The 113,206-nt window shown below is 42.2% G+C and overlaps 1 protein-coding gene and 1 long non-coding RNA gene across 5 annotated transcripts; one reads left to right on the plus strand and one right to left on the minus strand.

The window, feature by feature from the left end:
- Positions 1 to 4,491: 4,491 nt before the first annotated feature.
- Positions 4,492 to 98,435, minus strand: LOC133213100 (PALM2-AKAP2 fusion protein-like). Of its 4 annotated transcripts, none has more exons than XM_061355092.1 (5): positions 98,351 to 98,435; positions 21,607 to 23,974; positions 13,535 to 13,713; positions 10,330 to 10,368; positions 4,492 to 4,646 (listed from the first exon to the last, which is right to left on the minus strand). In XM_061355092.1, the coding sequence occupies exons 2-5, from the start codon at positions 23,864 to 23,866 to the stop codon at positions 4,554 to 4,556; spliced, it is 2,571 nt and encodes an 856-aa protein (XP_061211076.1). In that variant the 5' UTR covers positions 23,867 to 23,974; positions 98,351 to 98,435; the 3' UTR covers positions 4,492 to 4,553. The 4 variants fall into 4 exon arrangements, with proteins under 4 accessions (XP_061211076.1, XP_061211075.1, XP_061211073.1 ...); XM_061355091.1 differs by lacking the exon at positions 98,351 to 98,435 and adding an exon at positions 98,028 to 98,132; XM_061355089.1 differs by lacking the exon at positions 98,351 to 98,435 and adding an exon at positions 58,412 to 58,552.
- Positions 98,436 to 98,777: 342 nt separating this feature from the next.
- On the plus strand, positions 98,778 to 102,183 carry LOC133213102 (uncharacterized). The gene is made up of 3 exons (XR_009725691.1): positions 98,778 to 99,475; positions 101,649 to 101,973; positions 102,067 to 102,183. It is a non-coding gene; the product is annotated as an uncharacterized LOC133213102 (long non-coding RNA).
- Positions 102,184 to 113,206: the final 11,023 nt, after the last annotated feature.

The following is a 113,206-nucleotide window of genomic DNA, read 5'->3' on the forward strand; positions in this document are numbered from 1 at the left end:
CTGTTCCATTTGCTTTCCTGTTTTGCTGAGGCCTTTTAAAGCCACCTACAACTATTACAGGCACAACATCCCCACCTCCTATGAGACTACACCAGAAATGATGGATAGAATGGCTTTTGCAGTCGTTAACTACTCTGCAGAAACGCTCCAGAGCTTTGTGCATGGATTTTGGGTACACAATGGGAAAACTGGGACTTCAGATGTCTAAAAAGACATCTTTTTTAGATGTCTGCCAGTAGGAATATAGTATAGGAATATGCTATCCCTCTTAGCACAGGGCAAGGAAAAGCAAAGACAGCCTATTCTGCCTTGAAAAGACAATAACCTCTTTTCCTTCATAGAGACCATAACTGGTGGATAAATTTTCCAGCTTGCTTTCTAACTATTTCCTGACTTTCAGCTGTTTTTACTAACAGGAAAGGAAATCAATACCTGCCTTTTCTCCTTAGCAATTTCGAATGTGTGCACAAGGGAGGGCGGGTCCATGTTATAGTTAGGTGGCCCTAGCCAACTCCCATCGAAAACATCATACCTTGCCTTCTCCTGTGGGCTCTGGAGCAGGGTTATAACTTAAGCCTTGCTATTCTTGGCACAAGGAAGGGCAGAGGCTGACATAAGGCTGCTCAGTTCCCAACAGCTCCTTGCAGCCAGTGCACAGCTGCCATGTACTCCTTGCACTGGCATCTTCCAGCTCTTACAGGCAAATGTGATGGCAGCTTCCTAATAGAGGTGAGGGACGGGGTCTCTCCTGGTCTACCTGATCATCAAAGGGGGGTGAAGGGCTGTGGCAATGGGGAAGCAGAACTACCTTCTCTGCAGCCCTCCATAAGCATGTTAACGGGAAGGGAATACTCAGGGATGCCCTTGTATCTGAAGCTGGTACCGAGTGGAGTAAAAGAGATCTCTCCTGCCTCTAGGCAAAAAGAAAGAAGCAGTCAAGAATGGGGGAGAGACTAAGGACTGCCTTGGGAGGTGGGACGCAAGCCACTCTCTTGCAGCCATGTGCTGCTTGTGGGAGTACACGTGAATAAACAGGCACCTTTATAGAAACACAACACAGGTTTCTGTTTTAATGAGAAAATAATTATGTACTTGCATTGTAGGCCTCACAGTCACTATAAAACAGAAGCAGGATAACATTTAAGTGGTTAACATACAGAAAGCCAGGTACTGTTGAAACTGGTTGATAAGTCATGACAAGGAAGCTGCCTTTTGATTGCCAAACATGTCAATGCTACTGTATTTTCCTTCAGATAATGTCAGTACAGAGCAAAATGAAGCTCAAACTGGCAGCTTTAAAAAAAATAATTATTCAGGAAACCTGCACTGTAACTCCAAACTGATTATAATCACAAAATGCTAATGCTTAACTATTTCTCAATACACAGTTTCATTAAAACCAGTCTTTGCCACGGGAAAGGATCTGAGCGCTTTTGTGGAGACAAAGTTAACTCTGTAATAGTGCTCTTGTTGCATTTGATAGTTATATAGATATGTATTACTGGCGTATACTTATAAACACCTAAGCTTGGTAGCATGCAAATGAAATAACAGAGGCAAGTAAACTGCATCGCACTCGTGTTACCACAGCGCTGAATGTGTGCTGCTGACTATGCATGTCCATAATTTCTGGAAGAGAACAAAACTCTGCTGGGTGAAAGTTTGGCTTTCCTGGACCGTTACATGCAAATACTTTTGTCACAGGGGCCAAAAGCGGATGTTTCTGGTGCAGAGGACTCCTGCCTGGACTCTCCCCATCACCACATCCCCTTTCTAGGGGAACCATTTAATTTTCACTTCAAAGACTCACGGCTGATTGTGGTGGGAGGGAAGGATGTGGCAAAGCCTGAAGAGACGTCTCGTGATGGGTGATCAATGCCACTGGCTTCTGGTGAAACAGGGGAAACAGGCCTCCAGGTTAAACAAAGATGCAGGTTCCTGGGAAGGCCGCGCAGGACTGCCCTGCTTTCAGGGCAATACTGGGGGAACTCTGAACACCATTGTTTGGCGCAAGATCACCTCACTGCAAGTGCAGGGGCCATTTCTTCTGCTCGGGAAACCCCCTTTTTCCCAGTCTCACTTAAGGTCTCTCCGAGGGTGGAGGGAGCCAGGACTGCTCTTGGTACAGATGCACGGAGCTCCTGGAGGCTCCATGATGTACAGTCTCACTACAGTGCTGCACCGGTGGTGGTGCTTTTCCTATAGTCAGGCATGAATCACAGCTGTCGGTTACCATGTCTGAACAACGGGTACACTTCATTAGTAATATAATTCCTTCATAGGATGCTTTGCCATGCACCTGGGTTTAGAGAGCATCCTTGAGATAAGCTCGCTGCCCTTATCACAGTGAATGCTCTTCTGTATTCTATTCAATAGCACTTAGGGAGACAATTGACAGAACTGAGTTAACAGGTACATGTAATTGTATTTGCTACAATTCCCTGAAAATAAGCCTCAAAATGTTGTGTCCATGGACATAAATCACATGCTGGAGGAACTGAAGTGGGGAGGTGGTGGTGTGGGGAATAATTTGGTTGCAAGCTCCGTGTTTAAGAAAAGCACCAGAAGTATGTTCACAGTATCAGTACTTATTTTAAATGAGCTCAGTGTTTCAGGATAAAACAGCACAGCAGGTCATGAAAACAAGGAAAGGCTTAAGGGAGAACCTGGCTAATGGTTTCTTAAAAACATGTCAAAATAATAATTGTTTATAAAAAAGACTGAATATTTTATATAGAAAAAACACTCGGTGTCTTTTTTCTGTCACCTCCAAAACTTGTTGGTTTCTAGTCCAGAAATTATGGTTCCTAGTTGTAAAATATGCCTATAATATTACTTGGTGAAAAGAAAAAGTAAACCCGCAGCCTCTACACTACATACAAATACAAAGCACAAGAATAAATACCACATTTCTTTTCCTAATTGTCAGCTTACAAAACTGGTCAATACTTTTCAATCGTGATTCATGCAAATATGATGTTGGGTCAAATTTTAATATCACAAATACTGCATTAACTCAGTGCCTTGTTTTTATATCCCCGTTCAGGAAAAAAAAAAAAAAGAAAAGAAAAAAAAAAAGAAATTAGCACTCACACCTACAGCTGGTAAACAGCTTTGGAGAAAATAATGAGTACACGCGCTACCAAATGGTTCCCGGTATGCCAACCTCATGCACGCACCTGCACACACACATGCACACACGCACACATGCCTGCACGCACACACAGATCCACACTAATTCTTCACTGATGATCCCAAGTCTAAGCAATAACTAAAGGCTCTATGGTTTGTCTGTAGCACTGAAAACACTGGCTGAACGGCAAAACTAATGTCTTCTTTGCATGCCTGTTCTTCCTTGCACACTCCTTCCAACCCATTATGCCCTTTAGCTTTTTTTTTTGTTGCCTGGAAAAGTGAAGACTTCCACAAAGCATTGTATTTCGAAGGCTTCATATGTTGTATAAATATAGTTGAAGATCTAACTATCTTTCTTCTTTATTTCATACCTCTCTCTAGGCCAGAGACTGGCTTATTTCAATTATTGCCTCATTTAAAAATTAAATGTCCTTTATCTGTATTGCTTTCCCACTACCTTTCTACTTCAAATTACCCATCTTCATAGATTTTACACATATGCCACTTTTCCCTTCCCACCATCAAAAAATAGTTGTTATCCGCTAAATACAGATTTTCTATTTAGAAACTTTGTTGCGTAAATATGCTCTGAGAACCTGTAGCTCAGGTGATATTGCAAGCATATAGGATCCTAAAGCTAAGGTAATCCATTTGGCTTAGCTCTCATCCCCATCTATTCCACTCCTAAATTGTGATGGCTTGTGTTTGCAACACAAGGACTGTTTTACCGTGTCTACTGGATTGTACATTTGCAATTAACTACCTCCCTGTTGGTTTGTTCTTCCTTTCAAAGAGATTAATTACTAGAAGGGGGAGCAGAACCCACCCAACCTCCAAAACCACCCCAATCCCAAACCCAACCCTTCCGTCTTCTCAAAGGAATAGCAACACAGGGCAATATTGTTATGTTTTGTGGCTGGATAAGAGTACGCCGAAGTAACGCCGACAGTCTGGGTGCCGCGCTGTGGATTGTGAAGGAACTGCAGAAGTGTCTGACGAGCTGTTTTGGGGATGGTGATCCCACGGGCAAGGCAGGGCTGTCAACTGGGCCAGCGGGAAGGAGGGCATGAACCCTGGCCACAGGTTCCTCTACACCGACCTCCAGCCATGCATTCCCACCCCGTGCACTCTTCCCATTGCATTATTTCAGAGTGGGGATGGAGGGAAGGAAGAGGGCGTATTTTCTAGGTGGGTGTTTTCCTGTTGTTAGACGATTGCCAGGAGTTGGATCATTTCTGTGTCTATGTGCATCGAGTTTGTTGTGTATTTAATTAATAAATATTGGATTAAAATGCTGCTGCTTTCACGGTGTTCTTTTGTGTTTGGGTTTTGTTTGTTGTGGTTTTTTTTCCTTCCTTTCTCTTTTTTTGTTTTTTGGTTTCCTTGTGCCTGGTCACTGTCTTCACACTTCAGTGTGGTTATTCATCTTCCTCCCGGTTGGCATAAATGCCGGCTTCCCAACGCAGTGCCAGAGTGCTCTTTCTGCGGTTCACTCTGGTCGCCTCAAGGACCTGGTCAGGAGAGAAAGGGAAAACACAGCACATCATTCAGCTGCACATGGCCCCTGTGCCAGGGTACCCTGCACTGTGCACCCAGGGAGGCAGGGACCAGCCAGGCCAGCCCTTCCTGCAGGGCTCCCAGTGCCGCACCTTGTGCAAACTGGGAGGGCTCATGCGATGAAGCACTTGCTGTTGTAAAGGTGGGGATGGCACACAAGAGCAAAGCCACACCATGAAAGGACAGAAGTGGTAGAAGTTGTCTGGCAGCACCAAGGTCACTTCAGGTGAGCCCCAGCTGCTCCTTTCCAGTCCAGATACGCATTACCCTAGCCCTGCCTGGGGAAAGCAGGGGATGGGGTCTTGGTTCTCTGTCCAAAAGCAGCTGTACACCTTTGGTACCAGCAGCCAGTTAGCACCCAGCAGCTTTGCCCAGAGGCTGCTTTGGAGCTGCACATACAACCTGGAAAGCAGTCTGCTGCTTATTTCAGCATGTTAACCCTGCAGGCAGAACTAGTCAGCCTCCCCTCATCTTCCTGTGGTCTTTGGCTTGCAGCTACACCAAGAGTGAAGTCTATGCACCGTGATCAAGTGCTCTTGGAATGAAAAATCAGTCCATGCATATGGGAACACAGATTTACACAAGGAGGACTTCCACGGCCTGCAGAATGTGGAACAAGGTGAGCCCTGATACATACACACACAGAGTAATACACACACACACACATATGCACACATGTAAAAACATACACACCGTGTATGTATTATACATATGCACACACATAAGCAATTAACTAAAAAAAGTAAGAAACAGCTTTAATATGTGTTTTAACAAGGTTAAAAAATAATCAGACGAAACCAAAAGGTGTTACTGTGACATGCAACTCATGTGCTCCTTGGCAAATAAAGCATGGCAATGGGTGTTCTTCTCCCAGCAGAGTGAGACATAAATGGGTTGGAAGCCTTCTTACCGAAGCACATGAGAATGATATTTTGTGACCAACACCAAGTTACACCTCCATGGTCAAACTACAAAGCTGTCAACATTCACTGCCTTCAGTCTGTTCTGAACCACAGAAGTTAAGTTTTGAAATGTTTAAACAGTCAGTTAAAAAAATAACTGTAAAAAAACCCAACCCAATAAATACGTGACTGTTCACTGAAATTATGTGTGCCATCCCTGGTCCATAACACTTCCTGCAAGCTGCTCCACACGCTCTTTGACTGCAGAAGAGTAGCTGGCCTTCTGAAGGGATGATGCTATTTTATTCTTCCGTGTAGGAAGTCAGAGGCAGTGAGGAATTAAGTCTTGACTCGAGTAAAAATAAATAACATAAAACTAAAGAAACTTGTCTTTCCCCTTGTGACAAGATGTGGTTTGGAAAGCATACAGGTACTATAGGTTCCTGTATAGGCAATATTGGGAAACAGCTCTGGACTGTCAGATGAAATTACAGGCTATAACTTTGTTTACGGGAATGAGAACACACTTCTGCATTTACACTAAGATCCAGACCTCCATTCAGGAGCTGAAGGTAGGGTGGAGTGTTGCAAGCTTTATGATTTCCTTGCCTGCTAGTTTGTTTTGACTGTGACTATGAACAAGCCAAACAACTGAAGGCAAAATCCAGCCAACAGAGCCAGAAGCTCCACCTGCCTCCTGGCACTGACCAGGGCTACAAAAGCTGGTCCAGGTCCACTAGAGGGATTTTTTTTGTTTGTTTTTCCCTGAAATTTTTTCCCAAATCATGGCTCCTGTTTTTGCTGAGCAGTATCTGGGAAGGGGGAGCAGGGCTGAGCAGTTTCTATTTTACCCAGTAGAGGGCAGATCTGCTCACAAACCTAATAATTCATTAAACAAAGTAAGTACTAGAATCAGTAAAACAACAACTTCTGAGACACCACCCTGTAAGCAGTGTACTGGAGCTGCTTCCGCTGCAGGGTTGTGGACTAGCGGTTTAAACTACTGGCATTCTGAGTGCCTGAACCAGGGAAAGAAAACCCAAACTGAACAATGAGTAACCAAGACCGGAACCAGCCACCAGTGCATCGTTGTATCTTCTCAGAATAAGAAAAGTGGCTACTCCAGGGTTAGAAATGAAAGGGGAGGTGGGGGAAACGAGTAACTTCTTTTTTTGGATGGCAACAGACAAATACTGCTAGAGTATCTAGTAGTCAGGAGACTATCAAGAAGAGTATGGGATAATGATTAAATAAACCACAGAAAATTACTGTTCTCCCCACTAGATTGAATGTCACATGAAAAAAACAGCAAATTCAGCACAAATTTCCAACCAAAACTGCCACTGTCACAGAGTGGTGGTATATCTAAATGAGATCTGCTGAATTTGGCCTGCAGATTTATGCCAGAGGAAAAGATTTTACATGATTTACAACAGCTTCCAGTCAGCGTCTTCCTTGCTGAAAATCACAATGTTGTGATGGTCTCTGGTGATGACTTGCAACAGTCAGGATCCATAAATATTGAACATCTATGCTTCGGATCAATCATTGTCTCTTTGTTTTAAAAGATGGCAACAGTTTATTCCATTTATCCCCTGTCTGCAAATGTGCCCAGAAGCTTCTGCAAATATTGCTGGTCACTCCAAGGAAATCTCTTTCCAGAATTACAGCAGAGATACTGTGAGGGCATTGAATGTGGACTTAGCCTTTGCACGAAAACAAATATTTATGTCTGGCTTAGTATTACTAAACAAGTCCCTTAAATGAGAAACAGATACTAATAAACTTAAGGTCCATTTGAATAGCTAGTGAAGAACTATTTTTCTAACTGACTGAAAAGAGTGTTTGACCTAAAATAATCCTCATTTTTACTAGGCTCTGTCAGTTTAACATCCACTGGAGGAAACAATGGGGTACTTATATTATGCAACTGAAATGACTGCGTGAAGAATTGGGACTCCTCAATGGAGCATTGAATTTGCAACCCAGGAAGCTGCTTGCCTAAGATAGCAAATGATCTCCATTTTAGAGTATTTTTGGCAAATATCAGGGCTGTCCATAGACCCATTATGACTCCATCACCAAGAAGCCCTCCACAGCAGGTCAAAGAAAGTCTTTTGCTTTAGTTGTCATGGCTGGTTTTGGGGATCTGTAGCAAACCGCATTTTGGCCATGTTTCAAAATGCTACCTCAGTAGTATCTCACAAAGTGGTGTGGGTTGGAAGGGACATTAAGATCCTTTAGTTCCAATCCCCCTTTCCATGGGCAGCGACACCTCCCACTAGATCAGGTTGTTCAAAGCCCCATCCAACCTGGCCTTAAACACTGCCAGGGATGGGTCAGCCACAGCTTCTCTGGGCAACATGTTCCAGTGCCTCACCACTCCCATAGTGAAGAATTTCTTCCTAATATCTAATCTAAATCTCTCCTCTGTCAGCTTAAAGCCATTCCCCCTTGTCCTGTCACTACATCCCCTTGTAGAAAACCCCACTCCAGATTTCTTACAGGCCCCCTTTAGGTACTGGAAGGCTGCTGTAAGGTCTCCCTCGAGCTTTCTCTTCCCTAGGCTGAACAAGCCCAACTATCTCAGCCTGTTTTCCTAGGACAGGTGCTTTGGCCTTCTGATCACCTTCATGGTCCTCTCTGTACTCACTCCATCAGGCCCATGTCTTTCTTATGTTGGGGGACCTATAGCTGGACACAGTACTCCAGGCATGAATCTCATACAGCATGATTGATATTAAGCAAACTCAGGATCATCTCCCCTAATTTTGAAGATCTATATAGTCGTAAGGCCAAAGCAGATTTCGAGGATAAAACCAAAGTACCTAAGTGCAGGCACTTGCATAGTTGGTATCTGTGGTCTCTTTAAAAGGATATCCTTGTAACAGGCTGCAACAATTTGGAGGTGATAAAACCACATCAACCTAATAGAGCAGGATGTGGTCTGTTACATGTAGGTTAACTTCAGCAGTTACTATACCTTGCTGGGGTTTTGCTGCTTAACTGTAGTGGAGCTGCCAGGCTGATTGCATGGAAGCCCCTGCTCCCAGATGACACAAGCACAGCTGGGTCAGCTCCAGTCCTGCCAACAGCCATTAAAATTAAACCACCTGTCTGCACTAGAGAAGGATAAGGAGGGCTTTGGTCAATAAGAGACACAGATCAGCTGTCAGGTCAGTAGAGAGCAGAGGGATATCATGCCTTGAGCCTTGGCTGCTCTTCCGAAACAATTGCCCAGCTTCAGCTAAAGATTTCCAGTGAGAACCAAATGGTTTCTTCAGTCTGAGCCTTAACACTGGGGATTAGCTAGGTGGCATACTTCCACCTGCATAGACAACTTTTGTGTCCTACAGTCTTTTTCATCTCTATGCCCTTTCCCATCCATGCACATTCATTTCCAGCTCATTACTCCTGGTGTCATTATCATTTTACAAGGTGGACACGCAACTATTCCCATCAGAAGGCCAAAGGCAGGGCATGTAAAATCTACACCTGAGCTTCTGTCTCGCACACAGTATCAAATGCTCTGATCACTCCTTACCATTCATAATCGTAACTCAGAATATTGTGCAGATATTATGGGGGAGAAGAGGCCAAACTTCTGCTTAAAACCAGGTCTCTGAAAGCACTGATTATTATACTCATTATACTGATCATTTCTCTATAAATACTCTACATAAAGATCAATCACTGGCTGGTATCAGTGAGATAAAACCCACACTGAATTATTTAATAAATAGGAAATGGCATAGTGTCTTTGCTTTACTCTCCAGGACAGAAAATGTTCATATACTTGTCTTGAGGTAGCTTGTCAAATATGTTATGGAATAGGGAAGTAGTAGAAGGGTTGATACTGGACAAATAAATGTCAATCACTACCACAATCTGCTTGTGTCTCTTACAGAAGTCCAGATTTGCACATACTTCTACACAGAAAATTACAGGCAATTGAAATGTCCACGTTTTAATGCACCTCATTCCTAATAAACATTGCAAAGTGTAATTGTATCAACATCTTGGCTCTTAAAATTGTTGTGTCTGGCAGAGTACTGCTTTGTCGGGATAAGGATGGACTGTGCAATTTACTGCCTTACTAAAATATCAAATGTCACTGTAATACCCTTTATTTAGGAAGTCTGAGTTTCTTCTACTCTGAGACCAATTCTGATGTTAAGTTGTGGGACTGTGATCAGTCATCACATCATAACAGACAGGGATATGGACAGGTTCACAAAATTCACCAGACAGGCTGTGTGATTTCATCTGACGACTCTTCTACAGATGAAAGGCTGGTGTGCAGACTCTTTACAGAACACTAAAGATTTTGGTAGTGCTGAATACATAGTAATCAGAGCAAAGGAAAGCCACAGCACTCAGTATCTGAGGATGCTTGGACCCCAGTTTAGCTTTGCCAACAAAACAGTAAGAGGGATTAAGGAGAAGTTCTCATTTCATGCCTCAGGAATGCTCCAGTACTGGGCACAGCTCCCATCCCTTTAATGACAACCCTTCCCATGCCAGAAATTGCAACTAGAATCTAAGGGCTAGAAAACCAGCCACAGAAATACTTGATGAGACAGACATGGGGGAATATCCCTCCCCCCACCATTTACATCCTGGTTTTGATATGAAACAGCACTGGCACACAAGTATGAAAATGCAAACTGCAGTGACATGCAATTGAAATCACCATGCAAGAGAAAGCAAAAATAAATATGCAGTTGAAAAGTACCTCAGAAGTAACCTTGCTAGACAGTAATTTACAGGCGTACTGGTGGAAAGGGAAAAGACCAGCATTAGTACACTGAACAAGCATGTTATATAACTAGGAAACAAGAACAAAATAAAGAAATCGCAGGAACTGGCACATCCCAGAGTGTAAGATTTCAAGCAACTTGGTGTCATAAAAAAAATAAGTATTGGTCAGTTTGGTGTTTTTTTTAATGACGTTGCTTGGCCAGTCTTGGTCTTGTTTACCATCAGTGCTTGACCTGCTATCTTGCTGCTGTTTTTTCTCTTTTTCTCACCTGTTGAAACCTCTACTGTAACACATCCTCTTTGGAAGAAACTGCCCCCTTTGCCTGAAGTTCTTCCAAGAGAAGATGTGCTTGACTTGCCCTCTGTTTCTGAAAGGCAAAACCTGCAAGCCCTGGCCAGAGCGGCTGTGTTTTAGCCACTGAAGCCAGACATAAAACAAGGTGGTGACATTTAAAGGAGAGACAGGGTAGATGTCCTACTGAAACCACTGTCCTGCCTTCTGGTGTTTCTTATGTAGGAAGAAAATGAAGCTTTATATGTCAGAACTCCTGCTGTGCACAGCGAATGAGGGGGAGTTTCCATGGCCATCAAACCTCTCCACAATACCATTCAGGAGACTGTGGCCCTCTGCACCTTCTGCCACAGCACCCTGACTGCTCCCAACACTCAAGGAAGTCTCTGGTTCCCCTTACAAATACCAATGCTGAGCCACATTTAGCTCACAGGACTTAACGCTCCAAGTGGCAGCTCCCTGTCTGGTTGTCAGTTAGGCTTCTTCTGTATTTTGTATGCTTTTAAAAGCAGGTCAGTGATGAGCTCTTTTGTTTCATTAGTTACAGAAATCTACTTCCTGAGCACATGGTTAAACATCCTTTGCTAACAAATCAAAACTATTTGTTGTTTAAATAACCACTGCTTAGCCTGGCATGTAAAATCCTAGCTCAAACTAACACTGATACAAGTACAGCACTTCTTATTTGAATTATCTTTCCCCTGTCAATAACAGGAATTGTTTACAAAAGGAGAGCGGAAAAAGGCAAGGAAGAGAAAACACTCCTGCTGGTCCAAGGAAGCTCTCCCCCGCCTCTCAGGACACTGCCTTCTAACAGGATTTTGGGTAGGCAGCAGCAAGAATGCAAATCTTGTTTGGCTGTATGCAGTGGGCTTGCAGAAGGGGAGAACGACAACAAACCGCAACACTGTGGGGCTTCTTTGTGCACTGGGGCTCTGTAAATTCACTGCAGCTTTGACAAGTCATCCTAGAAAAGGATCCATCCCGCAAGTTGTCTGGCCAGCGCCAGTGGGCAGCTGAACTGGCACCCAGAGCACAACTCCTCAGTCAGATGCTGCTCAGACCAGTGCTCTGGTCAGGACATCAGGGCTCAGTTCAAACTGCAGAAGTGACAATGCAATTGTGGCCTGCTTTCTAGGGGACACATGCAGCTCCACAAGTACCTGAGGAGTTGCACTCAGGTAACTGAACAGGAGTTAGGTCTAATGACATCTCACATGTCCTTTGTGTGCTACAACATGCACAACAGAGAGCACATAACCATCACAGCCGTGGGAGAATATTTCAGCCACATGCCACTGCTTCACAGCTGGACAAGTCACTTCTGCTGTTCATGGGGGAGGAAGAAAAGTGCAGGGTTGAGTACCAGCTGATGCTGCCTCTTTAGCAGAGCAGCTTCTCTGCTGTTCAAGCCAGCAGACTGACAGATGCTCACTGTGGGCTCCTGAGGACCAGTTCTGGTTTGCAAGACGGGAGTTTTATATCCCTCATTTTTTAAAGTTCCTCCTGGCTTCTGCAAAGGGCGTGAGGGTCTGACATGTCTCCTGCAAGCCTCTGAATGCCATTCAGGGGAAGAGATTGCCCGGGGTGATGCCAGAAAATAGCACCCACCAGAGCAGATTAAGCCACCCCATTTCATAGGATCTTTGGGGAAAACAGGGAAACCAGCTCCTTCCCAAGATGCCACTGACAAAACAAGGCACACGTCTGTGCACAAGCTGGCTTCCTATGTGGCAGCAGGATGAACAATGAGATCTTGTTTGTAAGTCTTGCAGTAGGAGAAGGGACCAGAAAGCTTCTGGTGTGTAGTGGAAATGAATCTGTCTACATTTTGAGTCAGGCCTTCTACTATGTTTTCATTAATCAGCAGAAATACAACAGGACTGCTTCACACTGTGTTCCTTCTGATTTTAATATTCATATATAACAGCTGCCAGATCAGAGCATCATTCATGTTACAAACCTTCACTTACTTCCACATGCCTAATGAGGCTCTACCTTTAATGAACGTTACTAGAAAGCAGTTTCTCTGGAGAATGAGCTCCTTGGCACTAGGTTCATTGCTCTGATGTCTCTGGGAAATGCTCAAGGACTGTGGCTGCTTCAGCAAAGAGCAAAAAGTTTTACGTTGCTCTTGTATCTCACTACCTTCTGCACTCACTGACCACAGTAATGATGAGTCTGAATAAAAAGCCACTTCACGCTCTGTTGGGAAACAAGTTGTATAATGGTTAAACCTGTATTTTGATAGTTCCAGCTATGGAATTCATAGCTCTTCTTACTGGTGCTTCCAAAAAAGAACACCTTAATGGGTTAGACTGTACTACAGTAATGACTAAAATTAAGGCACCCATTTCACAAAACAGACCTCTGGTTCATCTTCTATTTGTGTTAAAAAGACAACAAACTCTGAGGGAAACAGCATGCAAACCCTGAGACATCTGCAATCCTGTTATGCAAGACATGGTTTCTGGGGAAGTTATCCAATTACTCAGCACATTGGGATGGGACTTTGGGGGTTCTACGAACACAGGTGCGAGTACATATTTGATCCACACAGTTCAAAAAGCTACTAAAATAACCCACTGAAGAGTCTTGGTCATGTGTGAATTGACAAGAGTTCACCAATGGAAGGGCAGCTACCCACTGCCACTGTCAATAATTAATTAATTACAATGAAGTTTAATACAAGTTGCTTTTGATAACTGCAGTTACACTCTCTCTTCCTCTCCATTGTCCTGCACCCTTCCATTTCAAAAACACTGGCCCTTACGATGTGCGAAAATCCTTGCACACTTGCAAGATGATCTGAATGGTCTGAATGTTGGCTCTCATGAATCATGGTCTTTACTGCAAAGCAAAAAGTGAAAATGAAAAGTGCACTTACACTGCTGTCATCCATCCTTTCCCGTCTCTTGGTTTTATGTGTTTCGTAATCCTCCATGAGAGTCTGCATTAAGTTCTTGGGTCGCTGGGCTCCTGCAGGCTCCTCGGATGGTGGGTCAGACTGTGAGACAGGGCCTTCTGTGGTAGGTGATGGAGGAGGCTTGATCTTCTCTATCTTTCCTGCAATGGCATGAAAAAGAGTGACCCTTTCTAATCTGAAGGATTCACAACTTTTTTCCAGAAGTTGACATTTTCAGTGGTGCTTGAATGAAGAAAGAGTTTGGAATGAAGTCTATGAAACAATCTCATATATCAGCATGGTCACAGGATTTTGAACCACTCTCCTGTTTCTGAAATACACTATACCAAAACACTGCAAAACCTTTTTTACAAAACATAGAAGGGTTATCTAATGATACAATGCAAATTTAACCCATCACTGTTGCTTACAGTAGTAGCTGTCCTGTTCCCTCCTACAGGACATGTTTCAGCGATCTGAAAATGTCTGTTAGATTTTGAAAAACTGCAAGATGTTTTTATCTGGCTCAGACAACACATCACACAGGATGCCACCACTGCACGCGAAGGACCACGTGCAAAAAGTGTAAAGAAGGCATCTTTTTAAGTGTTGCTGGCTTTTTCTCTCCTTCCAGTGTTTTTTATCTGTTTTGTAGTGTGAAAGGCTTTGGGTTGGTCCCTGGTGTTACTCTTCCCTGCACTTTTTTCCTGCAAGTTGCAGAAGACAGTCCTGGAGGGAGAACTGCAGCAGAGCAGGATGGAGTCTCCATTCAACACAGCCCTCATTCAGACATGACCCTTCAGTCTCCTGCTGGGATGAAAAGTCAGAGAGAAGTCAGGTTTATCTCTGACTGAGCCCATTTCACACAGAGAAACCTGTGTCAGGCAGAGTGATAACAGCTGAAGAGGTGGGTAAAAAGCAGGCCAGAGCAGTGAGCTTAGGGGGCAAACAACCCATGCTCCTCCACGAATTGCAGCTTCCATTTCTCATCATCAGGCACTGAGCCACCAAGCCACCAAGTTTGTCCCAGTGGGAAGAATGAGGGTGACAATGGAGGTCAGGGGTGTGGGAGTAAGGTGTGGAGGTCTTCAGCAGGAGAAAGCAATGCTGAACCAAAATACCTTTTCCATGGCATGTCAGCTTTTTGAAATAAGATAGTTCAAGGGAAAAAAAAAACCAACATGCCAAAACCCTTACAAACAAGTGAAGTAATCAGGACTGTGCAGATTGTCATGGAACTTCCTGTTGCTGAGACCAATGAAAACCCTCGCTGCTCCTCCAAAAAAAGCATTATGACAGTGGTAGCCACTAGAGAGCAACTTTGAAATCTCCTGTAAGAAACAGCAACGTTTATTTTTGAAGGAAGAAGTGAAACCTGAGTTGACACTACAGAGGACTTTAACAAGAAATCCCCTCACTTGGTTTGTTTCATTTCTGACCAGTATGGAAAACCCCAGCATCACCGGTTTCTCGTTACAGGCTTAGCTTAAACTGGCCAGCGCAGGGTTGAGGCTGGGAATCTGTTCCCTTTAATTCATACCATGAATGACTGGAGGGGCAGTTTCTATGGGTCCAGGCTCCTCTCTGGGTTACACCATCAGCAGCACCAGAGCCAGCCAGGAGATACAATGCCAAAACAGAGGCCAGCAGTAGGTCCAGAGCTGCCCATCTGCACCCGTACGTGACAGTCTAGACTACTCAGCAGAAAAGAGTAAGAAGAACTGTCACTTTGCCCATTAAGTCCAGTGGGTAAAAAAGTCTGCTGAAAATAAAAGGCCTGACTAGGGGTCAGAAATCTTGCTGTATTACTTCATCCTTACACTAAGTAACTGTCTTGGACATATGCAAGTAATACAGGAAGAATCAGGCTTCTCTGCCCAGTTGTCTGCCCCGTTTTTGCTTTCCCCCAGGGATGCAGATACATCACAGGATGCTCAGACCTCAGCCTCGTACCTGAAAAGAGCTCCTTCCACTCCACTTCCCCTGGAAAATACAAATCGTAGGCTTTGTGGATCTGTGTTTTAGAAAGTGGGTATCTCCAAGCAGATCCATCTTCCCTGGATGGAAGGCACATCAATTTCTGTATTGTGGCAGCAACTACTCTGCAGCAACACACAAATGTTCTGTGTATGCTGGGCAGTGTCACCATGAACAGTGTCATAGTTCCTTTTCACAGAGAAGCCAAGGTAGTAAGGAGATTTGCCCACAGCAAAACAGTTGTTTGTTGGTTTGTATCTACAAGAAATGATGGTTATCCAGCCACTTTAGCTGTGTGTCTCAATTCCTCTAAAACCTCAGGAATTTACAGCATCATTTCAACTCCTTATCACAGATGACCATCTCTTTCAAATTTCCAACAATTTTGTATGAACAGGTAGAAGAGAGAGATCCTACCAGTGCCAACAGCATCAGAAAGGCAAGCACAACCATCACTGAAGTTGGGGTTAGATGACTGTGTCTGAGGCTTCAGGTCTTTCAGAACAACCACAGGAAAACCCTGTGAACCTGATGCAGAATTCCACTGTAGCGCAGACCTATTCTGCCGGCTTGGACTTTGTTAGAAATGTTGCCGTGTTAATTTCCTTATGGCAGATTTTCATCCAGATAAGGTACTGTTCTCAGGCAGAAAAGTCATTCAGCGTAACAGCATCATGAGATAGGATGATCACAGGCGTTCTGTACTACCACAGTCTCACGCCCACCACACCTGATGCCCATAGACGTTGCTAGTGGTCCTTGCCCAAATCCAAGCTCAGTAATAAAGGAACTGTGCTTTGATTCGAATGGAATCAGCAGTGTCTTCCCCTCCAGGGGAAGGTCATCCCATAAGATCACCTTTAGAGCTGTTGCAAGATACCAAGTACAGGTGATAGCATCCCAAAGCTTTACCTACACATTTATGTTTTCATTCTCTCTCAAAGGGACTCCAAAGTACATTCTTTGGCTTCAGTTCTGGTGATTGCTCTCTCCACTCTCTGGCTTCAGAGACCTAGTATCAAGCTCCTGGAACTTGGTATCTCTTAATTTCCTGCCTCTTGTTCTATCTGGGGCAGGGAGGAGCTGCTCCTACAGAAAATACTCTTCCTCAGCCCTGGGGAGGGGAAGGGAAAGCTCAGGGAAAAGGCAGCTGCTGCTGTGTCCCAGTCTGGTAGCTTCAAGACATTGCCTGAAACGTCTCTACAAAATCAAAGACATGTAAGAGCCAGGGACAAATTTCTCCTAACCAAACCTTCTGGTTATGATCGTAACTTTATCCAAGCTGTGGAGCCTAATGGGTGTCCAAATTGAAGTGCTCAGCTGATTTGCTGCAGTAGCAAGAAAGAGTGACTGAGGGGAGGCTCTGGGATAAGAGCCTGAGCCACCACTGAGCAAAGAGCAGGTACCAAGGGCTGATGGCCTTGGGTGTGTTAATGAAGGTGCAAAGAAGATGGGGAGAACGCGGCATCACGTAAATAAGAGCAAGTATTTTACAGATGCTGTTGGCATTTTTTAAGACATCTGCACAGCAGAGAAACCTTTTAAAAATGAGGTATTTCAGCACAGATTGTTTTAGGACACTAAACAAGAGTCAGAGGATAGTTGAAGTATGTAAAAAAAAAAGTTCCTTTGGTAAAATACGGAGCCTTATTACCACCCCAGGTGAAAGGTGGATTTCTTGTGTCTTCCTGAACATCATGTGAACAACACAAATATGCAAACACACGAAGAAGCAAACATTAAAGAAAGAACCTCTCGAACATCCTCTCACTTTATCCATATTCTCCACTATGGAGGGAATAAAAGAGCAAATGACAAATGAGCTGGGTTAGTACTCTGATAAGGCACTCCTGGAGGTGTTTGGGGAATGAGTGATGAGCACTCCAGAGAAATCCTTGAAGAGAGTTATGAACTTGGCTTCCCTTATACTGGTGCTTATGAATGGGTAAGGAAGCTATCTTCCATCAACTCAAAGGCTTCATTTCTGCTCTAGCTTTTCTCAAAATTCTCATTTTAAAAAGGGGTTCATGCATAGGTATTACACCTGATCCCTGTACATGTATATAGAGCATTGCAAATTTTCCCATGGCCACAAATACTAAAAATATCTTTCCCCAAAGTTTCTGCTTCTCCTCACACCGTGCAATAAGTATCTTCAGGCTGTGGCTGAACCTGGGAAGTTTCCTTAGTGCAGGGATTTACTAGTGAGAATGGTTTTCAGGCTGAAGTGGCTCCTCTGACAGAGGATTACGCTCCACAGTTATCACTTAGAAGAAAGCAAGGAGAACAAAGAAGACAGCACACACATATCCCTCACTATTTGGAGGTACCTGAACACTCACATCTCTAAGCCTCATTCTGCTCATTCTCTCGTGGGCTTTTGCCATTCACTGAAATTCTCTCATCTACTTCAACAGCTGAGGATAACAGAAGATGATTGCTTGGTGAGCAGCCCTCCCAGATGTGTGTGCAGACGGGTCTGAGTGCTGGTGGATGAGTGCAGGGAAGGCAACATGCCTTCTGCCGAACCTTGCAATGCTTTGGTGACAAACACCAGTAAGTCAGATGCGGCAGCTTCAGAAAAGCTTCTCCCAGGCATAGATTCTTATGTTAAGAGATTTCCCATGCCTTGTCATGAGACAGCAAATATTGACAAAGGGTTTCTCTCCAACAGAAAAGCCTTCACAGAACCAAGACCTCTCATGAAGTAATTTTCACACCTCTGATGAACAGGATTACTTGAGCCAAGCACTACAGGAAGTCAGACAAAAGTTCTTCATGGTCGAAATGCTCCTAATAAAAGGAACGTGGGAATTTCACTCCCAAATGTATTCTTGATCCCTTTGTGTCACACACACATCATGCTGTTCAAATTGACTATCGAACAGCCTCAGCTGCTCTGCCCAAGAGGGATGGTGCACTGCCCGCACATTGTAGAAGAAAACCACTGGCTTGCTATGCAGCTGCTCAACACCTCGCCAAGGGCAGCAAGTGCTGCAGCAAAACTGCACAGGAAATGTTCACATTTAAATCCACAGATATTTCAGGATCTACAATGACTCTCTAATTTGCAAACTCAAGGGTTTTTTTGGTCTTTCTTGGGTTTCTTCATGCAGTAAACCCGACTTTTTGCTAAAGGAGTTCATGTAAGTCCTTCTATTCACCTTTCCAGGAGCACCTTGGAGAAGGTCTTATCCGGTGTTGCACACAACTCAGTCCACTGCAATTACTCTACGTCTTGCTCCAATGACCTGAGATGGGTTAAAAGGCTGCTTTGAAGCATCCCAGGCAGCTTCAAAGGATACTTATTAGGAATACAGAAGCTTATTACTAGGAAACACGCTGGCTTGTATTGGAGGGTTTGCAGGCACCAAGTTCAGTGTTACTATCAGCATTAAGTTGTATGTCAGGGTGGTAAAAACAGCCTGTTTATGATCTTAAGTACTTAGCAGTTACTTCACACATACACCCATATGAATTGTGTTAATCTTCCGCACTTCAGTCAAATTAGCAGTTTAGTTCCCTGCAGTCCTTTTTGTGGTTTGTGTTTCTGTTATCCACATAACACTGGTTCAAAGTAGTGAAGTGGGGCAGGAGTAGTAAATAACCAGGGAGCCCTGGTAAAGCTACTCTGCCCACTCCACTTCTGAAAAAGAACCTGCTAGGTAGGCCATTGCTAATTAAGTTAATTACAGCACCTCCTCGAATTGTTCTGGCGAGTTAAAATTCCCCACTTAAAGACTAACAACAGATTTTCAAATTCAGACTGGACCCCCTAATACCTTTCTGCTGAGGTATCCTGATATTAAGAGCTCTAATTCTTTCTCTGGGTAAGCCAATCTGGTGACAGAAGTACCTCTGTTCATTCTTATTCTTATCCTTTTTGAAAAAATATTCAGATTACAATATCACACATGTTCTACAGAATATTCCTCCCTGGGCCTACCCCAAGCAGGTTTTCTTCTCTGCTCTGTAAATCACCTCTGTAGCTGGCCACAGTGAAGCTGTACAGACAGATTTTGTGGTCTCTGCTAAATCACTTTTTGCTTCAGGCTTTTTAATTACTGAAAAGATGCTGTAAATATTAAAATAAAAGAAAATTTCCTGCAACCTTCCAAGGGTTGCACGACATCCCTTCTCCCTATTTTTGCCTGCCATCTTTAACTGTAACACAGCTGGCCAAAGGTACAGCAAGGATGAGATGAGCTGAGCGTATGCACCCTGCAATGCTAAAGGTGCCAAGCTACCTTCTGCCAGCTGAGAGCTCTGCTGAGCACATCTGCTGTTTAGAAATCACCAAAAGCAGATCATGTAAGAATGACTTTGGTGTTTTTTTTAATGAACGACATCCTTACACATTGCCACATATTCATCTTTTCTTAGGAATTAGTTCTTTGCCTCATCACCAGCTGCAAACTGCAGTAGCTTGAGTCATCAGCTAACAGGTCCCTTTTTTTTTCTTGAACATATGGCAGTTGCACATTTAAAGGATACTGTCTGGAACGAGTCATTATAAATGTAAGTTTATCATTCTCACTAGAATGTAATTTCCAATGAACATTTTCACATCAGACACAAAGTAAATGCCTTGTTGTATAGAGAAACAAGAATGAGCAGAAATACAGTTTTCCCAGATGCTCCATTGAAACAAGCATTAGTGTCAGCAGCCCTTCCCACATCACTTGTAGATAACAAGCAACCATTATCAGCTGCACCTGCAGCTACAGACAATGCTGATTTTGAAAGTGGTAATGAGAGTACCTTTACACAAGCAGTCTAGCTGAGAGATCTACAGTACCCTGTTGCTCAAAACACCTTATGGAGGTTCCCTATCAAAAATCCAATTCTATAGGAGTAATAGCAATAGCACTTCAAAGAAATCATTGACATCTGCTACATTTTTTTTTGCAAGAAACACAGTTAAAATCATCCTCTTTGCAGAAGAAACAAAGCCAAATATTAGCTATTTATGTTCTGCGTAACACTCCAAGTTCACAATTGGATTGGGTAATGGACTAAATCCAAACCTTACTCAAGTTTGCCATGACTTTCAAAAGAACACAATCACCCTGCACAATTTTTGGAAGCATCACTGGCTCAGATTTACACTAGTGGAAATAAGGGTGGAACTTAAGCCCTCTAGGTAAAATTACTACTTCTTCACAATGGTCACTGTCAATAAAAACTTCTAAGTACTTGCAAAGCATATGCAGGTCTACACTTATAGAAGTTACTAAAAAGAAATAAGCTTGGCTTGTGTTTCTATTTTTGTTATATCTCCCTTTTTTTTAATATTAAGAGGTCGTTAAGTGCTTGATTTTCTATTTTGAAAAGGGAAGGAGGAGAAAGATAAGCTGTAACTGCTGTGAATGTTACCACAAGGACCCAAAAGCTGATCAGTCAGAGGAGGACTTCTACTGAATGTATTAAACATTTTGTTTGTGACACCTGCTTAATTCAGTAGTAAATGACACCAGCTGAAACACATGGCTGCTCACAGCTCTGGAGAACTTTTTACCAGACAAAGATCATTAATAACATCAAGAAATACCTGAAACAGAAAGCAAAACACACACAAAAAGAAATCTGAGGCAAAATGTTAAGATCTCTAAATCTCCACTACCTTTGCACTCCTTTAATGATGTGAAAGAGAACAGAAAGCCTGTTTAAAAAAGCTTTGTATGTTTGTCTTTTAAATATCCACACAGCTGCCAAAACTACCGCTGTCCTTTCTTGTGATTATGGTAAATTTCAGTGGGTGGTCTGAGCAGTGATAAACATGTCATGAGGACAAATAGAGCGCAGGGTTTCTTAATGACAGCAGGTTATATAAATTTCTTCTGTGTTACATTTGGGAAAAAAAAAAAAAAAAACACTGGAGATTTCCAAAGGAGAGCTAACAGACAAAGTTGGGTATTCCCATGCTCTCCTCCTGCTTGCAGTTTCCAGGCAGATGAAGTCATGACAACCCTTCAGTCCCTGAAAAATGATGTATTCATTCAAAAATGACATAAACCCAAATCTGACCTGACCCTTCAGTCTCATTTCACTTCCCCTCTGACACTTTGAGCTCTTACCTGGTGCAGTTTTGTAAGACACAGTTCTGGTGGTGGGCATGGGTGGTGCGGTCTTTATAACAGGGCTTGGTGCCATCTGCAGACCTTGCCGCTGCCTCTTCAGCTCCTCTTCTCGTTGCTGGGCAGCTCTGATCTCTTCTTCTATCATCGATAAAGTCCGCTGCTTCCTTGATCGTAACTTGAAAGGGCCCACGGTCACTTCAGATTCCTGCGTGGCCAGGATGGAAGCTGTGCTCCTCAGCTCAGCTGCCTCTGAATACTTGCTGAAATAGCTGACTTCATGCCTGTTCTCCTCCACAAGGAATGGCTGGCTGGCTGAGTACACAGGAGACTGCTGCAAACTCTTCCCTTCCCTGAGTCCTGAGTCTTCCTCTTTTGAAATCTTTGGTATGGTGTCCCTTTTTTCCTGGACAGGTGAGGACACCTGGGGTGGCTCAAACATTGGGTTCTGCTGCCCCTTGGAGGCTGGAGCTGGCCCAGTGGTGGCTGGCTGCTCTTTGACCGAGACCCCCTTCTCCACTGGGGTTTCTTCTTTCCTGTAGCTTGCTTTATCCGCCTGCTCGGCTATGGCTTGTTGGATAGCGTTTTGAACCAGCAGGCCAGCATGGTATTCCAGCTGGTCATCAATCAGCATGGAGTCCGCCAAGGCAGAGGAGGGTGAGTCGCAGCCCGGGTCGCTGAATGACTTAGAGATGCCTTCACCCCTGCACTCTGCTGGAGTGTCAGCCTGGGGGGTCTGCGGCAGGGAGAAATCAGCCAGCGAGCTTTCCTGCAGGGCGCTCATGGTCTCGTTGGAAGCACCACTGTCACTGATGTTATCCATGCTGAAGTCGTTGGAAAGGGTCTCCAAGACGGTGGTATCCTGAGACCTGACAGACAAGTCATCCAAGCCGGAGTCGAGCTCCTCTGGAGGAGAAGAGGAGCTGCCTGACTTTGGGAACTGGTCTAGCATGCCCTGTCCATCATCCTTCACCACCGTGAAGACTGCTCTTGCACTCATGAATTCTCCATCCTCTGCCCACAGCTTCGAGGCCTGTCCAGCTCTGGAGCTATCACTGCATGGTAACTCTCTTACTGGGTCAGCAGCTGTAGTCTGAGTACTTGTATCATCTTCTGAGGTACAGGAGACCTTCTGTGTTTTGACAACAGCGGCACTGTTCTCCTCCAGCTGTCCTGCTGGCCCACACACTGAAATGGGTCTTGTAACGGAGGACACTGGCCTATCAACATGAGGAGAATTGAGGCTTTTGTAGAAGGGTTTGATGGAGAACATTTTGGGTGTTCCTGACCGCTTCGGTGGGGCCTGGCCCTGAGACAGCCCTGAATGCTCCATCTGCTGGAACTGCTTTCTGGCGGCTGAGAAGTCTATCTGCTCTGTGACAATATCCTCTTTCTTGATAGTGACTGGCTCTGGTGGTACAAAGGATGTTGCACCTTGCTGCTGCTGTCTCTCCTTGCGCTCCTTGTACTTCTTGTGGGACTCCAGATGCTCTTCATCCAGTTGATCCTCCAGGGTCTTCTCTTGGGGAGGGTTCCACCATTTGGCAGCGATGTTGGGGTTTTTCTTGACAGCCTGACTTTTAATAAGTTCCCTTCTTTCCTTTTCAAGTTCCATCATTTCCTCTGACGGTCTCACTTTGCGGACCCTGTATTTTTCCTTCTCTTCCTCATCTTCAAAGAGCTTTGAGGGCTTTTTGTCTTCATGGAAGGCTCGTAGTTCAAACTTTGCCTCTTTCTTAAGGGTTGTAAGAGTTGTTTCTCCATCCTTAGAGGATCTTCTAGAACTGTTTGAAGAAGTAGGACTTCCTGGCACCTTCAGACTATCCCTAGTGTCATCTTTCAGTCCACTGAAGGAATGGCCATTAGATTTCAGGTTCTCATGTGTTATGCTAGCTTCACTTGGTTCAACTACCAAAGGTGTCTGCTTGTCAGCTACATTTTCTTCCCTTTCACTGGGAGTGGAACTATTATTGACATTAACAGATGCTCCTGAGCCATCCATAATGGAGACTGCACTTGGTTCAGGGGAGGATGTCCCATTAAAGGGATTATCTGCACTAGAATCGCAGCAATTTGCCTCCAGCACTTCATCTAGGTATCTGATCTCCTTAGCAACTTCACTGTCCAGAGATTCGTGCCTTTCCTTAAGACCATTGTGGCTTGCAGCAGAGGAAAAGAAATGTGTTGGATTGTCTACAGGATGTGGTGAAGCCACTGTGGTGATGTTTTTATGTTCAGAAACTGGAACTTCAATTTCCATTTTCTCTTCTTTTGTAGCAAGCACAGTAGCTGGCTCCAAGAAATTGGCACAGTTTTGGTCTCTGTTTTTTCTCAACCTGATGTCATCTTCAGGGATTCTGGAAGATTTCTAAAATAAAAAAGAACAAAACTTTGATGAAGTCCTAAAAAGCAACATTTTAATTTTTGCTGAGTAAACGCCATCCGGAAAGCGAATCCTAGCACCTCTCAAACTTGAGATTTAAGCAGCCCCTCAGACTGTGGGAAAGCAAAGCAAATAATTAACATAAAAAACCAGAAAGCTACCTTACGACAAGCTGGACAAGGCACTAAACCAACAAACTTTCCTTTAAGTATCTCCCATGGGCTTACCATACTCACTTTGTCATTATTTCATGCCTGTGTCCTTGTTTGCTACTAAAAAATGAGCTTTGGATTTACAAGTTCTTAATGACTCGGTAGTTTAGGTTCTTCAAGGGTTTGCATAAACAGCACAAAATACCTGTCATCTTGGTAATTTAAAAATGTTTTCTGCACCAGAAGGAAAGCTATCAGGAGAACTGGCTACCCTGGATTTCGAGAAGGCTGAGGTTCTGAATGACTTCTTTGCCTCGGTCTTCACTGGCAAAGGCTCTGACCACACCACTCACGTCTTGGAAGGCAGACGCAGGGACTGTGAGAATGAAAACATTGGGCCCACTGTAGAAGCGAATCTGGTTCAAGTCCATCTTAAGAACCTGAACATGCACAAACCTGATGAAATCCCTCCACGGGTCCTGAAGGAGCTGGCAAATGAAGTTGCTAAGCCACTGGCCATCATATTTGAAAAATCATGGCAGTCAGGTGAAGTTCCCGATGACTGGAAAAAGGGAAATATAACATCCATTTTCAAGAAGGGGAAAATGGATGACCCAGGGAATTACAGACCAGTCAGTCTCACCTCTGTGCCTGGCAAAGGCTTGGAGCAGGTTCGCCTGGAAGGCATGCTAATCACATGAAAAACAACAAGGTGCTTGGTGACAGCCAGCATGGCTTCACTAAGGGGAAATCCTGCCTGACCAATCTGGTGGCCTTCTATGATGGGGCTGATGGACAGGGCTAGAACAGTTGATGTCATCTACTTAACTTGTGCAAAGTGTTCGACACTGTCCCACACAACATCCTTCTCTCTAAATTGGAGAGACATCAGTTAGATGGATGGACCACTTGGTGGATAAAGAACTGGCTGGATGGCCGCACGCAAAGAGTTGTGGTCAATGGCTCAATGTCCGGCTGGAGACCAGTAACGAGTGGTGTCCCTCAGGGATCAGTGTTGGGACTGGTCTTGTTCAACATCTTTGTTGGTGACATGGACAGTGGGATTGAGTGTGCCCTCAGCAAGTTTGCCGATGACACCAAGCTGTGTGGTTAGGTTGATATGCTGGAGGGAAGGAACGCCATCCAGAGGGACCTTGACACACTTGTGAGGTGGGCTGATGCCAACCTCATGACGTTTAACCATGACAAGTGCAAGGTCCTACACCTGGGTCGAAGCAATCCCAGGCACAGCTACAGGTTGGGCAGAGAAGATTCAGAGGAGCCCTGTGGAGAAGGACTTGGGGGTGCTGGTCGATGAGAAAATGAACATGAGCCAGCTTCAGTGTGTGCTTGCAGCCCAGAAAGCCAATCATATCCTGGGCTGCATCAAAAGGAATATGACCAGCAGGTCGAAGGAGGTGATCCTGCCCCTCTACTCTGCTCATGTGAGACCTCAGCGTGCAGTTCTGGTGTCCTCAACATACAAAGGACATGGAACTGTTGGAACAAGTCCAGAGGAGGGTCACGAGGATGATCAGGGGACTGGAGCACCTCCTGTATGAAGACAGGCTGAGAAAGTTGGGGCTGTTCAGCCTGGAGAAGAGAAGGCTGCGTGGAGACCTCATAGCAGCCTTCCAGTATCTGAAGGAGGCCTATAGGGATGCTGGGGATGGACTCTTCATTAGGGACTGTAGTGATAGGACAAGGGGTAATGGGTTAAAACTTAAACAGGGGAAGTTTAGATTGGATATAAGGAAGAAATTCTTCACTGTAAGAGTGGTGGAGGCACTGGAATGGGCTGCCCAGGGAAGTTGTGAATGCTCCATCCCTGGTGGTGTTCAAGGCCACGCTGGACAGAGCCTTGGGTGAGATGGTTTAGTGTGAGGTGTCCCTGCCCATGGCAGGGGGCTTGGAACTTGATGATCTTAAGGTCCTTTCCAACCCTAACTATTCTCTGATTCTATGATTCTAAATCTCATAATGCTTCTACAGATGGAAAGTATGACTGCCCCTGTTTTACAGACACAGATGCTAACATGCAGGAAGAGTGGGTGAGTCATCCCAAGTTAGGAAAAAAGGACATGATAACAGCAGCCAATGTTCATTTCTCAGCGGGTCACTCCTGGTCATCAAAGACAGGGTAGAATTCATCATTCTGGGAAGACTCAAGGTCTTTCTCCATCCCACATGGAAACCCACACACACCTGGACCTGGGAGACAGGAAGTGTTTGCAACTCCTGTGGCATGAAGACCACCACAAGGAGCATGACAGGGATTGGAGTCATGATCTGCCTCCCACTGGTTTTATCTGTAGTGCAGATACACTGGATTAATATTTCTCCCTGATGTGTTGCCTCTGATCTCAAGGAGGGTATTGAAAGAAACCCTACTTATGCTCAGGTATGGACAGATTTTACCAGTCACTGAACTTCCTGTGACTAACTATGAAGGAACCTCTGATTTGGCTAGGAATATGTCAATGTCTCAGTAACTATTCCCTGCTGAAAGGAAAAAAAAAAAAAAAAAAGAGAAACACTGAAAGAAGAGTATGTTTTCAACATCATTTTTGAAAAAGAATTTGATAGCTGTTCCTAACTCTCCCGAACACCTGAAAACCTTTTGTGACATAGCTATTCACTTTGAGTAACATTTAAAAACAGAAACATAGTATCTGATGTCTCTGGTTCCCTTTACACATGTGGTTCTGTGTCTGAGGCACAGGCTTGTGAAGCAAATGGCACTTACCGAGCTCTGTGAAATCAGCAGCCAACAAGGGCACTGTTGCCTGCTGGTCACCCCTGCCCTTGCTGTCCATTATCCTGTGTGCTATTAATACGCACTGCAGAAGAAGATGATCAGCTAGGAGCACAATGACACCTACCCGTCACCTGAACAATCACATTGCCTCTGGGTTTACAGAGGCAGTAAAATGCATTTAATGCACCTTAAGGAATTACAGCCAGACAGCCAGAAAAGCTCTCTTTCTAAAAGCACTTGGAAAGTTTTCTGTTTATGTAGTTGTACACAGCCAAAGACATGCTGGCTCCAGCCATTAAGTATTTTCTTGTTAATTATGCTTAAATATTGGGGATAACCTTTAAAAACAAAGAAAGAACCAACCTGCCTTTGTCTATGTATTACACTTGATATACCTCACTGGTTCTACTTTTCATTTTACTTTCTGTTGAACCTAGAAATCTTCCAGCTGAAGTTTCTAGCACTGCTTCTCTTAAAGCATATTATATTTTTCACCACTTAAACACCTAAACATGGCCTATTTTCTTTTGTTTCTTTAGTCCTATTAAGGATGTATTCAAGAAAGCAGATATTCTGCTAAAAAACATAGAAAAGCCAGTATAAGAAGTCCTTACTTTTTTGAGTGGGTACAGCAGGAATGAAAGAATAAAGTTTCTTTTAACCTGAAAGGGCAAGAACTGCTCTTGATTTGCCTGCAGAGCTCCAGGTATCGTGATACAATGGGTACTCAGGTGACAGGATTAAGACTGCAATACATTTCTTATAGTTGTGTTCCAATCTCCCTCCCTGACTTGCAGGTGCAAAACGGGGGATGTTACTTCCTGGAGCAGCCTGTGCAAAGGGACTTAAGTGCCAGTGCAGGACTGCTGGCTGTCTGCTTTCACACAAATCATGAGAAGATCATCATGCTCGTGCTAACGTTTGCTTCTAATCTGTCAGATCAAAGCTACTAGGCGACATTGGTGGCTAACCTGTAGCTGTCAGAACACATCTTCTGTGGATGCACAAAATCAGGTAATGAAGCTGTGCACCACAGCCACCGAAACATTTCTCCCTGCTGAACCCATGCAGAGCTGAAGGGCCCCCTGGCCCTGTGCTTCTAGTATCTCCACACCATGGAGCTGGGAATATGCCCTTGATTGTTCCAGAGACCCTATTTACTACAGCATGTCTACTTCCATCACTGCTTTGATGTATCAACTGTTTCAAATCATACCACATTTGGGCATTCAAGTTAGGGAACAGAACCACAGATGCAGTACTGTACCACTTTCTTATGATTGCCGGCCCATCCTCTCATAGCTGCAATCCACAGCGCACAATTAAGGCACATATCTGTAACTGATCAGGGTACGCATTTATGACATTACAGAAAGTGCATGTGTTCATGAAATTAGTGTGACACATGTAATTGTGTACTAAGCCAGACAACTTTGCCATAAAAGCTACAAGGAAACATTGCTACTTATGGGAGGGAGCCTTTTTTTTAAGGGGATTAGTAACTGAGCAAGGAGAAGGGTTCCCAGCATGGCAGAGAAGCCAGGGAGAAACACCAGAGGAGGAAAAAAACTAGTATTGAAAAAAACACCCAGTTTTTCCCTCAACACGTTCTGGCAGAGTCTGGGGACAATTTTGTGAGGTCAGGCAATCCAGTGAGGAGCAGAAGTCAATCTACTAATGAGTTACCTGAAGATAACTGAGATCATAAGGATGGAAGCAGCTGACAAAACTAAGCTTTTCTTAACAGGGCTGGTTCAGGTTAACTTATGCAAGGGGTTGGTGGAGGCTTGGAGTAGGAGGGCAGTGGAACACATACAGACCCCCTGCCTCAGCTGTCTGGCAGAAGGAGGCAAGCTCGCCAGGGGGCTACTTTTGCTCCTCAGTGATAAGTATGTACCAGCAGCTTTGTATTTGCTGCCTACAGGGAGGCGGCTTTTCAAAGCCTGCACCATTACAAAGGCCTGTAAATGGGGAAAGGACTGCATTCAACACCAACTGTAGTCAGCCACACAGCATTCAGCAATTCCCATATACTGCTCATCTAGACCCAGATTTTCCAGAAGTTACTGCTACATTTACACAGTCTCTGAATGTGCATTCTTTTCTGTTTAAGTCAAGAAGCAACTGGGTAATTAGTGTCACTTGTACAATGCTGCTGCACTTCAGTAAACTGCAGTTATTAGCAGCTTAGAGAATTATTAGCATATTTCCTCCTTGGCTGAATTCTTCATCTACAAAAGTGTAAGTGTTTGGGCAATCAACTCTTCTAGGAGGAAAAAAATGTGGGTGTGCAAGACCCAGCAAATGTACTGCCAGTGCCGTTCTTTGTTTGATGCAGCTCAAAATGCAAAATGACTGCAAGTGGGAGGCAATCCTTCTGAGCCACACTGACATTCTTCTGAAGCAACAGTGGTCAGGGGGCAGAGGAAAAGATTAGACAGCTAAAAACATTTAATGGCTTAAAAAACCTGTAACACAATTTCTATTTCCTCAGGCTTCCATCTTCCTTTGAAGATGTCCTGTACTGCACCTGCTTCTACTCCCACTGCCTCATCACTGGGGCAGTGGTTTGCTCAATTCTTTCCCTTCTCCCTCTGCTCTTGGATCTAACTCTTGGGCCCGCTATTCCTCAAGCAGGTTTAGTACAATAGCGTAGCTAAAATCACATTTGCGTATGGTTGACTGGCTAATCCACACCTCCCTGCTCATGTCAATCATCTTCTCCCTTTTCACCCACTGTCTTGGCCTGCCTCTTCAAAGTCTCTTTGCAATGGAGGAGGAGCCAAATGATGGATTTACTAGGGGGCTGAGTCTGGCAAACCTTCAAGAGAGCATCTGCTTTCATTCAGCTCACCCTTCTGAAGAACGCAGTCACCATCTGTGTCACAGATGGAGCCACCACAAGCACTGCAAAGACACAGAAGTTATCTGCACCTCTGCACTTCCAGATGGCCACCATGTACAGCAACAAACCCCCTACCCAACACAGATACAGATTCACTCTTGCTAGCAACAGCAAGTATTTAACTAAGTTGTTTTCTGTAGAAGAATGGTATGAGATGGAAACATTGTAGCTCTTAACGAGCAAGAAAGCAAAAGCAGAATTGTAGAAGGCGATAAGATGCATCCCTCACAGCTCATACTCACTACCACTCAACTGGTGCCCGGAAAGGTGCCACCATCCCATCTTATCCCAGATGGGAATAACAGCCTAAACCACTGTGACGGCTCCTGTTTCATGCTGGCTCCCTCCCACAGCAGACTCTCAAGGGGCAGCTGCCAACTCGCACACCTCCAAAAATGAGGTGATACCCCCTGTTTCTGGAGGGACAAGAATGCTCTCTCTAGGTGGGAACCTCTGCAGAAAGCAGTATGAAGAAACAGGCCAAACACTTTGTGATTGGAAATTTCCTGTTCAGGTGAGCTGAGAGACAGCAGAAGCAGAGAAAAACTCTTCAAAAAGATCTCGGAACCGAGGAAGAAAAGGATGCACTGCTGATGTGGGCCTCAAGGAAAGGAAGGGGATTTCTACTAACATTACCTACAGGAACTATGCTTTTTCATAAAATACTAAAGAAAACCCACCAAAAAACTCAAATCCAAAGTGTTGTCTTCTTGCTCCTGTGTGAAAAGGCCCCGTTTTTCCTGATAATATTTTCATTCTGACTCTGAAGGTTTTAAAAGGTTTATTTAAATTTAATAATTTTCACTTAATAAACTGGATAAAGTTCAAGTTTCAGAAAAAAAAAGAGAAAGATCTCCAAATCCTGTTGCCAAATTTCACTGAATTTACGACATGTCAGGCACATGCTGGCTCCACCTTGAATAGTTCCATTCGTAATTGTACTTGCACACAAAAAGCAAAACCTGGACTGTTCCTCTCACAGTGCACTACATGTTGTCTTCAAAACACAGATGGAAACTATTTCCAAAGACTAAAATGTATTAGCATTGAGTGTCACAGTGACATTCTCTGTAAGTAGCTCTCTGTGCTCTTAGTGACTTGTCTGAGATAGCCAGATAGTACAATAGGCAAATTTTCTTGAAGAAAACCTGGTTTATCCCCTTTTAAGCACTTCAGAAATCACATGAGTGCAGCCTAAAAATCACTGCAACTTCATAATACCTCTCCCTAAGAAGCAGTAGGGGGCTCTTTTGGAATACAATAATAAGGGATGTGGGGACAGAGTGCCCTAACAAATGGCTACTTGGAGAGCTTGCTGTGTGGCATTTTCTGAGTGGTTTTCTCTGTGTTCCTTTTTGTCTCTTTTAGAGAGGGGGCTGTGACTGAATTTGCTCAGAAAGCATGGGAAATGCTTTGCAATATTATTTGTCATTCCAGCTGAGCCACAGGCTTCAGCTTCCCCATGTGATATGCTATAAAACTTCATCAAAGTCCAATCTTCTTTTGCTGCTGTAACATGTTAAGGATGGGGAAAAATCACCCCAAAATTATAAATACTTTAATGATAAACATATTCTTCACGGTAGGATATTTTAATGACTAGCACTTAATGAACAATACTGAATTTTTCCAAACATCTGTCTGGTATTTTCTGTGCCATCAGTAACAAACAGCCTGAAGTTTTTCCTGGGTAAGCCAGGATCCAACTTTGGAATAACCCTTGCCACTTCCCAGTAAGTTCAAGATGTATGAATTGGAAGCAGTTTTTCTAAGCTAGGAAGCCAACTGTTCCTTTACACCAGTTATTTTCTCTTAACTCCTTAAAAATACAGATCTAGTCTCTCTGTGAAGAATTTGCAAACCTAGTGACTGGATTTCAAATACTGTTAAGAGGAGAAAAGAAAACAAAACAACCGCCCCCTCTAAAAAAAAACAAACCCAAAACCAAACCCCCCAAAACAGCAACCAAAAAGGCTGGCTACTTTCTATGAAATATTTTAATTCCTGGAAAAAAACTGCATAATTGCATGAAGCACCTGTATGGACAAAGAGATTTATATGAAAATGTATATCTAGGGACAAAAGGCTGCTAACTTCTAAATGAAAAGAAATACAACTTCTGATGAAGAAAAAACATCACAGAGGTTATTATAGTGCATTATGATGGTTACATAGCTGGCAATAGGGAAAGCAGTATATATTTGCGTGGAGTAGACTCAGATACTAGTGCGTGGGGCTGGTTAGCTTTGCTGTGAAAGCTCCATTTAGCTCTACAGTAATCAAGATCCTGAAATTCTGAAATTACAGGAAGCTCTGATTAAACTTTCATTCAGAAGCTGCAGCACGGTTTGGTAGTCACACCCTAACCCCGCTCCCCAGTTTTCTATCAGCACTCACATAAGCGGATGCCCTGAGGAGTTCCAGAATGCTCTCTGTACTCAAGAGATAAGTGAATTGGTACTAATATTATTTCAGGTACAAGAGCCTCCATTCAAAAGATGATTCTCTTGTGCTCTGTGATGTTCGTAAGGAAGGTCAGTCTGAAAGTGCAACTGAATTAGAGCAGTGAATGCATGCATAAGAAAGCATTTCATCCAGCAAAATGTGTTTCTCTCATCATTCTCATCAGTTGAAATCCCACTCCTGATGTTACAAATTGGTCGCTTACAAACTGATTTCTATCTCAAAAGAAAAACATGTAGTTAAGTATTATTTCTTCTATCACTTCAGTCAGTTCCCTAGCACGGAATGACCATGATAATAGGCCCTGTGTGACAGCATGGGAGATAAACCAGTGCTGCAGAGACACAGCACTAGATTCCAAGTCAATACAAATGTGTCAGAGTATTAATCAACTGCGACACCACAGATGGTTAGTACTTTTTACCTTTGTTAAGTGTTTTGCCTAAGGCTTACTTTCCTGTGGCTTGTCTCTAAAATCTGTCTTTGCTGAAACAAGACTGAATGCTTCCAAGGGCTGGAATATTGGATTTACAGAGAGTGTGATGTTAAGTCACTTAAAATGGTAAATACAATCTCTTGAAGCAGTCTCCAATGCTACCTAAGAAAGTGCAACAGTTTGCTGGAGGAAATGAAGAACACCACATCGAGCTAACACATAAGGAGCATTATACAATCAGAAAATCATCCACTACCTGGCAGGGAATACAAGGAACAATACAATCCTTTAGCAACAGAAGAAGAATTTCTTCTTCACAGCTAAAGTTACAGATAAGGCTCTATACCATGAACCCCTACATTTGGAGAATCCACTCGGACAGTTTTTCCTCAGTCACTGCTGGTGGGTTGGAGCTCAGATCTCACAGCTCTAATGCTAGTAGCACTCTCTCATGTTCAGCTTACGGTTTGATGTTAAGTAAAGCAGAGAAATTCCAAGTCTAGTCTCTCTGTCTGAATAAGGACAGAAAAATGTTCAGTTTAACAGAGTGCCCTATATAGATACTGAGCCCAGCAAAACTTGGCTTTTGAATGTACCCACAAAAACCAACCAACCAACCAACCAATAAAGTAAAAAAAATCACAGTTTCACAAAACACTGCACTGAAATCTGTGCTTCACACTTTGAGGATGGAACAATTGCTCTGATAAAGCATGATCTAATCCCAGTGGGGAGGGGAAAGGATGCTAAACTAAGCCTTGCTTTTAATACTCTCTAACCCATCTAGATAATGTCAGCAGAAGGAAAGGGTGACCTTTATGGTCACTTGCATGGAAAAAACAAAGAGACGAGGATTTCCAAAATTCCTTCCTTTTTTCACTGGGGACAGGGGTTCTTGTTCCATCTAAAGAATGGAGGAGCTACAACCCTCCTCTTCAAATGCGAGACCCAGAGAAAAACACTGGCATATTAATCATCTTGAGAAAGGGACCTTCTGAGGAAGGAATCTGGGTTAGGCAGGGCAGGAGGAAAGCAGTAAATGGAGACAGAAGGACACACAGTTCACTCCTTCTCCAAGCAGATCTTACGGCTGCTAGGAAAACTATTCTAATACATCGGAGGAACAAAGATAAACCTGTTCTAAGTGCGCAAGTAGGCTTTCTGAAATGTATTAGTATTGAAGTCTTCTGAGGATGTAGATTCTGTCACTGGCAGATACAGTTCTGTAAATCTTTTGTAAATACATTTTCTGAACAAAGATACATTATTTCTATGCTGGAGCTTTCTCACCATTTACTTTCAAGGGCAACACAGTACAAACCGAACGCTTTAACTGAAGGAAACACCTAAAAACCTTTGCAAAGAATAACTGAGATCATTTTTCACCTTCTTTCATGTATCTGCTTCACAAATGCCAACTGCTGCAGATCTTACCACTTTTAAATATTTCCTAAAGCCTAATTAATACTTGCTGCACTTCTAAAGGGCACTGGTGTTCAAGATCTACTGGAGTTTGACAGTTAGGAGTAATGCTGCAGGGAGGGCTAGAGGAACAAATTATACTCAGAAATATGAAAAGAAGTCTAAACACCCACCTCTCTTTGAGATCTGAAGAAGGTTAAGAATTATTATTGATGCTTTGCCTCTATCAGTAGGCCTTGCTATAGCTGTTCTAACCCATTAGGTTAAGACCTGTCACAGCAAAATCTCCTTTAGCAAAGGTATGCCTAGGTAACTGCATGGTACAGCATGTCTCACCTGAGAGTAGCCTGCTCTTCCTGGTGCACAAAGAGCAGGACAATGCTCATTTAAATAGAATACAACAGTTAGGGTTGGAAAGGCCCTTAAGATCATCAAGTTCCAAGCCCCTTGCCATGGGCAGAGACACCTCACACTAAACCACGCAGCCCAAGGCTCTGCCCAACCTGGCCTTGAACACCACCAGGGATAAAGCATTCACAACTTCCTTGGGCAGCCCATTCCAGTGCCTCACCACCCTTACAGTGAAGAATTTCTTCCTTATATCCAATCTAAACTTCCCCTGTTTAAGTTTTAACCTGTTACCCCTTGTCCTGTCACTACAGTCCCTAATGAAGAGTCCATCCCCAGCATTGTTATAGGCCCCCTTCAGACACTGGAAGGGTGCTAAGAGGTCTCCATGCAGCCTTCTCTTCTCCAGGCTGAACAGCCCCAACTTTCTCAGCCTATCTTCATACGGGAGGTGCTCCAGTCCCCTGATCATCCTCGTGGCCCTCCTCTGGACTTGTTCCAACAGTTCCATATTCTTTTTATGTTGAGGACACCAGAAATGCACACAATACTCCAGCTGAGGTCTCACATGAGCAGAGGGGCAGGATCACCTACTTTGACCTCCATTTCACTGCAGAGAGTGAGGCTTGGGAGGGTTAGAGCTCCACAGCTGAAAACAAACAGCTGGCTAAGCACTCTATGGATTGCCTTCTTTCCAGTTTTTCAAGGAAATTGGGGTTATTTTAAAGCTAGAGATCCCTAGAACTTCCTATAAAAAGAGTCTACGCAGTGGCTTAAAAAGGGCCCAATTTATATTTAGCTTTAGCCAAAATATATTTTAGGCTGTTACCTCCAGACTCAGGCGAAAACAGACCCCTGGAACCTTCACAAAGGAAAACTGAGAGGACATTAAGAAAGAGGAAACCTACCCTAGTCCTACCTCAAAAATCATCTGAATTACATAAGCGAGGAGGGGGAAAATATGATGGTGATCAAAGAATGTAACTGGAATCTCTGCCAATAGCTGTGTTATGCGCACAAGTGGGGAGAGAAACCACTTCCAACAAGAGCTTGGCACGCCACCTGCCCTGAATCACACTCCAATGTGTCACCATGCTCAGAGCCCATCAGGAAACCACCACACAAAAATGCTTTCACTCCAGTCCCCTTTCCCAGAAACACACCACAATGAAAACAGCATTTGGTTTACAAGATAGGGATTTTACACAAGAGCCAAAACCTTGTAACTGTATTGAACAGCAATTCACGGCGCTTTTCCTCTAAGGGCATGCATGGATTTTAACTTTCTGGACGGTGTATGTAGAAAAGTACCCAATGAAAGACACATACCCCCAAAATGAAAACCACTACCATTAAACTTTCCTATACTTTTTCAACAAATGGGCAACAAATAAGTAATATTTAACAGAAAAAGAAGTCAAGACTACAAGGTCTACAGAACATTTTTGCTAGTAAGAGGCCAAATGTGTACAGCCTCTAAAAAGAAGGATGTTGCTAAATTCTCCTCATGTCATTGCTATCCCCAGGCTATAAATATGGCCTACCATGTGACTTAGGCGTTGTGAGCAACTAGCTACTTCATCTAAGGTTTGCTCATAACACAAACTAAGCACTACAGTCATTTCACTATCTCCTGCAAAAAAAAAAATACTTCATTGAAAGTGAGACATGGATAGGATTTTTTCCTAATTCCTTATTTGGGAAAAAGGCAGCTGAGAAATCCTGGGGAATTAGAAATTTCCTTTCAGCACCTACTACTTTCCATCCTTCTGCCCCTGTTCCCCTCCCCTCTTCCAACCAAAGACTCATTATTCCTTCTTTTCCTGCTGAAAAGCCACTGATTAAATGACCTACAGCACATCTGGACTACATTAGAATATTATTTGATTAAGGCATTCATCACTTGCTCTTTCAGCAAGTGGAGAATTAAGATAATGGTGAGGGGAAATAGTGCTTACTGGGTATTCCAGCTCAAACATTTCTGCTTGAAAAGTCTGACTGCTCCAGTCCCTCAGTTGTGGGTTTGTTGTTTTGGGTTGTTTTTTTTTCCTATTTACAGAAACTGAAATAAATATTGGTTAATTCATTTAATGTTAGTGAGATCATTAACACCAAGTCAGCTGTTACATTAAGGGACACTGTCATCTGTGTTTCTCACACAATTTGTTATCTGATATGAAATGCTCACTTGGAGGTATTTTAAACAGCCCGTAAAAAGGCTCCCCATTAAACTGGAGGCAGCACCTCACATTTCTGTACAAACAGAAGTTTGACACATTCTGGTTGAGTCGCTTTAGGTGGGAGGGAGACCAGACAGAAATGGCTTAACCAGATCCGCTCAGAAGGGTATTGTTTACTAACCCATCACACAAGCAGTAACTCATTTTTCAGTATTTGAAACTACTGCATGAGACTTCATGCATGTGGAGTCTATGTACATAAAAACCAAAGCACAGGCTAGAATGAAAGATCATGTTGTCATGGCTTCCAGATACGTTACCCTAAAATATCCTTCCTCACTTGGGAGCTCAAGAATGTGCTATCCTGGTGACTGCACAGAGGCTATAAACTAATTATCACAACAGCGTGCATCAAATGCTACAGAAACCAGGAATGCTGTTGCTGCTAAATGTGTCCGTTCTCAGTACCACGCTTAATTTCCTTCAGTGCTAAACAACTAAGAGATGAGCAGACAAACTTAAAGCCCCTTTATCAACTGAAATTTGCTTTACAGTGTCAAGAAGGGTAACATGCTCAAGTAGTGGGAAGCATAAGCCTCTAGAACAAGCAAAGCATTCAGCCAAAACACTTCGTTAAGTGCTGCCTAAAGAATATAGCAAATGAACAGGTCATTTTCCTAGTTATCACATGCACAGGATATATAAAACAACCTTTTCTCCCTAGAACCAGTATTCTCCTGTATTACACCTACGTAGAAAGTTGTAATTTCAGAAAGCTCTGACGACTTTTACAATGAACAGACCAGCCACAGAGCCTTGAATTCCACAGCCATTACAGAGAAAATTGGTATTGCAAGTACTATTCCCGCTTTTGAATGATAAAGGCTCAACGAAGATACAAGTCACAGGTCAGAAATAACAGCTTACCCATTCTCTCTCTCTGTTCCTGTAAACTCTGAAGCAAAGCCAAAAAAAAAGTCGTTTTCCAGAATAGCCTTCACTTTTTTTGGCTCGTTAAGTCAAATTCCTTCCCCAGCGCGTTACAAGACTGTGACGTCACACGCTGAGGGAGGGCTGGTTTAAAAAGAAGGAAGCCTACAGGATCAGCCCATTCACACAAAGAGGCTGTTTTAAAAGCAAAATGCCAGTGCACACTACTCAAAAAGCGCATGACACCACTTAACCTGCAACTGAGCCACTTCTTTAGAGATCACTTCAAAATCACCATGTTGGAAACAGCCCCAAAGACCTGTTTTCAGATAGCATAAGCAGGGTTTACAGATGTAGGGTTTTTTTGGGGGGGGGAGGTGGTGGTGGCGCCACAATGAGCAGGCAAAACCCAACAACACAGCATGTGGTTGTGTTTGCAGGAAAAAGGAGCAATTACACAAAAGGCCACTGTGAAAGACACAAGCTCCAAGCAGTAATTAGCAGTAATTTTTACCTACTCAGAAACAAGAAGAGAATTGACTATATGCTTTCCTCAGGAGAGGCTTACAAGTTAACTGATGTGCTTAGGGCACCTTTGGCTTCACAAGACTCAGGTCAGGGGAGTGACGTCCAGCCTGTAGGAAATGTGTCAGCCACATGGAAAAGAACTGAAGACAGGGAATGTATACAAATATAAAATAAAATTAGAAGGGAGGGTGACCGTGAAAAAAAGCACAATGTTTTCTACAACACAGTCCTTGTTCATTACTGCTGCCTGTGGGCTACTGACATTTGAGTACCCCTGGATTAGGTTTCCTGGTGACTCAATAGTTAAAGCTAAAAACATGAGCTATGATGTGCTGGCATCCCAGGCAAAGACAGTCTGGACTTTGGGTTAAAATAGCTTGAATTCACCTTACACATGTTGCTATGGATGACATAACTTAAGAGTTGGAATAGTGCATTTTACTTCCCTGAAAAACTACATAAAATATTCATCTGCCTTCTCACTACTGCGGCACAGCAAAGGGAAGGCACAGCCATCCTCTACTAGCAGTGATGAAAAGAACAGCAATGATGAAAAAGAACATGCGTTTTTGACATGACAGCCATTGAAGGCACTGGTACTTGACCGCCTGTCTGAGCCATGTTAAATAAGGCTAGTCAAGCCTCTGTAGTTTTAAAATGGGTAGGTAAGAATCGCCTTGTCACCTGTAGAATGATTCTACGAAAACAGAATGGAAATAAGGTTCTCACAGGAAAAAAAGAAAAGACGCTAACATCCTTGTCCTAAAATAAAACTAAGAGTGGCTTTGGTGAGCCTGAAGTGACAGGAAATACTGTGTGCTTTAATACACCACCTCTCATACTGACCAGATATTATAATACACAGTTAGAACTTTACCCATGTTAGCCTTTTTTTTTACACTTGCATCATCCAAGAATTCTACACTATGAGGGATAAATATCTCATATATAAATAAAATTCTGTATTAAAGTGCATGGATTTAAAATGCAATTTCTGTAGCTCCTTATTGACTAAATATGAAATTCAAGTAACTCTGCTTCACCTGTGGTGTCTGAAGGAGCAGAAAGTCACAACTTATTTATCTTACATACTCTCCCTGCCACCTTCTAAAGACCCACATGCCCTGGAGGTCATCGAGGGCTTAATCTACATGGGTTTTGAACACTCCCCCAGTGTGATTATGAAAGCCATAGTGATACTGATCTTACAATCTGAGAAAAAAGGACCGTTTCAAAGTGATTTACAGGTTTCAGGCCTTTAATCTTCCCAATGTGCAATACAAATGCACATTAAAGCCAAAGATTCTGGATTTTTCCGCTAGATCTTTGTATGTGAAAAGCTGGTGTGAGACAAGCAATCTGATCCTCAGATCTGCAGCCAATTTTGTCTCTCAAAATAGCAGGTCATATGCAGTTTTTTATGCTGAATGGACACAAGACTGCTCTGTCCCTGCCAGGAGGCCACCTGTAGAGGCAGATGAGATGTGTAAGCAAGAGCTCAAGAAGTCAAACAAAAGATGTAGGTGACACCATGCTCTCTGTAAGAGCCTCATGACTTTGGGAGGCTTCTTTAACTCAAAACAGCCCTCCTGTGAACCTTCAAGATAGACGATGAGGCACTGGATGTGGGACACAGTCTATGATATGAACATTTCTGGGAGAAGCCATCTCAGATTTTAGCTGCTGGTTTCGACTTGCAGTTATGGTTGAACAAAGCAGGGGCCACAAATTCTTTAAGAATGTGGCAGAAACAGAGACTTTACAGAGTATTATACCTCCTGATTAAGCAGTCACGATACCATAGCGGTCTTGTAAACTCAAGCCCTTTCAGCTACTGCAGGACACGGATGCTTCCCCATCAGCCCAAAGACATTCCCATGCTGGAGATAACTGCACCACTTGAGCTACAGGGTTATCATTACAACCTGTTGCAAAAAAATGATTCTATTCTTGAAACAGGTGCTTGAAGGAAAAAGAGGTGCTCCCCTTTATGGAAAGCGTATGCAAGCTCAAGGTAAACCAAACAAATCCTCTTATGCATCCCCTTCCTGTTCAGGGAATAAACACCCTGCCTGTCTGACCAGATACACAGACAGAGAGAGAAGATAGATAAAGAGAGACAGGTATATTTGCCTTGAGATATATATATACATATATATATATATATACACGTTATATATATGTTATATATATATATGTTTGGTTTGACTTTATCTGTCAGACTAGCACCCTTAGATGACTACTAAATTCACAACATGCGATAGCAGAAGGGAAAACATATGCCAGAAGTATTCCCTTACTTTTTTCTGTACCAACAGTCTTTTCATGGCACATACCTCATTAGGGAAAGTGTTATCTCTCTCCTCTATATCACAGCAAAGCTTTCTACTCACAAAGGAAGGTCTTATGGGACCACAGTCTCCATTTCAGTTCAGTATCTTCAAACTATATTACCTCCACAGATGTTTGTCTGGGACTGTAAAATGAAAAGGGCTCCACAAGGCTGGCTGCTGGAAGCAAAACTGGTGCTTAAGTGTGCAATAGCTGAAGTTTAATAAACATTTTAAGGATCTCCTTCACATTTTTCATATCTTCTCTATAAATCTACTTTATCAAGCCAGCAGAGAAAAAAAAATATATATAGATAAATAAGGATGTAATGTACAAGGGACTGAAGTAAAATGTCAGACAGAAAATACAGAAAGGCTTTTAATGCCAGCCCTGTCACTGTCTGGTTCGGTGGTGGCTGGAATTTAAGTGAATTGCTCCATTCTTCAGCTTTCCATCCAGGTTAAACATTCCTGCTTTCTCTGTGTAGCCCCATATGGTGCGAGGAGATGCAGGGAACAGAGGTGAGGAGAGGGGAGTTTTCAGAGCAGGTATCGGTGCTATCAACATCTGTCTGTGATGAGGGTCAGGTCACATCTGCTCACAAGCCAACTCTCAGTTTCCGTCAGAGAGGGCTCACAGAAGCCAGAGAAGACAATCTGACGGAATTCTTTCTTGCACCAAATAATTAAAAAAGAAACAAAAAAAACCACCCCAACAGTTTTCTTAGATATTTCCTCATGTTTAAGTTGCTATTTGATGGCCAGCAATTACAAAGAATTTAATCTGGTGAGCAATCTTAATTGTCCTTCCTCCTCCTTTCGCGGAAATCAGATGCTTTAAACCCAAAGGCGACTTCTATTTATTTTATGAGAACAAATTAGCTCTGTCAGTTTAATTTCCCTTGGTGCTGTAACCAGGCCTGCTGTGCTTATAAAGGCAACAGGGATGAGACAGAAATAAAACCCGTATCTGAGAACAGGTTACATGGATAGGTCGCCCACACCTCAAAGCTCTCCCTTCCAAAGCAGACCTCCACCTGACACCCGCCTTTCAGTCAAAGTCCGGTCTGCTATCATAGCAGCAGGAGAATAACTGCTCAGCATGAATTACTCAAGAATGGCCACCAAAATATATTCCAAGAGGCAACTGTCACATTAAACCTTAACAGGGAGCAGAGAGCTCTTACATTTCACTAGTGCTTTGCATTTTCTGGGAAATTTGCAGTGGGAAGCTGCTGTGCTGCTGTACACTTTCACAGTGCCAGGCTCTGTTACTCCTTGTTGTGGAGACTGTGTCTTCTTATGATGGAGAAAGGCTAAAACTTCTCCATAAAGAAAATGCCTCCATGTGATCTTGTACTCACATAAATGTCTACTTATGCTGGCAGCTCAACTGGGTAATGTTAATAGGACTCACACCTCAGAAACCTTTAACCCTAGTGAAAAACAAGAGTTTGTGTCAGCCCAACTCAAAGATTACCTCTCCTGATGCTACTCATATTGAAATTAATTTCCAAGGCAAAATATGGTCTTCATCCTTATTTCCCTTGCTGAACAGGTTAAACTTAAAAGATGTGCTCACATCTGAGTCCTATGAAAACTGGACCTTGGGGGCATTCTCCGTTCAGAAATAATGCAGCACGTGGCGTGGTTACTACTCCCAGCGCAGCAAACATTAAAATCCCTTGTAAAAATTACAAAGGCTGGAGCCATAAATGCCAACTGGCTGAGACTGCAACATTTCATGAAAAGATGATGGCTGGAAAAGCAAGCTAGAAAAGTCATACAGCCTCCCACTTACTTGTTTTCATTTTCCACTTACAGTTAATATTTGGCTGTTCACCTCCTTATGCACTCTAGGAAGCAAACAAGGAATCAGAAATGACAAATTACTTAGGTTTGTTGCAAGCCATATACTGGGGGAAGACTTCCTCTCTCCTCTTGGATTTTCTCAGCTTTTTCAGTACCTCCCAAAAGCACAGGCTTATCTACAGGCCTTTGCTGTGGGTGCTGAGGTGGGCGAAAACTGCATGCCACACCAGCATCCCTCACAGGATAGGTATGGAAGTAGATGAGCCACTTAGTGTTAAAGGTGAGGTAAGTCAAGCCAGCCTGACCCGCACTTGCAGTGAGAGGAAGCCACTCTGTCCTGTTGCAAGCCATCCTCAGCTGCTTCATGCTCCCATGTACTAGGCGTGTATGGACATCAAAGGGGTACCTCCGCAGTCCCCTCTCAGCTGCCTGACACGAACAGTCCTGTGCAGGCTCTTGCCTCTCTGTAAATGCAAAGTGATTTCAAGAAGCTTCTTCTAGGCCAATTTTAATTATTGTTAGGCTTTGAGATGACCTGTAAGCACATGAGAGACATGGACCTGTTGGAGAGCGTGCAGAGGACTACAGAAACGATCAGAGTGCTGGAGCACCTTTCCTTTGAGGAAAGGCTGTGAGAGTTGGGCTTATTCACCCTGGAGAAGACTCTGGGGAGACCTTATAGTTGCCTTTCAGTACATAAAAGGGGCCTATAAAAAAGATGAGGACAGACTTTTTAGCAGGTCCTGTTGCAACAGGACAAGCGGCGACATCTTTAAACTAGAAGACAGGAGACTCAGGCTAGACATAAGGGAATGACTCTCCATAATGAGGGTGGTAAAATACTGGCACATGTTTCCCAGAGAGGTAGTGGATGTGCCATCTCTGGGGACATTCAAGGCCAGGCTGGATGTGCTTCTTGGGAGCCAGATCTAGTTGAAGATTGCAGGGGAGTTGGATTACATGACCTTTTGAAGGTCCTTTCCAACCCAAACTGTTCTATGATTCTATGATCCCACATGCTGAGGGTGTTTTTCAGGCGAACACAAAAGACAAGGTGAAAAGTCCACTCCACAACCACCCAAGTGGTTAAAAACAAACCATTTGTTGTGGTAGCAAGGAACCTTGCACAACGTTTGTTTTGATTTGTTGAGATAAGGTGGCTGGAAACAAAGATCCCTGGGAATTTTGAAAAATGTTTGTTTTAAAACAGAGCAAAATGTTTAGGTAACTCCCAGTCTTGAGAGTTAAGAGTTATGCCTGTTGATTTCCATTCATTCAGCCTACATCTCAGTGTCTTAACTCTGGTGCCACCTTTTAAGAGCTACATATCCAGCACATGCAAAACAGAGAATTCAGGGTGTTATGTGGATCAAGATTTCTTCAGTGGAATCAAATCTTTCCCCATGTTTATAGAAAACCAACCAAATTTCGAGGGAGGCAGAAGTCTGAAGTCAGAGAGAAAAGCTTTAAGGCTATCTGCAGTTTAGCTGGGGTTTCAGAAGAAAGCCTCCTATCACCTGCTGTCGAACATGTTAAATAAACCAGACTTAACAGTAAGTTCTTCTATGCATAACCCAATAATGTATGGGGTTCTTGGGGGTTGCCATAGATTTGAATAGGCACCATACTTTAGCTAAACATGAATAGAGAAAATTAGAAAGGAGAAATCTCAGAAGTCAGGAAACAAAAGAACACCTGGTTGCAAGAACAGCACTCACTGCTATTTGCCATTTACCTGAAGGAGACCAGTAAGGAGCACAGGGCAACTTATCAACATAAATTGAATATCACTACCCTATTACAAACCAAGAAAACATACTACAATATGTCAAACAGCCCCAAGCTTAGAAAAGAAGTGTATATTTCAAGTTGCATTTAATGCTTCTTTTGCTGTACTTACTCAGCTGTCATTTCTTCTATGCTTAATATGGATTGGCCAATGTCAAAACATACACATTTTGTTCTACTATAACTGCTTCGTTTTATTAATAGGGTAGCTGTTTTACTGAATAGGGTATCTCTGTTTATTAAACAACAGTACCAGCAACAGAATTACTTTATGGTACACAAAAGACCATCAGACTCCTTTTCCCTGACTTCCACCCACCCCAAACCCTTAGTCCCCTGCCCCTCAATATCCCCCAGCAGTTGGGTGTTCAGAAGCAAGATGACATTAAGTCTCTTCTGTCACAGCAGCAACTTCTGAGGTTAACTTCGCAAGAGGCCAGGATTCCAAGAACTGCGTTTTCCTTGAAAAGCAGCCGTACAATAGACTAGGAGGTACAGGCAGGCTATTCTTTGTCTAAAACCCCAGCTTCAGTTCACTGCACTAAAACCTTCTAGAAACACATAATCTTCCTTTCCTATAATTCCATAAAGGCATGGGAAAAGCAAATACAAGTAAGAGTGTCTGCTGATTACAGTTTAAAATTTTTACATGCATCCAGCACCAACAGAAGATAACGCCCTCCAGCAAGACTCCAGGCATACAGACAAAGATGAGCACAGTGCTGCTTATCCAGCGAGCAAGGGCATACCAGGAAATGTTATGGTATCTTTAATTACAAAAGAAACATGTACACACATTTCCTTGTTGCGGTGATTTTCTAGTATTTAGAGGCAACTGTTCAATTTTTCCAGTAGTGTCTTACCAATAAGCTTGTGTTGAGGCACTGTCTTATCTTCGTAGTTATTATAAATTTCTTTTAATCCTCCCTGCTATAAACTTCACTGAATCGATGGCAGTGTGTAGAAAGGTATAGATGTGATTGCAGTACAACATTCTACACAAATTCAGCATTAAAGCTTAGTTCATTATTCAATTAATTCATAAGTGCAATTTATCAATTTCTCTACAAGCTGGTGAACTGTGATGAAACATAAATTATGGGGCTACCAGATCCCTCTGAAATTCCACTGCCTTCTAAGACACAAGATACAAGCAAAGAGCTGAACAGGAGAAAACAGGAATGATCTTGCCAACAGTAAATGCACTGAAACAAGCACCATGTTCCACTATAAGCACACTCCTCCTGATGCAATAATATTTTCTTATTTAAAAAAATGCTGGGTTGGAAATATCTGAACTGCCTTTCACACTTTGGAGAGGGGGGTGAAGAGGAATGCTGAAGGAGTTTTTCCATATTGGGGCATTAAAAAACACACAAGGAGAAAGAATTCCAAGCAGCACAACTTGTTCCAGGACAAGGCAGATACTCAACTTTCACATATCAGGAGAAAAGGCAAAGCACTCTGAAAGTCAACACATGCATAGTAGGTTTGCACATACTTAATCCTGAAGTGTATATGAGGCTATGAAGCTCTCATGAGTTTTAATGGAAAAAACAATTTAAATAGAAGATTTATTCTTATTTAATCATATTAAAGAGAGGGCTGCATATACTATTTGTGTGTTGATTAATTAATAAAATACACAGGAGAGCCTATTTTTTATTGTGTAAGGGCATTACAACACGATTTCTTGATTACATGATTTTCTGAAATTATTCCCTTGCAAATGTATTTATTCTCATTTAAGGACTAATGGCACAGAGCTCTCTGTAAGCCTGTACTCTTGAGTGAAGTCCAGAGAGCTTATGGGACTGTTTCTGACACCCTACTGGACTGTGTTGCTGTAATTGTCAGTTTCTTTCCACTAGAGATTCCACACAGCATGAATTAGGCCCTGGATACAGAAATTACTATACATACAACCACTGGTTGACAGTTTAGTAGCCTTGGAATTAGTTGGGACAACTGTTTATGTTCCTTTCCTTTTCTGCTTTTTTCTTTTGTAACAGGATTGGTTTTCACTTGCACTACATCTTGTCTACATTTCTTTGACAAGATAAAAAAGACATCGCAGTGGTTGCAAACACACTTGAAAACACATTATGAAAACACAATGTTCATTTTGGAGCTCTTCCTGTATTGTTAAGCCTCATTATCTCTATTTGCAAAATCTAGCAAATGCAGTTGCAGCAGTCTACATGATTAGAAGCAACAGATGAGAAGAAATACTGTGTTTCCCAAAGCCTACCGGCCAAGTGCTCGGCCACATCTGTGTGGGGCACAAGCACTAGGAGCACTGCTGTAAACTGTATGTTCAAGCCACGTTTATTAATGAAGATGTTCACCACTGAGAGAAGACTTGCCAACTGTGCACCAGACCCTGTGACAACAGTCTGTGACATGACTCACTCCCACCATTTCTGTCACTTAAAAGGAACAGCAGCTGTGAGCATCACAGTGGCTTCATGGCGGGGGGTCTGGCAGAGACCTTTTCTGCTCCATCACAACTAAGAGAGAAATGGGAGCTGTCGCCTCTTGGAGACAGGAATATTGGCAATGATGATTACCCATGTAAACTCACATGTCCAAAACGTCTCTTGATTTTTTCCCCAGAATGTTTTCCTTCTAATGGTCTTTGGTTTTCCTCAAGCTTTCTCTTCAGTGTCAGCTGTCCCCCTTCCTCCTCTGGCTTCCTCTCTCCATCATCTGCTCACGTCTTGGTAAAAGAGCTCATGCTAAATGCATCACGCCACGTTCCTTCCATGTAGCATCTTGTAATAGTGAGACCCTGACGTTTGAGCCTGTTCATTCTGCCTCTGCCCATGCTAACTTCTACGGAAGTTTTGTATATGGATCTCACTCTGCACACAGCACTGAAATACAGCTCATCAACCACACAGCAGTCCTCCTGCTTGGCATTTTCAAGTCTTCAGCTACAATCTGGGGTAACTGTCAGCCTCTGAACAAATGTACTGTCTCACACTCTGGGCAAATATCGGCACTGACACATTTGTTTTTAATTCCCTCCTCCTATTACAACAACAGCAAACAGTAAAATCAACCCATAATGATTTCTTGAGCTCAATTCAGCTCTTCAGCAAATTAAAACTCTAACAATGGCAAGGACACAGGGTTTTGGAAAGCAATAGCAAATGTTGTACTACCCTGTGCTCCCGTCTGCAGCTGTCTTTAGGAGCAGTGAAAAGCTCTCTCCCGCAACAACACACCAGGGGGTCAGAGAGATCATACCTCCATGGAGAAGGAGCTCATCCCTCCCTCTTCCTGGCATTTTCATAGAGATAAACAGAGAGTGAGCTGCTCCCACTGAGACATCAATATAAAACCAGTGTGGGGCCAGAGGATGACTTCATGCTGAGCTTCATCTCTTGCATCCATGCATATGCCAATATATGCTACCTCATGGCAAATTCTAGGTTTGGGAAAGGCTCTCCAGCTTGCAATGTCTTCCCAATCTGTATTCCTTTTGACTAATGTGACAGTCTGCACAGAGGCAGCTGAAAAACATGGGATGGCACTGTAATTTTAAGTATTAAAGGATGCAATCTGGAAAGTGTAGGCAGAATAAGAAACCCATAAAGTCCATCTATACTTCTTTTACTGTTACAGGGATGATGGGACAGAACAACACTCCATGTATCTCTATTCCCACCATACAAAGACCTAAAACCCCACTGTAGGCACCCAGGTGCTTCACAACATGACAGGAAATTATTTCTATTTTATAAAATTATCTAAATTGGCATTTTTAAAAATGCCTTCCTTTCCTAGGAGACCACCTTCTTAGTACATCTTACAAAGAGTGTGGAGGTTCAGTAAAACAGCCAGCAAACCGGGGCAACCTATAAATCCAGAATGCCTGAAAGAGCAATAGTATAAGCAGCATGCCAAATGTTTGGTGCATGGTAAGGAACCAGACTCAAGAGTTACACATGTGGGCATTAATGCCTTAGGGTATGAGACTGCACATGGGGTGCTATAAAGGCTCTGACATGTCTCCATTCTACCTGGCAGCTGCTGGTGAACAGCTCTGTGCCAGCACCTCCTCTCCCTCCAGGGCAGGAAGTCCTTTCCTGTAATAGGGTAAACTGGGCCAACATATCACCATAAAATTGTAACAGAGTTCAGGGGGAGAGGCAGAGAAGCTTCAAACTCAGGTAGGAAGGGCTAGATTACCATCCTGTGAATTACTCGTGGAGCATCACCAAGTGAAAGATAGCCATCCACGGGGGGAAACACGTAAGTCATGCTTCTGTTCTTAATTACTCTAGCATAAGACACAGGCAAAATTTACACATGTTGAAGCCTCCTCCCACCTTCTTGCACACAGACAACCATAAGGAAGGCAAAGATGGTTGCCAGTAAAATGCAGGGTAGGGCTTGTGATAAATTTCTGCTGTCCTCTGTCCATCAGAGGAAACCTAACTGCCTGTGCTGGCATCAGTCCTTTTTAGGGTTTTATACTGATTCTTCTTCATTCCATAAATGAACAGATACCCACGGAAAAGGGCAACAGCATAACTGTTGAGAACTGCACGGAGTGGATGGCATTGTCTGCCTTTCTAGGGTCACAATTTTCCACCAAGAATTACTTTGATTTTTCATTGCCGCTTTGCTGACTGACCAGCTGGTAAATACGGGCTTAGCTTTCAGGAAAGGGTTAGTGCCTAGGCTTCTTTTGCATTAACACTTACTATAAGAGTACTGGAACTGTAATCACTATTAGGCTGAAAGCCTGAGGCCTGGACTACAGATTGTCATGTTTACCCAGTTCTTGTCTGAACAGGATTCTGTGGTCATGCAGCAGATTTAGGACAAACCTCGACTGTTTACTTTCTTAGGAGCAGCTGCAAGGCCAGGGGAAGGGGCTGGGGCAGTGGCAGCTGCCAGCTGAAGTAGCCACAAGTGCCAGTGGCATCCCATTCAAAACTCCTTCCCCTTGCCCAAAATTCCTTTCCCCTGCCACAGGATCCTAAAACATGCTTAAGCACCTGCCTAACTTTATTGCCCCAGGTGGCTTCTCTGGTTTTGATGCAGGAGCTTAGGAACTCTGGATGCTGGGAAAAATCTCGAGCTGATTTTCACAAAACAAAAACAATGCAGCACAATCCTTCCTCCCCCCACCCTGCATTTGACATGTTAGTGTTCATGGTTTCCCTTTCTGACTGACAGGCTAACAAGAACTTGATCATTTAAAAAGAACTTTTATGAAGAGGATTAAAATGTGTTTTATTTTTCTTTTTATGCACTTTGAAACTCAGTGACAGAGAGCAGATCTGTCTGCACTCTTAAGAGCTGAACACCATTTGTCAAAACTGACACATTCAAAATAAAGCAGTGACCTAAATTGGTTATAACTAGAAAAATAAATACAACAGTTAATCTCAGAACTCAACTGGCATTCCTTATGATGACATAGAGCTGGTGGTGTTCATCATGTGAGATCTGTGAGCTATAAATAAACTTAGCTTAAAAAAACCCAAACATTTTTTACATGCAGGATGCAATGCATTACGAAAAATAACACCAGACCAAAACATGTCTCATTTTTAAAGAAAAAACAAGCCAGTAAAGCAGACCTCCAAAAAAAGGGAAATCTCTCATCTACAAGTGCAACTACCTAACCATGTCTGCAACTCTTACCATTCAGTTCAGCAAGAGAAGAAACCAGGCCACCAGAAGTTTACAGACTAATGCAATTATAGGGTGACTCAATAAGCACTGATTTGTCTGTTATCTGTGACATGTAGATAAAGCTATGCTAACAGGTCTGTTTTTCCTTTCACAAAGCTGAATGGACACCAATCAATCAGAATGATGTTTTTTCATGGAGGGAAGTAGCAGTCTGTTGCTGGCAAATATAAAAATGACTGTTTCTTACAGCTATTTTTAAGATCCATTAACTGAATAATTGGATTTATCTATAAATAACAAATGCATTTTCATCAGGTAGTGTTTAACATTTCTTACATCACAGGTGAAAAAAAAATCCTCTTAGTAGGTCTAGTATTGAAAGGCAAATAAAATTAAACCCATAATCATAGCACCACTTCAAAATCACCTTGAACTTTCAACAGTTCTGTAAATACAAAGATACAAATGTATCATTAAGAAGTCACTCACTGAAAAAAAAAAAACAAAAACAACAAAGAAACACTTGAAGAAAACCAAGTTGCTTTGCAGTTTGCAAGTGGGAGGAATGTGGCAATCAGCCTCTTTTCTGGAATGGTGAGCAGCAGCCTGCACATGGACAACAGCGAAGAGCTGGACCAGCTCCAGCTGTATTGAAAGCAGAGCTCATTGCTTTTTGGAACCACAAACACTACAGACCAGGCCCTTAAAACAAAAATGCTGGAACCCTACTGCTTAAACTTCCATATTCAGTTGTTGACATCTTAAAAAGTGGTTTCTGGGGCTGATATATCTAGATGTTACTGCTGTGTATGCATTCAGATTTAAATGCTGAATTTTGTGTGTTCAACTTTGCAAGTTTGGGATAAAGCCCCATGAAGGGGAAAAACAAAATATATACCAAAAGGCCAATGTGATCACCAACATAACCTCTAATGCTTGACAATCTCAGATTCTGAAAGGAAAGTTGTACACTGCTATTTAGTTTTCTTTGCAATCTCTATAGGAAAGTTACCCAGACTACTCCAAAAGTTTGCTGATAGCTCAATTTAAAACACCCACACCACAGTCCAAGGGTTGACATTTCTCCAAACCAAGAACAATCATTATTCACCTTGTTCAGTAGCAGGGAAAGTAAACCCTACTTGCAAAAGGATAATTCAATTTCACCTGGGTGGGACCTGGGTGGAACTTCTGGGTTGCTCTGTCAGGGCATAGAGAGAGTGTGTTGTTCTGCCACGCAGAAATGCTTTCCATAGAACCCCGATATTCTGCTCAGTGGGTACCATCTTACTTGGCTGCATCTTCCAAGTTCTGACCCTGTACAGACATGCATAAGCTGATAACTTCCAGACATACCTGGACAGGACATCACTGAATAAGTTAGCTAAGCAGAATTTACCCAACAGTACTACATACCTTCAATTAGGGACCTGTGAACATCTCAGCAACTAAGTAACAACCTGGCTAATGTGCTTATTTATCAGTGCATTAGCACTGACTTCTCTTCATACTAATTAGTGTGGTCTCAAATTCGTCAAGAAAAAAAAAGATAAGTTTTCTGAGGTGATGAGACAGCCAGTTACAAGAGAAATACTGCTGAAACCTGCAGAGTAGTTAAGGGAAGGTCTTGAAGTTCACCCAGACTCACACCTGCATGTTGTATCCTGTCACCACTGGTTTGTACACAAGAACCTCGTAACTGTGTTTGGCAGAAGTACAACTCTGGGCTGGCAACACAGGCTGGAGGCCACGTGGCTGGCTGGGTTCACCTCTAAATCTCCCTGTTCTGCAGCAAGGAATGCATATGACTGCCAACAGTCCTCACCTGATCCAAGGGATGAGGATGCAAGTCTCTGACGTCAACATACATTTTGATTTTGCAGTGGAAGCAGTAACGTAAATACAGCCCCAAACTATGCCAAAAACTGCAAAAAGAGCTCTAACAAAGACACTTCACCTTGGTCATTTCATCAGGAAATCTGATTAATGCTCAGAAGTGCTAGGCACAGGCCAGATGTGGACCCCAGTGTAACACACACTAACCTAGTTTTAACACAGCAATAATAACCTGGTCACGCCTCCAGCCAGAGCTAAATAAATGTGGAGACATGAAGATAGGGTGCTATATTGGGTGACAAGGTGAAAGTAGTATGGAAGAAAAGCAGAGGCCATGTGCATACCGTTGACATTACTATTCCCAGTCAAAAGTGTGTGTTGGCATCACAACGGTGAAACTTGAAGGAAGACACTGAGAAGGCTTTTTACATGGTTAGACAGACTGCAATTAAAGCCATAAATCAGAACTTCTTCCAAGCCCACAGGTTATGCAAGGAAAAAAAAATCACTCAACAGCCTTCAGACAAACCCAGCTCCTCAGAAGAGAACGGAGCACAAGACATTTCTGTCTGCATCAGTCAACAGTCTTCAGACAAAGCCAACTCCTCAGAGGAGAAAGGAGCACAAGACATTTCTGTCTGCATTGCAGAGTATTCAGGGAGACCAAGAGTAAAATAATGTGTATCTTCTAACAGGAAGCTTTTAGCAGTATAATTAATGAAGGGAACAATTTAATACAGGCTGTGATGAATGCTCCCTTGCAGGACATGTGGAATCAAAACTGGATGTTTTTCTAAAAGATAAGCTCTAATCCAAACAGAAGTCAATTTAGGGGAATTCAGTGGTCTATGTCACAATGCCAGTAATAACGTGATCGCAGCTGACTCTTTAACCTTATAACTCACGAATATAATGAGTCACGAATACCAACAGCACTGTTCCTTCCTCCAATGAAGTGCCTGGTGATATGGTGTCTGGATGTGGGTGGGTTATGATTAATGATGCATTTTACTGTGACTTTGCTCAATAACTTATTTCCCTGATGATTGCCATGGGTTGGAAAAGTTCTTCCAGGAATTACGATAAAAAAATTGACTTCAGCCAAAGCTCCATTTTTTGTCCTTAAATCCAGGTATGTTTTCGCAGTACAAAATGAAATCTTCTAATGGGAACTGACGTCAATTTTTAATTATTTAGAATTTATACCACAATGTCCCAGAATAAATTATGAACATATCATCATAATCTGGTTCTTATTACTGCCAGAAAATGGCAGTGAAGGCATAGAGCAGCATGCTTAAGCATATCGTTACAACTATCTTGAGAATGTGCCCTCAAAGTCTTTCTTGCTGAATGAGGGCAGTGAACACAGTGGTCAGCTCAAACCAGATTAAGACACCTCTATTGGCCAGCTTCTATTTATCAGTTAGAAACCCATAATTTCTTTTTTCCCTAACTAATCATTACTCCCTTTCTTCTGCCTTCTCCAGTCTCTTTATACCAAGGGCCCTGGGACCTTTGTCATAAAAGGCCTTCCTACCTATACCTTCCGTTCTTGGATGGATAGGTCTGTTTACCCCTCATTTTCTCCTTCCTTTGTTTTCGGTTCCTCTATTTTTCCATCATTTTTAGGGTCTGCTCCCATCATTATTTCCTTTCTGCCCCAGTGACAGACAAGTGACAGGATTCCTACATGCAGGGTGTTAAAATTTAAATCCTAAATCCAGGCTGATTCATCAATTGAGACGAATGCGTGATATCCTGCAATATGATGGGCTTTCTTTTTTCTTTTTTTTTCTTTTTTTTTTTTTATGTTCGTAGTAAGTTCTGTGGATGTTCGGATCTCAGATTTCTTCGCTTCTAGTTTCTTGATTTTTCTTGGTTTGAAATTGCTGGCCTACTCAAGGGCCACCAGCTAAATAACCACACACTTCAGTCTTGGATCTTAACCTCTTCTATTCAGTTAATTATCTTTCATTTAACGTATGCTTGCTTGTATCCTTCCTTTTCAATCCTATTAAAAATCTTATTTTAAAATTCTAATTCTCATGAGGTTTAAGTTCCAAGATACAGAATGTACAATAAACGAGTAACTGCGTAACAAATAACATTTGTAGTTTTCAAGAGAAAACTGAAAATATCTTCTGCTGAACATGCTGTCTAGAAACACCACCACAAAATCCTTAAAGGCAGTCATTCAAATGCCATAGCAAAGGGCAGTGGGTGCTTCTAAACCTTGGGCAGACCTGTGTCATGTAGGGTCAACATTAAAAGGCTAAAGACAAAGAGGGAAAACGAAAGCTTAAGAGAACTGGGAGCACTTTTGAAAGGCAGAATTATGGGCATCACACAGCAGCAGAAACAACAAACTAGAAGTGGTTTAACTGCAGTTTGCAGCAGAGTGACTACCAATAGCAAAGATAAAATGGTCCATGTTACTATAATAACGTGCACAAAGGGATTGCTGGCACTTGATGGTATTAAACCTCCCTAATCACATAGCAATAAAAATAATTCTATTTGCTCAGACATCATTACTAAAGTCCCAGGAAGCCAAGAAGTGCCATTTAAAAGCACAGAAATGTAGCTATATAGTCCTTTATATTTTCCTCATGCCTTTTAAACCCTCAGAGGAGAGTCTGACATTTTTTTCTAGTTTCTTCTGAAATGAGAAAAAGCAAGAAACTTTAATTATTTTTAAAGCAAGCTGAAATTCTTCTATGCTTCTTCAATAACATGAACTAAAAGTTTCAGAGAAATGCTAAATAGTCCAACACTCACAAGCAAAAAACCTGGCAGTAAAGAGAAGGATAGAGCCACTTATATGCAACCAAATACCACCCAGCCACACTGGGCATTCATTGTCGTTTCACACTGAGGTGCTTTGCTAGGACCTTGCATGCTGACAATATGACTGGCAATACCTGATCCAAATCTATGTATAGTCATCTTCTGCTACCACATAATGTAAAGTGTAAGTCAGTTCTTCATAGGATGTTTTTGTATTTCCTTGTTACCAAAACAAAGTACCAGTCTGATAGCACCACTCCAGTTGTAAGACCAGATGATTATTTTTACACTGTGCAGGGCTGTTAATTTCCCTGGGAATGCAGGTTGTTATAAGTGCTGGAGAGTTATGTTAGGTACCACTCTCAAGAGTCTCCTTCCTGAAAAATGCCAGAAAATTTTATCAGCTCTGTAGTCTGAAGAGAACAAAGCCATGAATTAATTCAATCTGAATCGCTGAAGACATAATGAGAACAGTTTTGGTTAGGTATGAAAATTTACTCACTTTCAGTGCCAGAGTTAATAGGTGGTAGTTGGAATCTGGGAACCATCAGCTAGAAACAGATTCTTTGCATATAATAACTTCAATATTTCTTTCTGAATTATTTCGATCTGAATATTTATTACAAATCTGTCATTTACCACATCACCTAGTAAAGTACTGAAATCTAGAGATGCTAGAACAGACGGTGTAAGTATATAGGAACACCACCACCTGGCCAGGTAAAATGCACCCCAATGAAAACAAAGGTTCAAATCTACCTTTAGTGGTAAGACCTTTTCATTTTTTATCTATCTTAAATTCAGAACTATTTAGTGCAAACATACAGCACTCAACAGTTCAGTAAAATTCAGAATGCCAAACCTGACAGTGCAACTGCAGAACCCTAGTGATTTACATGCAGTCTTTATTTGTTTCTTGTAAGGCTTATGGTGTCCTTTAGTCACACACCTAGAAAAGCTGTGCCTCTGCTTTAGGGAATTTACGTTCCTGCAGTTCCTCCTTACTTCCTAAGGGCTGAGCACAAATTACAGCTTTCTAAATGAGCAGCATTCATTAGATCAAATTACTAGTAATGTTGCACAGCCCGAATGTGCCCCTAATGTCTTAGAACAGTTTTGCTATGTACGAAGAGACTAGAGGTGGACCTGTCTTTTTACTAATCTTACCTGTGTTAAATCCAAAGCTCCTAGCAATAATGTTTTGGCAAAACTTCTACACTTTTGATATCACTATAAATAGTACCTTCAAACACCATCACATTATCTTCTTACACCTCGCACTGCACCAGTTCAAACCACAGAGAGTTTTGCCACTGACTTCAGCAGGAGCAGGTTATAAGCCTGAATGCTGACCACAGCTTTCATGCAAGTCAAAGGTGAGCTGGACTGTCTTCCAGGTATGAAATGCTAAGTGGCGATTTTGGATGGATCACAGGCTTACCTATGACTAGTGATGAATACAGCACCCTTATGCCAGAAGGGTCAATGGTGTACCCTCATCAGCTAATTAATACGATTTAATAAATATTAATGTACAACAGCGGCTGCACAAGCCAAATGTGAAATTTATCAGTGGCTTGACTAAATTAGCTAATTGCAAAACAAACATGCAAATAACTTACAGAAGCAAATATTTATATTAAACTGCATTGCTTATTTTCAGTATGTACAAGGCAGAACTGTAAACTAGGGGCTATGGACAGCTTCCACATGACTGCCATACTTGAGTTTTCAAAGTGTCCTAGCACTACTCAAGAGAAAATCCTTTCACACCTTCTGAGCACAGCTCTACGTAACACTTCCCAGCTTGATACTACAGAGTTGTCCATGCAGGTGGAATGAACACATGGTATACGGACAGCAGGCTGCAATGTCATAACCTGGCATAGCTGTAGCAGGCATGACTTCACCATTCGTATGGGGGTGCAGCATCACTTATTATAGGGAAGCCATTATCTGCCTGGTTTTGAGTAAGCAAGGAAGGCAAGAAAGCTGAAGGCACCGCTTAATTCAATTAAGTGGCCATCTGCCCAATGGATTTCGATTAGAACAGAGATACATATTCCTGTTTGAGCTGGTATCACTGCCACAGGATTGTACTGCAAGGATGGTAAAGTTAGTCTTTTAGCCTTTCTGACAGAAAGTGGGCACTTGATTTCATTTGATGTGAGTGTTCCCCAGGCACCCTATTTAATTTTTGGCTTAGGCAATACCCTGAATTGAAGCCCAGAGACTGAATCGCAAGCCAATGTTGGCATTCTGCTTTCTGACACCTTAATGCATTTGGATCCAAACATACAAAATTTATTATCATCGCATTAGTACTTGAACAGCTCTGCAAAATTCAATGAAGAATGCCACGCTTTCAGGGATTCACCAGACACACGGCCAAATATTCTTTTCATCTACAACTTCTGGTAACATACTCGCTGTCACAGATGTGCTGTAACTTATGACTGCAGAGCAGTCTATGTCAAAATGGTACAGAAAAGCACTTCATGGACTTTGTGAATTACCTTTTTTTCTTGATTAAGACACTTTGGGGGAGGGAAAGAAGGGAGATGCTTCTGCAAAAATGCAGTGTTTGTGAAAGCCAGTACTGTGTATAATGTGGATTTATATTTATCCAGAAGTAAGCTTTTATAATACAGTTGGTATAGTCAAAAAAACTTAAAACCTCTGTTGAAGGAGATCTTACAACCATTCCAGAGACCCCATGGCAGAGGGGGGAACTTTGCACAAATACCAGACCTTTGGAAATCCTGGTGCCACCCTTTTGACAGCACCTCCATCCCAAAGAAGATTACGTAATGACTGATAAGTGATCTGTACAATCTGTACAGTTTGGATCCCTTAAGATAAAAGGATTAGAAAGGGAATAATCAAAGTGGACTTAGCAACAACAAATGCGAACTATCTTTGTACAGAAAACAAGCTCTGTATGCAGACCTTGATTATTCCAGTTCCAAGCATGCACTTCCTAGAGACTGATGAACAAGATCAATCTCCAAAAATCATAAAAGCTAGGGAGATGCAATTCTTGCGAGTTGTAAAAACGAAGTGATACAAATAGCATTTTAATGTCAATTTGCAACTCTGGGGGAGGCAGAAAGTGGTAAATCAGGGGGATAGTATTTTGGAATCGTACTTTTCAGTATTTCTTTGCAACTTTGGAGGCTAGAAATTTAAAATATTAAAGGTATTTCTGGCACCTGGCATTTTTTGAAATAAGAACCACACCAAATATTTCAAGAGTTGTGATAAAATCAGGAGAGTTGAGGAAACGTAATAGGTATTTTTGAATTGCAAAGTAACTCTTTCATATTAAATGCCATCAGAGACTAGTAGACTGCTTTCATGAAAAAGAATACTGCAAGTATAAGTATACAAATACTTATACAATACAAATATATAAAAAGAATACTTCAAGAATAAGTATACAAATAATGACAGGCCAAGTTGATTTAAATTTACAGTCTTCAGGTGTCAGTCTTGCCCGTACTTGTTCTACTGCTACAGTTGAATGTACTTTCATAAGTCTTCAAGGCTGATGGTCTTGAAGAAAATCTAATTTAGAAGACAACTAACAGGTATTAAGCAACTAAAGGGACCCAGGATCAGAAGATCCGTATTTCATTCCCCTATCTGCTGCTGACTTGCTGCATGACCTTGAATAAACACTTACCTCAACCAGGTTGCAGCCTTATCTTCACATGCATTTCCTAACTCTGCTATGAGATTTAATTAATTTGTGCCTATAAACGTTTCAAAAGCCTAGGGATAGACGGGTCTATGGAAATTAAAATGATTAACAATGTTTTCTTACATACAGAGGCACACAGTGGCCTGTGTTCGCTGTATGAATATAAACACAGAGACACAGAAACATACACAATATGTTTTCACGTAACTAATTCTGACTTGTTTCCTCAAGTAACAGCAACACAATGAAGGAATAAACACTGCACATCCCTACAGATCCTTCATTTTCTGTGTAGGTAGCTCTGATGCTGCCTCCCCTTTACAGCACATCCTTAAGATTACAAGTTATGCTTGTTCAACAATATCATGAAAATAAATTGTTCTTACCCTCAGCCTCTGTTCCATGGACAAGCAGAGGACCTGCCAGGGTGCTGTGTACCTGAACATGTTTGGCCCCTTCTGTAGGCAGACTAAATAATAAAAGGCACACAAGTCTCTCAAGTCTCCTGGTTGCTCTTCATTTGAGGGATGCTTAAATTGAGAGAAATCCTTTAGCTTTACTCTTCAAGGGCCCTGTGAGCAGACTAAGACAGCGTTACAACCATTCCACTTGCATCCTGAGGAACTGAATAACTAATTCAATAAGAGGCTTTTTTACTTGGGAAGAGCTTAGCTCAAACTCAATTAGCATAAATAGGATGATAACCTTTGAACCTCCCACTCCTCTCAGAGGAGCTGATGGTGGCCAGCACATCATGGCAGGGTCGCTCCCTCCCTCCCTTCAAATCTCGAGTTTGTTTGTATTTCCACTGCTGGCATTTGATTCTGCTTCGCAAGTCCAGAAGCAGTTATCAGAGACCATCTGTAGCTTTGTGTTTCTTATTTTTGCTATTATCTTTTAGCCTTGCTGAAAGGAAATCCCTTTTTCTCCTGTCAGAAGGGATCCCCCTTCCCTGTCTCTGGATCCTGACCCCTACTTAGCATTCAGCATGATTCTGATGAACAAATTCACAGGGAAGCTGCTATAAACGCTCTCACAATAAAACCACTATAGTAAATAAAATCATCAACCGAAATGAGACTGAAAGGTTTTCTCCAAAATACACTGAAGTAAGTTCTTTGCAATATTGGAAATATAAGCTGCAGCCTTTTTTGTGGTTAGGTTTTCCTTAATGGATTGTTTTTCAGTCAGAGACCAAGACATAGCCTCCAAGAGCTGAAACTGGTAAAAGACCAAAGCTCTGTTATTTTCTACATTTGTTATTTTAGTAATGAACTCTAAATGATAATTTTGTACCCTACTGCTGCTCAGAAAATGGTGTGCTGTATGCACACCATCACCATCTTTGCTTTTCTTATATGACAATTGTTTATACTCACAAACCACCACCGATGTGAATCCAGCCACACAGTAACAGCCTTTTTTCTTCTTTTTGTTCCTTTGATACAGGAAGAAGTGATTTTTAGATTTATATTGACTCAAATCTGTCTCTGTGATCCTCAACATTTTATCTCCAGCACTTCCACTGATGCAATCCCTCTCAAATTAATTACTGGCATGCAGAAAGAACTGTGCAAAACTCTTTTCTACAGCTACTTCTAGAAGAGAACTGAGGCAGTGCTCCCTCATCAGCTCAGTGCACTGAGGACAGTTGTAATGCAGTTCTGCAAGTCCTGCTGCAGCACTAATACCAACAGAAGTGCTCTCACACACTCCGTGGTTTTGTGGGAAAAAAAAAACCCAACACCAAAACAAAACCTAGAGAAGTATTAAAGTACTGATTTCACCAAATACTTGGCCAACAGCAAACACACACCTGAGCTCTGGCTCAACTAGGAAGTTTGTTACTATACCCATTTTAGTTGTACACATGCAGTTAACACGAACGTGGTGCCAATTCAAAAAATGAAAAATGCTAGTCTGTTTAAAACGATCAGAATTACACACTAAATACACCACTTAGCAGTGGCTTTAACAACGTTTATATGACCTGGATACATATACATAAATATATAAATACACATATAAATACACAATACATAAAGCCTTGGCTTCTGTTAAGCTTTCTGGGGTGGCTTTGCTCAATAACCAGTCATGGGAACCAATCTTTTCCTTTCTCTCTCTCTGAATTTTGAATTTCTCTTGCTTTGACACTTCTGAAGTCAATTTTGGAAGAAGCAAATTACTTCTGTTATTTCCTCAGTAACTGAAAGTGATTTAAAACAGAACCCATTGCTAGTATTTTACCAATTAGTTTGTTTTTGTAACAACCAGAAGAAGACCAAATGACAAGTCCTGTTCCTCAGTAACAATCGACATGACTCTTAACATGGATTACAGGAGGACTTGGTTACAAACACAAAATAGATGAAATGCCTTCTGCTGAAGTAAAATTGAATTACTTCAGTATGGCCAGGGGTAGACGTGTAAATTCTGTGAGCAACAGCCATTCCACGCATCCTTTGAACAAACACCCTTTGCAAACAACTGCCATGGAATGGAAACAAGCCTGTCCACATGAATTTCCCATCTTGTAACCACTTAACATCTTCCTTTTTTTTGTTAGAGGTTGTGTGCTTTACTCATTGTCTACATAATGAAGTTACAGGATTTAATTCTGAAGGTAAATGTGAATAAAGATACCGAACTGATCAACCTAAGTACTAAGATACAATTCTTCAAACTTAACAGTGGACTATGTCTGCAAAACACCAAAAAACAAGGAGATCTCAAGGGAAATCCTAATGCAAAATGTTTCTGCCTAATACAGAATATTAAACAAGCTTCTTAGAAATAAGACTTCTGATCTTTGATTTTCCTGAGTGCTCTTGAATAGCTCAGACATTACTAGCCAAAATTACTGATATATCAGCCATATTTAGGACAGTTAATTAACTGTGAACAACACACTAAAGCTGCTTTTATGTCTGCCACAAGAAGTATTCATACAGGTAAACAGTTAAAAATACATAATCTGAACTTCTCTGACCTTGCACCCACAAAAATATAACCTGCTCATTTTCTGTAAAAATTGGCAATTTTATTTTTTTCCTCTTTCATTTTGGGCTTTCCACCCTGTCTTTCTGATTAAATAATCAGGACTACTGAAAGAGCTTCCTTCCATAGTTGATTTTAAATGAGAGATCACAGAGCTGCTGATGCCAGAACTAATATAAACATTCTCATACCAAGATTGGAAAGTTAATTTGGCTGTTGACTTGTCTTCAGAGAGAAAGAGTGAAAAAACAGATACACTAAAGGGAAACCATAAACTGATATGAATGTGCCATTCAAGTGGGGTCTATTGACAGTGATGGTACATGCTAACGAATGCCCACTGCATTTGAAAGCCCATACTTTTCCCCTTGTATCAGGAATCATTAACAACAAGGGACAGCTTTCCAGGATTCAGTAAGAAGCCAAAATACTCTCACAGTATTTCTCTCCAGTGGGTCATTTTCAGAACAGTTAGTGGTGAAATCTTCTTGGAAAAGGTAGGCAGGGTTTATGGTAGCACTGTAAAATGCAATTAGTCCTTGCAGGAGAATGCAAAGCACATACCAATAAATATCACACCCACATTCTGTGGTTTGTATTTCTCAAGCAAGGGTCATTCAGCTTCCTGTGAGATTCTGACAGCACAGGATTTACCAGTGCTGCCTTTATACACCTCCCTTTATTTCCCAATAAATACAAAGCCTTTTGATAAGGTGAAGAACTTACTCAAGCTGACGAAGCCATAAAAGTTGTTTGTCTTCCAGCTGTCCATGAATAAAGAAGATGAGACACTGCATCAAAGAGATGAAACCTCCTGCTGTGAGAAATGCATGTGGCTAAAATACTAGACTGGAATTTACGAGATCAAATCCAATCCCAGGCTCAGATATCTTGGGAAAAGTCGCTTAATCTAACTATGCTTTTTATCAGAAAGGTGTTGATAGTATATTTTGTGAGCTGTGTGCAAAAAATATGCTGATGAGCACACTTGTAATTTATCTACTTCTTTGAAGAATGCAGGAAAAGTAATCTTTAATATAAAAGCAGCGTGTGAGAGAAGTAGCCAAACTGTATTTTTTTTTTTAATTTTGATATTCCAAAAACCCAAGAGAAAATGACACCCAAGATTTTAAACTTACATTTTTTCATCTTACTCTCCATCAAAATGTTTCACTACATTTTCTTGGTCCCTCAGTGCTCCACTGAAATGCTGTGTCTCATGCAGCATGGTTTATTGCAGATGCAGGAAGACGACCTTGACTCTCTTCCTCTGCTCACCACTTCTGATGTTTGACACCAAGATACTGAAAATTTCCAGAAACGCCTTTGGTTTTGTCCATGCAAACACAAAACCAGTGTGAGAAATAATGCATCATTCTCTTTTGTTTTCCCATCACAAAAGATAGAAAAATGGATTCATACCTGTTGCAGAGAATATAGCCTGGCTGGCATAGCACACTGCTGTATGGGAGCCAGAGGCTCTGTCTGTCCTGGAAGTGATCACCCAGAGACAGGAAAACTTAAAAGAGTCTAATCCTGCCTAGTCTCAGTGTATAATTACTAAATTTCATGAGCACAATACTGCAATAACAAGAACCGCAGGGCTGAGTAAGAAATCCCAAGAATTGAACCTGGTGAGCTTCTCAGAAAAGAGTGACAAATACTTCTAGTATTTGTTGCTTTATTATTATTGTTGTTATTTTTACCACTGTTACTATGGTTCCACAGTACTGCTCCTCCTTCTGGATGACCAGAGTCCTCTTACAGGAACATAGACCTGTTTTTCCTTTCCTGCCTCCTGGTTGGAAAGGACTAAGCTAGAAGTTTTAAAGTGACCATTCTCTAGATCTCCTGATTTAAATTTATCACTTTTTTAATCTTACCTTTGTCTTCTGTTGCACACCATTTTACTGTCCCCATCTTGTATGTGACACAAAAGATCAGATTTGAAGTTCTATCACAAGGCATTCTACGCAAGATTTCAGAAAGTACACCAGAAATATGCAGTAATATGAGGAGGCTGTCTTTCCAATCATATATCGCAAAGGCTAAGCATAATTTCATACACAAACGAAAAAGCTTGAAAAAACCCGGCAAGGTTTTATCTGGGACCTGGATGGGAAGCCTGGAGTATGCAAACCTGTGAAACAGTCTGTGGCTTTGTGAAAGAAAGTTAAGTTACAATGTACATGAGCTGATGATTGGGTGCTGAGCCCAAAACACTGATCTTTCTCTTCTTTCAGTCAGTCTAACGAGATACTGCTTCTTTCTACACAACCTGCATCTCACGTGCCTCTAAGGATACACAAAATTCTGTCCACTCCCCTAACAATAAAGTGCCATCTCTGGGAAAACACAGTATGTGGTGATTACAGCATCAGCTGATACTTGGTGCTCCAAAGATTAATGCCATACGAACTATTTCAAGAAGAGCATAAGCACAAGTTGCTGAGTACCAAATAATTTTCCTAATACTTAGAAAAGCTTACCCCATCAAGAGAAAAAGCCTTTATTCTGAAAAGGAAAAGGGGGTGGGGAAGAGGCTAACTAGGTGACTATGGGGTGCATTAACACTGCCTGGAAAGACTAATTCATATGAAAAGCAGAAACTTGAGAAGCACAACTTTCTACATTCTGCTGGAAAGGAAAAGCAGTAAGAAGGGGTGTAGTGAAAAGGTAGCCTGTCCAAACGTTCTGCAACACAACTATACATGAGTGTGGCTCTTCTGAACACATTTCTCAGAAGGAAAGCGTGAGATCATAAAAACTACGGTCTTATCAGCCACTGGATGCAAAACTTCCCTTGAATACAGCATTATGTGAGCTGCATACAACTAGTGATGATACAGAGGCATAAATTATTTTCATATCATACATGAAATGATTTTGCTCAGTCAAGATCTGTAAGAGCTTACTACCACGTTGTCAAATAAATCCTCCCACCAAAAATGCAGCAAGAAGACACACAGCCACAGTCTAGGTCTGGCATCCCAGCAACCTGTGCTTTTAAGGCATAGCTCTAAGCACACAGGATTAAATGGGTATCTGACTGTAAAGTGCAATGAGCTTTGGACTCGGCTCATTCACTGCTATTTACATGGTTCTCCCTAAGCAGGAAATCCTGAATTCTCACTTACATTCTTTTCAAATCAGATCCAACTGCTGCTTACCCACCTTTTAACCTCTGAAAGACCAAAAGCCAAATACTTTTGTAAGTGGGAAAGATGACAAAAATCCTGAAGCAATTAGTAGAAGACAAAACTCCCTTAAATTATTCGCTGTAACCAGAATTTTGTATTTATATATTGCTTCCTAACTCAGTATCTCTGAGACACCCAACACAAACTGAAAAAGAGGAACACATCAGCCTCAGAAGGTAGTCTGGGATGGATGTAAATTGGCTGTCCTGGAAGATACTGAGGGTCTGCCTAATAATTCTCCTTCTCAGCTTTTCCAGGGTGTCCCTCTGTGGGTAATATGCCCAACCTGTCCCTGGGCTGTCTACACAAGAGATTATGCACTAATCACAAAAGTGCAACCTCTTGTAGTTTGGCATAAAATGTCACAAGCACTTCCATAAACACAGTTGGGATCATGTGTAGCATCACCATGGAAAAACAATCTTTTCATTAGCCCAGCAGCACCCACAGTGGTGCTGACACTGCGGTTTGATACTGATGCAAGGAGAGCAGGCAACCATGGCAGTGCAAGGCAGTCTGAAAGGAGCTGCTGTAATCCTGCTTACTTCCTCCCTGGCTATGTTGGTTTTGGTTGTCTGTCTAGTGACACAGCTGAAAAGCAATCTCAGTAAAAGTAAAAAAGAAGGTGTTTAATTTCTGCCTGAATTCTGCTTCCAACTGAACAAACACAAACATCACTCAGCACATACTGGCACTGCAGTTTCCTAAGCACCATGTTTACTCTGGGTAATCAGCTGCCAAGCCACCAGCTAGGCATCCTTCTCCTAATCTCCTGAAATTTGTTCATCTTATAGTTTGAAGTAGAGTTTGTGTACAGCTCAAATCCATGAATGTGCTTTCCATTAGCAATGTCTCAGGCTCCACTGCAAAACTGCTGCAGGAACTTTAATAAATGTGTGCTGTGAATAGACCGACATACGAAGGAAGTAAGATGTCCTGTGTCATCTGGTCTCCTCACCTCTTATGGCAGGAAAGCATGGTTGCTTATCCTCTTCATGAACTTATTCAGGTTCTGTCTTCAAAACAGCTCAGAAAATTTGTTCCATGGTTGCCATGGAGAGGTTATTCTGGTCTTCATGGGTTGAATTCTAATTTCTAGTCTGAATCTACTAATGGCTAGTTCAACTCTGTTCTTTTTTCCAGTACTGACCATATTAGCTTAGTGACCTATTACCCTTCTTGGTCTTTTCTTTCCATGATGCATATATAAACTTCTGATATAAGCCAGTCTGCCTTCTTCTAGACTAAACAAGCAAAACTCCTTTAATCTCAAACTTCATGTCATGCTTTCATCTCCCTGCTGTCCATGCCATTTCTTCCTGCACCCATCGCAGTGTCAAGTCACATTTTGGAAGTATAAGTGGATAGATATGCACATAGGATTTCAGGTACAGCCTTACCAGCATTGTCTACAGTGTTGTTTATGTGTTCCTATCCCTTTTGGAAATGCCGTGACTGGCAAATAATCACAGCCAGAGGGGGAAGAAATCCTCTTTGTATAGCCATATAATACAACCCTCAGGAGACTCTCTGGGCAGATAAAGAAGGTATTTATATACAGAAAGTGCACCCACAAAAAGGGTGCATGACACAGGAGGTGCTGGCAGTTGGGAGACAGTGAAGAAGACACAGCTTTGCTACACTCATCTGACAGGATTATGCCAGTTTAAAGATGACAATTGCTGCCAGCAGATGGGCACTTCAGATACAGATGTTTTCTCCTGACAGCAGCAGCAGCAACAGCTGTGCTGGAAAGGCAATGATCTAGTACACCAAGAAGCCCAGAAAGTATGTCATCCTTCCCAAACCATCTTATACTTGTTACTCTCAGACAGCCTGACACAATTTCTTACCCTCTATTTGTCTTCCAAGCTCAACGGACACTGAGCTAATGAGTGAATGATTAAGCACTAGCCCATGCTACTCTATGCCCTGGATACAATTACCAAAGTTACAGTGCCAAGCTAAACACTTGCAGCTCATTTCCTTTCCATGAAATGGCATCAAAAGAAAAAAACGAAACCCACGATGCTCATACCACCACATTGCTTACACAGGAGAAAGTTTCAACAACTCAGTAGGGAACACAGGGAGAAAATCCCGTCTCCCTTCACACTGTTCTGATGCTTCATGTTGGAGCAGCCCATACCACCACAGTCACAAAATCAATCACCTCTCAGAACACCAGTTCCCAGGCACTGCCCTGCCAAACTGTATTGCAGAGTGCAATAATTAATGCAATCATAAATATTGATCTAAGCCTCCTTCGATATAGCACGACAACCCCTCCACTATCCGCAGCACTCCCTGCCACCTCCTGACCCCCACCAGCCCCATCCTTCCTTGAACCCCACTCCCCTCTGTGCCCTAGTCCCTCTGCCAGCACCTCAGCTTGGGCAGTGCTGGCACAGCATAAGGCATGGGCAAGCAGCGTTTATGGTACCCACAGCACTTAGAGGCTCTCTGCTGTGTTTACTTCAGGGCTGCGAAGAAGTAAAATCCACACTGGCCTTGGGAAGGTGTAACAGAGGTTGTTCATGTGTGGTGGTGCAGGTCTTGGTGCCTGCAGAACAATGCACACCTCTTGGCATGCTTTCTTGTGGGCTGGGAATCTGGGCATGGAGGAGGATTCTTCTCTTCCCTTCTCACTCCGTCTCCTCCTCTCTCCTAAAACATCTCACAAAAGCTACTTCTGGGTCTCATGTGCATTGACTTTTTCACTACAAGAGCTCCAGGAATGGAAAGAAAGAAAATGGACAGACACAGCCCCAGCTGGAAAGTCCCAGGCAGCCCCAGCCACATGAAGATGTTCCGGATCACCAGCCATGTGAAAAAGTTCACCAGTCCTATGGTATAGCCTTATTATGGCTTCTATGTTACACATAATTTGGTTTTCCTAGTTATAGGAGTAATACCATACTTGTGCCAAATAATGTGCTGGATCACACAATTCATTGGAGTAAAAGCTTGCTGTGTGAAACGTCAGCCTGAAACTTATCTGCTTTTCCTTGGAGCAGGTAGGTTTTGCATCCATCTTGCCGAGCTCATATTCTTCCTGCAGTAAGCTGCCACAGCTAATGGCCTGTGCCCTGTCCAGGTCTTTGGAAGACAAGCTCTGGCTCCAAAGGACTTACTCAGGCGCTGTATCCTCAGGTAAAGACCACTGCAGAACCATTGGTGGGTAAGGAACAAGTCTCCACCAATTCACTCCACAACAAAGCTGCATGTAGAAATAAGTCTCAAGAAGAACAGATGCAATGGCAACATGATGGTCTTGGCAGCTTGGTTTTCACAGAGGTAAAAATTGACTGGACAAACTTCAATAAAAACAGAGATGTGTCAAATTTCCCCCTGTCATTTCAATTAATAAATATTCTGTTTATTCAGCTCTGGTCCAATGTCCCTCCAGGTGTGTCAGGTATTTTATGCAGAGTTTTGATGAATGCTCAGGACTGCCCTAGCCTGCCCTGGTAATTTCTTCGTTTTCTATCAAAATACAGAGGCTCACATTATTTCAAATCTCAGCAGCTACAGCAGCCTCCCATCATGTGCAAAGCACTCAATTGCCTTAGGGCACACTTTTCCCCTCTAATTCTCCAGTACAATGGCTCTTTTCTTCTGCCTTTTAGCCCAATCCCTTTAAAAAGGTAGAAATTTTTTAACAGGATTTGTACAAATCCCCTAATTTTCTGTTCATTAATTACTTATAATGAATCACCACTTCTATATAAGCTATGAAAAGTTACTGCACTGCCCCTTGAGCCTCTAGAGAAATTCTTACACTAAAGGCTTTCTGCTAAAAGACCTTCTCTGACAATAACTATTGATGCCTGTGCATACACCTCTTGCTCCCATCCGCTGACAAGAGGCTGTGAGACAGCAGCCTCTATTTAGCACTAATAAGAAGCTTCTCCCACTTAGACCATTCCAAATATGCAGCACAATCTGGGTTTTCTTTAAGGCAACTGAAGTTTTCCCTTCATGGCATTAATTAATGGCACACTTAATGAGTGCCTGCCCAGAGTAGGCAGGGGCCAAGCTACTCAGAGCTCTCTCTTATGCCAGATGTCACTGCTGTAGGGCACAATTATGGAAAATAACCTTTGCAGAGGAGGAGGCAGAAAGTTGCTTTGGTGCACACACCCAACAACATGCAGATGTCTGTGCACGCTCACACGCACATATTTGTGTATATGTTGGTGTACAAGGATATATATTCCTGCTGTGTGTGCCCACAAGTGGCTTTCTGCTGTAGCAGTATGCTACAGTATGTTAACAGTAGCTCTATGTTGCTTGCAAAAATATTCACTTTGCCCCTGGCAGGATGGATAAAGCCTGCTGTTGTGCAAGTCTCACTTAAGATATGAAGCATTTTAAGGATGAAAGCACTCCAGGCATTAGCAACTGCCTGGAAACCCAGCAGTGGGACTAATTCCCTGATTAATGCCACACCGTGATGCCTTTGCAGCATCATTTGTTTCATGCTGCTTTTTTGCCCACACTCAGTAGCCATAACACATTAAGACAAAGTATCTGCGCTACTGGTATTTAACTGGTGCCATATGGTTATTGCACCAGCTCCTCCATCCTGCCGGCTGCATGTGCTGTATGGATACTAGCAGTGGCTATTCGTTGCACAGACACAAAGGCTCCTTTGGCTCAAGATACTGAGACATGCTGTGCTTGCCATAGATGACTGTTATGGCTGAAACACTGTCATTTGAGTACGTGAAATGTTCATAAATTAGACTAAAATCCCAGATTCAGTTCAAGAGGTTGCTTCTTAGACATGCAACACTTTCTGGCTAAAGTATGATATTGTTTGCAGGCCTTTTTTATCACCGCTCAAAGCTGCCATTCACAGTGATGGGTATAACACAAAAAGAAGGAAGATCTGCTAGATTAGAGCAATTCAGATAGAGAGACTGATCTTATCTACCTTTCACAGACAACTACCAACGTTCATCTGGGATCCAGCTTTCCCAGAAGTGGGTGGTGCTGCACAGGGAGAGATACTCTTGTCCTTGGAAAATAGCTATGTTCACTTCAAGGTATTTTCTAATGTGCAAGACTAAACTTATATAGCATCAATCCACAAAAGTTAAGATTCCTGGGGATGATCATTCAGCTACTAGTATGTGCTCATGCAAAACCAACCACATGCATTTTAAAATCTGGTGGCTAGTAATCACAGAGCACAAATAAAACTATGAGGTAAATGCAAGGCACGTGATCCGGTTTTCAGTTGAAAGGTTATAAACTTCCTTAATCTTAAATGCAGCACTGCAATTTTGTAAGTTGCCCATATTATCTCCCTTCAGCCTACTTCAAAGACACTCGTGCCCTCATGCAGAGGAAGACCATGCTGCCTGCTCCCACTACGTTGCTGTCTTTCTACCTTGTGTAATGTGCAAACAAAACCAAAGGATTGGTGAGAATCAAAGTTGCATGGAAACAGATGATTTTACCTTTGGTTGTAACAAGCCATGGTGCTGGCTGGGAGTAGCAGCCCACCTCGTAGAGTCAGAAGCAGTATTTAAAAGGACACTGATTAGTATTGTTTAGGAGTGCCTAGTGGAGCCAGAAAGGAAGCAGTCACTTGGTTTCTAAGGAGCACCACAAAAAAAAAATAATTCCATCAAAACAAGATAAACGTTTCAGCCTGAACAAGTTTTTCTGCACCTAACTCCACCTAGGAATTTATCTTACGAAACTGGGCTCTCCTGTGCTTCCAGGTCCACCCGCAGGGAGACACCCAGGCTTGAGGAATGCACTTCCACTGCTGCACTGCTTATGTGAATGGGCTTTGTGGAAGTATGTGGGGTTCTGTATTTGTTGTAAAGCCTGCACACCAGCCTCTGCCACCCAGATGGTGCCTGAGCCAGCCAGTGCAAGCCAAGACAGGGCAGAGTGACCCTGAAGGCAGGAAGCACCTCCCTCCATGGGGTTCATCTGAAGAGCCCTCCTCACACCCCAGTGCTCCACAGGCACTGTTCCAGGGCGCTGGATGGGAAGAAGGCATGGACGGCCTGGCACTGAGGTGTGCCAAGCCCACCCAAAGGCTATCCTGCAGGCATAGGCAACACTTCACACCCTCTCCTGCCCACCCATTGCTGTTCCCTGCCTGAAGGTCACAGGCTTCCCTCTCCACTCCCTCTCCACTGCTCCCAGCAAGGTATTCTCCATAAAGCACATCTTATTAGGGATGTTGCATACAGCCTGGGAGAAATGCAACCGTTTTGTTGCTTAACAGACCTCTGGCTGGAAGCTGATCCCAGAAATTAGTTGCCACGCATAGCACAGGCTACCAACACAAACAAGACAGCAAGCAGCAAGCAGCAGGTAACCCACATCTTTAGAAACAGTAAATTTACTCTGCTGCCACCATCTTCCCTCCCTGAGATGCCATTTCCTAGCTTTTGATGTTTCTCCAGTGGTTTCTCCCCTAATTTAGAAACAAGCCCATTCCTGAAAGACTGTCCAACCCCATTTTATGTACCCTAAAAGACGCAGACACAGATAATGCCCCAACTGGTTTTGTATTTACGCTTTCCATCTGTATTTATTCATTGAACAGCTGTGGCTTGGTTTTAATGGTGCTTTTACTCCTGTGCGCCTTTGGTATCAACTGTGGCAAAGGCAAGTGAAGGTCACTGCAGGACTTCTTTGTGTAGTTAACTGAAACATTTTTCTATTACAGTCAAGCAATAAGGTGTCTTCCTTCAAACAGTGCTGGTGAGAAAAGGCAAGAAGTGGAGGCACATGAAACAACACTGTACTTGGAAAACTTTCCTGTGGCTGTCACTGAACCTCGCTCATGTCCTTCTTTTCAGTAGGTTAAACATGGGAAGGAAGGCTGCAAGAACAGCTCCTTGCATGCTTCCTCTTAGGTTTACACCTTACTCCATGGGAGAACAATTTCAAGGGTCTGGGATGATGTGGATGTGCCAGTGACCCCTTTCCCTGCTTCCCTCTGGAGGTCCTGATTAACAGATGGAGAGAGCAGAAAGTGGAGCATCACAGGTGTGAAAAGGCCAAAAGGCAACAGGCACAACACCTTTCAGCGATAAAGGCTGATGTTAAGACCATGAGGGTGTACAGAGAGAAAAGGAGAGCAAGAAGACTAATTAAAAGATGGAGTTCATAATACTGTATATAGCTTTCACTCAGTAAAGAACTCCATACAGCTGGAGAGGAGCATTCACCATTGAGCAATTCAAGGTAAAACCAAACAAAAAGCGGGGAACATATTCCACCTTATGTTTCTTGGCTGAGCTTTATCTGCTTGTTGGGCATCATAAATTTTTCTGACAGCCCCACTGCAGACTTCCCCGATAACTGCTGAGGCTGAGGAGACAACTGTTTACAGCCAGAAGGAACAAAAATGGCAGCCAGATCTGCACAAATGATTTCTCTGAAAGATAATAATGAAGAGTAACCTACAGTGCCTGGCCTTCATACATGTTCATACATGTTAGTGGTAAAAAAGACCAACCAACCAACTACCAGAAACTATCTTCTTATTTATAATAGACTCTTGAATTTTCCTGTGAACTACCAGATTGGATTATTAGCATAATTAGGTTATACATGGTATTTCTGTGCAGTTGGAACTGCTTGGCATCCTTTCCTCTCATGAAAGAGCATTGCTCACGACTCAGCATGGCACCACTTTCAGCAAGGCCACCATTTTGGGGAATCCGGGTTCTATGCAGACGTCTGAGTGCCGGAAAGGACTCGGGGAAGATTTAACTGAGCTGATGCAAATGCAGAGCACATCCATGCTGTAGGCAAACTGGGCACTGCCCAAGTCACTGGAACAAGGGGGATGTGTTGTTCACAGGCAGAGCAGGCACTCAGCAGACAAAGGCAAAGCCTTTAAGAAGACAGGATGTGTTTTGCTCATATCCTCTTCTACATAGTGGCTAATCATTTGTACACAAATAATGGCAGTCTCTTGTGCAACTGCTCTATGGTTAAGGATGGCCTCGGGGCACCATGCTGCAAAGAGCAGGGACTCATGAAACCCTTTACAAGCAGCTCAGCCACCTGTTTAGGAAGGGCAGTAAATACTTGAAATTGTAAACTACCACATAAGTAAGTCCTTCAATTCCTGCTGACGCTGTATTTATTACACTGTTGTTACCTCATCACAACTGGCTTATCAGGATGAAGGACTTGGATGGCTCGTCATCACACTTGATAATGAGTACTACCATCCCATGTTGAACACAACCAGATCTGTTTGCCAAGTCAAAAGGAAAGATGTTATCTTTTACTCTAAAGGACATTTATCAAAGAAATGCTCATGCACAGGGAAGAACAGTTATTTGCACTGCATGAAGATTCAGGACTCTGTCCAGTCTTTACAGGCAGCAGCTGGAGGTGTTGTCATATATTGGCAAGCAAGCTAAATGGCGAGAAAGCATGGGGATTTACCCCAAATTAAGCAGGAATGGCTGGTGTATCTAATGTGACAGAGACCCACTTGAGGAAGAAAGATGAAATGCTGCACTCGAAAACTCCCAGCCCAAGCCTGCTGAGAACCTATCAGCCCATCCCCATTTTTCTCATTCTTTGTTGCTCTCCCTATCAGGACTGTTAATCCTGATTTCATTGGCTTTTTTTGCACTGCTCAGGCAGAGGTCTCTCTGCCAGAGGAAAGAGATGCTGTCTGATAAATCTTAGAAGCACTGTGGGAGGAATCCTTTTCAAAAGCACCAACATCGGCCAATTTTGCCTAATCCATTAATCACAGTTTATCCCATCGAAATTGGATGCAGAACTTCACCTAACTTCAGTGGGAACACAGCAAAGGAGGTTAAGCAACTTTGCTAAACCCAACCCACTTTACACAGGAGAAAACAGGCAAAGGCAATTCCAAAGTGCCCATGGCACTCCTGGGGCAGATCAACCCTGTGTTTTTTCCATATGAAATGAATATGTGAAGTGAGATCCTAAAAGCTGTGCCTGAGGATCTACCAGAAAGACCAGAGTGTATCCAAGTAGCAACCTAACCTCCCCTCGCCTGCCTCCTCTCAGACGTTAAGTCCTGGGGGATGCTGGCTTTTTAACATTGCAAAATGACAGGACAAAGGGCCATCCGTGTTAAGTAATGCCACTCACGCATGGTTTGCTGTCCAGGTTTGTCCTTCGTCCCCACACCACCTCGTTATGTTAAACACAGTTGTGCCTACCAAACTCCCCAGAACGTGTAGTGTAGTGTAAAGCTGGTAGCCCTTCCCTCAATCCACAGGCATGTGACTGACCTGTGTGACTGCCTCCAAGGACAAAATAAACTAGGGAAGAATAATTTTTAAAGTGTTACTAAGACATTTTAGTAGGCTAATTACAATGCAAGTGTATTTGAACACAAAAGGGCTGTTCTTGGTGAGAACTGCTCTATACTGTTTTCTGCTCTCATGATGCATTTCACTCAGAGGCATCCTCTGTGATCTCCTAAGCTCCATTAAAAGTTTTATATGCATATTACAATTATATTAGTCAAAAAGGACACTTCATGTGCCTTTAAGGAAAAACAATATATTCGGGGGGGGGGAGGTTAATGGCATGAAAAGAGACTGGCATGAAAAGAGAAGGGGACGTTCTTGAAAAAATATGTGAAGTAACTTGTAAAACAGAAGTTCTTATTTAAGCATAATCGCATAAAAATCTGAACTGCAACTTTGTTTGTATTAAGTTCGTTCATGGGCACTTAGCGCAAAAAAATAACCTAGGAAAAGGATGGGTCTTCTTGTGACTTAGTGCTTTGAAGACACTGAAGAGTTTTACTAAAATGAAGTGATTCTGCAGAACAAACATCTATACATACTCCCAGACATGATTAGGATCTTGAACCAGTTAAATTAAGAAGTCTAACTGACAAGATCCACTGACAATCTCCAGTTGTGCTAGGAAAATACTTTTGTGTGTCTGTCCTTTCTGTGTCCCTTCAGTTCTGCAGGGTCATAACAATAAAATACTCATATCTAAGAAAACTTTAATTTTCTCTGCCCAACCTCCAATCCCTATCTTAGCAACACAGCCTTATGAGAAGCAAGTAAGTGCAAGTCCAAAAAGGAGAGAAGAAATCTTCTGCCTGTCTTTGAAGTGTACTGCTGATCCTGCCTGCCCGCCCAAGTGTTTTCATCCACTCCTTCTGAAGCTGACAGTGGTATGAAACAACTGACTTTTTCCTGTATCTTTATTTTCCACCTTACTCATTTTACAACTTCCACCTGCCTTAGACTGTGTGCTTTGACAAAGGTGCACCTGTTTCAAAGCAAACACTGCCTGAAACTTCAAGAGGAGCACAAGCGAGTGACCGAAGGCCAGCACGTCCTCCCAGTGAATGGGGTGGGAGACAGGAATGATCTCAAAAGGACATTCACAGGGGCAGACTCTGATCTATATTCCTCGCAGTGTTTCCCTTGTTTTGAAGGTCCTTTCAACAAGGCAAAGGTAGTCAATAAGCCTCTGGAACTTCCATGCTTTGGTGCTAGTATGTAAAAAGCTTTTGTAAATGATTTTATTATTCTTTCTGGCACACTTACATGCAGATGTGTTACCTAGATGATGGTGGAGCTATCTTTTACTACTCTTTCAAATCTTACATAACAAAGGCACATACACATCTGACCAGGAGGAAGCACAGAGCTCAGCTCCAGTTTGTACCAGCCAATACACAGATGCTTGTGGACATTTCTTTCCTCTAGGATAATTAGATAATGGAAGAATTTGCTCTCTGATTTTCTATGCAATGATTTTCGACATAAATGTGCTTTTGGAAGTCTATAAATGAACCACAATCTTGAAATGCAAAAAGGTGTGCTCTGTGCTGAGAACAAAGGCTGAAATGAAAGGCTGTCTGTGATCTTGCTGCCTTCCAAGAAAGTTCCCTGGAGAGGACCATCCTGCATGAATTAAAGGCTTGGTAATTTGGTTTGATAGCTCAGTGTGTGGGTTTTTTTGTACTCTCACTTAGCTTCTTCCAGAGTCAGATACACTACAGTAAAAAGAAAACTCACAGTGATATGAACAATGACATGAAAGCTAAAATTGCTTAGTGAAGATATTGCAGAAAATTAAAAGGTTGCATCAAGCCATCTGGACAATCTTTCACCTCTTCCTTGCTTGAGCCCTCTGACAGCAATTGCAAGTATGTTCAAAGTTTTGAGTATTTCAGTGTCCGACTGGCAGCACTATTCTTTCCTATTTGACCTTTGCAGGACACAGGAAGATGAACCTCACTAAAAGTGATATTCTGAATATGGCAAAATGACATTTAACTGGTGTTACCCAAACTCAGCCAACTTCTTGTTGGATGAAGCACTGCAAGCAAGTTGACTGCCTCCTAGGGCTCTCCAGTACACCACCATTCCCCATGTCTTTCCGGAAAAGGTAGCCAAAAGTGGCCCAGTATACCATCCGCAATTTGCAAAAAGCACTGTTCCCACCAGGTAATCAGGTCTCAATTTAGAAACCAAATTTGCTTGACAGAGGTCTCTGAATGTGTATAACTTGACATCTCTTGTGCTGCTTACTATGTGCATCTTCCTATGAGCCTTTAGTCCTGGCAGTTCCTTTCATCTTCTCCAGGCCCTGTTAACACTGTAATTTATTTTATGCTGCCTCTCACACATTGAACAATCCTCCCATGAAGTATGATCACCAAAACACTCTTAACTTCAAGAGTTCCTGTGAATTTCCAGTGATTCCTGCCACAATAGTCCTTCATTCCACCAAAGCAATGAGCAACCAAAACCCACTTCTGCCATTTGAAATAAGGAAGATAAAATAAAGAGATGTTTCACTGATGTTTCTGTCTGTCCTGTGTGAACCTTTTAGTGCTTTTAAGCAGGATGGCATGTGGTTGCACATATTTTCTGATGTTCTGTCTGGGAAGCAGCTGTAATGTACCTATGCACTACACAAACATGCAAAATACAACCTTTACTCTCATTTGGCCCTGACCCTCATTTAGAACAGTATGCATCACATAATGTGCACTCTGGCATGCAGAAGGAATGCACATTTGCTCCTACAGGAAAGGACATCTGCATTTTGGTGGTGTGCTAGACAGCACTCAAGTTATGTGGCAGGATATGACCCAATGCTAAACTGCTTATTTTAATTAACTTCTCTCACTTCTTCTCATTGTATTCTTACCCCTGTCATATTTTGGATGCATGCTAAAGATCACACAAGCATCTCCTACCACGTAACTCAAAAGATTGAAGGGGCAGACACGTACACAGAACAGAGGGATTGGAACCCCTTTATTTTGTGGTATGATTGCTGTGCTTTGAAGTATGTGACAGGGAAAGTCTGTGGTGCCCCCCTGTACGGCAGGGTACAAACTGCCAGAGCCATTCGTCCATGTGAAGGGGAGATGTTGGCTGTGTACAGTGCTTGAGTGTCTTCAAAGGAGGCACCACACCCCACACTTGCTTGAATCACCTGAGCCTGGGGGCCAATCCTGACATTCCCCCATGTGCATCAGAACTCTTCAAGCTCTCCCTGTTCAACCCACTTAACCTGCCATGTACGCCCACCTACCATGTACCCATCTTTTGCAGAAAGGAACAGCTATAGGTTAAGCAGACTATACCGGGAACTGCTCTAACTGTTGATGGCATTTAGTTAACCCTGAACTTGTACGAGTTTTAAGGGGCCTTTTTCAACTCACCTGGAAGCAGACACCAAGAAAACACTGCTCTTGGTCTGCCAAGAACAGGTGTTCTATTTGTTGAACAAAGGCAAAAGATCCATTAAGATTTCTGCACAAATCCAACAGTTTGCTCTGACAGGCTTATAAAACTTTTCTGAAATAAAAATAAAATAAAGCAACTCAACCCCATATGCAATCAAGTCCTACCTAAAATGACATTTCCATTGCTGCATTTTTTGAGTAATGTCAAAGTAAGAGAACATTGAGCAATTTAATGGACTCTACAATTCGCAGTTGCAGATGCAGTGTAATAATCAGGTCATAAATCCTGGGGTCACATGGAAAGCAACTAAGAAAACACGTTCCATGTGAAGAGTCTGAACTTACTTAGCTGCTACAACAAAGTGCAGAAGTTTTTATCCTTCAATGACAAGTTATTGTTTTACTTAAACATACCCTGTTTGCTCCTAATCAGAAAGAAACTCTTCTGTAAGACATATGCCTTAGAATGCCTCAAATTAGAGGAAAATCCTCACCTGCATCAGGACTACCTCATGACTTCCCTGAAATCAAGTGTAAATAGGTGTCAGTGTTCTCTCTATGGCCAAGTTTAGCCCTCCAAAAACAAAGTACAAAGCTCTCAAGTATGCTAACAAGACCTGAGAATGCTGTATGCAAACACAGTACGTGACCCAGAAGCTGTAAAGGTAATATTATGGAATAAAATCAGGTTTATCATATTAAACATATGCAACCAAATGGTTACTAAGACAAAACATTATTTCTTGACCCATTTTTGTTCTCAAACGTTTTCAAGAACTCCTTCTGGCTATATCTTTAAGAAAATTTGGAGATCTTAGCCATATGCCATAGCTCTGGGTCTCCCTTTTCAAAGAACAGTACAAAACGTACATGACGGGACTCGTGCTGACAGTACCCCAACAGCAATTCCCACCTCTGAATGGTGCATAATACTGTATTTTAACAAAGCTTTCCCCCTGGACTAAGTAAGACAGAGAAAATGAGTAGGAATTATCTCATTGCATAACAGAAAGGTAATATTTTGCTAAATTCTGCTTCGTAAGCACACTGAAATCTCCAGTGCATGTTCACATTTGCTCTATGTGACAATTTGTCCTCCGTTCATGTGTCCTTGAATGAGGAGAATGGTGCAATCTTATCCATTGGAGGGACACTTGCAACAAGAAGACAAACAAGTATTTCACAAAAAAAATGCAAGAAAAAGGTTAAGAATACTTTGTGCTTATCAGGTTAATTCAGAACTCCTCATGAATAGTTCTGGATCTGCTTTAATTTCAGACTGTAGTCATTGGCTTAGCAGCATTTTCCCCTCTCCTAGATTTACAATCATGACTTCCCCCAAAAGACTCCCCATGTTGCACTGAAGGCTCTTGAGGTGCTGAAGGACATAGCTTAGTTATCTTGGAGCCCTCAGGTGTATTAGATGCCAAACTTACCTCTTCTAAGCCTGCCATACAAAGACTGTGCGACACTTTTCTTGGGGTTTCCCATTGCTTAGGGGGCTGTTTAGAGGTGGGAAAGACCATGTTGTATTCCACTCTCTGCAAACACTGAGAAACCTCAGCAAGCTCATATGTGGGCTGCATGCAATTAAAAGATTAGCCATCATGGTCGGTGACTTTTCTTGCTCAGGTAGATTCCGCAGTAGATGCTGGATTATAATTACAGCAATACATAATAGAGCAGCATGCCAACTTGGCCAAATGTAACCTATTTTGGCTGCAGTGTCTCTTCTGTACCTGTATGTTTCTGTAAACTCCAAGCAAGACATTAACCACAGAAGAGAGAGGCCAATGAAAACAAATCCAGTAGCTCACATGGGATTTTCATCAAAACATAGGGTGTTGTGCAAATACCTAAACACAGAGATGAGACCTCTGTCACTTGATTAGTAAGAACAGGTTAGCAGCAGGGACTGCAGGAAAATGAGGCATGACTCAGCAGTTACAGATTTTCTCCCCACATCAAGTCCATGTTCACTTTAAATCTGTCCTGCATTTTGGTGAAGCAGGAAGCATAGAGAATTTAGGGAATTTAAGAGACTTGCAAAAGCTAAGTGATTGGGACGCTGCTGCACAAGAAAGTCAGATTGCGAATCGCTGTTTTTCTTAACTTTGCCAGAGAAAAAGGACATCTGAGATAAGTATTTCTAGGTATATTTAATCTGTAACTCATAAAATAAAAATGTTCCAGAAAACAAGCATTTTCTAAGTCCTAACCTTTATTAAAAAAAGAAAAAGAAAAAAAAAAGATGGCAAGCTGTGCAGGAAGAGAGCAAACTGTTTTGTGTTTGCACAATACAAAATGTATCTTTTGGAGCCTAACAAAAACATAATATAATTTCCTCTGGCAGGTTTTATCTTGGATTTTCCCATATATGAGAGCTGATTTTTCTTCCTTTTACCTAATAAACAAAATTACTATTTTTTTTAAGCTTATAATAGGCCTTATTCTGGGAATTGGAACTTAACAATGTAAGTGGTACACAGCACCCTAAGGGCATATGGTAATAATAACAAAACACCCAGAGAGTATCACCAGCAACAGGTGATATTCCGTGATAACAGTGGAGAGGATGAGGTATCTGCCATTAATTGAACTAGGGTGAGGGCTTTACCCAGTGCTTCTGCTAGCCTCCAGGGTAGTGCAGCACATCACAGACACAAGAGGTGATACCCAGGGAAAGCTGGGCAGGTTCCTCCAGTTCTGGGCTCACCTGTTTCTTGCCTCTCTTCTCTTCAAAGTGAAGGGATGATATTTTCAGTGGAGGGGAAAAAAAAACCCTGATAAAGTATTTTGCTCTTAAACCCTGCTTTCTATATACCCAACCATGAAGTTTCCGTTCTCAGCTTCTTACAAACAGACATGGAAGTCCAGGAGGCAAGAACACAAGTCCATGCTTAGCAAAGATGTGCATTTAGTTTGGGACTTAAAAGATAGCCTAGCACTTAAATTCTCACAAATAACAAAGATCATTGGCTTTAATTTTATTTTCTTCCATCATCAACGGCTGCAGCTATCATCCTCACTATGTTTAGTTGCCTTTATCTTCTCTCATAAAAGGCACATCAAGATGGAGAAGGGCCTTTCTCATTCTCAAGACATTTTTAGAGCAGGATTGTGCTACCATCAAGCCTTGCTGATAATCCTGAAATCTATTTCTTGCAGTACTGTTAATGTAACGCATCCTATTTGTATGAGGGCAGTTTTCAGCAGAAGCAGGATCTACCCTCTGGGATTCATATGCTCTCGCTTTAATTAAAAAGAAATCCCATTAAAACTTGCCATTGCCACAAGTGAATCAAGTTAATTAAAAAAAAAAGGAAAAAAAAAAAAAAGACTAGAACAAAACTGTTTACAGAGGGCAACAACTGCAGCTGGAAACTGTACACTTCTAATAGTGTAAATTAAAACTTAGGAGTATTTTCCTCAGCTTTGGGGAAATCCACTGAAGTGGTGTAACAGTGAGTGGCACTGTGCTCACGAAGTCTACCCCAGGGAAAAGAATGCTGTTTATTTTTAGGCCAAATTCACTCAAAACTGCACACGTGCTAATCTTGGTCATAAAAATTTTACTTCAGATGCAGAAACGGTTTAAATATTTACCTTCTTAATAAAAAAAAAAAAAAAAAAAAAAGAGAGAGCAAAGGAAAAAGAACAAGCCCCAGAAAAGAATAAAATTGTTCTACTTACAAATGAAATTACATCTGGGACATCTGTGGTTTAAAGTTTTCAGTAACTTAGGCAGGATGTGTTTGCTTTCAGTTTCCTGCTATTAGGGAATATGGGTTTGACCTACCGATGCCGATGAACTTTGCAAGGGTATGCAATTGAACTAAATTCAGAAGAAACGGCTGAAGATTAGACACAAATTAAGTTCCCTCTGGCTCTGCTGATTGCTTGGTCCTTCACCTGTGGCTGAAGAACCAAAGAGATTGTGGAGAGGGGAGAACAAAGGGGCAGATGTCCAGGCTCTGTGCAACTGCATTGCTGGCTGTTGTAGGACATGAGGGAAGAGAAGTGTTGCACTGGCAATAAAGCAGCAGTTAAAAGAGCATCGGATGGTCAGGTTAGAGCATGAACCTCTGCACTCTCTGGGGTGTGTTTGTGAGCCATTCGGGTAAGCAAGAGCAGTAAGTCCTCTCGGAGCAAAGGCGAAATGGAGAAACCCAGGGGTGTCCCTGGGGAGCAAAGCTCACTTCCTGCTCGGCACACCCCAGCGTCCGTCAGGGATATGGGAGAAGGTTCACAGGATCCTCTCCAGAGCACAGCCCAGCCTGTGGGCTGGGAAGTGGCTTTCTCTTGGGTTCGAGGGCAAACTCAGACTGATGCGGACACATTTGCACAGGCCTTCATCCCCTCAGCCACTGGTTCCTTGCTTGTTCCTCCAGCTGCAATGCTGGCTGTGCCACGATAGCTGCAGCCTTGGTGCAGGACAAGATATTAACTTAATTAAGTGGTGCCTTGACAGCTGTATCTCCAGTGCAGAATATGGTATTAACTTAATTAAGCAATAAATTACTAAGCCAGATGAAAGCTCTGACAGTGGCCCAAGCTCTACTGTATTATCAAACAGTTCAATAAACCCCCCCCTAACTTTTGTTGTGGAGGAGAGAGAACGTAACAGGGGTGAGGACAGTGGGAGTAACCTCTTCCTTCATATTACTGGAAGTGAATGTTTGGAGTGGGAAGATGTTGTTTGCACCACAGCAGAGATAAAAACCTCTGGTTATGGTTTCTGAGCTGGTTCCAGATTTTGCCAGCTCAAATGTCAACCCTCATTTGTGTTTCCACATCCCTCTTGAAACTCTTATACACCATGATCACGGCTTCATCTCTCTCTGCTCTGCTCAGATAGCCAAATTTTTGCCAAGCAGCCCTATTTTCAGACTTTGTTGGCCTCTTCCAGTGAGGAAAAAGCCACCATCATAACCCAACCATTCCTTTTCCAGCTTTTCCTAGACACTCCTCCCTGGATGGTGGCCTACATTCAGTCATCTGTAGTGGCCACCTCCACGCTCAGCTGTGCTTCCCTATTCTCTTTGCACTAAACTTCCCCGCAGGCAGAGCAGGCAACTTTGAGGGTGAAGCTGAGAATCACAGATACCACCCTTAAAAAGATGGGTGCACACTAGGGGTTAAACCCACCACCACCACTATGCAGTAAATATGTATGGAGTGATTTGGTAACACAGTGGAAGAAAAAAGCAATGTAGGAGAGGATGCTACTTCCAATTTTTGTGCTGGCTAAACATGCAGTGCTCTTCAGATTAGTCAGAAGTCTTGAGCACTCTAAACTTCATGTCAGTCTAACTTGAAAGTCTGCCCAGCTGATCGTATCCTCAACTGGGAACCTTCTTTTTACTTCGCTCTTCCAAAACCTATGCAAACTACTGTTCCTTAACATGCCACTGAAAATAAGCAAATGCTGGCAGTAAGGCTTGATACCAATCCACTTTCGGAAGCAACAGGCTGCAAACCACACTCTCCACCTCCCTCAGTCCTGTCCATACACTCTGAAACCTCCCACATTTTAGGAAAGCTCCTACCATTGGGAACATAAACACAAAACATGAACTGCCTGCTCTCACCTTCCTCAGCATGTCTGGTTTTGCATCCCTATTCCTGAACGTATTTATGATCAAAACTGGACCATGATACCAGCACATAACAGCATTTGCTAGACTCCCTGCTACCTTGACAGCTCTGCTCTGAGGTGAAACAGACTCCTGTATGCCTGTCTGCCTTATGGTGTAAAGAGGATAAAAACAAGAATTCTGGCAGGACAATGGTTTTCCATGTGGACTACCACTACCACAGCAGCATTCATGACCAAAACAGGACTGTTATGTTAGATCTGTTCTTGTCAGTGCCTCCTGACATTGGATTTGGGTGGTGGGACTGGATGCTGGCTGGGGTCACAGCAGCAGAACTGACAGCAAATGTTGACCTGGATAACCTTTATTATAAATGGCAAAGGGTCCTGTCTACTCTGCAAGACCCAGAGAGTGCTTGAAGGGAGAGTAGGCATGCTTGTAAACTTAGAAAAGCTTGACAGAGCAAGATAAAAGGATTCTTATGGGTCTTCAGAGCACTGTCTGTTCCTGGCACACCATAAATCGCTCCTTTCTGACCCTGCATAAAGGCAGCATTAGAGAGGGTAAGAGGAAAGCAGAGAGGGGTCTGTTTGTGCTTGCCGGAAGGCACAGAGTCCTATGAACAGCACAAGAAATATGTTATTATCACTCATTAGCGGATTACGATACATACATGACTGATTTTGCAGAGAATGTGGATTATGGACCATTTGTTGATATGTTTCACTGTGGGCAGCACATGTGAGCATTTCTGATAGGCCTAAGGCTGGACATCGTGCTCAGGCTGCATTCCTTGACTGTCTTTCTCCCCAGAGAGATGCAGGGGTCTTTTTCACATGTGCACAGAAGCATAAGGAAGCATGACCTCATACACAACTGTCTTCCTTCTGCAAATGAAGAACCAACAGTTGCAAAGCATGTTTTCAGAAGAGCAGGCTGCTAACTCACTGCTCTCTTTCAAAATGCTGACTTAAGCAAGAAATAATTTCTGTCCTGCTAATGCCTTTCTCTTAGACCCTTTCCTTCCTTCTTTCACCCAGCTGTTCAACTCTATCCATACACTGATATTTCAGTGACGTTCTAGTTTTAAGCACTTGTGTACAGGTAAGTTAATTCAGAACTGGAGACCTCGGGCATCTTGCCAAAGTCATGTTAATTAGTTGGCTGAGCAAGGAGTATGTTAGCTTTATAGCAGCACTTACAGATTTAAGTTGTATCAACCCATGGTAAGAAATCAGTGTGTAAAAACAAGCTGCAGAAGATAATTCACTGATCAGGAAGACTCCAAGATAATGGTGACTACCAAATCCAGGTTTTCTTACAAACGGATTCTGACTGAGATACTCTTTACGAACTGAACTAGGGAGAATAATTTGAAATTCAAGTGAACGCAAACTCAGATCTGATTTCAAGGAGAATTTCCATATGGAAAAACTGTGAAGAACTGTTGGCAAGTAATGGATGTATTGAGGGCTAGTAAGATTCCGAGCTGGAAAATATATGCATGCCAATGGTTAAATTTCCGAACTGAGGATTACATTCAATTGAAGTTGCTGATAAAAAGCCTTAAGTTTCAGGGCAAATGAAACCGTATTTGAGTAGAATCCTCTCCATTACTGCATTACTTCCCTAACCGAGAAAACTGACAAAGCTACAACATGTACAACATGTTGTCTCTGCCCACGGCAGGTGGGAGCAGGAACTAGATGGTCTTTAACATTTTTTCCAACCCAAACCATTCTATGATTCTGTGACTCCCATGTTTATGAGCCCCTACTGATTCAAACTTGTGTCATTCACTGCTATACCCCTGGGATTTTCAATCACTTTTGTTCAGTCAGTGCTGTCCCACATATTTTCCATTTAACTTCTGTTGAGAGATGTCAACCTTTAAGAGTTTTTTCCCCTGCACCTTCAATACTGTCCCAGTTATGCATCCCTAGGGAAATTTCAAAATTTTTCCAGTGAGTTATCTTAACTGACTAGAAAATAGTAAGGGTCATATGACACAACATTTTTTCCTGGCCTTAGATTCTTCCTATAAACTTGATCAACCCTATTTTCTGAGTAGAGCACTAACAGATCAAAAGTAGCAGCGAGTGGCCTTAATAAGATTTGAGTCCACGCTGCTTCTCCTTCTCTCTCCTGCCTCTGATTTCAGCTTATCTTAAATCAGTCATGCCATCTGTAGGGGAATGGCAATTAAATCCAAATGTATCTGAAATCAACAGAAATTTTTTTACTGGCTTCATTGCTCCTGCACAAACTCCCAAGGCCTGGCAAGACTGCTGGAAACCCTTCCAGAGTAGAACATACCATAGGCACCATTTTTAAGGCAACTCTTGCTTTAGTACAAAACAGGCTTTAAAGAATATGTTGAAACGGGTATTAACTCAAGGAAGCTATAATGCTGCTAACCAAATGTTTGGCACATTCATCCCTTTCCAATTACATGAGTGTTCTTAAGACCCAATAAAATGGTGTACCATGCACACACAACTTTCAAATCAAAATACTCATTTGCACCTCTCCAATTAAAAAAAAACAACAAAACAAGCGTTTTGGGATTTTTTTTTTGTTTTAAAAACAACTGTATGAAAAGAGATGCATCAACACTGAAATGCCTTTACAAATGTGCTTTACACGGTCAGCTTTATGAAGACGATGTTTTGATGCAGAAGTCTAACGTTGAGAAAGGAGCCAAAATCCACTCATATTTTTGAAAAGTTAGCCTCAGTCAAGGAAATTAAGATGAAGCTTACTTTGAAATTAAACAACTCTATACCCTCCTCCTGCAGAACCCTCCTGCAGAATTAAAAATTGCTCCAGCTAAATCTTCCCAAAGTCTGATTCAGAGCTGAAATCCCTGTGCTTCGGTACTTAGTCTACGTGGGTTTAACCGTACACACAAATAAGGTAACTAAAAATACAACTGATTTAAGTATATAGGACATCTAAAAGGCTAATTTTTGTTTGGTTTTACTCACGTACGTTTTATCTTTGCAGGATATAGGTGATGTTCTACAACTTCTATAACTAAAACCAACTCCTTGAACTTAATGCATCATATTCCTTTAAACTCTTCTTCAATAGACCAAGCACGTGGTAGATAACAGACATGCTTTAGGAAAGCTCTAAGAGCTAAATATAAGCTCTCGTTAGGTCATTGTTATCCATGTGCCTCTAGAGAGGCTACTGAAGATTTGAAAGCCCACCCTACTACAACTCCACTGAAACAGGATAAAGCCATGACCTCCCATTCTACTTCGATTATCACCACATATGGCAACTGAGCCACAGTCCAAGCTAAGAAATCAAAGGGACTTTGGATTAGCCTACACTACCCACTTATATCACCCCTGCATCTTTCACAGTAAGCCAAAAACCAGTGAGCAGGCAGGTGACTGCTGCCCCATGAGTCAGTGTAGCTGTGGCACACTACATTCTCACTACCTCCCCACCCATGTCAACTGGGGTTGCATGATTCAAGCTAGCAATTAGAAGTACAAAACAATTATTCCTCCTGACATCATCCCAGCCTCAGATCGTGAGAGCTTCCTTTTGCCCTGCCTCTGCCTTGCTGTTTCCTTCGGCCACTTCCCAGGCTTCACCTTATGACAGTTTCAGGGTGGAGTAACGCAAGTCCAGAACCACCAGAACCACTACATGTTTTAAACTATTAATATTTGTTTCACCTACAACCAAGGAATACCCAATTCTAGCAGTGCAAAAGTCTGGATAAGCAATAAACCTAATCCAGCCCTGCTGCAATGGGAAAAAAAAGCTGGTAACCTTTGAAGGTTCCTTCTAACTTACACAACTGGCTGGTCCTGAAGGGGAGATACAGTTACGACTTCTAAAAGTATGTACAGAAACCTTAGGAGGATGAAGTTAAGAACCTACCCCACGTTTTACATCTTTCTCCTCTTCGTTTGTGGAGCCAACTTGTTACTTAGAGTCAAACCAAGACTTGTAGAAATCCAGCCTGTCAATCACAACCAGTAAAAAATGTTTTACCTTTGAATTTTACTGGAACCAGTATGCGAAGAGATAAAATGATTTTGTTTTTTGCTGAGACTTGGCAGCCATGTGGAATCCACCTGCAGCAATCCCATCTACTGCACAGTAAGCTGTATCCACTTTCTTTACTCTCTGTTTTGTCTACCTGAAATTTTGGGACAGAAACTGTATCTTATAATGGGTTTATATAATTACTTAAATCCAATTTCCAATCTTAATTGGTGATGCAATAATGAACTATTAATAATATTCAGAGCAGCATTAAACTATCCCTGCTATTTCATTTGAGTGGCAACAGGAACTAGACCATGAGGGAAATAAATTAAAGACAATTTGAGTTTTGAGAGAAATATCAGAACAAGAGCTTGGGATCTGCATTCCTGAAACAGGTTGTGTCTGTGGTAAATCCCATGGGTACCAAGAAAAACAGGAAAAGGTGGGATGGTGGGCTTAATCACAATCTGATAAAACAAAATAGATGCAAAGGACACGACAGGATTCAGACTCTGCTGCTAAGCATGTGCTTCAATAAAACTAACTAAACACAAACTAAAAAAGGCTAGTGTCAAACCTGAGCTTAGGCATCTTGCCTGCTAAAAAGAGAAATGGAATACCCCCCACCTCACTACCATCCTTAAAGAGCATTTTCCAGCTCCTGCAGTGGGAATCAGGCTGGACCAGGAATGAACTTCTTGCAGTAGGTGTCACACACCAGCAACACTTTTAACTTAGTTAAGAAACCTCTAATAAAAAGGCAAAATGCTAAATATGTAATTGCTACTGACTGAAAAAAACAAGTTGTAGTCAGACTCCTCAGAAACACAAGACTTAGTCTGCATGGCTTCAGTGTTTGCCAGCGCAAATTCAGTTATCTGCTGGAATAATTATCACACTGCTTCACAATGAGCACCTCAAAAAAAATTCAGTTCTCATTGAACTATAAAATTAGCCAGAGCAATACCTCAATCTCCAGAAGGGTATGTCTTTTGTAGAAGCTAACCAGACTGACTGTGCTTTAAATTAAAAATAAGCAAAGAACTGATTTTTCAATTCTGAACGGAACTGCTAAAACCCTTGCAGTGGAACTTGTACCTTTAAGAGTTTTCACTAAAATTACATGTTAATATCCTGAGGAAAACTAAAGCCTTGCTACTTTTTTCCCTCTCAACAATATCAATTTACAGCTCAACAACACAAGGGTGGAGGAGGAAATTCCTTTATTCTCACCTTCCCTCCCCCCAAAAAAATAGTTCCTTTTCGACAAGCTTTAGTACAATGAGTTTGTCATCAATTGTTTGCAGGAAACATCTCACATTTTTTCCTTCTATGCCATGAGTTTGATCCCAGCAGGTTGACTTCATTTTATAAAGACAAAAAAAAAAAAAAAAAGAAAGAAAAACCACATACATATGAAAGGCAAAGGAGAAGCAAAAGCCATGGTCATGTAAGAAATCACAAATCCCAGCAACCTCAGGAAAAGTACCCACGAACGCTCACAGAAGATCCAGGGAAGGCATAAACACAAGACCAAAGCAATTTGGATCTAAAAGTGAGGTAAAGCATATGTGACTTCATAGAATTACACTGTAGTAACGTAGTAATTACAAAACATCAAGTAGCAAGAGCTTACTCTGTTCTGACAGAGGGCCAAATTTACCACTGCAAGGAACCAGAAAGTAGCAGCACATGGGCAGCATTCCCACTATAAGCCTGGACTAACAAGGATTCTTAAGGACCTTTTTTAATTTTGTTTGTTAAAAAGGTGCTGTGAATAAATTGTTTGGCTTGCAGCAACAGCAGTGCAACATCAAAGGGCAAGAATTTCAGAACAAAGAATAAATCTTTACCCTTACTAGTTTCCTTGAAGAGGTTTTCTTTAGTGAAAAGCTCTTTCTGAAGCTGCTTCTCTTCGTAATGTCTACTGATGGTGAAAAGGCTAACTGCTGCTCTTGCTTGGAAAGCTCTGCTCTTTCTTTGAAATAATCAGTGGTAACGCAGTGACTTACAATTGTTTCAGAGAACTTAACATTCTAGAAAGAAACAGAAAGGCACAAATGAACTGTGCTTTTGGCTGTTTGCATTAACCCCTACAGAAGCTTCTGTCAAGTGAGACCCTGAGGCTTTCCTCCACAAAACCAGGGCGCTGCTCCTGGTCTACCCTTTGCAAGGGGAAACAGCACTGTGGGAAAAGACCAAGGCTAAGGCCAAGGCTTCTAAGTCTCCTCCTCCTTGGCTTCATGTTCTGGATGACTGTTACGAATGCCACGTATATGTATCTGATGTTGAAAACGCAGACACTGAAGCATCAGCAAAGTGAAAAGACTTGCCTGGTAACTGCATTCCAAGAAGGCTTTTGTAAGTGTAGGCAATATCTCAGGAGCAAAGATGTAATTCAGTCAAGCTGGTCTACAGTACAATGCAAGTAATTTCGTGGTGAATCAGACTGAAGGACTGTCATGGTGACAAGGGTCAAAATCCTCCTCTCTGCTGCAGCACCAGATCTTTATTAACTTTCCAGCAGCTGGGGCTGTTACTGACTCTCACTGGTGCAGAGCTGGCAGCAGAATTCTGTTCAGCTAATAACCTTTTTGTGGGTTCTTCTATTGCTCCTGTTTTGAAACACACAGCCTCTGTGAGCAAGAAACCTCCAGGAACAACTGAACACTCAGAGCACTTCCCTGAAGAAAATGCATCAACCTTCCCCTCCACCTCACATAAATCAAGTCTTGGAAGGTTGTATGATATGTACTCTTTACTCTTGTTTAGGCCCTTGACACCTAGCGATACCAAACATTTCAAATAGAAATCTGTAAAACACTGAAAGAAGGTAAGTTTTGAGGTAGCTGACAAGAGGCAGGTTAAAGGAGGAGAGAGGGGACAGTTTGCCCTGAAGAATGAGAGACTGGGGACACTGGTGTTCAGGATGAAAATGGGAGAGTGCAAAGGTGACCCAGACTGGAAAATATGCTGGTGCAAAAGGTGCTTGCTGCCACTGAGCTAGGGTGTGAACCAATGCCACTGCCGTGGCCAAGCTGACTCCTCTGGCCAGTCCTTTGAGCAGTCACGTGCTCCAGGGGAATGTTACACCCACCTCTGTGCCCATCACAGACATCACATTCTGATCACAGACTTCAGGAAGAGTGGGACCCTGTCCCCCAACTCCAAGAAAGGTGGCTTTTGTTGTTGTTATCTTTGCAACAGCCAAACCAAAGAAACTCTGGCAACACTGTCACAGACTGCAGGAAATACTGAGAAACACTAACATGTATTCCTCTGCTTATCTGTGTTTGTTAGCAGAGAGGAAAATCACCTCACAGAGGTCTTCTCTTGCCAAACCATACCCATTACCATTACTGAAAGCCTGGGCTTTGGATTTGAAGGAGTTTGGAGGAGTAGTTTCTATCAGGGCTTTTCAGAAAAGGGTATAAAACCTCAGTGTCTGAACCACAACAAAGGCTCTAGGAAGTCATTCTTTCAGACTCTTCTGATCTTTACAATACACTCTAGATCTAAATGTTTTTGTTAGTTTTTAACTCTTCAGCTCAGGAAATGTTCTGAAACTTTAAAGAGTAAACATTAAATTACTGTTAGCAAGCCAAAATTTGTTATCAGTGAAGCTACTCTTCAGTTGAATAGGAGAGGACTTTATTCACTCCTTAGGGCTTCATGTAAGCTGGAGAACAATTCGTTTTTAGTCTCCTTATGACATTTTTTTTTTCTGTGGAGAAATTTACATAATCTATAGCAAGTTTCATATCAAGCCCACATAACCCAAGTAAATCTGAATTTACTACAAAAAGTCGTTTGAATGCTGTTCGACAGCATGATTTGTTACTGTTTGCTGTTTTGCAGCTCACCAAAATTCACCAACAAAATATGTACACAAAATCTGTTTCACCAAGCCAAAGCTAACCGAATCTCCCAGCATCTAGACCCAAACATGAAACGCAACAGAGCAGTAGAGGCCTGTTTGCATACTGACCAGCTACTCAGAATGCTCATAGCCCTGACTCGAGTAGGGTGATAAGTTTTGTCAGCATGACCCTTCACAAAGGATTGCTTCTGATGCTGGAGCCTACCACCATGTTCTTGAAGAATAAAACCATCCAGTTACTACAAAACCCTGACATCATGTCTAGCAAAGTGAAGTCCTCCTGCCGTGAAAGTGGGTCACCTTTTCTTCTTTAAAAATTGCATATATCCTATTTCAAACTCACATTCACCACAATGAGAACTTCAAGCCCTGCATTCTCTTCCTTTTTATTCCTCCCCCCCGTCCCCTGTCTCCCAAGGAAATTAAAAGTATTCATCAGATCCACGATCTAGAAAGAAGATTTATATGGCATGTTGTATTTCCCAATGCAGCAGCACTCTGTCAAGCGGCTAATGCCAGTGGGATGTTCGCAAAGCACACATGTACGTGCAGGCCTTTTAACTGTTCAGGTGTTCACTGCTCACTCCCCCAGTTTGAACTAGCAGCTACAACTGTGCCTGGAAGGCACAAATCCCCTAAGGGAAGGTGTGAACAGAGAGAGACCTCTGGTCTGACGTCTCATGGTTTTTCTGCAGAAGTGTACCTGCAAGGAGTAAAGCACTGAAGGGTAAATCCCTCCCATGAAACTGAGAGAAGTGCACAACCTGCGGGGTCCTCCACAGACTACACACTGTTGTGTGCGTGCTCTCTGTGTGTCATGAGGCTAACATAAAGGCAAAGGCAGCCCATGCTACATTGGCAGAAGTGGTTTAGTCTTTAATTATCTTGGATTGATTGTATCTGCAGATGAATACTTCTGGCCAACACAACTTGGCCACAGCTCTAAATGCCATCTAGCTCTAGACTTAATGAATATTGGAATAAGTATCCTCCTCTCACTTTCCTTCTTCCACACTCACCACTATTTTTAGTAGAGAGTTCTTGATGTGACAAGACTTTATTACATACTTTTTCAGGTTTTTTCACCTCTGGGTTGCTTACCAGTGCCTAGTGTGATGACAGAGACACTCACTGCAACATCTGCACCTGTAGGATCCCAGGTTTATTTTCTGTTCTGCAAAAAAATCTCCCACAGGCATGGGAAGAGGAACACATAAAAAATACTATGCACATGCTCCCCTCTCCCCACAGATCTACCCAGCAGGCAGTTGCTGATCACCTGGCAATATCCTCTTGGACTGTGGTAAAGTCCCTTTCTTGACAGTTCACACTGCTGAGAACATAGGGTGTTGGCTTGATTTCCCTTCAGAAAGCTTGCAATAATCAAGAGTCTTGGAGCATGCAAGAGAACAGTCCTATCATCTTTTTCTTCCAGAAAGAAAACAGGTTTCCAGAGGGAGATGACTTAATACAAACCCTATCTAACTCATCACAGAGAAGTCGTGTCCTCTACACAGGCCAGGAGGATACACTGACTTGCCAGAGTCAACAAGAACAGTAGGCAAGACATTCTCAAGAGCTGTACTCTTCCCACAAGAAGCAAAGAATAAAGAAATTTTGCTTTTGAATCATTGCTGCTATGCAGATGAAAGCCCTGAATTATGGAGAGGCCTGGAGAATGAATGAGAGGCAGAATAGCCATAACACATTTTATTCAGAGCAGAACACGTCTGATGGCATTTAACAAAAAGAGCTGAAAAAGAAGCCCCCCTATAAGAAACATTAATTCTGTCACAGGTTCTTTCTTTCAGCACAGCTGATTCTGAAAGACTGGTTTATGTACCAGTCAATCCCACTCTGGCTCAATTGCAAAACACTACTTGGGATAAAAACATGACACTGGCCACTGTCATACCTTCACTCACCTCCAAGAAATCAGCAAAACCACTGTGGGATAAGCTGCCACTCACAGCTAAATTCTGGAAAGTCCTGCTTATGTACTAACAGTTTCAACTGGCTCCAGGACTCTCTAAATATGCCAGTAGCTCTTGTCAGTTTTCCAGCAACAACTTCAAGTGTGCATTTTTCACCCCCAAGGCTGATCCTCCTAGAAATTTCAAAATTACCTCAGCTCCCCATGCTACCTCTAAGCTAATTAGGTGGAAAAAAAGATCTTCAAGAACTTTAAGGGCTTAAAATATATCCTGGTCAAAAAGATCAAGTAATTAAAAGTTATTTTTCATTTAAAGTGAGGGCTATTCCCTAGAAATCTTTGTCAATATACATTCTGATCCACTGCACCATGTCACTTCCATTCTGATTAACCAAATTGATAAACATAGTTTATACGTCGTGATGAACATAAATTTGGGCCTTTCAGTTATATCACCCCAGAAAGCCAAACAGACAACAGCACAGCTGAAGAGTGCCCATCAAAAATGCTGTTAAAAGGCCTCGTTTTCTGAAAGTGCATGAGCTCTTCTTCAGTCTACGCTGGCTCTTCTTTCAAAGCTTTTCAAAGCATTTCAGGTGGAACAACCCAAATTCTAAAAACCTCACAAAATGTCTGGCTGCTGCTGCACTTCCTCAGGGCTGCTGATCACTACGTATTTGTAGGGGTTTCACATGGACTTGAAAATCAGAGAGGAAGCACAAGCTTGCACTGTCAAGGAGATACACAAAGGAAGCCAGTATGCCTGTTTGACATTTCTAAATTAAACAAAGCCAGGAACTGAACAAGAAGAACAGAAGTGAAAGTACAAACTACAGGCAGGACAAAGATAGTGATGGGAGGCATCATGGACACTGCGAGCATCAAATGGACGCAGGACAGACTCCTATGAGATCACAGAGTAGAACCATAGAACCACAGAATACTTTGGATTGAAAGGAACCTTCAAAGGTCATCTAGTCCAACCTCCTGTAAGGAGCAGTGGCATCTTCAACTAGATCTGGTTGCCCAGAACCACATCCAGCCTGGTCTTGAACGTGTTCAGGAATGGTGCATCCACCACCTCTCTGGGCAACCAGTGCCAGTATTTTACAGTATTTTTCATTTTTCCAAATAAACAGCAGTATCTAAAGCCAGCACGGGTTCTTCTGTACTGCTCTTTAGATCTAACTGACCAAAACAACCAGTTTGATTAAGCCAATTTCAGTATATTCACTATATCCACTGCTTTCACAACAGAATTGCTACAGTTGGACTTGATCATAAAGGTCTTCCCCAACCTAAGTGATTCTATGATTCTATGAAAATACTGAAAACATGCAGAGAAAGACAAAACACTTAAAAGAATCAGAGCACAACTTTGGCTCAGTTTTATTTTTGATGATCGCAACCAGCATTCGGAGCAAGGAACAACAAAGAACTGGATGGGTCTTGCTGCTCTGCCAAGCTCAGCCAATCTGTGTCAAAGCACAGTGCAGCTGAGATCTTGCCCTGGTGTGTCCCTGCTCCAGCCACAGGCTCTCAACAGTTGAAACAATATTTTGTGGAGACCAGAATGTGTTGGAACTCTTGTGGCTGCATTTCCTCTTCATATACCTGGTCCTTCAGCCCTTCCTTGAGGCTGGCTGGCCACAGTCCTCCTCTCTTCGGTGGGAACAAGATGTGCTAATAGAACATGTCTTGAAAAGATAAGGACAGTGGGAACACCATGCCAAAACCCACAGTGGTGTGTTCACCTTGCGTGTACCTTAACTGTTTTAAAATCAGGTTAACTGACTGTGGGTTTATTGATAGTAGTTCCCATACCAATATGTGGGCTCTCAAGAGCATCACCAGCAAAAACCTTTTCTTGTGCTCACTCTTGGGGCAAGGTAGCAGCTAATGGATAACTCTAAAATTGGAAATAAAATGACCTATTTATGAGGAAAGTTGATAGAATTGTATCTAAAGATTCGAGATTGGCTTCACATTGTCTTTTGTACAAAGCTAGAGGCGTGCTGTGATAAATTCCTAGTAGAACAAAACTAGAGAGACAAAAGGTGTGTACAAAAACTGCTGGGTAAACCTCACCTGCCTTAATAAGATCTTTTCTTCTTGTGGCAAATCTGCAACCTTTATTAATAGATTTATACTGATTTAATTAGTTTGACAGTGGTTTTTGGTGCAGGATGCTGATGCAGGTGTACATGTCAGCTGGTTCCTATTTCTGGTCTATTGTCTTCTGAAGCTTGCCCAAGGAGAGTTATTAAAACAATAAGGGAACTTCTTAAAAGTTAAGTTTTTTCAAAGACAGGAGGATCTGGGTTGTGTAGTAGCACTCCTATAAGGGAATTATTCTCAACTACTAAAGTTGCCCCACATTTAACAAGACACAGAAAAAAGACACTCTAAGCATATATACAGATAGAGATGTATTTTCCCCTGGAGTAATGGGGGGCGAAATGGCTGTTACAAAGCTCAATAATGCTTGTGTCACTGCCCAAACAATGGGGCACAAGATGTCTGCTTGAATTCTTGGATTTACTGGATTAAAAAATAACAACTGTGATGTCAAATCACAGAGAACTGTTAGGAAAGAAGCTACATATGTCCTCATCTGTATTTGCATTTTCACCCAGGCCCAGTCAACAGAATATTTACTTACTGAGTTACTCAGTGATTGTGGTTTTGGTATGATGCTTGGTTTTTATATTTAAATCAGTACAGTCCTAATGTGTCTCCATTTAAGGTATTTTGCAACTATCAGTGCAGGATAGTTCTTCTCACTGCTTCAGCTGCTAGAAAGGGAAATGACACAGATACAAGACACCTTTTACTGGTAGTACGACTCCCACTGCACCTTTAAAAAAGTTTTCTTCAGTCATGCATACTTTATACAAACAGATGTTATATAAAGTAATACAAACGCATGTACAAAAAAGCTCGTAAAGCATGGAGAACCATTCCCTTCCAATGTACATACAATAATGTGAATTTAGCAATTTACACACATCTAGTTTCCTGCTCTTTTTCCTTTCTAACACTCAGAATATAGGAAAAGAGGAAATTAAGCCACAAAAGCCATCAGTGAAATAAACAGATTCTGGAAAAATAATAATAATAATAAAAAAGATAAAATCAAAATCTTTGAAAGCATCCTTTACTCATGGACCATGAATCATCTCTTTAGTCTATTAGGCAAAGCTGGAAAATTCTACAATGAACAGGACACGTTCTCGTCATTCAGTAGCAAATACCAAAGTTTTGCCAAGCACTTACACACATTTTTAAGGTAATATTCCTAACATTTCTGAAGATGTACGCATGTTTTGAAGGGAATGTGCTGTATTTTCACTGATTATTGTTTTTCGCTGTTATTAATATGGGATGAAAGCAATAATTCTCTCTGCTATGAAATACGGAAAATTCTCAGTTTTGCAGTATACTGCACATAAATACCATATCAAGTGATGAAAACACTTACTTAACCCTTGTTACACCTAAGTATTTTTAGCACAGTTCTGAAGAATTACTCTAAAGGAACAGTTCTGCTTTCTTCTATAAACCCAGTGCCATACTGTCATCAAATGAACAAAAAGTGAAACTCCTGAGCTCTCACTAATTATAAACTTAAGTCAAAGGATGTCTTTCTAAAAATTAAGGATGGCACGATTTACACTTGTAATGGACTGCTGAATATTGTTCATCATCAAAAAGAAGCCCATAATTTGTATTGCTAACCTATAATTTTAATACAATTTTTTTTTCTGTTCATTTTGTCATAATGACAGGAAAAGCAACTATTGTGAATATGATCATTCGGGAGACACAAAAACAAATGACAAAATCCTGATTTCTGTAACATATTTTTGAGCACTAGTTACAGTATGGTTTTTTACAAACTAGGATGAGTCTTCCAGTTTCGGTACACTGTGCTTGAGCAAAGACTGTAAAACAGCCCTGAAGATCTGCTAATGTAGAGAAGAAAAAGGAAGAAAGAAGAGTTCTGTTTTATAGCTGGGAAACTTCCACACTGAGGATTGAGATTTGTTTTTCAGGAAGGAGGGAGAGATGTCTGTGATCTCCAAAAGTTAGTGTGTGCAATGCGTCTTTTTTTAAAGCTTTGTGCATGTTTCATCAGTACTGATTTACCATGATTGTCACTTGATTACAGAAAATTACAGTACTGGAAGGGTCCCTGAGATGCCATCTTAGTCAACGTTTAGATTCCTGCAGCCAGCCACAACGGCTACGTGGGCCATCAGGCTGTTTTAGAAAATCTTCCCAATCTGAGAAATAACTTCATCTCCTGCTGTGTGCAGGGACATAAAAGCTGTGATCTAAACACACACAGAATAACTTGCACTTCATAGAAAAATCTCATGTACTGCTACAGATACTGATGTACATGCGCTTTCCTTGGGTTTCCTTGAGGCTGGTGAGACCAGAAAATGTAATTGTGAAAATGAAATAAATCCCTGTCAGATACACAAAACCTCTGCAAAACACTTACACAGCATGAATACAAATTGACATACCAGAGCTATGAGACAATGCTAGAGTCAGAGGATATCATTACAACATTGAACTGTTAAACACAGCTCAAAATAAAACATGTTTATTTCATTGATAAAATCACAACAGGGGGACTTGCTCTACCTCTTCCAACATTAAGCTGATACTTTCTGCCCTAACATACATCTTCTGGGAGCTGATAGGCGATCCATCTAAAGATAAAAAACAAACTTCAGCGTAGTGACAGCTCCTTATGGCTAATGATTAATGTTATCAGGAGCTCAAACACTGATACCCACAGCAGCTGCCTGCCTGCCTGCCCACCTCAGCAATAATCTGAATAACTTTTTCTAGGAAGAGACACCAGCGTCTGAGAAGTTTACACTGCAGTGGTCCTAAGCAGGAGCCAAATGGGAAGAAATCAAATATTTAAAACTCATGCTCCGCCGGGTCTAAAAATAGACAGACTTGGAACAAAGATGCGGGAGATTTCCTGTTCAAAACGGGGAGTCCAGGAAAAACTGAGATGCCCATGAAAAAAACATGCTGATTAAAAAATAATTACGTCACGGGTTCCTCAGGATCTCACCAAAGCCCCCGCGGGCCGCGGCGGGGGGCGCGCACGAACCCGCCGCTCCGCACTCTGCCCCCCCGGGTCCAGCGTCCCCCCCCCCCCCCCCCGCCACACGGGATGTGCAGGCGCGGGGCTGGCAGGCGCACCTCGCCGGTAGGTGAGGGCAAAAGCAGGTCCGTGTCCCCCCTCCAACATCCCCCCTTTCCTCCTGGCCTCTTTCCTTCCCACATTTTCATTCTCCCATCCCCTCCTCGTCTTTCCTCCCTGCCTATTCATCTTCCCTCCTAGCCTTTCCCCGACCTTCTTCGCATCTCTACGACCCCCCCCCCACACACACACCTCCCGCGTCCCGCTTCAGCCCCCGCCTCAGTCCGTCCCTGTCCCCTCATTTCCACCTCCATCGGCTGCAGCCCGCCGAGGGCCAACTTGCGGGAGCCGCAGCCGCCACCGCCGCCTCCGTTCCCTCCGCAGCCGGAGCCGCTCTCACACACACACACAGACCAGACAGACAGGCAGGCAGACAGATAAGACAGGCTGGCAGGAGAACGCGCAAACACGCGCGCAGCCCCGCGAGCGGAGGTACCTCTCCAAGGCGCTCCCGCTCCTCCAGCGTGCACAGCCAGCTCCAAGCGCAGCTCCGGCACGTCGGGTCCCCCTTCCTCCTACTCCTCCTCCTTCTCCTCCTCCCCTTCCCTCTTCGCCCGCCCCCTTCACCGACGCCAGGAAGAGGGGGCAAGCCCACCGGCCGCCCCGTAGCCGCCTCGCCCCGCCCCGCCTCGCCTCGCCTCGCATTGTCCCGCCTCGTCCCGGTATGGCTGGGTCCCGTCCCGCGGGGCGATGCGCCCCCATGGAGCCTCCACGCATCTTCCCCCCTCGCCGCGCCGCGCCGCGCCGCGGTCGGGTTACCCGGCCGGCTGCGAGCCCTCTCCTGTTACGGCAGCCCGCGCTGCGCAGGACCGGAGGGAGGGAGCGGAGCCCCGGCGGGAAGCAGCGCGGCCCCGCGGCCCGCCTCCGGGGATGTGCGGCGTGAGCTCTCTGGCCGCCGAGCCGGCGGTTTCCGAGGGCTTCGGCGGGGTTTCGCTGCTAATCGGTGGTATTTGGGTTTGGGAGTTTTGGGGTTTTTTCGTGGTTTTGTTTTTTACCTTTCCGTTTTTTTGTTTGTTGGAGTTTTGTTTGTTTATATAAATACATAAAGAATATTCATATCTAATATATATTATATATATATGTATATAAAAGTGAATGTGACTTCCTTGGGTCCAAATGCACATGCAGCTTTCACAGTAGGCTGTGGCAAAAATTTCCATTGGTTTCCCGCTCCCCCCGTGAAGAACCTCGGCCTTTTATTTTTTGTTTCAGTAAGAACTTTACTGAGCCCTCAGCTCCTGTGCTGGAGATGAGGAACAGCTCCTAACCATCTATGAGCTGCTCATGAGTTTGTAGACCTCCGCTGTAATCCCTTTGCATCACTCCTCCTGGCTCAAGAGTTTTAGGCTGCTTAAGGAGGGGCTTTGTCCATAGACCATCCTCTGCCTTTTATCATCAAAGATGCTGTCTTGAATGTCAGCCTGATCTAATAGATCCTATTTGAGATTAAGAAATACACAAGATTTAAGATGAGGACAAAACGTGGATTCATATGGCGGCACAGTGTTGTTTTTCTCTTAAAAGCTAGTATTTTATGAAGAGTTTTTGAGCACAGAGCTGATGTTTCTACAGACCTGTCTGCGGTAAACCTGAGATTTTGTTCATGCAATGGTCAGCTCAGACCCTACTGTCTTACACAATTGTTTCGTTATAAGTGTCAGTTCATATTTATCTACACTGAATTTCATATATTGTCCAGTCAGCCTCATAATGTCCTTGTGTAGTTCTTCAGTCTTTCTTCTTACTGCTTACTTAATACCACTAATGAAAGCTATTTCACTTCATTCTGTGGTTGAGATATGAGTACACTGAACAGCACATGTCCCAGCACTGATCTGTGCAGAAGCCTACACCATTCAGCACCTCCCTCCATTGTGAGAGCTGGTTATTTATTCCTGTACTTTGCATTTTATCTTCTAAGCAATTACTGAGCTATGGCAGGGCTTTCCTCTTGTTCCTATCAGTTCTTCAGTCTCCTTAAAAACCTTTGTCAAGAGCCTTTTACAAACCCAGTCTAATGGAAATTATATCACCCTGACCACATTTTTGTTGATCCTTTCAGAGACCTTCAAGACATTTGTTTAAGGCAGGACTTTACAGCCGCAGTGTTGACTCTTCTCAGATAGATAGCATTAATCCAGGTGTCCTTTAGTTCTAACCCAATTAGCATCTCTCTATTTGCACAGAACAGGCATGGGGTTTGCAAACCTCTAGTTCTCTAGAGTCTGTATTGAAGTTTAGTGGCACATTTGCCACCTTCACCTCTTTAGGTGCCAGTATCTTAAATGGAAAGTTAAATGCTGCTGTTGATAATTCAGCTGCTGCATTCTCTGGTGAGAACTCAAGGACATAGGTGCTCACACAGAGGCACATTGCTACCTGAATGCTGTGACAGGGAAAAGGCTTATAATAAAAGCTAATAGTATAAAATAGATGCATACATACCTAAGAGCAGACCTGTAAGTCAGTGCTATTAATGGAAGTAAGAAGCTATCTTAGTAATTAACTGTATGTATTCATGACCCTCTTCGCAAGCGTGAATCCAAAAGCACAGAGTATGGTACAGACAAGACTCCTCCAAGGTCGTTGACCCAGGAAGCTGTTGCCATACTCCATATCTGCTGCCGTCTATTTTGTCTGTTACATACTTTGCTCTGAATTCTCCAGATGAAGTATGGCCCTTTATAATGCACATGTTCTACTTGACACTAGCATACGTCATGGGAAGGAAGAAGGAAGACCAGCTCTGAGCAGGGGGTGTTTGAGCTGCACCATCTAGGACTGTTCCCAGGAATGTCTGCAATTCAGTCACCTGCCCAAAGACAGGACTCCCACCCTTTGTCCTTCTAGGATCCATGCAGGTGTGTCCGGCATGTGCTAGAACTGTAGTATGGTTCCATTCCCCCCATTTGCAGGGAGCAGGCAGGGAGCAATGAGAAGCTGCACCTCTGGCATCTGACTGAAGCAGCTGTGCATGGGCATGCATCACTGCTCACACCCACCAGCCTGCTCTGCTGTCTCTGCTGCCACAGGTAGGTATGCTATCCAAATGGCAATGTGGGGCTGCAGGCGAAAGAGGAGCATGGGGTTTGCATCCCTTTTGGGTGTTTCACAGGTCTGACCATGTTTGTTGGGTTTTTAGAAACTTCAGCTGATAGAACAAGCCAGTTATAAAAAGGAAGGGAGGGAAAAAAATATATCAGGCTTATTTAGTTGTTGAAACCTTCAGAACTATGCAGAGAGGTCTCCTCCAGGCCTTAGAAACATAATTAAAATAATCATAGTCGATCTCATGCTTTTTTGAAGGTCTCAAGTTTTGGAGACTCGCAGTACTGCACTGTAGAAAAAAATCTGTGATACTTAACTGCAACCAAAGATGTTACACTGCCATAGGGGGAACTTCAGAGCTCCTCTTAGTGGGTTCCCACCCCTCTGCCCTTTTGTTCCAACAGTTACCTTCTGCTCCTATCCTGCTTACTGTCCTCATACAGGGTTGGACTGAACTGCGTGACTGCAGCACAGATTTTGTTCCATTAGATAAAGTAATATCTAATGACACTGATACTGTTTGAATTTTTATTTGCCTTTTTTTTTTCTTATGACAGATGCATTTACTTAGTATTAATTAAGGTAGCACGTGACTAATACATCACAGAGGAAATCAAATGTGATTTCACTGTGTGTATTTTAGTGAATTTTGCCTATTGGCTTCTAATTCTCATTTTCAACAGTTACAACAGCGGAACAAAATTATCTTAAACTTTGTTTTAAACATGTATTTTGTTAATGTTCTGTGATTTTTGAACAGTATTACAGAGGGCTTCGGGTAGGGAGAAGAAGAAGTTAATCTTTGCCAAGGTGCAGCCTTCCCTAATTTTTGCTGTGAAGTTAAAATATCTTTATCTAAATAATGAATTGTAAGATTAGTAGGTGTGGTCCCAAAACCTCTGAAAGTAGGAAAAGTATAATGATCAGCTTCATTAAGACAACTTTTGTCAATAAAGGTCATTATTTTAAACATTCAAGTGACAGTTCTTTGCCTGTCATTCCCTTTCAGGCCTGCTTTATGTGCCCTGTGAACTGAAAAGGGATACATTACTCCTGGTATTAGCTCATTCCTCTTCCAGTGACTGACAAACATACATCCCAAGGCTGTGCAGAACATGTAGGAAAAAGTGACAAAAACAAATCCTGAGATTGTGTGACATTCTTGGGAAAGCTCAAGGAAGTCTGACTGCATATCTGTACTAATACTTGTAGGGACCTGCAAAGCTGAAGATATTTTCCTATATACGTAGGCTGTGAACAAGAGGACTAGTGCCACTGAAGTTAGTGGGAGCTGCAAACACCAAACACCTCTAATAACTGGGCCACGTGTTTATGTGAGGCATTGTTACTATACAAAAAGGCTTTTATTTCTGCTCTTTTTTCTCTGCCACATAAGCTGACCTAGTTTACAATCAGCCTCTATACAGATGCATGCTCTTCCATGGGCAGCAAGACAGCAGGCAGAGCCATTGCCAACGAAGAGTGCCTGGAGTTGGGAAGGGGAAGAGACACAGGGCAGCTCAGGATGGCGAGATAAAGAGAAGGAAATGAAAGACAAAGACATTTAAAGGAGAAAAAAGAGAAACAGGAGGAGAAGACAGTGAAGTCATATCCATATCTGCTGCCCCTGCAATATCTAGGAGACAGAGGAGTTACACAGAGTCTTTGCTTTGAGAATTTGTTGGTATATTGGACCCTAGTTTCTGTGTGAGAGATTTTAATTTTTTTTCTTTAACTGTTATGCAGCAAACCTTCAAATGGAGAATAATTGAAAGGGTGTACCTCTTCCTATTAGGAAGAAATTCTTTCAGGGTGCTGTTTCACAGCCCAGCATGCTGTTCTTGTTCTCTATGAACTCTTAAAGATGCTGAGAGTAGTACAGAATAAAGAAAGGAAAAAGAATACTGTGATAATGATGCTGGGTATGTCAGGCACTTTTACAACATTTATAAAATGAAATGCAGTCCTGAAAGATGATGCCTGATCTGGGAGCCTCCACACTGTGTATAAAAAATGGGGTTTGCTTGGGGTGCAGAATTTTAAGTGTCAGATTAGCTGTCAGAAATTTTGTGCTTAGATTAATTTTTCTTTCTTTGTGATTCTGGTTACTTCTCTGACTGCAGAATAACATGCACATGAGCTGGCTGAGGGAATGCGCTGGCTTGTGGTAATGCATGTGAGATCAAAATGGTACTTGTGTGTATTCTCTGTGCATTTATAAAACTAATGAATGCAGAGATCCATCAGTCAGCAGAAGAGCTGTGGGAAGTTTGGAGGTCACATTCATAAATGCTTTATATTCAGTACAGGGATGAAATGTCAAGTATTACAGAAGTAGGGAGCTGCTGGTTGAGAAGTGACTGGAGATCCCTGTTCCATTCCTGGTGCTGCTGGTGATCTGAGATGTGACCGAAGGCATGTCACCTTCCCTTATATGTCTTTATGAGTTGATGAATTTTAGGACAGGGACTGCCTGTTAGTGGATGTTTGCAGAACATAACGGGACCTCAGCTGTGGTTAGGGAGTTCAAATACTAACGTAATACGAACTTAACAATTATTTTCTGAAGTTATTTAGCTTACTCACAGGCTTGTTTAGATAGTTCTATTATGTGGTGAAATAGCTTGGCAAGATCTGTATCAGCAACTAGCAACATGAATAAACTCACTGACTTAAATGTGACTCCTGAGTAAGTAACATTTTAGTACTGTTCCATAAACTTTTAGTCATCATTGGCTTACAAACTACATGCGTAGCCGTGCCAGCACTTACCACACTGTGCAGAGTATTTTACTGCAAGCCATTCTTTCACAGGAGTAATACCCAGTAGTAACTGTGTGTGTAATCCACACCCACGTGAAGCAGTTACGCTTTTCTGCAGTTGCAGAAACAGTCCAGTTTCATTGGCATTATGTTCTCTTCAGTTCATGGGAACTGTTAGTTCCCCTTCATGAGAAATTCAAGGAAATATTCACTCCCTGTGATGCTGTAAGGAATATTGTTTTTTGATTGCAGCTCGTGGGGATACCGCTGCATAACTGACTCATGGTTCTCCCTCCTTCTTCTGGAGAATGCAGTCATTGCAAATCTGGAGCTCTGAGATTTCACTTAAAGCTCTTTACAGTCTTACTCCACATAATGTTTCTGCTATGATTACTCCTGCCTTATCTTACTCTTTTTGTACCCTCCTCCACAATAGTTCCCATATCTTTCTCCTACTGTGGGCTTTGTGTCTCCTTTCAGTCTGTTACTTTTCCTAAGCACAGGAGAAAAAAAAAATCCATTCAGTAGTATCCCTCAAAATTCTGCAAATCTCTCTTTTAAGTCTGTTTCATCAATAACATCAACAGAAGGCAGTCCTGAAAGATGGCTCACTCGTGTCCAGCTTGCCTGACTGAGCCTGAAGATCAGAAGGGGCAGGGAGTCTATTTCTGTATATTTTATGACTTACTGTGTGAATAGGAAGAGCCATATAAATATAGCATTACTTTTTGCCACAGCTTTACATGTTCTACATTTACGTCAACAGCTGGGGCAAGATAATCACAGACTACAGTACTTCAACGATTATGTACAGTTGCATATTGTTCCTCCAACTGAGCAGGCAATGCAAAAAAGATTTGAAGAGCAATCATTATTTTAGAAATCAGGAACTCCAGCTCTGTAACTCTTCTGTACAATACTTGAATAGCATATTCTCACAAAGAGCATTTGTTTGTGAACTAAAGAGCTTGATCCAAAGCCCAGTGGAGTCTCTTCCAATGCATTCAATGAACTTTGGATTAAGTCCTTCCTGAGGAACAGATGCAGTGTTTTATTCACTGCCACTACAACAATAAAAATGACAAGACAAAGAATAAAGTTGTCTACAGAGAATAAAGCGGTGTTGTCCTGCAGCAGCTTAAATACATTAGGCTCTATAAATAAAAAAAAGTCCTGTAGAGTTAGTAAAATTGTTTGTGTAGCAGAAATATTTAAATATCTTCCCATATACACCCAAACACAGTGTATTTCACTGAGTATTCAACTTCCCAGTATTCCAAGGACTGAGTTAATAAACATGACTACAAATTCCAGTTGCACAAACAAAGATAACACAGAATTAGGTTGTTGCCATAATCATCAAAACTGCAATGGAAGAGAGAGCTGGCAATTTTTTTTATGTCATGGCTTTTAGATGGATCCAAAGTGTTTTCTAAGACCTTGACTAGAGACAGGCTTTGCTTAAGTAAGTTTATCTCATTCAACTTAATAATTTCTTATCTGGTCTGTAGATGTTATCAAAATGTAAGCAATAGTGAGTGTTGAGGAGCAGAGACATTTGCCCCTGCAGGAAAAAGTGGGGCCAGTGTCACCCCAGGAAAAAGAGCCGACAAGGGAGATAAGCAGCTGTGGGAGACACAAGAGACCAGACTGAAGCAAAAGTGGCAGCAAATGAAAGAACAATTAGCAGAAACTAATCTGGGTGGGAAATATTCAGCACAGACGAAATATGGAAGAAATTTGACCAGAGGCTTTCAAGAGGCCTGAGTAGATCCTGTAAAGACATCTAGTGGGAGAGAGAGGGTGCAAGCAGCAGACAAAACAGGATGGTTTTTTTAAACACCTTCATGGATTTATGTAGGAAGAGAATCAAAAGCAGACAAATACTATTATACAAAACTATGCTTGTAACGATTAAAAATAATACCATTTAAATTTTACCCGCTCATATTTAAATGTTCCTAGCTTTTTCAGCTCACAAGTAGCAGCACCAGAAACAAGACAGTATTCTTAAATACTTTGCATTTAATTATCATGCAAAGCAAACACAGGGCTTACTTCAGTTCCAAACATTAACTAGATGCAGAAAGGCACATTTTGTCATGCCATCTTTTTCTGGGAGTTTGCCACAGGTATGCTCGGACAACTATGAAAAAGAGAAATGCTTCTGTCTTTGCTTTTACTCCTACATGGGGAATCCTGTCAGCCCCCATGAACTGAAATCACTGCTTCACAGAAGAACAGCAAGACCCTCTTACTATACTCTTAATATTTCCACCTATATGTTGCTACGGTCTTAAGGAGTGGTCCTGCATGTTCTTCATATCTTTTGATCTTCTGAGTTTTGCACATTGAAGTACAAATCTCCAGCAATCAGACTGCCTTCTCCACACGTTTTACCGAACCCTCCCTATATTCAAGACTGGAGGCTTGTTCCTTTAGTGATACTGCAGTGGTGTTAGGTGCTTCCAGCTGGGATTGTGTCATTTGCTGTAGGGTGGATGGCAACACTAGAAATGGGTGAGAAAACCAGTACTACCTGAAGGTCCTCAGAAAGTCAGAGACAAGTGGATCATATTCTAAACAGAAATTATTTGTCCCATGACAAAAAAATGTTTTCCCCCTCAAACAACATCTTTAAGTTTCCAAAAGATGCATCCATTTCTCAAATTAGAAAGGCAGCAGGCCCAATCACTAAAACTGTGGCCAGCCTGAAGGACTGGCTGTCCCTGTAGTAAGCAGAGGTCTTAGCTTCACTGCATTTTCTGATCATCAGAAGTGAAATCAGGCAAAATGAAAGTGTAATGAGATGATAAGACAAGTTGATTGTAGGCCTGCTAATTAAAAATACACAGTATTCCGTGTGGAAATCCAGCTGTGCACTACAAAGCTGCTGTGTTTCAATGTCCAGCTCACATACTGTAGGAGCAGGCAATCTCATTTGTCTTCAGATATGAAAGTAGGTGGGCAAGTTTTACACAGGCATCACAGCTTGGCAGTCTTGTTACTTTGCTTTGGCAGTTTCCATGCAGAGCCACAGAAACAAAATTACAATGCCAGAGGTCAAACATAATGTCTCTGATGGCTTTGAATGACTAACAATCCTCTGGCTTCCCTAACGAATGTTGCCTGCCTTGGGCATGATTTGAAGATGCACAGGAGAGCAATTAGCACAGACCATAATTGGAAATGAACTCTTAGCTGTGTGCTATGACATGCAGTTCAGTAACTCGGATGAATCCTCCTCTCCATTAGCCATCCCAGCTCTGCTGACTTAAACATGAGGTGAACTGCGGCCAGGAGCAGGGGTGAAGCGTGTGACCTAAGAAACCAGCAATAAGAACTGTCGGGAGCTAGTTGGAGAAAACATCAGCTGTTTTACTTCTGAAAGCTGTGTGCCGCGCCTTGGATTTTTACTGAATTTCACTTCAATTTCCTATGAATTTCAGCAGTACACCTCCATGGCTGGTGTGGCAGTAAGATAAATCCTAAACTGCACTGAAGGGTAAGAGAGGAGAGGGTATAAGACCACGCAGGCTTACACTTGGAAAGATAACCAGGGATTTTTGTCATCTGGCCTCACAAGCTTCAGAATCATGTGCTGTGCAGAAAGAACATCTTGCTTTTAAACTGCCCCAGAGTGCTGAAAATACCACACCTCTGTGATTTTGAGTTATCTGTAAAGTTTTCAGCCACAGTGTGTTTTTGGCAGTAGGGCAAGGGGCAGAATGAGGAGATGAGGTTGTATCCTGTATCTGGTTGGATTTTTTGTTTGTTTTTAAGCAGCTGCCCAGTGAAATTAATTAATCTTCCCAAAGATGTCTGGACTTACTTGAGTTCTTTGATGATACAATCTTTCATAAAGCCAGTGAAAGAGCAAATTGAAGTTCTGTATCTCTGATTAAATATTCCACATCAGACAGTATAGCAACATCCTTTCCACTGCAAAACAAATTCTTTCACCCTATTCTGATCTTTTCATAGTCATAAAAGTTTTGGTAAAATTAGGAGTTCACCAAGACAATCTCCCAAGCTCATGTATATCTTCTTCCTTGTGGTGTATATTTACGTCTTATTCCTCATTACCAGTCAGCAGTAATGATGGTGGAATCATAAAGAAAAACAGCTGCAGTTTATGCTACTCCCACACACATATTTGTTCTCCTTTTTAAGCAAAAGCTGCAAGTGATAGAGTACATGGTATTCTGAACTTGCACTCCAAAAAGAGCTACAGGCATAACAGGATGTGTTTTAAACACAACAATGAAGAGGCAGCATTTTGCTATTACGAAAAGATGGAAGAAACAGAAAGAATTCTGAGAACATTCATAAACTTTGGCTTGTTCAACAACAGGTCCAGCCTGCCTTGTTCTGAGCACGACATAGAGTGGCTCCTTCCTTTCTTGTAAGGAAGAGCATTGATCTGCTTCATGACAAGGGTCAAGTGTAGTATTTTTTTTTACTAATCCTTATGCTGTCTTCACTGGTCATGAGTGTCATTGCCTATTAAATATAAGAGTTTTCTATGCTTTACTGAAACGTGTGCAACTATCGTTGACTTGAACCATATTGTCAAGAGCACAGTCTGGACTTAGGGGTAGCTTGTTGCTTCTTGTTAATAGCTTGTTAAAGTTGAAGGGAACTTCAGGGTGGCCCAGGTCTCCACTCGGAGTAAGTAGGCTGTTGAAATAACAGCTATGCAAATTTCTGTTTCCTGATTTCTATTCATTGAGATCTACTTTCTCTTGGTACGGTAAAAAAAAACATATTTCAGCTGGGTCAGCATATATTCTCTTCAGCGTTAGTCTAGAACTGATGTTTTTCTTACATGAAAATAACATTGCCCATTTGACTGTTTAGCAATAGAAAGGACAATTGTCTTGCATTTGTCTCTCTCAGCAAATGCAAGCCTAGAATAATTTCTATCCAGCTGCTCCATATTGTCTTTGCCTCAAACACCAGGTTTAACACTTCCACAAATTGTTAGCAAGTTATTGAAGAAAATTTCAGCACTTTACTATGACTAAATGAATTTTACTCCATGCTGATAAGGGTACTCTCCCGGACTTCATTGACTTTCCCATGCCAGCATTTTGCTGATTCTGCTCATGCTGCATCAGTGACAGCACTGAGTCAGCCTCCCTCTTACAAGGTTCTGCCATTAAACCTTTTCCTTCAGTGGGGAGTGACCAGTTTTTTAAAACCAAGGAGAAAATGGTGCTAAGTCAGGTTTTATTCTGTGTGGTGTTACACTCCCAATCATTGGAGGTACTGTGTTATTAAAACAAATTGCATTCCAGGGTCGTTGAACTTTTTTCCTCCCCTTTCTTAAGCATGACCTTAACTTAAACCAGAGAAAGTTAGGGACTGATCAAACTCTAGCTCAGAGCTTTCCCAGCAGTCCTATAGGTCCTGCTTGTGATACACAAGCTACCACAAAATGATACTAAACTGAGCACAGCGCTGCTAGCAACCAGTGAAAAATATCTGGGAATGTGTGCGCAAGTCCGTGCTCCAGATGCAGTCAGAATGATTTAAATATCTTAATTAATCGTAACATGAAAGTTTTGTTTTGATAGTTTTGCATTATCAATTTAAACGTCAATTTTAGTGTTTGTATTGTATAGTTATTGCCTAAAGAAAGGTGGATTCTCACTGACCAGTACCCCTGAGGATATGTTGATTTACTGCTTTATATAGATTTAATCTTAAATTTGGTTGTTTCTTGATAGCTAAGAATATGAAATTCTGTACTATATTGTCCCTTCTAAATTTTTAAGCACATTTAGTGAGGTTCATATTTCTTATTATCATATTTGTTTTGTTGTTTCATTTTTATTTATTTATTAATTATGTTGGTCCATCATCTTTTGGATTTTATTAGTATTTAAATGAAAACTATTGGAAACCTGGATTTTTTGAAAACTACTAGTGTGTTTTGTGGTGTTTTTTTTTTATGGTAGCTGAAACTATTATGTGATAAGAAAAATCTAAGAAAAGCTTTTCAAAACATGTTTTGTGTTTATCTTTTCCTCATTAAAAAAAAAAAAAAAAAGGAAAAAGTTTTAGCAGGTGCTGGATTTAGCTGATAATTCATCAAGGCCTCTAAGGTTTTAAAGCTAGCTGATCTGAGCTTCTTACACCGGTTTTCACTCACAGACCAGGAGAAGATATGAAGTTGCTGCATTTTTATCTTTAAATGCCTCTCTAAGCAAAAGAATGAGTTGTTGGGCTAAACTTAAGTGATATTAATGAAAAATCCCAACCCACTGCTTTTATAGCAGAAGTCTGAAATGTGCTTTATCAGTTTGATTTGAATCAGTTTAACAACCTTGATTACTAATTTGATTTTATTTAAAGAAATGTGAAAGATTAAGGTAAATGTAAGCAGGAATATGAGCAACGTATATCCAAATTTGCACCTTTGTTTAAAAGAACAGTTTATGACAAATATTGTTGGAGAGTCCTTTAGTTTTTAATATGGTTGGTTTTGTCTTTAGATATATGGTCTTCACACTCGGCAGTGTCAGCAGGCCTGAAGATGAATGTTCTGGCCCTGTGGGAATTCACTTGCCTGTTCACTCCCTTTCTACTCTCAGCATCATACCGACAAATTCATTTGCTGCTCTTAAAATCATGTGGCTGCACATGATCACACTGAGAATGAAAAAGGAATATTCCCATCATGCATTTTCCAGCAAAATCATGGGTTCCCAGCCACCCCAGGCTACCAGGTGAGCTATGAGACTACCTCCTCGTAGCTGAAGTTGTGCCCTATGCCACCTAATACAGAGTGCCAACAAGCATTATATCTGAGCACAGGTCCGATCCCTGTGCTTCCCACAAGAACATGGTGGGAAGAGACTTACCCCTGCACCCTCCTCAGCTTCGTGACTTTCACAGGAGCACGATCCCAGCGGGTCCCTTGGCAGCGTATCTGATCCTTCTGTGCCTACAAAACCAAAGACATTTTATTGCCCATGAGAGAATACATCTGGTCGAGAAGTTGCTTTGCTTTGCTTGGATCCATTTCTAGCAGCCATACTCTGTCACGAGCCTGGTATCTCATCAGCGTTGTTAAAGAAAGCATAAAGGGTACAAAAACAATGACTGAAAAACATCTTTGCCAGCTCTGCGTGCTGTGAAGAGGCAGCTACCACTGGGAGAGAGCACAGCAGGTGCTTAGCAGGTTGCACAGCACACCAAGGCTCAGGAAGGGTATTGTCAACTTCCCCTTCAGCAGCCATCCCTGTCCCGAGGGTGGTGGCCAGTACTGGGGCTGTGGCTGCCCTGTCCCTGGTGGGTTGTGGAAAGGTCCTGGATGCCAGGTCCAGCTTTGCTATCCTCAGGGAGTCCCCCAGGCACTGGTTCCTCTGTGCTTGCCTCTGTTGTGGTGCTGAAGGTATGCCCGTGCTCACACCATCCTGGGAGAGAAGCCAGAGGGCTTTTCTGCACTTCCCATGGGAAGGATAACTAAGAGCACCTAGGATCCTAACTAAGAGCATCTAGGATCATAACTCAGAGCATCTCATTAGCTAACACTGTTCCTCAGCCACTCACTAATCACCTCTGCTTATCGGGTGAGGGCAGGTCTGGAAGAACCTCTGCACTTTTATTTCTACATCAAGCTTAAATTTTGAAGAAGATAAGAACACATCTGCGGATTTCACCTCCAGGGACAATCTTTCTTAAGTATAGCTAGCCATAGACAGCATTACTTTTGGAATTTCGGTTGCAATGGCAATAGTTAAAATAAATGACAGTGGATTAGAGTCAGATTAAATCAGTGAATATTTTCTAAGATGTGAAATCAAATTATAGGGGTTATATGATCTCCACTATGGAGCATAAGGGTGTATGAAGATTTATAGATCATCTCCAGTAGCACTGTTGAATGTACATACTCACAGTGAGAATACAGTGAATAGTGTTCTTTGTGCTACCACAGCACTGTGCGCACCTACTAGATTTGAAATATGGCTTGTAATAGTACAGCTTGAAATGGCTCTGCAGTCCTTGGTCAATACACGGGCAGTTATTCATGCCCTCTGATGCCACTTCACTCTATAATCTTGAGCATGTGTCTGCAGACCACTACCAGCTGTGTGTACTCCACAGTTGTGTTGTGATTACCTACACAAAAGGATCTGTGAATCAGAGATGCTCTTTGTTTATTTGTTGCTCCAGTGGCCAGTGGCACATACCAACAGCACTAGTATGAGCTGAAGTCTACCTATGCATGGAGGCACTGACTACACACTGGTATTTTTCTTTCTAACAATATTGGCTGCTTTCCCTGCTTTTTGGTAGCATCAGATTTTTTGCTCTAGGGGAAGCATATTTAAAAACATCAGTGAAACCTATGTGCCAAAATCCTGTAGGTGCTTTTGACTTCCTCCTGCACAGTTTTTTTGGAGCTGCATCCTCTTCTTCCCATATGCGGAGCTGTGGTGTCCACACAGTCCACAGAGTCAATGGGCAGCACCAGCAAGGTTTAAAGGCTGCTTTAAAACCAGTGGAAAAGCACAATAATGAAATTGGAACCTTTTCTAATTGTTGTGCTCTCAGCACTCTGGAGAAGTCTACAAAGCCAGAGGTCTAATTGCATGACTTTACCACAGGTTTGATCCTTTTGCATTCATCTCTGCTGGGGTTCCCCAGAACACTGCAGCTTTGGAAGTGGTGCTGCAGAAGAGGCATGTAGTTTATTCTGTCCCCATTACTTTTTTCTGCTGTTTTGGAATTATTTTTTTTTCTTTCCAGCTCACTTTGATAGCTTTATCCATGCTAATCTCAGGCTGAAGGACTCTCCTTGTTATATGTCTATGGAGTATTTCAACACAGTGGGCTTCTGATTGGCTGCTGGTAGCTATATGCTCTCCTGCTATTCAAATACAGATGTAAAATAGAACTGTCTGCCTTTTTGTGTCATTTTATTAAAGCATCCTTTCATACTCAGGACCCTGTGCGTCTTTTTTTCTGAAGTGTATTTGGAATTGTGAAGCCTTCAGGATGTTGGTAGGAGTGAATCAGAGGGTGGAAGCAGTGTGCATCACTCGACATCTGAATCAATTGCAAGTGTGGTTCAGGAAAGAGGGATGAGTTCATTAAAAAACATACTACTGATCTCTGACAAAGTGCTGATGTATATGTAACCTATGTCCAGCAAGAAAGGGTAGTCTGGTGATTAGGATACTAAATGGAAATGTGGGTTGCCTCTTTTCACACCTGTGACTAGCATTTCTTGGTAGGACCTGGCATTGACTTAAGTTGTCCAACCGTAAGTGATATTCCCCATTGCTGTTGGCAACACATGAAAGATTAACTAGAGCATTTCAGTGGTAATATAAGCAGTTAACTAGGAAAAAAAAAAAAGTCATGGACGTCCAAGGCCTAGAAATTAACATGCACAAGAAAAGGATAGCTCTCCCCCAAATCTCGCAAAAAATGTATAAATACCATAAGCCTCAGTTGACTTCACCTCCACACCCTGTATTTGGTGACAGACCGTATCTGCCATATAGCACGGACCTCTAACTTTATCTACATAAAGGACATGGCAACTTTATAATGACCCTTGGATTAAAAAAAAAATAATTCCAAGCATGTTCACATCTGTGGACGTGTTGTAAAGGCTGCACATAGTACCAGTTCATGCTGCCATTATCACAGCTAAAGTTTAACATCTATCATTGTCTGTATACAGCAGTGATGAACTAACTCAACCAGAACAGCTACAGGGCAGCTCCATCAGCACTACTGGGGCTCAGTGGCTTTTCATTCATCTCTGTGCATGCTAGCTCC

Source organism: Neopsephotus bourkii, unplaced genomic scaffold (assembly GCF_033783945.1).
Source record: "Neopsephotus bourkii isolate Nb327-2 ecotype Australia unplaced genomic scaffold, CSIRO-AGI_Nbou_v1 NB_776, whole genome shotgun sequence".
Lineage (NCBI taxonomy): Eukaryota > Metazoa > Chordata > Aves > Psittaciformes > Psittacidae > Neopsephotus > Neopsephotus bourkii.

Excerpts from the sequence above, each read along its gene's own strand:
- LOC133213100 (XM_061355089.1), bottom strand. The coding sequence starts at position 58,471 with ATGTTCAGGTACACAGCACCCTGGCAGGTCCTCTGCTTGTCCATGGAA. Across the intron at positions 13,714-21,606 it reads GTCTTACAAAACTGCACCAG|GAAAGATAGAGAAGATCAAG; the intron begins GTAAGAGCTCAA and ends ATGCCATTGCAG. Across the intron at positions 4,647-10,329 it reads CTAGCAAGGTTACTTCTGAG|GTCCTTGAGGCGACCAGAGT; the intron begins GTACTTTTCAAC and ends TCTCCTGACCAG.